We start from the raw sequence: 144,179 nt of genomic DNA, 5'->3' as shown, positions 1-144,179 counted from the left end.
AAAGAAATACACCCTAGTTATATCCTGACTGCCTTAATTCAGGCTCAGGGATGAAGGTTTTGGGTACCTCTTACCAGGAGCATCAGCCTGACATCCAGGGATTAGTTCATTTCCTTGGCGTATGTAGTAAATACTTTTGAATCAATTTTTACGTCCTTATGAAGTAAGACATAGCTTCTTCACTACTCTCTCTTTTCCTAAACTTGACCCACATTACACATTTGCCAGCATGGTTTGCGGAGGAGCATTTAAGTTTATGAGCCAATGAGATAAAATACCCATTTGTATTTAATCGACAAAAACATCATTGTCCATTTTGGCAGTTAGGTCACTGATGTGGGAACAACCCAATGAGAACCCAGCATAACCTTATTCTTACCACCGTAGAGGGTTCATTGATTTGGTGAAAATATCAGAAGGTTATCAACAGACGATTTGAATAGAGATCTCAGCAATGATGGTATATGTTAGAATTCGACATTAGTCATTAAGGAAAGCAAAACAAACAAAAAGAAACCACCATGAACCATCACAACACCGCTCACATCAACTATAATGACTAGAATAACAAATTCTGAGGTGGACATGGGGGGGAAAAACGTTCACAAATTATTGATACAGTTTACAACAGTGAAACCACTTCAAAGGACAATGTGACTGCTTCTTAGAAAGCCAAACCTAAGCACAAACAAAGTAAACACAAAGCCACTAAAATGCTCGGCAATTTCGTCCTTAGCAATTTATCCAAAAAGAAATAAAAGCATGTATCCCTGTGAATGGGCGCATCAACATGACTCTTTTATTTTTCTTTTGTGAATTAGCATATAAAGTATTGGACATTATAATGACATTTTCAAACAAAACATGTGACTCTCTTCCCCCTCCATCACCTCTCTCTGTCCTGCTCTTGTCTCCCCACCTCTCTCTTTCTGCTCCCGTGCCCCATGTGACCTTCTGCACTCCATTCCCCACCCTCCTTACCTCTTCTTACCCTTTGTCTCCTTTTCAGTTATCTCTAGCCACACGTATACCCATCCAGGTCCATATATAAACATTACCCTACGGGATCCGCACATGACAGGGCAGCCACTGCTATTGTCTTTCTGAGCTTGGATTACTTCACTGAATATAATACTTTCTAGCTCCATCCATTTCCCTGCACATTTCATGATTTCATTTTTATTAATGTCAGGGCAAAATTCCACTGTTTATATGTACCACATTTTACCTATCAAGTCGTCTGGCACTGGACATCTAGGCTGGTTCCATTTCCTCAACTCTGGGAACAGGGCAGTAATAAACACGGATGTGCAAGTCTCTCTGCAGTAAAATAAACAATCCTTCAGGAAAATGCCCCAATGTGGGACAACTGGGTCATCCAGCAGTTCTATTTTTAATTTTTTGAGAAACCTCCATACTACTTTCCATAATGACTATTCCAGTTCACCGTCCTGCTAGCAGTAAATAAGGGTTCCTGATGGCTATCATCAAGAACTCTGACAGCAAAATTATTCTTTATTAGCCATTTGGAAATACTCCAAATGGTCGTCAAGTGGTGGCGGATGAGCAAAATGTGTTGTCATCAGGCAATGAAGCATGAGTGATTGAAGGGTTAGTCCACACTGCGCCATGAAGGAGTCTGAAAAGCATGCTCCAAGTACAAGAAATCAGCGACAAGATATTGGACACTGATTTATATGAGTCCACTGATACCAAAGTCTAGGAAGGACGAATCTATAAAGATTGAACACATCACTGGTTGACTAAACATAGAAGTGAGGAAAGAAAGTGAGTATACTAGATATTTAGGATATAATAAAAATATTCATAAATTGAATTCCACAAAACCTCTTATAATCTTCCAAATATACTAAAAATCATTTATTTGAATAAATAAATAAATAATCAGAGTGAATTTCATAAAATACAAAACAGATCTCAATAATCTACTTTTTAAAGCATGACGAGGAGGCTGGCAGGTGGCTTGGTAGTTAAGAGGCCCTGCTACTCTTGCAGAGGGCTGTGGTTTGGTTCCCAGCACCCATGTGGAAGCTCAGGACTGCTTGCAACTCTGGTTACAGAAGGATCTGAAACCTTCTCCTGTCCTCCGTGGTTCCAGGCATGCGCACAAGGCACATACATACATGCAGCCAACATAGTCCTACACGTAAAACAAAAATAAATGCTTTAAAAACATAATAATTTATTATAAAACATGATAAATGTTAAGTAGCTGGGAAAAAAACTTAAATGATCTCTAAACTTTTAAGATCATATTGCCATGTATCTTTCATTTAAAAATTTGAGTTTTGATTCTTGATATATATTTACTCTTTTCTTCACAAAGCATACCATAAGTTAACGTATTATATGAAGCATATGAGTGGCCCTAAAAGTAAAGTAAAAGACTTTATACACATAAAACAGATAATACATCAGTACAAAATTATTGATTTGGTTATAAAATCTTTTTCAGAATAATGACAGAGTGAGAATTAATGAACAAAACAAATTTCAGAGTAATGAACATATGATTATGAGAATCTTCCCAAATTAATGGATGATTATATGATGGACAAGACTACTCATGCAGCAGAAGCCCCCAGAACATTCATCAGGTTGAAAATTGTGCTCCAAGTGATACCATACTTGCATGAGCATCAATGAAAATAAACCCAACTGTTCCAAGGATGGCAGATTCTCAGGCGCTTGGGATTGCAGACACTGAGAAATGTCAAGCAAGGGAGTTCAAAGGAAAAGGGGCAGAGAAAGGGAAGTGGGAGGAATTATTCCTACAAAGATGGAGCTTCCCACACAATGCAGTCTGCTTCCAGGAAGGATAGATTTAGTCACATCACTCTACTTATGGTGACAACAGAATTGTTATAGGCAGGCTTACATCCGACGTTGAGGTACTGCCAGAGCCATAAATACCTAAAGAACTGAGAGCTCTGCCCGAGACCATAGTGATGAAGACAGAATGCAGAAATGGAAGGATGCGTAGGTGACTGATGGTGACTAGGAGTTTGTAAATCTTAATGCCCAGTTCTTCCCAACACAAGACCAGAGGGCAAGATCAACTGAAGTGTGTGAAGACGGGTTTCCCTTGGCCGAATGTGAGACCTGGGTGCTTTGAAGCAGGCCCAGGCACAGATGGTCTCGTGTTCTTATCATCCATGTAGCATTCACCTCTTCTTCTTACATCTGTGCTGCTTAACCACTGTTAACAAGGCAAGGAGAGCATTAGAGACCTGTCACTAACATATACTTTTACAGCTAGTGTCTCCTGTGGGAACAGAAGTCACTGTGCATCATCCTGTTTTCTTTCACCAAGAAACATGGGAGAGGGGTCTAATCCCACCATCTTCTCACCAACATTTTAAGTGGTCAAAACATAAACAAACAAACACACAAAGAACATCAAAATCATGTTACTTTAGCTGGGGATGTGGTTTAGCAGTCAAGAGTTTGCCCAGTATGCCCAAGGCCAACATTAAACAAACAACAACAACAAAAAAAAACCCTCACTTGTTATTTTGGAAAAAGAGACCTTCCACTTCATTCATATTTGGGGAATACTATAAGAAAGACTTACTCAAATAAGAATTTAAAGACCCAAACATCCATATTCAGTTACTTAACTTTGGGTATGTTGTAACTTAAATCCATCTGATACTATGGAATAATACTAGTCTGTGTTCTCTTCAGGAAGCAGATATATGAAAATTATGCACTAGCACAGAAACTATACATAACCAAAACAGACATGGTAACTCTGCATCTAAATAAAAAGATGGAGAACTTATTTCTATCTATGCATTCTTATTACCATTGTAGAATCACTCCAGTGAAAAGTCATTGGAAATCTGCGTTAATAAATTCATAGCCCCTCAAAGGTATAGATTTTCCCAGTAAATCAAGCTGAGAAAGAAAACAAAAAGAAGGATAAGTTTTTTATTACCTGGTCATAAAATTCAAATATTTAAGATAATATTATCTAACAGCATTATTCTTCTACCTTCTAACACTTGTGAAACTTGATTCAAACTATAGATCTTGGCTTCCTTCAAATGAGCAGTGGCAACTGCCAGAATTTGGCTTTCCCTAGAGACTATCTTGTTGGTCACAAAAATAAGTCACCCAAAAGTCATGTGAGGAAGCATTTGTCTATAATCCTAGAACTTTGGAAGCTGAGGCAGGAAGCTCCTGAGGTCAAGGCCAACCTGGGCTACACATGGAGACCTTGCCTTGGAGATGAAGGTTCCTGTTCTAAATACAAAAGCAGAAGCCCTTCTGTTGTTAATTACTAATGATTAGTTACTACAGGGAGCTTTGTTTAGTCTCTTCCTAATTTAGAATGAGCAAAACAGCCTATTTGAACAACATGCAACCTCTACTCCTGCAGGAGCTGGAACATTTGGTACTTGGCCAGATGATGTCAACACATGTTTAATGCTTTTGATAGAATACAAAATATTATCATTCAAATCTTCATTATTCTAAGCTAATTTAAGACTGAATCAAATTCAAGCCTTGAAATGCTCTTTCTCTATGATAAGTTGGACCATCTTCTTCCTTGAATTGTGGATGATCTCTTTGGGACAGAACGAGCATCATACTGGGCATCCTCACAAACAGAATCTGGAAGCTCTGGTGTGGGATTCAAGCTACTCAGAGAGTGGCTGAGTGGTGAGGGATTCGCACTGAACCTCAGTGATGCAATAGAGTGTGGGGCCCATCCAAACTGTGCAAGAGATCTTCTAAAACTGGGGTTTCAGATGTGTGCCATGCACAGGAGACCAGAACCAAACCAAAATTCCCACTGCCGCTGCAGCTCTGTTTCAAGGATGTGATTGCTGAATGAAGAAAAACAGTCTCTGGCCCTCAAATGAGTTTCCAGTTCAAAATTCCACTCCCATGTTAACTGAAACATGCAGAGCACTGGATTGAAGTTATCTCTGTTGCAACATGAGTAATCATATCCTGGAGGATCTTAAGTTCAAACCAAACCTCAAATAATTCCCTCTAATACTCTCCAAGGAAACAAACAACATTTATACAAAATTCAGGAAACACAGGAGAGAGAGACCACTGGCACCTAGATGAGAATCAGCAACAATAACCAGCAACTTAAATAAATCCACAAAATTTTAGATATACAAGCCACAATGTAAATAATGACTACATGTGATCATTTCTAAGTGGGCTTTTTTTCCCCAAAAACTTAAAAATCTGCATAGGAAAAAAAAATATTAAGAAGGTGGAATTTGCCGGGCTGTGGTGGCGCACGCCTTTAATCCCAGCACTCGGGAGGCAGAGCCAGGTGGATCTCTGTGAGTTCAAGGTCAGCCTGGGCTACAGAGTGAGTTCCAGGAGAGGCGCAAAGCTACACAGAGAAACCCTGTCTCGAAAAACCAAAAAAAAAAAAAAAAAAAAAAAAAAAAAAAAAAAAAGAAGGTGGAATTTCCCAGATGATAAGTATATTTAAATATAAACTCAATAAACATGAATACTTAATAATATCCAGAATTTATTGCTAATTAATTGAAATGTAATGAGCATGCTCAAAGATGTGTTTATTTTGAAGACGTGAATGCTGACGCACTTATGAACTGAGGTCCATAAGATCTGCAGCTTATTTGAAATGGACTTTAAAAAGAAAATAAATCAGGAAGGTAGACAGAGGGGTAGACAGAAAAGGACAGATGAAGATATATAGGAAGATGGATGAGGGATAGATGGAGGTTGTATACACAGATACATAAGAAAAGCTAGTGTGAACCAATGTCGAATCTCCCAGATAAATACGTAGAAATGAGATGTTCTTTCTTTATTTTTTCTAGTCTTTGAAATGCTTCACAGTAAAAACTGCAGGTGAATTAGAAGAATGAGAAAGAGAAGGAGAGGGGTCCAGAAGGTAGAAGACAGGGAGGATCAGGAGGAGGAGGAAACCCTCTGTAAAAACAGTACAAAGCCCTCCTTCCCTGCCCAGGAGCCCATGCTTTCCATTCTACACAGTACTGCAGGCTTCTCTTCCCAACAGCAGGGAGAGAACTGTCATTTCCTTACTCTGCTCTCCATGGGAGAAGCACGGACTACACTAAGACAAAACTTAATTTGTGTAGTCTTCTAAGAATCTCTGTGGGCATGCACATGCAAACACACACACACACACACACACACACACACACACACACACCAGTCCCTCAGCACAGAGTCACAGCACAGCTGGCCATGTGAAAATCAAACAATAAAATCGTGAATCAGACTACACAAATACTCCCAGACCGTCTCCTTGGAAAGAATTAAGAATTCAACGATGTTTCCCCCAGGGAAAAGTAAGGTGAAATTGTGCCATTTGCAGACATTCATGTAATTAAATTAATGAGAAATTAAAGCCAAAATGAAATATTCGCCTTTGTGCTAAAAGTGGCTTACTTACGCGGCCTGTGCACCACGGCTTGGCTCTGCAGACACTAATAAAGGATTTCAAAGATTAGCTTTAGCTCCGATCCCAGTTCCAACGTTACTACACTAACATTAAGCAAATAAGCATCCTGGCTGATGAAGAAGCTGGGAGATCAGGGCAGTGGGGAAATCCTGAATCATTCTGTGTTACCACAGCACCATTCACATGCCTCACTTCGGTTCACAGTACATTTGTGGTCTTAACTCACACAGTTGTCAAGAGAGAATCTTTGTCAGGAAGAGAAGAAGGCCTGAACTTGACAGACACAATCTCAACTAGACCGACAACTGCCGTGGTTCTTGACCACAGGGTTCATGTCAACAGTTTGCGATCATCAACCGCTTTCAAACCAGAGCCTTCTACCCAGAACCCACAGTGGCAGCCAGTCTTCTGCCCCACAGTCCTTTCCTCTCAACACAGAACCGTATGCAAATGCTAAGAAAATATGTCTCCTAGACCTTGAAACAAAAAAATGGGAATGCAAACTACATGGGAGTCATGTTCCGTAAGGGCAGACGCACATGAAATTTGCATATGGAAATCCGGGGCTTCTGCTTCCCTGCACAGCATCACACTAAAAGAAAAATTAACCTCTCTGACCCCAAGTTCCCTCAGCAGAGGAGGGACTATGGGTACCACTGAATGCCACATGCTGGCTTCAGACAAGAGGGCATGGAGATAGAAGAACAAAGGAGGAAACTCCTGTAGAGCCAGGATCAGTGAACTCTTTTGTAAAGGAAGAGATAGTAAAGATGTTAATCTCTGTGAGTGCTGTGGTTATGAATGAAAACTCCTGAAAAGAGACTGTCTGCAGAGAAAGATTAAAAGTTCAGTACAGTGGAGAGACTGGAATGCTGCAGGTCCAAAGATTAATTACCTTATCTTCAGCTAGCTTTAGCTCCCCTCTGCCCGCCCCCCCCCTCCCCGCATACACACACCTTCCCAAACAGCTGTTCCTTGCTTACCCTTGGCTTCCGAACTAACATCCTGTGACTAATAGATTAAAAACCTTTGGAATTTATTGACTTAGCCGACCCACTGACTTCCATCAACGCAAAAGGTAAGAATGTCATCGGATAGCATCTCGGGCCGATAGAAAATCTCCCTTCTTACTGTAATGGCCTCTCGGACAGACCACCGACCTACTTCAGATTGCCTTGATTTATAACTTCCTTTGTTCCATAAAACCACAAAGTTATGGCTGGGGCGGTGGTGGCGCACGCCTTTAATCCCAGCACTCAGGAGGCAGAGGGAGGCGGATCTCTGTGAGTTCGAGGCCAGCCTGGTCTACAGAGCGAGTTCCAGGAAAGGTGCAAAGCTACGCAGAGAAACCCTGTCTCGAAAAAAAAAAAAAAAAAAAAAAAAAGACCACAAAGTTTCATAAAGCTGCTTCCGTGCTAGAACATGGAACTTGGGCTGTTCCAGGGTGAAAAGCTGAGGCATATGCTCCCTCCACTGTTCCATGCCTTCCTTCCCTGTCAGGGAGGTCTGTACCCGCTGGAGCAGAGCCACGAAGCTGCTTCAGGCATGATAGTGAGAAGAGTAACAAATAGACTGAGTAAACGGTGTAGGCTACAGGTCATATGGCCTCTGCTACAACTACCCATTGTACTCTGCTAGAAGGAAAGTTGCCACGAACCACAGACTGTATGTAAATGTATGTGCCTGTCTGTGCTCGAAAAGCTGTATGTATACAGACACTGAAACTCACATTGTAGACAGTTTTCATAGCTCACAAACTAGAAGTCTCTCGATATGTAGCACTTAAAAATAGAAGAACCAACGGGGACATTGTACCACCTGCTTAGACTCCCAGCTCTCAGAAGGCTGAGGCAGGAGGATAGAGTGCCAGGCCAGCCTAGACTACATAGCAAAACCCTGAAGACAGATAGGAAAAGGAAGGAAAGGAGAGAAGAAAGAAGGAAGGAAGGAGAGAAGGAGAGAAGGAAAGAGAGAGAACATTACCAGTCAGCCTTGGCCCTTGGACCATAGCTCACAGGACACTGATTTACAGTAGTGATTCTCCAGTTCAAACCAGCAGTTGCTTGGAGGATGAGTTAACACAAATCCTGGGAGACGGGGATGAGCCAATCTGTGTGCTTTTCTTATGGCTCTTGGGGACATTCCTGATGCCGAGCCACACATGGAAAACCACGGGTTTGAGACCAAAAAAAAAAAAAAAATGTAAGAGGGAAAAAATTATTGTTCCTGTTGGCCAAGATAGGACTTTAATAGTCATTTTAATATCATGGTAATGCCTTGACAAACTTTAGACACAAGTGAGGCAGAAAAATGATTAATCTAGTAGAGTCTCAAAAGTATATTAGTACTGTAGCTGGGTTTCCCTGAATAATTCTAGCCTCTGGTATCTACCAAGCAATCTTAGCACCTCCCTCATCTGCTCCAAACCTTTGCCCAAGTAATCTCAGGTCTGTGAGGCTCAAATATCTGCTAACAATGTGCTGTGCCTCCAATTCCCACACCTACCCCCTGCCCTCCTCCTTTATTTCTTAGCAATTATCACCTCTAATAGACTATATAATTTACCTGGCTGTTAGGCTTATTACCAATTATCTGTCCCTAACAACACTCCTGAGTTCTTAGAACACCAATCCAAATAGAGTAAGAAAAGCAAATGAGTGTCTCTGTATCCCCTACAGGAAATGGTACCTGCCACTCTTGCAAGCACTTTAAGACTGTTGATGGAATAAAGGCATAGACAGTACTAATCTATTGGGGTGTTAATTAGAAAAGACATAAAGACCATCTGACACATCCCAGAACTTTGAGAGAACTTTGGACGTGTTCACAGTCATCTCAGAGACCATTAAAACGAACCCAGGGGATAACCTTCTAGAGCTTTATAATCTGAACTGCAGGTTTGGTCTCTAACACTGCGATTTAACATTAACAGAGCCTGAGGGGCCTTTCCTCCAACCATTCCTTGTTGGGAAAGTTCATCGTCCATCACTCCAGACCATACCAATTATACCAGTCTTAACCTGCTCAGGCAGCTAGAACAAAATACCTCAGGCAAGATGCTCTACGCAATAGACGTTTCCTCACAGTTCAGGTAGCAAACAGGGCATCAGAGGTCAGAGTGCCAGAATGGTCAGGATCCCATGAGGCCGATCCCCTGTCTTACAGATGCCTGCCTTTGGGATGACTATAAGCTCATCTGTAGGTGGGCCATCTATACCAACCTCTCCCCAGCCCATGCTCAGAGCACATCTCAGAGAGTGGGCGGAAAGAATATAAGAGCTGGAGGATTGTGGGAGAGCTCTGAAAGGCTGTCTTCTAAACATGACACGGCTAATATATGCATCAACTCACTGCAGCCATAGTTTCCTGCACAAGACATACACAACATCAAGCCAGTCAGATTCCCAGCATTGGAGAGGAATTCTCAAAGCCACATTCCTGGCTGAGGAGGTACTGCCAGGCCATGGCTGCTGGAGGCGGGAGAGTCACTTTTCTTTGGGATCACTGGTAGGTTGCCTATACCCATTAGATGGCCCTTTGTCCATCTGAATATGACCAGCTCTAATTAGACTCAGAGGGCTATAAATAATGATCATTAGAAAGAGAACACGAAGTCCTGAGGATGATGGGTTGGTGGGTCCTGAGAGGTGGAGGGAGGTAGTGGGAGTGGATAAGACCAAAATATATTAGATGTACATAAGAAACTTCTAAACTATAAATAAAAAATATCATTCTAAAAAGTTCAAGGTCATCCTGTTCTAGTTAACATAAGACCCTATTTCAAAAGTAAATAAGTAAAAAATAAAAAAAAAATTTCCTATGTCTGACTCAACCTCTTCAAATTAAATGAGTCACATAATTTCAGTTAAAAAGAAAACTCGTTTCAAGTTATTATTAGGTATCTTTCTCAACCTTTTAACCTAATTCTTCACATCCTTTTTCTAATAAGACTTTTCACCTGACTCTGTAAATGATTTTCATCATGGCAATGTTTTCAATTTCATGAAAAAAAAAGAATTTTGCAGATGTACTATATATACTAGACACTAAACACTCCTCATCAAAACTTAAAACCATAATCTCCACAGATGAACAGTCAGTCCATGGCACAACCATGATGGATCTTAGAGCTGAGCTGCTCACACTGGAGCACTGGATGGAATCCTCCAGAAGTTAAAATGCAGACTGCTGGGCCCTGACCAAAGAGATTCTGGTTCAAGAAAGCTGGGTGGAGCCCTCAAGTCTGTACTGTACAGGGCCCCAGGTAGAACTGATCCTTGGTTATGCTAGGCATAGTTCAACAAGGACTGACATTAGAAACACCAAGACACCAGAGTATTTTGTTGAAATATTAACTCAACCAATAATTTTGTATAATAAATAATTTTAATTGTTATTTAACAGTTTTGTGCTTAACAGCTTTAAATGATGATCTTATTTATTGTTTGGCAATTATTTAAAATTTATCGGTTTTAAATGGAGTCAATGAAAGCCCAAGGCATTGGAAATGAGCCAGCTCTAAAGATGACAGGCCAATGACAAGCTGCACAGACGTCCCGGCACACAGCAGGTGTTTCCGAAATGTTTTCAGAAAAGAAAAGAAAATGGAAGGGACCGACTAGTGCAGAGCCTTACCTAGTTCAAAAAAACCACAGTAAGTCAATGTCATGCGTGTTCTGGGGTCATGCATATTTCCACCTATTCCAGCATAACCATGTAAAGAAAACTTCATCAAATGCTGTTTTCTCTATGTGACCTTTCAAAAACTCATGTCCTTTAAGACACCACAGACTCTCAGATGGCATCATCTATCTGCATTGTCCCTGCTGGTTTTCTCATATGCAGTGATAGAACACCTGAAAGAAGCAACTAAAAGGAGAAGGACCTATCCCAATGACAGCTTGAAGTACAGCCTACTGTGGCGGGAAAGGTACAGCAGATGCCATAGTCAATGGCAATTCTCAACAGTGGCAGAGGAAATAAGAGGCTGCTTGATTACATCTCAACAGATTGGGGAACAAGATCTCAGACTTGAGCTAGAACCAGGGCAGGCTGTTGCCACATTAAGCCCACCCCCAGTGACCTATTTCCTCCACTCAGGCTGCAAAGGGTTCTATCACCTTCTACAACAGTGTCACCAGTTGGGTGCCAAGTGTTGAAATACAGGAGCCCACAGGGAACAGTTAACACTCAAGCTGATGAGGAGTGGGGAGTAAATTTTAGTCCTAGGGAAGAAGGCAAAAAGTCATGCATAAAAATATAATGTCATTATATGTATATAATGAACTAATATATAACATATGATTACAAACCACTTGTTATACATAAAAACATATACAATTGTAAATAGTGTGAAACATTTAAGGAAAGTCTTAAATATATTGAAAATTAATCATTTTTTTCCAGAAAGTAGGAAAAGATAAAAGAAAATATACTCTGTATGAGAATACCACAGAAATATCCACAAAGGGACAAAGAACTAAGAGGGGTTATTCATATACTGGTTACATTTATAACAATGACCTTTAAGACTCTTTTGAAATTCAACTCAATTTTTGTTTTCCCCTGAAAAACAGTGTGTGCCCCGGAGCACGCGTACAATAAATGTTTGTTGAGCTGAATTTCAATTGCTTGACTTTGGCAAGATAATTTCTTTTTCATAATGCTCAGAGGGGAAAAAAATCATTAAATAGATTTTCACCCTGTCTTTCATAAATGTCTTTATAGAACTGCCCCGATTGCGCTGTCCTTGGCAGGACTGTAGCGTTTCGCTCCCGCTGTTGCAGCAAGCTGCCTTCTCTGTTCTTTGGATTAGCACAGCCAGTAAGAGGGATCTGCCAAGTAAATGTACATTTGTGTATATGTGTATGGGCTTCATTATTATGAGGTACACATGCATACGATGGTGGAGTCGGGACAACCAGGACCTGTACATTGGAAACCCAGGAAAGCTGGAGGTGGAGGGCAAAGCCCTGAAAAGAAGGAACAGTAAGTACAGGTAGAGAGCAGCCTCCCAGCTCATGAGTCAGACAGAAAGAGAATTCAATTTCCTTCTACTTCTTCAAAGGACCTGGTCATAACTTTGCAGCCCAAACTAACCTGGAACCTTTCATGTGGTCCAAGCTGACCGTAAACTCAGAACGCCTCCAGGTTTAGCCCACTAAATGCCAGGGTTCTAACAGCATAGAACCAGATATAGAGAATATATCATCCATACATTCCCTCACCAGATGTGTGTTGAGCACCTGTTATGGGCTAGGCAGGATTTTAGGCACAAGTATGAATAAAAATAATAAAATACATGATTAAGAGCAGAAACATAACAGCAGATGGTAGGTAATAGATAAGTAGGTATGTAGCTAGATGATAGATAGATAACTAGATAGATAGATAGATAGATAGATAGATAGATAGATAGATAGATAGATGATAGATGATTATTTATGGAGAATGACTTAAAATTTAAAGATAAAGGATAAAAGAATTGAAAGTGGTGGCCATCTGTGATCGAGAGACCAGTAAGGCCATTTGGACCTTTGACTGGAGGCCTGAAGTGAGACCAGTTCAACTTTTCACCCTATCTGCATCAAGCCAGTAAGGGGTATGTCAAGTTGACAATCAAAAGTATGAAGAGTATGGAAGATTAGATGGCCTTTACTTTATTTCCGTTTTCTTTCATCTTTTTATTATTATTGAAAAGAAATTCACGTCACCTAAAATTAACCACTTCCAAGTATAGAATTCAGTGGCATTTAGTGCAATCCCAGTTGGGTGAAACCAAAAGTCTATCTCAGCCTACTTCCAGAATATTTGTATCACCTTAAAAGAAAGCTTCATGTCCACCTCACCAGCAGCCCTTGGCAACCATCAGTCCTGCTTTGTTTCTATGGATTTGGTTATTGTCAATTTCACATCAACAGGGCTCATTCAAGACGCAAACTTTTGTGGTGTTTGTTTGCTTGCTTCTTTGCTTTTTAGTTTTACTTCTCAAATGATGTCTTCCAAGTTCATTCAGGCACACCGTGTCCCATACCTGTACCTCATTCCTTTTCTAACTGAGTGATACATCCTCTGCTACATGGATCTACAACAACTTCCTGTCAGTTCACCCACTGATGAACAACAATATATGAATTGCTTGAACACTCTGTTTATTATGAGTAATGCCACTATGAAAACTTGTGTACAAGCACTTGAGATTTGCTTTCAAGTGTATTCTTACTCTGACAATTTGTTTATTTAATGTGCATTAGTGTTTTGCCTGCATGTATGTATGTGCACCATGTGCATCTTTTTGTACCCACAGAGGCCATAAAATGCACCATCTTCCCTGGAACTGGGCTTACAGATGGTTATGAGCTACCATGTTGGTTCTGGAAACTAAACCTATGTCCTCTCCAAAAGCAGCAGGAACGCTTCATTGCTGAGCCATCTCTCCAGCCCCTCATGTTTATTCTTTTCAATCCCCCTTTCTTAATCCATTTATGAATCTATTTTAAGTCATATTGACAACCTGGAAATGCGTACAATGAGCCCCTAAGGATCAAATATATTTAAGCCTTAATGAATGGTTAATAAGACCTCAATAAACGGTTGCTGTGGGATATCTTTCTATACACTGTGAATACGTGTTGCTCTGATTAGTTGATAAATAAAGCCGTTTGGCCTATGGCAAGGCAGCTTAGAGGCAGGCAGGAAATTCAAGCTGGTAGACAGGAAGAAGAAAAGAGAGAGGGAAGAGACTCCAAATGGTAGTCATTGTTGTTGAAAATAATAACAGTGGTGAAACCATAACACTAGATATAAACTTCAGAGAGAACTGCGCCACTTCAGAGTGCAAGAAGGAGTTGGACCAGACCTCTAGGGAGAAACAAGCTGTTCCCAAACTTCTCCTACAAGTGCTCCCTTCCAGAGCCTGGAGAAACCAGCTGGGGTCGGCAGAGCACTTTGTCACTAATCTTTATCATTAAGAGAAAATAATGACGAATACTCAGATTTAGCAGTGGACTTCCTCGGAGGTTTGCCCTGAAACTGCAGACACCTTGTTTGAAAAAGCAGTGGAAAGAGACTGCTGTTGTTTGATTGTGTAATCCGGTAAGAAAGAAATCTCTCCTTTATTTACTTAGCACACACCTGCTGACATCACCTGAGGCATTATCAGGCAGGACTAACCCCTGCCTGTTGGTCACCTAAAGTCAACACCATTTGAGTGAAGTGTGACAATAAAAATTCCATTTTTATCTAGAGCTATGTAATTCCTCAACTAGTCTCTTGGTGATCATTTCAAGGGTTCAGATTTGAGAGTTGTTCCAAGCTCTGACTTTGAAATTGTCTTTGTCTTCATGCAACTTTGTTTTCAGCCTCCAAGAGTGTAGTGCTGGCCCCATTCTACTTTCACAATGTATAGTGTTCACTTTTTCTAACCCCTGAAACTCAACAAAGATGACAGGGCTCACATTGAACTGATGTTAACACTCCTGCCCAACGGGATTGAAATGCCTGTGTTGTGCAAAACACTACTAAAGATTATACTTAAATTTCTAATATCAGCTATACCTTTAAGAAAAGAAGAAAAAACACAAAAATTCCACTAAGAACTCCTTCTGCATGAACATTTACTGCATAGTAGTACTGAAGAGGGAAATTGTGTTCATTGGAGTTACATCAGTGTGACCTTCTACCAAATTCTAATTTAATATCCTTCAGAATGACTGTTTTAAGAGAGAGGCTTAAACAAACGTCTTCCTTCAACAAACTAAGCATTTCTATTTGGAATTAGCAAGTGCCTCCCTAATGCATTTGCTAGAAGGACTCTCCCACTTGCAGAAAGACAGATCCAAACATTGTATCTATAATTGTATGACTGCCTTTTCAACTAATCATTTCGCAAAAACAGCTAGCCTTGTTCAGAAAATTCTCCCCAAATACTGAAAACTGTACCAAGCAGCCTCCACTTTTTTGTACGTGACTGGCTGAACTGAGTTATCATCATAGCTTAGGTCAAACTCCAAACAAGATAAATGTCATCATATGCAACATTTCTCTACAAGAAAAGTTCCTCTTAACTGTTTAAACTCATTGACATATATGAGTGTGTGTGCATGCGTGTGTGTGCATGTGTGTATGAGTGTGTGTGTATGCATGTATGTGTATGAGTGTGTGTCACATGCAAGTGAATCTGAGGGTAAAAGAACCTATGCACACACATACAGAGGCCAGAGACCACCAGCATCATCTGTCATCCTCAAGACAGGGCCTTCCGCTGAACTGAAGGCTCATTGTTTTGATGAGACTGACTAGCCAGTGAGCACCCAGAATGTGCCTGTCCCCCTGCCCAGGGCTAGGGTTTCAAGTACTTGCAGTCATACCTACCTGTCTTTTTCTGCTGGGGATTTGAACTCAGGTCCTCTGGTTCGCACAGTAGGCACCCTTACCAGCTGAACCGTCACCCTAACCTCCCCCTTTGTTGACACTGACTCAGTAAACCACGTCATGTGTCCAAACACACAGTCTGTGATACACTGTGCCTGGGACGTGGACATTTCTCCACCCTAGCTAGGTCTTCCAGAGAAAGGATTCGCACGGCTGGTCATTAATGTTTTGGCACTGAATGAAGAGTCAAGGGAACCACACGCTCAAGTCCTGGTAGGTGCTGAGCAAACAGGCTTAGCAAACGTTCCTTCTTGGAACTTAAACTCAAGGAACAAGCCATTGCCAGGACTGCAAAGACTAACAGAAAGTTTTCAGTCCTTTCTTTGCAAGTATTTAATAGATCAGTCCAGGAAAAACAAAACAGAGCCATGATTCTGTAGGAACTCCTCCCCGTTGGTGTTCTCCTCCCTGAGTATAACAAACTGCACACGCTAGCAGACCACTTAACTGTGTCGGGATGACTCTAGTGCTTGGTGGCTAGACCAGATCCTTATGGATTTAATATGAAACAAACAAGATGGTGTGGGTAAATAACACGCTACAACAAGAAATCACCTACAGTCTTTGCTGCTCGGTGGACGGGAGTCCTTTTCCATCTCTGACTGAAGGGACTCTCTTCCTACCAGCGTGAAGGAAGACTAGCACATTCTGGCCACTTTCATTTTGAAAGACCGGAAGTCTTTTCCAAAGCCAGTCACCATAATACGCATATTCGCGGGGTCTTTATGTCCTGCTGTGGTCCCTCAAGGGAATGGCTGTCCTGTCCTTTATGCTGGTTCAGTATATAATATCAACAAAAGCAAACTCCTTTGCAAATGGCCACACTGAAGGAAAAAGATTCAGTATTGTGAGACTGAGTGGAGAAACCATTGTACAAAAGTTTTCAGAAGAAATCATGGGCCTCCGTGTTAAAGCAATGGCCATGCCGATGGTGACCTTTGGGGAGCAGTTTGTGTTCCCAGCTGACTACCCAGCTGAGCTCAGAAAATATGTTCCAGGACAATGAGGAACTTATTTAAATATCCAGAGTTGCCATGCTGGCAAAGAACAGAAGACTCAAGGCTGATAAGGGATTTTAGTTACCTTTCCTATTACTGAGATAAAATATCCAGACAAAAGCAACTTGAGAGGTCAAGGGTTTCTTTTGGCTCACAGGTGGAAGGGCTGTCCGCCATGGCAGAGAAGTCGAGGCAGCAGGAGTCTTCACGTCCCACCTCAGGAAACAGACAGAGATGAACACACGCTCCTGCCCCGTTCTCTTTCTCCATTCCTGCAGTCTGGATTCTCAGCCCAAGAACGGTGCCACTCATACCGGGTGGGTCTCCCCACCTTGATTAATGTGATCAGAATCATCAGTACAGACATCTGCAGAGGCCTAGTGCCTAGATGATTCTGGATTATGTCAAGTTGGCCGTAAACATCAACAATTACACTAGGGAACGAAAAGAGGTTAGTAAAACATGTTAGTGCACTCAGGGGCTCCCTGGGAACAACGTGGCCAGGTGTCAGGACGAGTGGATTTTCAGGGGTGGTGACAGTCCTTAAGGTTACTCTTGGTGGACCTAGGGAATGGGATGTTTGGTCTTCTTCCATCCTCTGAGCAGTCACCTTGGTTAGCACAGGTCAGCAGCCACAAAGCCAACTAAAAGTAGCTACGAGAACCCAAGGCAATGCCTTTGTCAGAATTATATTACCAAGAGCTAAACTGGGGCCACCTGGGGCATGTGTCAGATGTGAGGGAAGATAATTCGCACTTCAAGGATGACTAGGTAACTCTTCCCATGTTGGTATTGAAGCCACGAACTCTACTAAGTAGTTCATATGAAAATAACAAACTCATATTTAACAGCAGAAATTACTCATGTACTATATGATATCATACATGAACATATGTTATTTTGTCAACCGAAACAAATATTTCCTGAGTTCAACACCCAGAACCTCACAAAGTAAAATAAATAAGTAAACAATTTTGCAAAGGAAACTGTTTTATATCACAATTATTTCCCTTGTTCTACAAAATTCATTCTGACTTTCTTAGTAGCATGATTTAATTAAATGCATGTTCATCTTACTGTTGACAAGGTCATTCTTAGGTTTTACCAAATCCAAATTACTATTCTCACAGTCCTAAATTTGTCCCCAAACTATATTTTATATCTTAGGAAAGTTCACAATCACTATAGAATACTAACTTGACCTTTATTTTGTTCTGTTATAAATCCAAGAGGATCTCTCTCTCTCTCTCTCTCTCTCTCTCTCTCTCTCTCTCTCTCTCACACACACACACACACACACACACACACACACACACACACACACACACACACTTGCTTTCTCTTCTCTAGCTCACTCTCACTCTTTCCAGACCCCACACATGTTCAGCAAGAGCTCTGGTACTTAGCTTCACCCCCAACACACAACACATGCCTTTTATAATTAAAGAGAAATATATTGCTTTCCAGAGTTATATTATCACAATATATCATGACTGTTTACTTTGCTTCCTGTTGATGTAATAAACCATGACCAAACTAGGGAAGAAAGAGTTTATTTCATTTTATTGTTTGCAATCCATCATTGAGAAAAGTCATAGCAGGAACTCAAGCGTGACAGGAACAACAATGGAGCATGAAGCAGAAACCGGGTAAGAATGCCGTTGACTGGGTTGCTCCAGGGCTGTTCAGCTACCTTTCCTAGATAACCTAGGCCCATCTGCCTAGGGATGGTACTGCCCACAGTAGGCTAGCTCTCCTACATCAATTAACAACTGAAATGTGCTCCACACACATGCCTACAAGCCAGTCTAATGGTGGGAAGTCTTTAATTGGGGTTCCTTCTTTCCAGATGTGTCAAGTTGATGAGCAAGACGAACCACCACAATTACATATACATTTATTATTATGCAAGATCACCATTGTAACCCAACTTGGATTTGTATCTTAATAGACATCTTTGTCCTAAACACCTTCTTTATTAGAAGCAGGTCATGATGGATAGGGAACAGTTCACAATGGGATGACAGATTCTAATATATATACCAGATCTCTCTGACAAATCTTTATGATTGGCTCATACATATTAAGCACTATATTAACTTACCTATAAAAATTTTGAAAAATTCACATAAAAATCTAATTCAAAGGCTTCTTTTAGAAAAAAAAAATGTGGCTGCTTAGGGCCTGCATTTACTTATAGCAATCGTCTGTAGGAATGAGTTGCAGCTGGTCCAGAGCACTTTGTCACAGCCCCGACACCCTCCCTGAATCTAATCAGTATGTAGTATGCATCTTGTGGGTGTCTGGGTAAAGCAGTGCTGGAGATGGAAGAAGGGGGTCGGGTGCAATAATAGCTCATGATTGCAGGTGACTGGGGATAGCGGCATAGTTACAGATGACAGTTCTGCATTGGTACACTGTGTGTGGAGCACGGTTTAATAGGATATGACAATTGCTTACTTAATGTCGAAGACTGATGGAGCTTTGCCTTGGTACCTGGGGACATTAAAAAGATCAGAAGGAAGGGAAGGCACTCTTCACAATGGTATATCTGCAGGGAACAATGAGTGTCTGCTGGGCAAAATGAAAAGGAGCTGACCTGTGAATGACACTGAGCACGACTGAAGCTTTTCTTTGCAATTCCATTGTCTTTATCCTGGGCAGACGTTTTGCTGTGCTGTGTAGCCCAAGGACACTATCAAGAGTTTCTGAATCACGTGACTCCACTTGAACTTGAGCTGTGACGTATCAGCTGTTTATAACTGACTGCCTTTTCCTTCCTCACTCTAGTCTCCTCTTGTGTGTGATTTTTTTTTTTCTTCATGGGTTCAGTTACTCACAGCCAAATATATCTTGAAAATACTTAATGGAGAAATCCAGAAGTAAGCAATTCATAAGCTTTACACTACATGTTGTTGTGAGTAGCACGATGCAATTTTCCATGGTCTGTCTGCTCCATCTTAACTGGAATTATCTCTTTGTTCAGTGTATCCAACATCTATATACTACTCACATCCTAATCGGTTAGTAACCATCTTGGTTATTAGATCAACTGTGTGGACCCTCAGTGTTTGTGCGCACTGGTCCTAGAACTCCAGAATAGTGCTTGTCTTGTTCTTACAGTCCATTGTTATAATTATTCTGCTTTTACTATTATTGTTGATCATCTCATACTGCATCTAATTTCTTAACTAAATTTGATCATGTGGATGTATAGAGAGCCATGCAGCCCTCTATATAGATGATGCAATGCTATCTGTGGCTTCAGGTACCCACTGTGGGTTTTATAGATGAACAGATTCTGGCGCTGAATAACGGGGCCCTAATTTGTTTCACCTACTCCCTTATCTTAGGCAACTGTCTAGGTCAGAGACTAAGAACTCCTAAAGATCCATGTGTAGGGTTTGGGACAAGAATTTTCTTGGACTGATGTTCACAGTTTTCTTCTATTTATTTGCTGTCCCATCTTATGAGGTCCCATAAGCCTGATTCCACTGTTCCCAGATAAGAGTGATGTCATGATCCTAATGCATTCATTAAAGGTTATACATTGTCTTCACAAGCTACACTTTCTACATTTCTCTTGTACCACTGTTGGAAATGTAAGTGTAGGTATGGCTAGCTGAATGCTTCATTGGGTAACTGTTTATAACATGAACTACAATAACATATATAAAAAGGATGCTTCCCCAGTGTGTGAGTGATTCAAAATAAATGTATAATTTTTAATGTCTAGACTGCTTTATAATAAAAAAATATTTTAGATGCCCCAATCCCATTTCCAGTCAGTCTTATTTTTGTTTTATGAGAAAATTTTAAACTGATTGTTCAACAGCTCACCATTGACATAGCAATAATATGTCTCGGACTTTGGCAGCTCAAACAAGCAAAGAAAACAGTAGGAACAGCAATATCCCTCTTCCTGCATTGCACTGATTACCATGGTTGAATTATTTTCCAACCTTTGATGAATCATTCCCACCTAGTTCCATATACATAAGTAACACATGCAAACAAAAATATATTTGTCACTTGTTTATCCACATACCAACTTCAAAGTATTCTAAAAGACACAGTCTTTGACGCCTCTGTCTCATTTCTTGTTCCTTTTCCCATGTTTAATAAAATGATCATATTAGCCTTGCCTTTATGTGAACCTGTTATCTGCAGTTGTAGTCCCTCCCAAGTCCTCTGGAATGCTGCCCTTTCAGAGGTCTGACTAACTAGACAAACAAATGATGAAACTCCAGGCTTATTTGTAATACAAATAATAGTCTTTTGTTTTAACTTATTGTATTAGCCACTGAAAATAGAAAATAAACTTGATGAAGAACAAAAGTTTAATCCCTCAAGGCAGTAATGTGGGAGCACCTCTCTTAGTCTAGGAGTCAAACTTTCAGAAAACTTCAGCCATTGAATACAAACAATATATATAGAAATAAGTAAAAAAAATTAGTATAAAAATCTGGGAGAGATTTTTCAGTCAGAAAGCAAGCCTGCTTCTCTGGTTGCTTTCAGGACATCTATGCAGCATGTCCATGCCCTGTTTCTGTTCTTTCTACTTTGTAATAATTTAGAGAAGTCATAGAGGAAGTAGACCCAGAAATGGTCCTACACCATAACACGGGGAACCTCAGACTCCCAACTCCTGCCAAATCAGGGGTACAGCCAAGACTGGCAGCAGAAGTTCACATTTGGAGAATTTGGCAACCTGTCCAATCCAGGCAAGCAGCCTCAGTGTCATGAGATGTACGGGTCTCTATGGGTCTAGGGGGAAGGGATCCTGAAATGGGTAAAAGCTAATTTATAGAAGCTTAAGTTGGCTACAGATGGAACCCTCCTACTGACAGCAGGACTAGGTCGAGGAAGCAGATTCTGTGGGAGATGGACAGCTCTAGGCTAAACTCAGTTGTGGAGAAGCAAAGCTCAGTGGAGGGACATAGAATATGGGATGTATTTCAGATCTTAAGTGGGGTTGAGGGATGCACTGTGTCTCAAGCCAAAAATCACAGTGTCCTCATTAACTACAGTGCTTGGACTAGGGTTTTAAAGTCCCCAAACTCTCTGAGATCAGGATTGGTCCTTTATACAGAGGACAAGGATAAATATGAGGGAACGGAAACTTTCCAGAGTGAAAAGTGGGTAGGAAAGGGACCCAGTAAGAGCTGCTCATGCAAGGAGGTTCTGATTCTTGCATGGAATGATCATTTGGGGGCCCCACCTTCTAAATCCAGTGAATGTGCTGTGAATAAGTGTTTCTTCAAGGGCAAGGACTGAATTTGATCTGTTCCCTCTGAGAACTCAAACATTCTAAAAGTTCTCCCTTATGGGCAACTTAAAGCCATGAAGCTTTAAATTTTAAACTATTTCTACCATAATCCTGTGTAGATGTGTGAGTAGAAGGAATGGTTTTTAGCCATCTTTAGAGAAAAGATCCAAAAGCTATCATGTAGAGTTTCTTTTTGGGAAATAATCAACATTCATTTCACCACTTAAGACTACCAATCATTCAAGTATAGACAGTATAATACAGAACTAATTTTTGAGCTTCATACTGGAAAAATTAGGCATGTACCTATGACAGACATTTTCAGAAGGAGATTACATCTAATTGTGTAGAATAATAGTAATTAACCGAAATCCCCTGAAGCCCTGTGTGTGGAACAAGGACCAGCAACATAGCATCTCTTGTGAGTTCTCTAGAAATGTGGAATCTGCTGGCCAACTTCAAACCCACTGAATCAGAATCTGCAGCTTAACAAAAGCTCCAGATGATTTATAGATATTTAAGTCTGAGAAATTCTCTAAACTATATACTAATCCATTTCCCTCTTTGATGTAATTATAAAAAAAAACTTTGGAAAATTATGCAGAAAAGTCTCCTTTATAGTTACCATTGGCTGCTTTTAAATACACTTGCTCACTGGTGAAGGTACCTACATTTTCTCCACCCCCCACCACTAACATCTGAAGCAGTAACATTTTTTTTTATTTTGTTAGCCAATATTTAAAAACCCAGCTGAAATTTGTTAAGATTCAAGTGCTCAGGAAACCCCTGAAGGAATAGGGAGAAATCTAAAAGCAAAATGTGGGTTGGCAGACAGCTGGAAGCTGAGGTCATCAGTTAGGTGCACATATAACCAGGTCTTCTACTTTAGAAGTCACAAAGGTTTCTCCTTTTGACATCAACTACTCCCTGGGTGCTCACATGGTTTGCCAGCTTCTTCTGCACTTGATTTTCTGGTTTTGAGGGGACTTGTTCTTTCTGGGCCTGCTATTTTCAGTCATGTATCCTACCTGCTATTATTAACCCAGGATCTTGATTTTATTAAATCCTTAGCACTCACACAAAATCATCTTCCAGCTTTTCTATAATCCTGAAACTCCCTCAAGAAATAATAAAACCATAGCCTAAGGTGTAAGGAAGCCAAAACCTAAAGGTATCTTTAGGTAAAATGCTGTGGGATGGTCTGTATGTCAAATGTGTTGCTGATTGGTCAATGAATAAATCACTGATTAGTCAGTGGCCAGGCAGGAAGTATAGGCAGGACTAACAGAGAGGAGAATTGAGAGAACAGGAAGCTGGGTGGGAGAGACACTGCCAGCCACCATCAGGACAAGGAAGATGTAAAGTACCGGTAAGCCACAAGCCACGTGGCAAGGTATAGATTAATAGAAATGGATTAATTTAAGCTGTAAGAACAGTTAGCAAGAAGCCTGCCACGGCCATACAGTTTGTAACCAATATAAGTCTCTGTGTTTACTTGGTCGGGTCTGAGTGGCTGTGGGACTGGCAGGTGAGAGAGTTTGTCCTGACTGTGGGCCAGGCAGGAAAACTCTAGCAACAGTAAAACACAATAGAATTGTTTGGAAAAAAAAAAAAAAACAACAACAACAACAGAAATACCTTGGCTTGCTTGTCTTGCATTTGAGTGGTAGCTTGTAGCTGGTATGAAACCTCTCCTGTATATGAGCTTGGGCCTCTTATGGGAAGTGGGAGATAGAAAAATGCATGGGAAGAATTCCTACTTGAATCACAAAGTCTATGTGAGTGAATCTGGGCTGCAAAGGTTGAGTAGGTATGAGACAGAGTCTTCCTGTCCCACAGCTGCTCTCAAGTAAACACACTGAGGCTTATATTAATTATAAATGCTTGGCTGATAGCTCAGGCTTGTTATTGGCTAACTCTTACACTTAAATTAACCTGTTTTTCTTTTTTTTTTTTCCTTTGGCTTTTCGAGACAGGGTTTCTCTGTGTAGCTTTGCGCCTTTCCTGGATCTCGCTCTGTAGACCAGGCTGGCCTCGAACTCACAGAGATCCACCTGCTTCTTGCCTCCCAAGTGCTGGGATTAAAGGCGTGCACCACCACCGTCCGGCTTAACCTGTTTTTCTTATCTATGTTTTGCCAAGTGGCTTGGTACTTTTTCTCAGTACAGCATGCCCATCTTGCTTCTCCCTGCTGGCGACTTCTTTGACTCCTCCTTCTTCTTCCTAGCATTCTCAGTTTGACTGTCCCACCTATACTTCCTGCCTGGCTACCAGCCAGTCAGTTTTTTATTAACAAATGAGAATAATATATACTCAGTGTACAGAAAGATTATTCCACAGCACAGGCATAAATATCATCATCAAGGATGGGATGGGATGGGGCGGTAGCTTTAGAAAAAAAAAAAAGCAATCAAGATTGAATACAGTGAACTCTGAGTTAAGCCAGAGCTAAGTCCAGGTATTTTCTTAGAGATATAACTATAAGTTATAAGGAAGTATCAATCAAGTTAGATATACAGAAAAACTAGTTCAAACTCCTTCTCAAATTGAACTTCCACTTTAAGTGAAGGAAATACATGCAAATATTTTTAAAATAAAATTCTCTTACATAACTTGCAGTCTTGCACAGATTATTTTCTTTATTCTATAAACACTACAGTTAAGCATGCTTGTGCATAACAAGATTTTTTTCCTCTCAAAATACAACATAGAGGCCCAGAGACATGGCTCAGTGGATAAATTGCTTGCCATGAAAGCCTGTGGACCTAAATTCTATCCCTGGAACCCAAAAAGGTAGAAGGAGAGAACTGGCTTCACAAAGTTGTTTACTGATCTCCACAGATGACCCATGACACTCGCGGGCCCACACCTTCACCCATTACACACATACATACACACAGCAATAATAATAAAAGTTTTTTAAAATATCACATAATTATAACAATTTTGTGTTTTGTGTGAGTTACTAAAATAAAATGAACATAGAGAACTGGGCTCACTAGGGTAGATAAAAACATTTTCTAGTTGTTTTTGTTTTATCCGTGTTTAAATTAAATAACAGTATTTTCAGCAGATCATGTGAGGACACACTCCATTCGATTCCTATTTAATCCTTTAGGAAGACTAGTGGACTGCAACCCAGGCTGCAGAAGCCAATGAGAAAGTGGTACAACCAACACCTCATAAAATGCTAGCTCTCGTCTCCAATCTGAAAGTCTTCGTATCTTTTCATTTATTATGTTAGAATTAAGCATTTATATCTCCTTTGCCAAATATATGAGATTCTAAATTCATTAATATGGTAAACATTGTAATACTATAAGATATAGGACTGCCTTATTAACCTAGTCAAAATGTTCCCAGTGATAATTCAACTTCAAGGTTCTGGATTATTACCCACCAACAGTACTATAATCCTGACACTCAGAGTAACCTTACTTTCTCTGTTACCTGAAATTTGAAAACTGGAAGTTATTTTCATTTAAAGTTTCCCCCCCCCCTTTAAAGGGCAACTGTGTTTGGGGGAGCAAAGACAAGCCATACTACATAAGTTATTCAGGTCTCAGCTAATGCGTCTAGAGTGCTTGGGCATACAGCAATGTTCAAGGTACCAGGGATAAGAAGATATGAGTATTCTCAGCCCCGCACAACCCATTGGGTGAAGGGCACATGATATAAGGGAGTTTAGAGTGAGCAAAGAGGAACACTGGAGTGACTGAGCCTTAGTTATGAGTCAGCACGTGACAAGCAGATGCCAGGGACAGGAAAAGAATGAGTAGGTGGTTACAGGCACTCAAGGTGTAGAGGATGGCATTCAGAGATAAGCAACATGGAGGGCATAGTATTGAGAGTGGGGTGAGTTTGGCACAGTTTAATACAGCTAGAGGTGGGGAGAACCAGGCTATCCATTTTCTTTAATCTCTTACCATGTTCCATATACTGTGCTATAGATCAATTATGCCATTTGGTTCGGATGACAACCTTGTGAATTAAATCATAATTACTCTTACTTTACAGAGGAGGAGGATAAATTCAAAAGAGGTTCAGTGGCTTTCTCCAGGTGAATTGAGCTGTAAAGCCTCAGAGACAAGCTTCAAACCGGAACCTTGCTAGCATCTTCTAAGTGTGGGCAATGGGACAGTGAAGATGAGGGACCAGAAAGACCTAGAGGTATATGTAGATGTAACCAACCTTCTTATTAAATAAGAAACACAGAACCAGTGCAAAGAAGAAAGCCAAGAGGTCAGAGCTAAGAGCTAAAAACCTTACCCTTCCTCCTGCGGTGGTCCTACCTCTCCGAACCAGAGCTACTTTCTGTGTTAAAGTCTTTATATATAGTTTCTGTTCTGCCTTCTCATTGGTTGTAAACCCAACCACATGATCACCTCATCACGGCCTGTCTGTAAAGGCCTCCAGGTTTTCTATGATTGGTATTGAGATTAAAGGCATGTGTATCCAATACTGGCTGTATCCCTGAACACACAGAGACTTACCTAGCTCTGCCTACCAAGTGCTGGGATTACAAGCATATGCCACCACTGCCCTGCTTTCCTATGGCTTGCTAATAGCTCTGACCCCGGGCAACTTTATTTATTAACATACAAATAACATTTTAATACAAATAAAATATCACCATTGGTATACAACAGGCTCATCATTATGTGCTTGGTTTGAAGGCCAGCCTGATGTGTCTACCGAGACAAAGCAGAGGCTATTTTTGAGAAAATTAGGGACTCCCTCCTTTCTTTTCATTAAGATAGTTCAATCTCTAAGAAGTTACCAGAGTTCTGAAGAAGTCAAATTCACCATGATACTCAGTATGGACAAGCCATTCTACTAATCATTTAAACATCCTCTACCTAAGGTCTTGTAAATCAAATATTTGGTCATTATGCCCAGGGTTCATAGTCCTCTATGAGACTACTGGAGTCCCATTTTCATATTCCGCATCATGACTCAGCACACTCAAGTCAAAGTCGTCATGGATAACTTCTTGCTTCCCATCACGGAGCACATGGCGGTTGTCTCCTCTAACCTCCTGCATGCTGTCAGTATGCCCTGCAAAATGCTGCCTGAGCACAGTCAACTCAGTTTTACCCTTGGCCCTCTTTGTACTTCCCCTTCTTCCCCTTGGTTTTGTTGAAGTGCTTCCGAACATGACTGCCCAGCAGCCGTCTTACACAAGGATGTTTTCCTCTGTGTCCCCTACCACTACCTCAGAAATATTTATTCTGTCACCTTCTCCTAGAAAACAAGAGGGTGTTTTGAGGTTTCCGCCATTTGTCCAGACAACCTTCTTCCTAAAATGGTCACAGACTCCTAGCCATGCCCTTCTTTCTCCGAGTCTCTGTCACTAGCTGCTAGCCTCCAGGGTTGCAGTCCCTTCCACAAAGACCTCTCCTGCTCTTCTCTTGTAATCAGAAGGATCTCATCTCTTCCCCAAGAGCCCTGCATCTGCCTGAGCTTCTCATCCTATATGGGAATGAAAGTCATCAGTCCTCATGATGTCCTAAGTAACAATGTCACCAGCCTGGCTTTCTGCACCCTGGCTACCACCTCCATTAGCCTGTCTTCTGCAAAGACTCTCCCTGTTCCTGTTCTTGGCCCTTGATACAACTGCAGAGTTCTCCACCTTAAACCTAAGGTTATTGTTCTGAATTGAGCATTCTATGTTTCTTATAACTCTTTGGATACAGATTTGAGCCCTCAACCCAGCCTACAAAGGCCTGCTGGGCCAGATCCCGGGTACATATCAGACACATCATTTCCTGCTTTACTTTTTCTCTTCAAACCTCCACTACAATGGTCTTCTACCATTCCTTTTGCCCTGCCCTGATCCGTGGACACTAACCACACAGGTCCTTCTTCCATGCTATTCCTTCTGTTTCATTTTTACTCCTCTTCAACCTGTATCTGGTCAGGGTTACAGTTTTTGGAGAAACCGGATTACATCTCCTCCTATTGCCTAACTCAGGTTTAATACAAACGCTATTGGGTGATGGTTTAGTTTTTGGACCCTTTACCATTGATTTATTCATTCCTGCAAATGAGACCTCCTGTGTGCTTTACACTGAGATATAACTTTAAACCAAAAGGGAGAACGGTTCTGCTCTATAGATCTTATAGTTCAATGGAAGGAAACCCCAAATATCACACTACTTCAGAAAAGGGTGCCATCATAACTTGGTGATTAGCACTAAGGAGAAAATAGGAGGGAATGTGGAGGAGGTCAAGGTGTGTATGTACGAAGAGCTGGGATGAGGGGTGACAGTCTGAAAAGAGATGGTCAGAAATGATGGCCTCATTTGCAAGAGAAGAAGATCATGGAGCATGTAAGGCTTATGGAGATCTCCAGACAGATGACTAGCTAGAGTAAAGGCTCAAAGGCAGTCCAGTGCCTGCGGAGTTCACATCAGAGCATGGCCAGCAGCTGCAGGCACTGGTAGGCAGAATGAGAGGACAAAGATAGCGTCAGAGATGACATCAGACAGTGGAGGAAGACGGAAGAGGGAGGTCTCATTGAGAACCTGAGGGCAGGACCAGCCTACTGGCTGTAAGACCTGGACAGTCACTCAAGCTGTCACACTCAGAAGAGCTCCTGATCTAGTTAGTGCTTTTCTCTCATCATCTTGAAGCTTTTAAAATAAATCCCTATAAGCATGTGAGTACCTGAGAGCCATTGGTCCCTTCACCAAACCTAGTCTACTGAAGATCTTAGCTCTTCCTGTGAGTAGTACAGAATTATTCAGTTGAAGGTTTGAAGCTGTGTTTGTTTGTTTGTTTGTTTGTTTGTTTGTTTGTTTTGTGTGTGTGTGTGTGTGTGCATTGCATATATGGGGTGTTGAACATCACACTGTATTTTAGCAAGGTGGTAGTGGCTGTTATGTTAAGAAATGTTAGCCAATGGTGAGTGTGGAAGCTGAGAAATTATGAGGAGGCTCTTGCTACAATCTGAACAAGAGAAAGCTACAGACAGGTGAAAGGAGAGCCTGTATCCAGGTGCTAGTGGTCACAAAGATGGTGCCTGACACGTGGGCTAAAGCATGAGAAAAGGGGGTTGAATCAAGGGTAGAGTGGATGATTTCAATTGCTTATCTGCAGGATGAAGTCATCAGTGTTAAGCCTCAGAAGACTGAAGGGGAAGATGTAGGCAATTAGAAGTTAACTTTTGGACATCTTACCTTTAAGATACTTGCAAGTTGTCCGTGTGGGGGATTTGAGGTGAGTTACATCTTGGACCCTAGATGAGAGGGTTTGCACTCAATTTCCCTGCTCATTAGGTCTTTGAAGTTGAAGTGATATAATGACTACCTGTTACTGGCAGGCAGCAACTGTTTGGTTTTTTTTTTTCCTTTGTGTTGTGTTGTTGTTGTTGGTGTGTGTGTGTGTGTGTGTGTGTGTGTGTGTGTGTGTGTGTGTGAATGAGTGAAGTGATCGAGAATGTTAGAACTGGCACATTCAATGGTTACATGTAAAAAATGAATAAGCAGCAGGCCAAAGTTCATCTATAAAATGAGATTTTCTCTTTTAAGAGAATCTGTGTCTTGAAGTCAGATGAAGGGAAATGAGAATTGTCACGACCTCCATAGTTCACCTTCTTCAGAAGCAAGTACAGGGGATGGTGGTACGTGCCTTTAAGGGGTGCTTAGAGACTGCAGTGTGTAAGCACCATCTTCTGTGTTCTCCACAAGTCCTCCAGGCAGGTTCATCTTCCAGTTCTCAGATAAGCATGAGGCCCGGAGAAGTCAAACCTGTTTGCTGGCCACAAAGGAAACCAAGTAGTTAAGCATAGAATTCCAAGGACCTCATCCCCCAACACATGCAAAGGCAACTTGTTGTTCTCTGGGTTATGTCCCAAATACCTCAGTAATATGATTAGAACATTCTTGGAAAAACCATCTTGGATTTTCATGTCCCCTAAAACAATGCTTTCTCTATATTGTGCTTATTTTAAATTTCCCCACAAAGCTGTTTGCCCTCTTAGGTAACGTAGATGTCAGTTCCATGGTCTTTTCCAGTATATTTTCAAAGAAGTATTAAATAATATCTTTCTATTCAATGATCCTTTATAAAGAAAGTGGACAGGATGAAGCTTCCTGTGCCCTTTGAAGTTGTTTATTCTGCTTACTTGTATATTCACTTGTGTGTTGCGCTTGTATGTGAGAGCACATGTCAGGGCTCACTTAGGGAGGTCGGAGGACAGCACACAGGAGCTGGCGCTCTGCTTTCACTGTGTGAGTCCCAGGGTTCAAACCGAGGTCATCAGGCTTGGCAGCTCAGCTCACTGCGCGTCTTGTCAGCCTGGTCTCAGCTTTTTAAAGGAATCAAAGCTTTCTGCAGAAGAGCTCCCAAATTCTTAGGAGATTTGTTCCAGGGTCACCATGGATGCCAAAATGCATGGATGTTCAAGTCCCTGGTATAACACGGCATAATATTTACATACAACCAACATGCTTCCTCCTGCACACTTCACATGTTTACTCAATTACTTGTAAATGAGAAATCTAATACATGTAAATGGTTGTCACACTGAATGCTAGTTAGGTACTAGAGGCAAGAAAACAGTCTGCATATTCTGTACAAATAGAATGTTTTAAAAATATTTTCAGTCCATGGATGGTTGAATGTGTTGATACAAAGCCCGTAAGTATGGAGGGCTGACCGTGCATCATGAGCCGGGACTTATTAAAAATATCAACAGCAAGTATGTTAATATTTTTCCATTTTTTTCTGATAATGTGTGCCACAGAGATATTAAATAATTTTCTTTAAATCATAGACCAATACATCAATCCCAGATTGATTCCTTATCTTATGAAAGTCATGATATCCCTGCTGAACCCCAAAGAAGGGTTTAATCAAGCTTCGAGCCCACTCATTACCTTCCACAAGAACTGCAGAATTGGGGTCACAGTTCAGGAACTGGATGACATTTTTTTTGTTTTAATATATCAGGGATTTTTTTTTTTCAGGGTCTCACAGTGTAGTCCTAGGCTGGAATTTACTCAATAGACCTGGCTGGCCTGACAGATCCTGCCTCCCAAATTCTGGGATTAGAAGTGTAAGCCTCTAAACCCAGCCAGACAAAGATTCTTTTATGACCAAATGGAATGGCATTTAAGAACTTCTCATCTGTCTGGAAACAGCATGTGGTAGAACCTTCTAGATTCTTTCTGAAAAGCATTCTATGTGGGGACCATTTTGAATTACCTTACACTCTGACTACATCCTCTGTTAATCTCCCCACTGTTCTTACAGATGAATGCAGGTAGGAGAAGAAAAAATACACAAAACACGGGTGAGTTCCTTGGCAGTTCATTTCCAGCACAAATGAAATGTAAGGGCTCTGCAAAGCCAGAGGAGGGATGAATTGTACTGAAGACGATGCATCTGAGGCTGGAGAGATGGTCCTGTGGTCAAAGCGCTTGCTGCTTTAGCAGATAACCTAGGGTCAATCCCCAGCACCCACATGGCAGCTCACAACTCCAGTTCCAAGATATCCAACACCTCTTCTGGCCACCATAGGCACCAAGCACACCTGTAATGCACATTTGCAAAACACAATCATGCACATAAAAATAAAAATAAATAAACCTCTAAAGAATGGTAATTGCAAACATTTAAGATGTTTATGGTTTTTAGAGTTCTAATCTATCTTAAGCATTTAGCCCTGTGTGGAATCAGTGGGAGGGAGGCAGGCAAGCAGAGAGCAAATGGAAATGATTAACCAACGAGAAGTAGAACCTGCAACAAAACGTGGGGAAAACGATACCCAGCAACTAAAGGACAAAATTGTTGCAATGTTCTGACTAGCCTCAGAAATGTAAGCCACTCTCTTTATATGTGTTCTAGTAGTTCATATTACTGTGATGGTGTTGGGGATTGTGTGTGTGTGGTGTGTGTGTGTGTGTGTGTGTGTGTGTGTGTGTGTGTGTGTGTGTGTATTTTGAAAAGCTAGAATTTGCTCGGAATACCAAGGCAATTTCAGCTCCTGGAAGAGAAGGCAGCTGAATAGATAGCAAGCAAAATACAGTCTCTATTATTCTTAGCTTTAAAAAAATTTTAAATACCCTCTGGGGAATTTGCATACTAGTCAGACTTCAGTGCTGAAGTGGGTGGTTCCGGCTGCGAGCAAGCTCTATTCTGGGATGTCTGTGCTGAGGCTGAGTGGGACAGATTGCTCGGTGCTGCTATGGAACCTTAGAGGCATTTCTTTTAATGGGGTTCACCTGTCAAGTCAAATTCCCCCAACCTGTGCAAAAGGCTCTTCTAATGAGACATGCTATCCCTTTTTCTCAGCAAAACTCAAAAAGCTGGACTGTTTCTGTCAGTGAAATAGTGAAACACAGTCTTTCTCTCTCATTAATAAGACTGCTTTCTCTTCAGAGTGAAGGCTTGGGAATTTCTTTTTTCTTTTCTTTTCTTTTTTTTTCACATCCACCCCCACGTCACTCCTTTTGTTAACAAAAGTGTGTCACAAGTCAACATACTTTCCTCAAGGCAAAACAGGTGCCTTTTTTTTTTTTCTTCCTTCTTTGAGTAACAGTGTTATTATGTAGCTGGATTCCAGGTTATGTGACTCTTAACTACAGAGTGCCAAGGCTTCATCATTCCATTACCAGCCAGGAGTCTTTGGTGCCTGTTCAAACATTTTCTATTTGAATAAACTCACAGCTTAAAAGGTAAAAAGACTGGGAAGGTGCTAATACACTATCTTTCTTTCTGGTGTTTGGAATTCAGGATCTTAGGCTTTTTGTTTATCAAAATATCTACATCATTTTAGAAATTGAATAAATAAAATAAATTGGTTTAAAGCTTTAATTTTTCTATGCACAGGGAAACTTGAAACTAAAAATTTCTCATTTTGACTATTATCTGAGACTCTGGTTAGCAATTAGTGGGGTATACATTTTTTTGTTTTGTTTTGTTTTAATGAGATGGTCACATTTTCTTGGGAAGGTCTTAGTATCTTAATTCTTGGAAACTGTGAAGGCAAAACTGAATGAAAGAAAACAAGTTCAAGCGTCTCCTTAAATGACTCCAAAACTGGACAGGTTAGACTGCCCTTCGTCCCTTGGCATTTTAACACACTGACCTGAGAGGTAAAAGAAAAAGATATGTTAGCTAATGCCAGTTGATTTATATGTAACATTAAAAGTGAATTTCCTGAATCCAGAGGAGAACCCAGAGGGAATATAAAATCACTAACAAAACAAACTAAGAAAGGAGTTAGGGGAGGGGAGGGGAGGGGGAAACTGTGGTTGGTTTGTAAAATCAATTAAAATAATAATACTAATAATAAACTAAGAAACAAATGTGATGCTTATATTTCAGAAAAATATGAAAGTCAGGGATAGGTGAGATACAAAAATGTATTTTCTTTTGTTTTGTTTTCATGAATACAATTACACTAGGATTTTTTTTTTCCCCAAGATTGTGTTCTTTTCCAATCATAGTCTCTCTAGGAATCTCTCTCCTGGAATACAGATGTGAATGGAAACATAAGGCTCCCCAGTGGAAACTGCTCTTAATAACATGGAGACTAAGAATGAGGAATGTACTAACCCAGCCAGGCTCCAGACTCTGAGATTTCATATACCACTGAAAATTCTGTCATTAAAAAGTCAGAAAGCATATAATCTCATGATGAAAAATGGCTTATTTCAAAACTAATGGCATACCAAATTGTCATGAAAACCTTCTGGATTGCCCTTTTCAATTCTCTGTGAGCAGACAGGGTTTGGAAAGAATGACAGCCCAGTGAAAGAGCTATTCCATTGCTAAATACTTTAAATATCAACTGCTTGGCAGAGAAAAAAAAATACTGCCAATTTCAAATGATGCAAAACCATAGCTGTGTCTGCAAAGCTCCTGCCAGTTGGACCTGGTGGCACATGTCTTTAGCCCCATCATTTAGGAGGCAGGGGCAGGCATGTCTTAATAAATGAAATAACTGTAATTTGCCATATATCAAACTCTGACATATAGAAAGGAACAATATAAAACTGATGTTGCATTCAAGGCCAGTTTGGGTGATGAACTTAAGTTGCTGTGTTGTCTGTCTCAGTAAGGAACCTGTGTTCCAGTTTGCCATGGTATTTCACTCAACAGAGATTAAAGTTCCAGGGTGCTCGATGAAAGCAGACTCTGGGTACCTGGGTATCTAGAACCAAATAGCTTGCCTAACTTTGGTAGCCAGAGAATGTCTAGATCATGTCAGGTAGTTGATAACTGGGTCCTTACTGTCTACCCAGCCTAGGTCTTGACTCTAGTAAGCAAAAGAGGCTCCAAGAAACTGAAGGATGCCCCTGCCTTTGTTTCCCAGTTCTTCCTTCTTTAGTGACTGGAAGTTGCCTAAAGGTGACCTCCTCCAGGCATGAGGTCACATTGGACCATCCCAGGGTGGATGGCACAGCCCGGCTCTTGTGGGCCTACCTACATCTATCCCCGACATCAGCTATAGGGTAGGACCACCAAAGAGGAAGAGCAAACCCAGCAACCTTGGAAACATTCACTTTGATTCCTGTTCATCCCTACCCCCTTACCCCGCCGCAAGATATAACACAAGCACCCAATGAATGTGAGCCCTAGAGCCATTCATTCTTCAGAAAAGATTTTGATGCTCAAGTTAATGAGGCAAACATTTGAAGTTCACAGGCAGTTGGGATTTAACACAGCCTATGTGCACTGATGGGCCTTCACTTTCTGGGATTAAGGAGGAAATGACTTAGGTTAGTTCCAGTTTAATATGAGTACCCAACACTGTTCCCTTCCCAGAGGAGCCACTCATCCCCATGCTCTAGGCTTTCTGCTGATACAACAATTGGAGTGGGCAGCCACTCCAGCTTTGATCTAGACGTTCCAACCCCCATTGAGGCTTCGGTAACTGTCCCGCCTACAAGGCGGGGCCGAGAGAGGACCCTGAAGACCTGAGATCCAGATGGGCCGGCTCTCTGGGTTCCTGGACCCAGGACGCTGAAGGTAGACCGAGCAGAGTTCTCCAGAGAACACTGCCGGACTGCGCCACACCTTTCTCAGACCCTGCAACCTACCTATCCCTTCACTTGTAAGTTACCCCACAAAATAAACCTCCCTTTTAACTACGTAGAGTGGCCTTAATAATTTCACCAATAAACAATTTCAAGCATTTTTGAAGAATGATAAAATTAAATGTCATATACAAAATAAGAGAAAATTAGTGAATAGATGCAGCTCAGATCTGAATTATCTTGTACCACATCCTTCAACCCTACACATAAAGTGAAGTGTGTCTCCTTATTTCATTTACCCTCTCCAGAAACTAAGAATGATAAATAGTACCCTGAGAGCCCAAGCTGATTGTTCTCATCCAAAAGCCTGTGAACATTTTAATTAAAATGGTAGGAGGAGAAAGTAAATCTGTCAAATATTACTTCCACCAAGCATGTTTTATTGCCATAAATGAATGCCATTTAATATTCATAACTACTTTGCAGTCATTGATAAATTTAATTGATTTTTCAAAAATAAGTGTTCTTTTTAATTTTAAAGACAGTTTGCAGTTTTATAAATGTCTCCTACAGCTTGTTGAATCTGTCACCTCCCTAATACCAGAACCCTCCCCCCACCTGATTTTATATATTTTAGGACAACTGGTAATGCCCTGGACACTCCCCTGTTATTTTTCTTACCTAAAACAGTTGGCTGGCGGTTAATGTTTTTACATAGTTCATGTGTGCTGTGCTTTCATGCATTAAGAGTTCAAATGTATTTCATTATAAAAACAAGAACCCCAGGAGCTAGACATGACCATGGGCATGGCTCGAACTCGAAAAGTACATTGACTAGTCCAGCTTTACCATTTCTGTTTCTCCAGATGTGGCACTGATTCCAGATGCTCACTCAGACACTATCTGGAGAGGAGCCCTTTCCTCTCTGTGTAGCCCACAGGAATGGAGCCAGGCTGGTTCATATCCACAGCATCATGCACATCTCATGGCCTCCACGAAGTCTACAGCAAACTTTCAAGTGACACTCTAGCTATGACACTGTTATTTATTTTCCTGGGCATTTCACTGATTCAAGGCTGAGAAATTTTTGTAGTGGCTAGGTTTCTTTTTTAAATGCCATCTCCAGGATTGGGTTGGAAAATACCCCAATTACTCTCAGACATCCAAGAGACAATCACTTTTTGTTTCTTACACTCAAGAACTGACGTGCCTGCCGAGTCTGCACAGAAGCCACCGTTCCCCAACCTCTTTTCCACATGCAGCACAGGGGGACCCTGGGCACACTGATGGCCACTATTCCATCAATGAAGTCTTGGCTGTTATCCTATTACCTAATGGCATTCCCGATCCCTCGCCTTGCTCTGCTATCAAGGAGGGGGCAGGCAAGGAGGCTGGTCCATGGCTTCACAATGTACACACATAGGATCTTTCTATAAGATCATGTTACTCTTCCCAGCCTTCAGGATACAGCTCTTGATGGTCAGTGAATGTTACATTCAAAATATTCGCTATTATCAATTATTAATAAAGTATTAATAATGACATCCATACCATTGTTGGGTGTCAACCCATAGAACGTTTACCTGTTCACCTTACGAGGTGACTGAACTGACATTGACTCCACTGTTCGTGGTGGTTTGTTTTGTTTTTAAAGATAATGGTCTAGGATCCTGCTTCACACCTTTGTTCGATCACACCCGGGAAAGAAGAACACCCATGACGGACAAGGAAAGGAAACGAAAGCCAACAGTCTGTGCTACTTTTTAATTGTTTAACTTTATTACTGTTGCACCATTTATACAATTACATATAATTTCAATGCATCCATTGTACATTTTTATTTATTTTTTATTATTTTTTTTTATTTTCCATTTTCCAATGGGTGGTATGTTGGTGTCTGTGACACAGATGGAAGAGAACTGGAATTGCAATGAAGGCAGACTTTTTTTTTTTTTTTCATTTCCACTGACCAATAAACAGAACTACAGGTGCACCCAACCACGGACATGCATTAACTCGTCATGAGAAATCTAGGTAGGCTAAGTAGGATGAGAGAATGTTTGTTACTCCCAAAAATATCTGGAGAGGAAGAATGGAGGGTTGGCATCGAGATACATGTGGACAGGCTAAGTGGGTTCCGTCTGAAAGTTGGCATTCATCCACAACATTAAAAAAAATAACAAAATAAGAAAGGCTGTAAATTAAAAAGGAAACACAGAAAATACTGCTTTCATAAAGATCTGATTGCCTTGGCACTGGCCCTGTGGGCAGAATCAAACGCCTCCCTCCCCAACAGCATCTCAGGAAAGATGCCGGGGGGTTTTAGGGGTGGAGCGCCAGGGGACAGCGGTTTCAGGTCCAAATGATGTACTTTCAGACAATGATCTCTAAAATCCAGGACTGACTGGTCAAGTTGACTGAAGGTATATTAGATATTTCCCCACAAAAATACTATTTGGATTCTCCCCACCCCCTCCCTCCCCTGATGGGACACATCCTCTTTTTCTTCTTCTTCTTTTTTTTTTTTTAATTTTCTTTTTCTTTTTTAATCCCTTGGGCAATACATATCCTTACTTCCAATTTGAAACAAGTTAGTATAGGAGAGAAAGAGAGAGAGAGAGAGAGAGAGACAGAGAGAGGACAGAGTGAGAGACAGAGAGAGAGCGCGTGAGACAGGTCGTTTTGCAAGTGGCGGTCGCTTCTGCTGCCTAGGCTGTCCCGGTTACTCTTTGACGGCCACGCTTTGCTCGGAGCTGGCGGCTGGCACAGGCTCGGCCTGCGGCTCGGTGGCGGTGGCGGGGGGCGCGGCGGGCGCGGGGGCCTTGGCCGCGGAACTGGGCGCCTCGGACGCCGCCGCCGCCGCCGCCGCCGCGGGCGTCTCCTTGGACGAGGGCGCGGGCTCGGCGGCGCTGCTAGGTTTAGAGTCTGAAGCCGGGGCCGCGGCGTCGCTTTTCGTCTCGGGGCCGGCGGGAGCCTCAGTCTTTTTGGCCTCGCCCTCCTCCTTGGCCGCGCCGCCGTCGGGCGCGCCCGTGCCCTCGGCGCCCGTGGTGGTGTCGCCGCCGGCCTTGGGGACCTCGCCGCCCGCAGCGGGCCCGGGCGCGGCCGCCTCCTGCTCGGGCGCCGGCGCGGGCTCGGGCTGCTCCTCCGCGGCGCCCTCGCTCTTCTCGGGCTCGGCCTTGGGCGCCTCCTCCTTGGCCGCCGCCTTGTCGCCCTCCTTCTCCTCCGCCTTGGCCTCGCCGTCCGCGGCCGCGTCCTTGGGCTTCTCCTCCGCGCTCTCTTTGACCTCGGCGCCGTCGGCGGCCGCCTGGGGCTCGCTCTCCTTCGGGGTCCCCTCCTCCTCGGTGCCCGCGCCTTCAGCCTTCTTGTCCTTGTCCTTGGCTTTCTCGTCGTTCACATTGTAGCCCTTCTTCTTCTTGCTCAGCTTGCCTCCCATCTTGGAGTTCTGCAGGGAAACACAATGGGGGGACATTGGGGCGTTATAGCCAGGCAGGCGAACGGTGCAGGAGGCCCCCTGCAGAGTGAGGAGTCAAGGACTTCAGGCAATTAAGTGCACAGGGGTGGGGGACCCAGCAGCCTGGATGTCACATGCATTCCGCCTCCCTTAGAAGTAACACGTCGAAAACAACAAAGAAAAGAAAGCCTCAGCCACGAAGCCTGCAGGCCAGCAAGTGGAGGGACTCTTAACGGGATCAAAGAATCGATTGAATGGGCCCCAGCTGCCAAAAGGGAGGACAGGTCGGGTGGCATGGTGTTGGTTTCTTATCTGTCTCCTTATATCTGTCTTAAACATCCAGGATTGAACACGGCGGCACAAAATGGCAGGGACAGCCATTTTAGGACTACAGTATAGCTGGTTAAAAAAAAAAAAATTAACAACAACCTCATAATTTACAAATAACTCCTGAAGAATCTGCACAGCACACATCAGAAATCTGTCGACACCTACTGCTTCCGGAAGCACGTTTTTGGAGCATCCTATGCCTGTGAGAAATCACTGAGATGTTGCTTTCTTGAGAAATTTTGTTTTTCGTTCATGAAAGATGGCAAAACTTTTGAACGCTAACATTCCACTGCCCTGTTGGTCCCCGCAAGAAGAGTAGGTCAGAGGAGAGGCATGGTGCAAGGCCACAGGACACAGCAGAAACTCTTGGTGAGCTCACCTGGTTCTGCTGGGGCAGGCCCCTGAGCTCTCCTCACCCAGCTCTCCTCCACCCCTTACTATCATCCATTCAGAGCAGAGAATGTGCTTTTTCTTCACTACACCTCCTGTGATCACCATTCATGATAGTGAAAGAACCCACGTTTCTTTGAAAGTTGAGTGTTAGATGAGTACTATTCTTCAGTCAAAATGTGTCTCACCATTCTATGCTAATTTCCTGTCTGGGTTGACTTTAAGAGTTGGAGGAGACAGGGAAAAAGAAAAAAAACCCACAAGGATGACTAAATTATCCTTCCTATTTTCAAGAAAGGTCTTTATCATGTCATCCAAGAACTGCTCCTCTGCTTCTTAAAAGGGGAAGGAACGGCTTGGAGTCCTAAGCCACTTCAAGCAATTGGTCCCATTTTACTTAACTTTCTGTTAAAGCAAATATATGGTGAAACCACAATTAAAAATATTTTACCACTAAGCAATAAATGAAAATATAAACTTGAGTAATAAGTTAAATTGTAATTTATAACACCTTCATCAAATTCTTAGATGTGTTTACCAGTTGTTGATATTACACATGACTTCAGCTCCTATCTTATACTCCAGGTTATATTTTGATGCATTCGGTTGAATTAGGAAATAGGAAACCTGACAGTCCACCTTTAGATTCTTCTCCCAAGTGTATAACAGAAAGCCATACACCGACCTAGGAATTACAGCCTGTGAAGCAAAGAGTAAATGTAGTTTCACTGTGAACAAAGAATGGAGCTCTGGGTTCTGACACCCACAGTATGAAATTCTATATAGCAATCCCCAGAGGTTTAAAGTCCTGTTGGTTTACAAACCTAAAATCTAGGATACTAAAATTGGTTTTCTGAAGCACAATGAAAGCCACATTCTATTCTTTGTCTTAAGCCCAGCTGTGACTCTTTTCCTGGTAGAAATTGAACAAACACACAATCAAGTTGTAAGAGAATGTGTCTCAATAATGTCGATTTTTTAAACACAAACACCCCGGGCTTTCAGCTGATTTACCTGTACGAAATACAGCAGAGCTCCAGGGGGAGGCTTAGGAAATGCAGGAGAGTCCCGGGAAAGCAGTTGTCTGGTTATTTCCCACAAGAATATGAGTGAACACCTCCCCAGCATGCAGAGGGGTAAATTAAAGTTACAAATTAAAATCTAGGGTGTCAGGGACGGCCCTAATCCTAAACAATTTATCTAAATCTTTAACCTCCTCAAGAGCATCAAGACATACAATGGTGTGCCATTAGCATCCTCCTTTTACTGAAAAGGAAATTCTAACTAGCTGAGTTCATGAGGCTGTGCGATAAAACAAAGGTCAAAGCCAAAAAGAATGTGTTGGAGCGAGAAGCACCACCTGGCAGGTGATGGAGAAACTCTACCCACTAAGAAGCGGAGCTCTAAACCCAGGAATGTTACCTTCCTGGATTCTGAGGCAAGACCTCCCAGAATGGCCCAGCGCTCAACACGTTCAGAGGACATAGGATACAGAAGAAACTTCCCAGGCACTCTCTAGCCTAAACCTCTCCTCCTCCTACTTACTAGCAAAGCTCTTCTACTAGATCCCTAAGACATAAGAGCAAGCAAGGAGCATGGGCATGGAGTTGAATGAGTCCTCTCCTTCTTAAGACTTCTCTTTTTGAGAGAAATAATTTAGTATAGAAAGTCAGAACACTTGAGTTTTAGAAAAGTAAAAATAGCTACAAGGATGGAGAGATGACTTGGCAGCTTAAAGGTGCTTGCTGCTTGTAGGGATTGGAGTTTGGACCCACAACCCACTAAATACCTGTAATTCTAGCACTAGGAAGGTAGAGACCAGGGATGCCTTGAGCAAAATAGCTAGCCTGGCCTTATCAATTAGCTATGGGTGCCATTGAGAGAACCTGTCTTGATGAGTAGAGAGTAAGACTATCCGGAAAGACTCTGGACATCAACCTTGGGCCTTTACACAGACAAGCAAACATTTGCACACACACATTTGCACATATACTATACACATACCTACAAGAGAAAGGTGGCATGGTCGGGGAGAAATAGGTATCTTGAGTCAATGAGTAATGTCTTGGAAGTTACTTAAACCTAATCCAAAATGGCATCGAGAGCATCAAGCTTGCCTTAGCATTTTCTCACAGTTAGGATGTCCACTAGCAACACATGCCACTGTGGGAAAGCATGGGCAGATGCCAAATGCACGGACTGGAGATGGATGTGTTCATATGAGGGCAAACACTGGAGGCCACCTCGCCTATGACACCTCCACACGAAGCACCTTCGACATTTTCTTGTAAAAGGGCAAGAACGCTCTCTGCCACAAGAGCCAAAATGACAGAATCACAGTTTGAAATACACATTAAAAAAAAAAAAAACATAACTAGCATTAAATAGCAGAGGGAGAAAGAGGGCCGGGTTCACTAGGATAAACAGTGATGTTTGGACATTAGGCCATGGTTGAGCCATGAATCCCACCTCCAAAGTACACCTGCCTTGAATTCTCTGAGCAAGCTAACAAACCCTGTTGTCTCTCCATTTCCTGTAAAATAATAAATGCCAATTTCGTGGGCATTTAAAATGAGGTAACAGCACAATGTCTGACGTTTCACGGGTCTGCCGAAATCTTGCCCAATGCATCATTTTACAATTCCCAGAGAATTCTGTACTTACAAACCTGAACAGAATCGCAAAAATTAGGTTCTCCATAGGTGAACCATAGCCATTAGAAACGCTGTGATTAAAACACTGTTTAAAAAGCAAACACCCGAAAGATGTTTGATATGTATGCTCCAATCAAGCTCCTGCTGTCCTTACAGATAGATGTGCAGGAGAAGTTTGCCCAGAAGAATGGCTGACATCAGCATCCGTCTACCTCTCCACTCAGAATACTTTAGACATATATACTTTTCATGATGAAACAAGTCTTTCTAAACACAACAATAATCCATTATACTGAGAAATCTGTTTTAGACAAAGACTTGTAAAACCGTAAGTTAGAAGCTGAGCATAGTAGGTCTGTAATCCTAGCACCTGCAAGGCTGGGTTACATGGCAAGGCCTTGTTCTAAAAAAAAACAAAAAAAACAAAAAACAAAAAACAAAACCCTATATTTGCATTGTGAATCCATTCCTCTGAATATGAACTAGTTCTGAGTGGTCACAAACGAAGGATCATTTCACTTTCTACTGTGTTCTCAACACCTTTCCATCAGTTATTTCAAGGAAACAAGAAATTCCATTTTTCACATTGGGATGGAAAAGAATCTACATTCTTTAGTTAAAGGCCATCAATTGCTTCAAATTTATATATAAAGGATAAAGAAAAAAAGTCTCTATTTTATTTTGGCTTACAAGTCAAAGGTAAGATGTTTATGAGAGGAAATAACATGGGAAATATCTTTTTTTTTTGGTGATTTTCTACACATGAATTCTTGACTATCAAAAAGTGAAGTAGTACTTCATTATGTTTAAGGCACTAACATATGCTATATTCTAAATCTCCCATGACTATCTCCTAATTCTATCTTTCCTCTCTTTAGAAACTCAGCCTCTATCTAATTCATCACATTTGGATACAAACCAGTACTCCAGAAGAAATGTTTGAAAGATCTGCTTTCTGTTGCAAAAAGAGAAAGTACCACTCCATCAGCTAGCAGCATTAGCAAGTGACCTGGAGTGAGGAGCAAGAAAAAAGAGAGAGGTGCAAGAGAGGTACAGGGAGTCAGCAGTGGTTGCGGATCACAACTGTGGTGTTTTGAATGAGAATGGCCACCATGGGCTCCTATGTTTGAATGCTTAGTCCCCAGTTGGGGGAACTGTTTGGGAAGGATTGGGAGGCGTGGCCTTGTTGGAAGAGGTGTGTCATTGGGGGCCAACTTTGAGGTTTCAAAAGACCAGCCATTCCCAGTTAGTTCTCTTTCTCTGTTTCCTGCTTGTGGATCAAGATGCAAACTCCCAGCTACTGCTCCAGTGCCCTACCTGCTGCCTTCGGGCCCACCTTCCTGCCTGCCTGTCTGCCTTCCTTCCTGCCTGCTGCCTTCCTTCCTTCCTGCCTGCCTTCCTGCCTTTCTTCCTGCCTGCCTGCCTTCCTGCCTGCTGCCTTTCTTCCTGCCTGCCTGCCGCCTGCCTTCCTGCCTTCCTGCCTGCCTGTTTGCCTGTCTGCCTGCCTGCCTGCCTGCCTGCCTGCCTGCCTTCCTGCCCACCTTCCTGCCTGCCTGTCTGCCTTCCTTCCTGCCTGCTGCCTTCCTTCCTGCCTGCCTGCCTTCCTGCCTGCTGCCTTTCTTCCTGCCTGCCTGCCTTCCTGCCTGCTGCCTTTCTTCCTGCCTGCCTACCTTCCTGCCTGCTGCCTTTCTTCCTGCCTGCCTGCCGCCTGCCTTCCTGCCTGCTGCCTTCCTTCCTGCCTGCCTGCCTTCCTGCCTGCTGCCTTTCTTCCTGCCTGCCTGCCGCCTGCCTTCCTGCCTTCCTGCCTGCCTGTTTGCCTGTCTGCCTGCCTGCCTTCCTGCCTTCCTGCCTGCCTTCCTGCCTTCCTGCCTGCCTGACTGCCTGTTTGCCTGTCTGTCTGCCTGCCTGCCTTCCTGTCTGCCTGCCTGCCTGCCTGCCTACCTGCCTTCCTGCCTACCTGCCTTCCTGCCTTCCTGCCTGCCTGCCTGTCTGTCTGCCTGCCTTCCTGCCTGCCTGCCTACCTGCCTTCCTGCCTGCCTGCCTGCTGCCATGCTCCCTGCCATGAGAAACTCTAACACTCTGGAATCATAAGCCCCAAATTAAATTTCATAAGCTAAATTCGCCGTAGTGTATTATCACAGCAATAGAAAAGTAACTAGTCAACAGCCAACAATTATTCCCCAGGCACGGTCACTTCTGTTTCCCTGAAATAGTCTCTCACAGGCCTGGAACTTGCCAATTTGCCTAGACCGGCAAATGGAAGCCCAGGATTCTCCTAGCTCCCCGGTGCGGGAATTACAAACACACGCCACCATGCCTGGCTTTTTTAAGAGATGGAGCTCAGGTCCTAGGAGCTGACTCAATGACCTCCCCAGCTCCTTTCATGACACATCTACAGCCATGTTTCTTTAACTTCTTTACACCCAAGGAGGCACATAAAGGAACAGCTTCCTAGCCAGAAAGATCAGGTATGGTGATTTATTTTGCCCTAAAAAGTAATGGAAAAAAAGCAATAAATATCCTTAAAAAAACTATGCTTCAGTTCTTCCTCTAAACCAAGTATTAGGATTTCAGGCATTGACAGGTATATCTTATAGGGGAAAAATTATTTACTACTAATTTCAATTTCATAGGGAAGAGAAATGTGATTTTTTTTTAAATCGGTACTACAGCAAACCTTAATGATAAATTGGTTCTTGATCCTGAGAGTTTACATTTGGAAATTCTACAGCTATGCAAAATTTGAATAGGTGCATAAATATTTATCTTTTATGTTTATTTGAAACTCTGGGAGATTAAAGGTGACAAATAATTCGGAACTTATAATCAAGGCACTCTTACAGAGATGGTCTGAAATGCTTTTGTGTTTATTGCTTCCTCTCCAGGAAGCCTGTCAGAGAACAGGAATACATATCCCTTAGCTGTTCACATTACATAAGTTGTGCTTATTTTGTGTATAATCCCCAGGACACAGCAGGCCCCAGTCAGCTCTGTGCAATTATCACAGAAGTCCACAAAACCACCCTCGTTCTCAACAACTACAGTGTGATTTGGGTGCTGAAAACATCAGCTCCTCCTGAACATTCCTGAGCTCACATTTTTTTTTTATCTTGAAATAAGCCAGTCTATCAGTGCAGCCAATTAAATTAAAATTTGTTTTTCCATCCTGAAAGATTAAGTTGGAATGGTCAATCACAAAACAACTTTTAGGGAAAAAAATAATAAACTCTAAAATTTTTTTCTTTAAGACCTGTGACATTCAGTATGAAGTTTGCTAAAAGTGGCAAGACTTAATTGTTGAAAACTTGCATGAATCTGGGTCTCAAATTCCTTGACCAGAAAAGTAATGATATTGAAAGTTTATTCAATTTTGGCATGGAGTGGGAGGGAGTATGAATGTTTACAGTAGTATATTAAATGCTCTTTAGAATAAAAGTATGACATTATAAAGTTCTATGTGCCTGTGATCATAAATCTAAGGCCATTTTATTCCTTAAAAAATTGAACTGACATCCACTATGATAAAATGTCTCTGACACTGTGTCAATATTTATGACACTTGTTAAAAACTAGACTAAGAAAACGGTCATTTTAGACTATCAAAAAAGTTAAAAGAATAAAGCTTTATGAAACATGATCTTTACCAAGGATGATCTTTACCAAATATTTGCCAAAGAACAGGACTTTTTAGGGATCTCGATGACATCGAGGAGATATTTTAATAGCGTGTCGGCTTGGAGGCGAGTCAGAATGGGAGTTCCCCCTGAACACATCGCAGAGGGAGTCATAGCTGTCAGAAAATTCAGGTTTCGTTAGTTCCCATGGCATGGAGCTATCAACAGTGCCGCCGCCGTCATTTATAAAAGACACGTTCCCCCTTTCCCTACTTGCAGTGTGTCACCTCCCACCATCCACGGTCCTGCTCAGCACGACTCACCCTCTGCCAGGGGAAGGGATGTGCCGAAGCATGGATCCCGTCCGTGCCATGCCAAACATGTCCTTTCAAAACCAGCTTAAGCAGAAGGATGGCTACCACACCCCCACAAGTTAACACGTCATTCAGCTTAAGGTTGTGTTAAAATGTTAAGCCAAGGTAAGGAAGCAGAGGTAGAACCCAGAGAGCAAGATTAAAACAATTTCCTTTACCCACTCTACATCCCATGAGAACAATTTAAATATGTAAGTTCAGTTTTCAATAATTTAAGAGGAACTAAGAAATCTGTTTCCTGCATATAAAATACACTTGTGAAACACAAGTCAACTCTTGGGAGTGTAGGCACTATCATCATTCTACCGCCGCTTCCTCCAGCACATCTTCCAGAACAGTCCATAGAGAAGACATTGTCCGCAGAGCCTCAGGAAGCGTGACCCATGCACACAGAACCCTCGTGTTTCCAAAGCGGGGCCCTGGTGTTTCGCAGGACACTAACTCTGAAAGCGGAGCCACATATAGATGCATATTATATGAACTACGAAACTTCCTCTCACGCATTTGCTAGAGGTGAGCAGAACCATCTCAGCAGTAGAGCTTCCTCAATGCATCTGATGGCTCTTCCATTCCTAACCACAGGCTCCTCTGTCCCAGGAGCATGAAATATAGGAAACTGGGCAGAGGGGGATGATCTCATATAACCAGGTTGATCTTCGGGGGTGGGGGGGATGATAGCATACTGAATTCTATGAAGAGAACATTAAAAAAAAAATCCCTCCAAAGAAATAAATGTTAAGATATTACAGCACAAATAAAGGCCAAAATTTTGCCAAGACTGTTCCCTTTCCTTCCTCCCACAGGCCCAAGGGCTTAACACACAAACAGTATTCTTTCCAGTTAATACCTCTCACCTTGGAAGAAAACATTTTCTGTTTTGATTTTAATTGAGCTCAGAAACCCAGGGAATTATTTTCTAAGGGAAAAAAAATACTCAATTCATTTCTAAATACCCATGGCCTCTCTAATAGACTCAGGAATTATCCAAGAAATTCTTATCCATTGATTTTTTTTCTCTAACTGAAAGGGTAAGTTATTTCTATATTTACTAAAATAGAAAAGCTACATAAAATAAAAACAAGGACGCATTACCATTTTGACAGAGTCATAGAAGGGCAACATTTTAGGGCTGAGAAGGCAGCTCACTCAGGTGGTAGAGATTGCTTAATCTCTACAGGAGGCCCTCAATCTTGCAAGAGGCCCTGTGTGTGGTGGTCCATACCTACAATCCCAGCACTCAGGGGGTACAGGCACATTTGTGGCCTGCCTGAGATAAAGAAGACCATGTCTAAGACAATAAAAAAAAAATAAGTTTTTAAAGAACAGCATTTTGTAAGATTTTGTTTGGAATATAAGCCGAGAATCTTGAAGACTAGTTGTGGCCGTTAAAGCCATGGGCCTTGCTTTGAGAAGAGCAAGGCAAAGTCACAGTCACCTGAAGCACAGATCCTTGATTCTCACGTGAAAATTAACATGTGAGAATGCCATCAAGAGAGCAGAGTGGAGCTGGGCGGTGGTGGCGCACGCCTTTAATCCCAGCACTCAGGAGGCAGAGCCAGGCGGATCTCTGTGAGTTCGAGGCCAGCCTGGGCTACCAAGTGAGTTCCAGGAAAGGACCAAAGCTACACAGAGAAACCCTGTCTCGAAAAACCAAAAAAAAAAAAAAAAAAAAAAAAGAGCAGAGTGGGAAAGAGCTGCTCATTTTGAGAGACACCAAGTCTCTACCTCTCCAGATGCTGTCTTTGGAAGATCTTCTGCTCCACACCCAATCCTCTCTCGTATTTTTACCTCACAGGAACTGGAGTCACATATTTATCCTAAGGACACCTCCAGAGGAACATGGAGCAAAGCGTGCAGCAGCAGAGGGTTGAAGCCTTAGCTCCATTTTTAACAAAAGTAAAAGCAATGGTATTATGAATCAGGAGATTCACCAGGGCCTTGGCCTTTGACGAACTGCTTTGGTGAATGGAAACACACTCAGACTCAGTTTCAGGGGGTAAAGAGCAGTGATTGCATCCTTTTCAGAAGACTACATCTGGCAGTAATGAGGTTCCTCAACCCCTGCCAGTAATAACCAGCTAAAATGCATGCTCAGCCCCACTACCTGTACATTCTTTCGGTTTTAGTCAAAAGAATTGCAGTAGGGAGTCACGTGAGGCCTTACCTTCCTGTAGGAGGGAATAGGGGGTCGGTTGGGAGGTGAGAGGCTGGAGGGATGGGAGGAGGGAAGAGGGGGGATCTGTGATTGGTATGTAAAATGAATTTTAAAAATTCTTAATAAAATTAAAAAAAAAGAATTGCAGTAGGGCTTTGCATAGCTCTGCAGGTAAGTGCACTTGCTGAACAAGCATGAGGACATAAGTTCATATTCCCAGAACCCACCTATAAAGCGGAGAAGGTTATCCTTGTGACTATAATCCCAGCCCATCAGACCTGGGTGAGAAACTGGAGGATTTCTGGGAATTGCTGGCTTCTAGCCAAATTCCAATGGCAGCTGTGTCTCCAGAGAATAAGATGAAGAGGACAGAGTAGTCATATCTTCCTCTGGCCTCTTTGTATGCAAAGGGGCATGTATACTAGTGTGTGTAAGCATACACACACATACACACAACACACACACACACACACACACACACACACACACACACACACACACACACACACACACCACGCTTTTTAAAAAATCAGAATGTTATGGCTTTAAAAACTAAAGAACTACAGTCATATAAAAATCGAGACGTCATAGCCCCATGTACTAGGATATTATCTGATCCACATGTAGGCCACCGTGGAAGTTGTTCACATGGTTTCCTGATAAAATGTGGCTTTTGCGGAGCTCCTGCTACCATGCCATTTCTCTGTTCTTTGAATTAGACACATTCAGTGGTGTACCTGGGTATAGATGAGGGAAAATAGGAGAGCTCCAAAAGAAATCGAGCAGTGAATAGAAGAAACAAGAGTTGTATTAATCTTCACAAGTCTTCAGCTCTTTGAGGTTGGTCTGAATAATGATGTGTGATCAAGAATCCACAAAAGCCCTTGTACCGACTTGGGTCACCCCAATGGCCCTCAACTTGGCAGCATGTAAAACTAAGGCACTTGCATGTGGGTGTCTTTCCCAGTCTGTGTTCTGAAGTTTGGATGAATGATTTGCAATGCATGTATCTCAGATGCATGACATGCAGATGAACATGATTTGCAATCACTCCCTTTCCACTTTAGCAGAACTTCCTTGTCCTATCACCATGACTCAGTCTACCCAGTTCTTTGAGTGAGTGAAGAAGAGAATCCCCAATCAGAGCCCTGGCCCTCTTCAGAAAGTGCACAGTTGGATGAAGATGCAAATCCAGGGCATTAACAACATTCTCCATGATAGGCCCAGTTCCATTTCTCACTAGCAAGTTCTATATTAACACTACTCCATCAATGAACACAGCTTTGTAACTTAATAAAACTCACTGGCATGCGTTAACCAGCACACGGAAACAGCGAGACGACAGGAAAATGGCATCGAACTCCTCTGTGTGATCCAAAAGCTAGGATATCGACTACTTTGCAGGCTATCTCTACTTGTGTCTTCTTTCTTTGCACTAACAACATCTAAGCATTTCTTACATAAAATCTGCCAAACACTGTAAAATTTCTATTTTGAAAATGCGAATTTGGATTAATTGGCCATTCCATATAGAATCAGCAGAATAGAGTTCTGAAGTATGATAGCAAGCATTATCATGCAGACAACTCCATACATGCAGTAAAACCCAACGTGAATATACAACAGCCTGTTCAGAGACTAGAGTGTTATCTCTAGGGATATTTCAAGTTCATCATTCAGGACACAGAAAACATAATCTTCTGATTGTGTTTCTATGTTATAATCAGAAGAAAATGTGTATGACATGGAAGGATGCTAGGCCCCAATCCTCTGTTCTTGACAAAGTTTGGTACATGGCTACAGTACTTGAACAAGCAATTATCACTCCCTTAACAAAGAGCTGCAAAGTAAAGAAGTTTTAGATACCAAGAAACCCAACTACTGACTTTTTTTAAAGCAATATAAAGTTACAATTGGCTCATGAATGACATCTGCTGACATATTTATCACTAGACAAGTTGGACTTGTAATTACTCAGGATGGAAGCATCTAAGCTATTTATCAAATCTAGCTATAACTGGGTGTAGTGGTATGTGCATTCCTATAATTCCAACACTGGAGCAGCTGAGGCAGGGGAACTGAAAGTTCAAGGACAATCTAGGCTACACAGCAGAAATTTCTCTCTTACAAACAACACAAATCACCACCACACCATCACACCACCACTACCACACCACCACCACATCACCACACCATCACATCACTACCACCATCACCACCACCATCATCACACCATCACACCACTACCACCATCACCACCACCATCATCACACCATCACACCATCAACACATCACCATACCATCACCTTACCACCACCACCACCACCACCACCACCACCACCACCACCACATCACCCACACCATCACACCACCGCCACACCATTACACCACCACCACCACATCACCACACCATCACATTACCATCACCAACACCACCACATCACCCACACCATAATACCACCACCACTACCACCACCACACCATCACACCACCACCACATCACACCACCACCACCACACTATCATACCACACTACCAACCACACCATCACTGCACTCATGTGTTTGTCTCTGTGCGCGCGCGCTTGTGTGTGTGTGTGTGTGTGTGTGTGTGTGTGTGTGTGTGTGTGTGTGTGTATGAACTAACTGAAGTACGTTGGGAGGGAGTCTCTCCTTACCTTAAGGAAAGAATTAACAGAGAATGAAGAAGCAAAGTGTGTTTTTAGTAATTATAAACAGAAGAAAGTGTCTAAAATAGTCTGCCAGGCCCACTGACTACTATTTTGAACAGATGATTGGCCCCTTTATTTTAAATGGTCAAAACTTTTCTTCTAAAAGGGAGAAATGAGGTGGAGAGAGTGTAGCCCGTGTGTTTGGGGTATTCTTGCCAGTGTGTGTTCCATCACAAGGATTTGCTGTCAAGTTGCTTCCATGCCTGGTGAGAAGCTCCATTATTAGCCTCACCGTGTGCCACTGTTTGCTTCAGTCGAAGCTTCTGTTCAGCAATTCTAACGTCACTCCCATTCAGGGATGGCAATGTTCTCCAGGGAAAGAGAACTGTATTAAGAGGTGTCAACCCAGCCTAAGTTCCCAAGGAAAACCTTTGAAATATCATGAGTAAAAAACTCAGAGAAAGCATTCTGAAGACAAGTTATTGTTCTCGGTGTTATGAAAATATACTGGGAGGCATTATTGGAGAGAGAGAGAGAGAGAGAGAGAGAGAGAGAGAGAGAGAGAGAGAGAGAGAGAGAGAGGGAGGGAGGGAGGGAAGAAGGGAGAGGGAGGGAGGGAGGGAGAGGGAGGAAGGCCAGGCAGGCAGAAGAAAAAAGTACCCCCGTGTGCAGACACATACACTCATGCTTCTATAACCCAATTTTTTCAAACAGATGACCATGATGAATTTTTTCTACAAAAGCTCAAAAATGTATAAGAATAGAGAAAGGCTCTCCAGCACAAAGAACAACAGATCATAAGTGAGCTCCCTGTTAGACCTCAGCCAGCCCAGGCCAGTCCTACAGAAGCACACTCAGAGACAAAGCATATAAATACCACGCGAGCGAAAAACAAGAGATGACAGTTGAGGGCAGAGGAGCAGGGAAAGCTTCCTGACTAAGGAGAAATACCAAAATTACTTACATATATACGACTTAGTCTCCCTAAGATGATTTTAAAGGCTGATCTTTGTAGATGTCAATATATTAACTGTCCTATCTGGAAGAAATTACTGCTAGTCCTACCTTACCGTGAGAAAATTGAGGATTATAGGTGGTAAACAACTCGGCCCTCGGCCAGCAAGCAACCAACGGTTTGTGGAGTTCATCCAGCTCACCGGGCCTCCTGAGCCAGAGGGAAAGCAGCCTGGAAGGACAGTGCTGCTGTTCCTCAAGCGCAGGGCAAGTAGCCTTGAAGGATAAACAAGCTTTCAGCTGGAAAACCATGAGAAAATGCAAAGTGTCAGTGTCCCTGGGAACAAACAGGAAGTGTACATTTAAGATGTTCTGAAACCCCTTTGGCATTCGTGAAGCAGGCAAGGATGCTCTTCCCAGGCATGGAGAACTGTGGACTAGAAAGGCACAGGTTGCCTCATGGGAAACATGTGTAGATTCTCATGGCAGAACACAGAAGAGCCAACTCTGGGACCAGCTAAAAAATTTAAAAAAAAAAAAAATCTTAAGTATCAAGGAGAGAGTTTTAGGAAGTATCTCTGTGAAGTCATACTACTTAAGAAAGTCAAGAACAGATGATGCAATTTGACCAGGTCAGGGAGCTGTGGACTACTGTCCTCTCCATGACCTTGCTACTGGGGGAAGATGCCTGACTCCTGAGGAAGGCCCAGATAATATCTGAGCAGCATGAGAGGACCTCACCTCAGTCAACACCAAGAGTTTGAGCAAAGTGATTCCAGAGTATCAGCAAGGCTTACCTCTCTTTTGCAATAGTGATTTGGATGGAATGGATATATATATATGGGGTTAGACAAAGAACAAAGAAACTGAAGTGGAAAGATGAAAAACTATTCATGGAAGAAGGTTCTAGAAGACTCAGAGATGTATGCCTAAACTCAGCTTAATAAAGAGAGACTGTTGCTATTCAGAAGGGAAAGAGAAGTAAATCCAACTCTAATGGTTGTCCCCTCACTCAACCATTCTTTTCTAGATGGATGGGGAAATACGAACTATTCCAAGCCAAGCACTTCACAAGATCTCTGGATAGTAATGTTGGACCACAAGCTTTCAGAGTTTTAGCTTCTCATTTGGCTAGTTAGTTATTCTCTTGGCTCTTTCATATTCAACACAGAATGTGTTAAGTCCTGGAAGCAAAGGAGCAGGCATGTCACCAGCTGAAAGACTACACAACTGGCCGAGCAACCATTAAACATGGGAAGGTCTTGTTGTGGCACAGTGTGCCATGTAGCAGTAGACAGACTCATGGCACTCCCCCTGGTTTCGTGGGATTCTCAGACATGGAGGCACTAAGCAAGAATTCAAGTGCACATTTTCAACCACTACCAAAAGGGCCTGGGTTCATGTGAACCCCTTATTCTCCGTTATTACAGAACCTGGTTTGGGTCTACATAAACTATTCATCTTTAGTCATTCATCATTTGATTGTTTAATCCTTCTATATTCTGTTATATTGTGTTGAAAGTTTTAGCAGTCAAATAGACTTGAGTAATGACCTAAAGCTTTTCCATATTTACTCAAATACATCTGATGTATGTAGAACAGAGGTTTTGTTTTGTGTTTGTTTTATGGTAGTTACTGCTCAATGGGAGCTTGATAAATACTATAAACTCATTGTACATAGGAACATGAAACCCTGGCTATAAAATTCTAAGATGAAAAGAATCAATACGATGATGTTTACACACTGAATTATGTAAACCCATCTTTCATGTAGCTGTAGAAAAAAAAATAAGTATGCAAAGGTACAATTGAGAGTTCCATTCCATTAAATGGAACATGACTAGGTCCCAGGCAGTATCCATGGCAACACTCTGTGACTATGTTAACACTACAGTTAACAGACATCCGACACACAATATTGTCGTGATTTTCCCACTTTAGGTAACTGTGTGCCCATTGCGCAGGTCAATTCTCAGACTGTACTGACCCATCTTACGAGTTTATAACCATGAAAGTCTGAGCTGATTACTGTGCTGCTGCCGCAAAACCAGCAGGTGAGGCTTCGCTCATAATGCAGAAGTTGACTGGCTGCGGACATAATGCAGAGTCCCTCTAAATACATCCTGCTACATGAGGCGAGCACTCTCAGAACTCATGTATTATGCATTTTCATCAGTCGTGGAATATGCTTTTAGAGTCCACCGAGGCTTCTCATTGTTATTTATTTGCACTTAACCGGTGGTCCTTTCAAAAGCGCTGGCTGCAGCATCCTCACCCAGGATTCTCTATGAATCCACCTGTGCTTGCAGTCAATATGGTAAGTGAACCACAACCAGCTACCTCAGGAAATGCAGGCTGCTGAGATCATTTTTCAGCCACATTTCCCTTCCAAAGACTCGGGGAAGCAATAGATCGTATTACCACAACTAATTTAGACCTATCAAACACAGTCCAAAATAAAGTATGAGGGAAAATAACTAATAGCCGCGGAGATATTTTTTCTGCTTATTAGTGGACTAGACAGGATGTGATGGGCTTGGAGCCAGGACAGTTTCTATCACTTGTATCTGCCTGACAAAGAAGGAAGGTCCACCAACACCAGGAATAGCTACAACTTATTTCCAGTCATTCCTACCCCCAAATACAAACAGATGAGTCACACATTTTACGACTGCCGAAACTTGCCATATTTTGATATTTCAAGGTACCTTTTTTCTCAAATCAACAAGTTTAGTATGTCCAGTCTTAAAAAAAACCTTTCTAGTTTTAATCACTGTCACAGAAAAACATTCAAGAATTCTTTATGTCTATCCCTAATCAACTAAACAAAGGATGTGCTTTTCCTTGGTATCTTGCTTAACACACAGAGGGGCTCAACAAAAGTTTTCTAAGTTAATAAAGGAATGAAAAGTCCTCAGGCAAATAATATGTTCTAGGCCCACATCTAAGGAACTGGAGAGCTGAGTTCAGACAACACGGTGTACCATTCAATGGCATTGATCATCTGGTTCTTCCTAACAGTTGAGATGTCTCCCCCACATTTCTCTCTCGGTATTCACGTTCTCCTCCACACTTTCACCTTCTTCAACTCTGAGCTTCCAAGCTACCTAGTGAGACACCATTCAAGGAAGAAATGTTCCAGTGTGCTGTGAGGTTTCAACAGAGATGAGGCTATTGCTTCTCACTCAGGGACTCCTGAAGATCCAGAGCACAGCGCAACTCACTACCACTCATTCATGCAGTGAATGAATGGAAATGGGTTCTAACAGGAATAACCAGATTTCAACATAACTTAGAGCATCCCCCTTCAAACTCTCTTACTTTGCCACCAATTCAACACAATGTGTCCAACAACAATAAGACTGGCATTCACCACAATCATTGAAGAGCTAGTGAAATCAAAGGCAGATGGTGGGGCCACAGGGACATCTCAGGAGATTAACTCGAGGGCACAGACTAGATCCTAAGAATCTGTTTATTCATTAATATACCACATAAAAGCCTAGCACATGGCCAAGAGTACACACCGAGAAGTCCAGACATGACGTGTAAGAAGCCTAGAACTTTTCCCTCAACTATACATCCCGAAGCACAAAAAGAAAACCAGTAAGATCACTTATTGGTGAAATTATTAAGGCCATTCCACGTAGTTAAAAGGAGATTTATTTAATGGCGTAACTTACAAATTAAGGAATAGGTAGGTCGCGGAGTCTGGGGAAGGTGTATCACAGTCCAGCGGTGTTCTCTGGAGCTCTGCTCAGTCCACCTCTCCAGTCCAGGGTCCCGCAACAGAGCAAGCGCCCGCCGATCCCGCTCTCGGGTCCCCAGGCGCCTCCCTTGGCCCCGCCTTGTAGGCGTGACATTGCCGAAGTCTCAATGGGGGTTGGAACTTCCAGATCAAAGCTGGAATGGCTACCCACTACATCTCCCCCTTTTTGTCTAAATAAGAAAGTTCTAACCTAATATAAGACTATATACAAAGGAATGGTTATCAAATATTGTCCAGGAATAATGAGGGATAATGACCTAGATAAGATGGAACTACAACCAATGCAAACAATATTAAGCAAGAAACACATACTAAAATCCAGAGAAGTATAGAGCATAGGTAAATGGCATGTTACAAAGATCATTCCAAAAGGTGTCCTATCCTAAAGAACCTGAATCTAATACTTAATATATTCTATCTACTAAGTTGTAACTATAATTGTTAGTCTTCAATCCCATCAAAGACCTGAGAAGGAATATAATGGTACCTGAGAAATGGTAGATGGATGCAAGCAACTTTTGGGAATCTTGCGAGAGTAGACGGAGACAGCTGGCAGCCTGGACAGTCACCTAATGTTTCTTAGCATTGTTGGTGCATTCAAACTGGCGACAGGCCTAAAGTATCTGACAGACCATTTTCAGAAGCAGGAAATCTGAAAGACCATCTTACCCTGTCTTGGCAGAGTACAGTGGTCGCTTTCTTTGTGTCCCACTTGTCCAGAAAGGATAGCATTGCATTAGTACTGTCAGCCGTCAAGGCAAGGGCAGTTCTTTGTCCAGTAGGCCATTTTGTGCCAAGAAGACAAACTTCCAAATGGAAATGTCTTAGAAGCCCAACATTTTCTCGGGATCAAATTGGTGTAGCCAGGAGCAATTATGTCTCACATCAACAGAATTCTAAGTTATTTAAATGCCATATTTTTTAGGTCTATGAAGTGTTTGAAGATTACCTGTCCATCTGACCTATGTATCTGTAAATCTGGATAACCTAACTAACGTAACTATAGAGATGACAAGCATAGGTGACTATTAATCTATAAGTCTTATCTACCAAAATAACCTAAGGACTAAAGCTTCACGTAAACAAGTCTATAAGCAAGTGTATGGTAAAGAACGATGACTTCAAAATTGTGACAATACACAAGATGTTATAACAGAGGTAGGAGTATATAGTGTGATTGCAATATGACAATAATCTTAAATATATATCGATATTTATAACAGAGGTAGGAGTATGTAGTGTGATATGCAATATGACAATAATCTTAAATATATATCAATATACCGAATATCCTAAACAGAAGTAGAACCTATATAAAGTATGACAGATATAAATTTACATTTGTATCAATATACAAGTATTTCAAATAAGAGTAGAAATATATGTACATTATAACAAATATAGTTCCATATTTGTATCAATATACAAATTATCTTAAACAGGAATATAAAAATAGTTTATATTTGTATCAACATATAAGAACCCATAACAGTGCAAATTACAGTGCAAATTATTTAAGGCTACTATTTTACTAAATTTGTTTACTAGTATACATAATAATCTAACAGCTCCCAGGCCTTTGGAACTTGCCCCACGTGAGCGCCAGATATTGGTGAAATTATTAAGGCCATTCCACGTAGTTAAAAGGAGATTTATTTAATGGCGTAACTTACAAATTAAGGAATAGGTAGGTCGCGGAGTCTGGGGAAGGTGTATCACAGTCCAGCGGTGTTCTCTGGAGCTCTGCTCAGTCCACCTCTCCAGTCCAGGGTCCCGCAACAGAGCGAGCGCCCGCCGATCCCGCTCTCGGGTCCCCAGGCGCCTCCCTTGGCCCCGCCTTGTAGGCGTGACATTGCCGAAGTCTCAATGGGGGTTGGAACTTCCAGATCAAAGCTGGAATGGCTACCCACTACAATCACTGGTAGCTACAAAGAAAATTAACAGTAAATAAGGAAAAAAGAAAGCCGGGAAACCTAACCTGATCTAACCTGCAAATGATGAGAGTACGTAGAATGTAGTGGGTATTAGCCCCAGTGAGACACCATCAAGTCTTAGGCTATCTTACCTTTGAGTGCTTTTGGCAGGCAGAGCTACCAACACATCACGATATTCCGCAGTCCAAAAGTTCTCCAGCAGCCAATTCCTCACCCATCCCCTGCTCACCCCCGCTGCTCTCTTGCCAACCCCTTCAGTTAGTGCTGTAGTTTAGCCATAGAGGGAACAAGACACAGCAACCTCTGCTGAGCAATGCCCCTGACCACAGTCCAGAGAAACCCCTGCCTGCAGGCACCAGGTCTTAGGCAGGCTCTTGTCCTGAATTGTGGGGAGTGCAGGACAGGTCCTATTTGGTTTTGAATGCTCCCTTCTTACATAAGCCAAGGCTTTGATTGCTGTTCAAGATCGGCAGCCTGCGCTATGAGACAATACTGTTCTCAGAAGCATCCACTTTATGTAATTAGAGTTCATGTTTCAGAAAACAGGTTTTTCTCTTTTGATTCAAATAGAACTTCAACGGCTTGAACTCTGACCCAGTATTCTCTATTAAAAAAAAAAATGTGGGGTATGAGGTCAGCAGACCTTGCTGAGCTGTGTGACCTGGGCAGGGAAGTCAGCCTCCACAAAGCCAAACTTGCCTGAAGAGGAGGGGGGTCAGCAGGTCACCACAGCATCAAATGCACTGTCTGTAGGGAAGAGAGCGAAATCACTGGGGACACACAGTGGGTAGCCATCCATTTTTGTTTACATTCCTCTACCTGAAACAAAGCCTCTGTTGGATATACATGTAACAGAGTCAAACTGAAATTCAAGTTACCCCCCAGAAATCTAGAAGGAGATAGCAATCAGACTATTAACTGCATTCGCAACAAGAAAGCATTGACTGAATTGTAATAAAATAAGCACCTTCCTTAATGTTATAATTCTGGGTCGGACACTGCAAAAATGCATCATCTGTTATGTACTCTAGGATTCTAAGAGCAAGTAATGTAAGTAAATCTCCTAATGATGAAAATAGACAGTCTACACCAGTAAAGCATGAATAAAACCCAGAATACCAAATGGCTGGGTCGAGCATTTAGGAAAATGCCCCCCAGGCAACAAGAAAGAGGGATTTCATTTAGTGCACCCCCAGAAGATAGAATGCTTTCCTTACAAGCTATTTCCATCTTTCTTACTTCAGGTTAGATTAGGAGGCTGTGGCAAAAAGAATATGGTAACTAAACACCATATTCTCTTTTGCTCAATTTACCTGTTTGAAGTTCAGAAATAGTTTTTAAATTGAGCTATTTTTCCCACAAGAATATTTTATTTTCCATCCAAGGATGTAAAGCCATATAGTTGAGCACAAAGTCTGAAAAGAGCTAACAGAAACCTGTCACCAACCTTAGCACAAAATTCAAGACAAAAATCAGCCATCAACATTTTTTTCTTACAGATTCAGAGAGAGCAAGCCAAGAAACTGAGCTTGGAGGCCACATGTTGCCAGGATGGTATTCAGCTTCCCAGATCCTAAGAACCACCGGAACATGGACTCCCTGGTTGTTCAAGACATTCAATAGGACCCAAGTTACTCTCCACAGAAGACCAACTAATCTTGTTCATTACATGGGATTTTTAAATTTTTAAATTTTAAACATCTGTTCAGGCACAGACTGTGCCTCATCACAGCCACGATACTAACTGTTCAGGTTGAACAGGCCACTTTTAACTTCCCAGGGTTGGTTACTGCGATTGTGGTATAAATGTCTAGAATTGCATCTCTTAGCTCTATACATTGGTCTTCATGAAAATGTGTGATAATAATAAGTGCATAATGAGAATGCCTTACAAATCCATGTAAAGACTTGTTTCAGAAACCATAGGAACATCTTGACTCTGCGCTACACCTCGGCCGCCCACTGAAAAACCAGACCAACCCTGACCTCTCCTAGATATTTCCTGTCAGCATCACAGGTCAAATCTGCTTCTTGAAAGGGTCAAAGGTAACAGAGCAAATGTCAGCCCAAGGACCAAAGCCAGATAAAGCAGTTTAAACAATTTTAGCAAATCAACTACAATAGAAAGTTGATTTATTCTGCAAGAACTAGAGTAGAAAAATACATAGTGAAGGTTTCTTTATTCTCCCTTCAAAATTGTGGTTCACTGACTAAGACATGGACCAAGGTGTGAGCTGCTAGGAAATGGGGTACAATGAGGTGATGTGGGAAGTATGTAGACAAAGGTGCAATAATTGAGTCTCTGATGACATTAACAGTGCATCTCCAGATTCATTGAGCAGGCACAAATTCTCTCCAGTGGTGAAGAAACTAGGTACCCTTTCCTGGGCACTTGACCATGTCTCCTGCATCTGGCTGTGGCACAGAGCCATCTTACACCACTCCAACTCCCTACCCTATTGTACTGGCAGGAGTGGTGAATCACAAATTACATTTCCTGATTGGCCCAGGGCAGCCAATGAAGGGCAAGAGATTCAACACAGAGAGCAACCACACACTGACATGGGGACCAGAGATTTCATACACCTTTCAGATGGTAAGGAAAGCATAGATAGATACTCACAAGCCTGTTTTAAGGGGGTAAGCTTTTATAGTATTAAATGGGTAGATTGTTTTACTGGGTCATTCACAAAAGACAATGGGACCTAAAATAGATTTTTTGAACCACAAACCCAGGACCTTTCCCTACATATCCACAGCAGCACACACAAAATCTCCTTTACAAAACAACCGAGCTACTTCACTTCAAAAATCCCATGATTTTTTTTTTAAACAAAAAGCCGGGCAGTGGTTGGTGGCGCATGCCTTTAATTCCAGCACTCGGGAGGCAGAGCCAGGCGGATCTCTGTGAGTTGGAAGCCAGCCTGGTCTCCAAAGCGAGTTCCAGGAAAGGCGCAAAGCTACACAGAGAAATTCTGTCTCGAAAAACAAAAAAAAACAAAAACAAAACAAAACAAAATCCCATGAATCAAAGACACAAATATGATAAACGTAGAATTTTCCTTTGACTTTGTTACACGTGAGAACAACAGTGACACTGTCTTTGGTAAAAAGGACATAAACAAAAATTGACTGCAGACCTACTGTATGTCATGAGCCGCCTTCCTTCCCTTTCCTGCAGACGGTCCACTGGAAGGTTCAAACTGGTTACATGTTTGGGAAATGGATTTTAAAACATTGCCGCTTAGAATTACCACATAAAGCAAGGGGGGAACCAAAGCCACATCTTCAGTCAGCTGAAATCACCAAGGAGAAGCAGAGGGTGAGCTGAAACTAGCCAAGGCCGTGCCTAAGCTGGGAACATCGACAGAGATAGTGATCAGAACCAGAATGTTACTTCCTTTGGCGTCAACTGAAACAGGCTGTACTATGTGATAGCTACTGAAATAAAGATACCCAGTGTCGATGGCACTAAAGATCTGCTCCCTTCATTTGGCAATCTCAGGTTCCATCCATTTTCCCACAATAACATAATTTGTTGTTTATGGCTGAATAACACTCCATGCTCTCTCCCCTTCCCTCCCTCCCTCCCCCTACCCCCCCCCGCGTGTGTGTATGTGTGTGTGTGTGTGTGTGTGTGTGTGTGTGTGTGTGTGTGTGTGTGTGTATTTCTATTGTGTGTCTATTCATCTACTGCTGGCTGATTCCACAACTTGGCTACTGTGAGCAGTCCCGTAAGAAACATGGATGTACAGGTATCTTTGTGATATGTTGTCTTAGAGTCCTTTTGATACATTTCCAGATGTAGTATGAATAGATCACGTGATCATTAGAGTTTCAATGTACTATGATTGTACGTGTGTGTGTGTGTGTGTGTGTGTGTGTGTGTGTGTGTGTGTGTGTCGTGTGCGTGTGAACGCAGGTAATGTGTGTGTCGCAGTGGGTATGGAAGTTGGAAAGCGATGCTGAAGAATCAGCTCTCCTTCTACCATGGTTCTGAGGTGGGACTCAGAGGACAGGCCAGCAGGGCAAGCACCTTCAGCGCCTCAGCCACAGTGGCAGTCCTGCTTTTGAACTTTTCGGGGACTTCCATACCCGTTTCCATAGTGGCTGGACTACTTCACGTTTCCACCGTTCCCACAATCGTGAACAAACGTGCATCCATCCCCCGCCCCCACCAGCTTGTGCTCTTTGCTTTCTGAATCACACGCCTCTGACTGAGGTGAGATGTCGGACGAAGCCAACTCAGACGACAGATGCCACGTTTCTCTCCTACGTGGAACATAAGCGATACATAGTGTGATATGAAAGTAGAAAGAGGGGAATTTGGAAACAGGAAATGGACTAGAAGGGTCAGGGACAGGAGAAGGGGCTGGGCGTGAATGCAGCCAGAGCGCAGGTTATACCTGCGTGACAGCGACATTACGAAACTCTTACTTCCTCAGTGAACAGAAGATCAAACTTTCAAAGCTCCCTAAGGAGAGAAATATTTACTCTCTCCATTTCTCAGTGGCCTCTCTCTCGTCTTTTCTCACACAATCCTAACATGTCTTAGGGTTGGAACGAGAGTTAGACTAAACTCTCAGCGGTCTGGGTCACACATTTCACGTTTTGTGATGGCTTACACTTGGGACTTGCACTTTTGTCAAGTTAAACTCTGAAAAACAAATGACAGTCTATTTTAAAACATCATCAAGATCTTACTATATACAAACAACCCACTAATCAAACTACCTCATTTCACTTTTGCACCCAGACTGATTCCATCTAACTGTGGCCTGGAAACGAGATATATATATCTCCACAGAATCAGAACAATCCTCTTGGACAAAACCACATCCCTTTCCTTAGAATTAGAATTAGTGACATTCTCAGCCTCAACAGGTCTTCCCACCCCTCCCCCATACCTACCCCCAGTCAATCCGCCATCCAGAAGTCACTCATACCAGAATTCTTTTAAGCTCTGTAGACAGGAGGGACACCAATGGCAGATACATACTTGCTAGATATGGGCCTCTACACCCCTGCAATACATACAACCTTTCATGGGAAAAGTAATATTAAAAAGAAAAAAAGAGCTTGAACTACAGTTGTTTTCACAGAAACTTAATTTTTTCAATTACCAATAAATGTGAATTAACTGCTAATACAGAGTAGAGAAACTGCTTTTGAGTCTTTTAAAAATGAATCGTGCTCATTTTTTCCACAATCAGCATGCATTTGCATATAAGATATTAAAGTACTAGCTTGCTCTTTTCTTTGACAGAAAAAAAAATCCCCCTCAAGATTAGTCTAGCTCAAAATACTAAATATTCTCAAGTATAGTGCCAATAAAGATTTCCAATTAGAATACATTGTCCAAGCACCTAAATGTAGATTCCTTTTCTCGACTAGCCAGATAGATCCTTACATATCACAAACAAATACAAAGCACCGTATGTGGTAATTAACCCTGAAAGATTCTTAGGTTCCATAAAGCCTCCTGCATGACTTAGTTATCTTCTCACTGCTGGTGGATAAAGTACACATGGGCTGACTAATAATGTGAGAGGTCAAGCCTTCCCTCGACCATGGATTCCAGCCTGTAAGCACACAGGCATCGGCCGACACAGATGTGGCAATCAGTCACTTGGCCTCGCGGTTTGGTAATCAACTGAATTCGAAGGGAAGTTTTGAAAGATATGGTTCATTCTGAGATACTGGGAGAAGTTTGGTTGTTCAAGTTTATCGAAAGCAAGCAGGAGAAATGGAAATGCAGAACCAAAGGAGCCTCTGTCTTCAGACTGCGGCTGTCCTCCTAAAGGCATGATTCGCTTATGAAAGGTAACACTGTAAAGGCAAGGAATTTTTAGAACCGTAGCTAAGTCTCCTGAACCCTGCAGATGAAGAACAGCAACAGCGGATTTTCGGTTCTGTCAGGTGATTTTATTTGTCGGATTAAAGCTGGAAATTCCAGAACTTAACCTCTTCTTCCAGAGCAGCAACCAGCAAATGGGGGGTGGGGGATCTCCAGAGATGAAGTTCCACCAGAACTCAGGCTTTGCTGTTCACTGACTCTGCCTGTTGCTCCTTCGCACCCCAAGAGCAAAGCTGAATAACTGAGGCAGACACTGTGTTGGCAGCAAACAGTTCCTGTCTGGCCCTTGAATGTGCTAACCGGGAGTGGTGTGAGTGGTAACATGTTTGTCAGCCCAGCTCTTGGAGAGCTGAGACAGGAAGGTCACAAATATGAAGCTGTGGGCTCCATATGCAGACCCAGGTCGGCAGGAAAGTGAAGGAAATAGACAGAGAGTGTTTGCTGGACTGTGTATCAATCTCAGGTAAAACGTCTCTACCCAATGACCAGATGGGAATCTTTGACTCAGTCTAATAGAGCTGCAAAGATGAATGGGACACGAGCTAGCTTTCAACAGGATGGTCACTGAGGAAGAATGGCACGTGGGAATGCACACAGTTGGGAACAAAGAGAGTTGGGGAAGGGGGCTGTTTATGGGTTGCAGAGGGTCCTTGTTTGTTTATAACTAAGACTTCTTGACAGCAAAGAAACATAGGATGCAACAGAAACACAGCTCTTGCAGGTCAACACACTGGGCAAGTCAAAGGGGTTGGTAATATGTGAGAGGTTATTTATAAAATTTAAAGTGACAGATTAAAAAAAAAATACTCTCCTTGAGCAGATGACACGGACTTGTGGGGTCCTTGTGGTCACATCATGCCTGACCCACTCCAAAGTTGAAATACTTATCTCTATGATGGTTCTATATCAAAGAATCATCCAATTGTGAAAGGAAGAGAAAAGAAATGCTATCTGCTCCACACCATGAGTCTCTCCCCAGACGGCTCTCTTCCATCATTAAGTCTAGCCTGGGCTCTTGTCTCCTGTCCAGGGCTGATTCCAAACATTCCTGAGAGTATCACCTTGGGTCCCCCTCATGTAATCTTGCTCTTGTTAAGACATTAAGCCCCTCTGAGTTTCCAGAGCCTCTGAAATGCTATGCTGTCCAGACCATTGACTCTCATGTCCAGGCTTCACATTCAGGCACAATGGTACACCAATCAGATGGACAACTCTCAAAAAACCTCCAGCTCAGAGTTTCCCCAAGTGAGAGGACAGTTACCTATTTCTCATCTGCTTGAACCTATTCTTTCTCTTGTATTCAAAGCTAAGAGATGAGAACCATTAAGCACTCCGCTACCCGCCACAAATGTTGGGATCTCACTATCAGCACTACTAGCCTTGCATGCAATCTCTTGTGCTCTCCTTTCACTTAAAATCTTTTTACAATTCCATTGCAAGATAAGAAAAACCAGACAAGCAGGGCATGGGGGCACACGCCTGTCATCCCAACAATCGGGAAGTGGAGGCAGGAAGATCAAGAGTTCAAATTTAACACAGAGAGTTCAAGACCAGCTCGGACTACAGGAGAACTAGTCTTCCGAGACCAAAATGAAAGAAATAGAAGACAGAGAAAGAGAAGCATGCATACATATGCTTCCAGTTCAGTTAGCTCAACTGAAAATCACTTACACAACCCCTTTCTCTTCTTCATGTTTTTATTTTGACTCTACCTTGATTGAATAAAACAGAAAATATCAAAGCAGTAACTCCATCTGGCTTTTGAAACTTCTCATTAGTTAATGACATCCATCCAGACTTTCCTTGCCCCACAGCTCAGGAGGCAACTACCAGCCCAAAGGCCCGAGAGGGGAGTAGATGGCATCCCCTAGTCACTAGAGGGAAAGGGGTGCAGTAAGCCTGACATTTACTGTGCCACACACAGGTTCACCCCACCAAGAGAAGAGTGGATGCAAGATCAGCAACAGATGGGATCTGTACAGGCAATCGAGAGTGGCTGAGCTCACAGGCATGCTCAAAAGTAAGATCTCAAGTCAGTAAATAATGCCCCTAGACCACAACGATGAAGACCTCCAGATTTTAATTAGTGTTCTTCTGCAGTAATAGGTATGCCAATTAGTTTTACAACTCAACATATTTCTAATTTTGCAAATTACATTTAATTTAGGATGTGAGCATATGTTAATGCTTAATAAGATTTTGAGCTAGGCCACCCCCAGGAGATGGTAGAGCCATAGAACAAGGAACATGAAGGGAGGAAAGGAATTCAGAAGTCCTAAAATAGGTGCACTGGTGTATATAAGCATCATATATATTGCCCCCAAGAGACAGTCATTCTGTGCCATTTTGTTTAATGTGGGCACATAAAGACATGCTTGTTTTAGGACTTGGTGCTAGTTTGCAGGCGGGAAGTCATTTACATTGTACAGTAGAGCACATTGGCTTCCTGCCTTTGGAGCTTGAAAGAACACGGTGGTGTCTGAATTTGGGGTTATTTATTTATTTATTTATTTATTTATTTATTTATTTATTTTCGAGACAGGGTTTCTCTGTGTAGTTTTGGTACCTGTCCTGGATCTCGCTCTGTAGACCAGGCTGGCCTCGAACTCACAGAGATCCTCCTGGCTCTGCCTCCCAAGTGCTGGGATTAAAGGCATTAGCCACCACCACCCAGCTGAATTTTGTTTTATTAATGCAAGAAGAATGTGAGGATGTTGAGGCATGGCGTGGCATTGGGCCCTCATATAGTAATGACTAGTAAACATCATCACTACCCGCACTACAACTGAACTCAAGCTGGCGCAGGGAAACCTTCTGATAGGTTTCTGCAGCAGCCTTCCTTCAGTTAACAGCAAACAGACTGACAGTCCAATATAGAACTAACACCACAATATACTGACACTTGGAAAAACTTTTAATTACAAAACTTACTCAGCTCACAGAAAAACAACAGATTATGAGGGAGGAAAAAACAAAAACCTTCCTTAAAAGTGTAACATCACTATTTTCACATCAAATGAGTAAGACTAAAGTCAGGATAAAGTCACCAAAGTGCCTCGTAGGGTAGGCACTGGGTGTAAAGTGGGTCCTTTAACTGTAGCATCAGGAAGGGACAAAGCTAAATCTACAAGCAAGCCAAAAAGGTTGCTCTGGTCACATCTAAAGTGAGAATTCTGACAACAGGTCTACACACACCCGTGTAAATAAGACAAAGTCACTGGCTACAGACTAGCCTGGAAGCATCTGCCCACAAAGATCTGGGTGTTTAAGAGCGCAACTAAACTAATGAAAGCAAGAGAGAAAGTCTGCTGAGTGTGAGTCTAGAACTTCCTGGCAGACTGGGATACAAGGATCCAGTGTCCCCGGCACCCTTTCCAGGAAGGAGGGGGCACCGATGGACAGAATACAGAAACGCCAACCACTGCTCAGGTCCCCTGCAAAGCATTCATCCCTTGACTCACATCGCATGAAGTCTCCCAAAGTTAATGTCAAATGTGAACTCGGACCTGAAGAGCCAAGAGCCCTGACCTGGCCTTGCTGCACACCTGCCACTGTGTCACAGTGAAAGAGACCAGGTTCCACAAATCTGAGAGGGGCAGCATGCCATGCAAGGCTGGCTTAAACGCTGGCCCAGAAGCCAAATAGGCCACATCAAAGCTGGTTCCCAGTCTCAGCTACCTTTTGAAGAAGCAGCATCCGTGGTGAATACTACAACTTTGAATCAGTCTCAAAGCCCCAGAGGGCACAGAAAATACATTCGTTGGTTGTCTGGTATTTAACCTACTTCTTCATAATTAAATGAAGACAAGGAAACATTTATAGTTTCAATCCTTTAAACTAAATGAAGACCTAACAATAAAGAAATGGCTGACGTATATAGAAGTTGTGATCCATAGCCCCCAAAACTGCAGGACACATTCTCACATTCTGACACCTAGATCCAAGGCCTGACACTCAGAGGCCACTACTTCAGATGTTTAAATTGCAACAAGCCAACGCTAAGAAATCCAAACCATTCGTACAAGGTAATCCAAGATTAGATTAAAAATTGGGTGACTCTCAAAGTTCACAAAAAGTTCATCAGGGGCTGGGGAGGGTGGGTGCAACTTCTTCAAAGACCTTTAACAGAAAGGTTTGAAAAGAAAATTTGGAAAATTGATGAAAAATGTGGCCACTCCAGATGTTTCCAAGTTGCTATGTCTTTACAAACCTGTGCCTGGTCAGAAAGATGGTTCACCCCAGGTATGCCGCAATGTCTCTAGTACTGACTGATACTTAACAAAGTTTCACTTAAGTAGCAGTAGCGAAGGTAATAACCCGGACTGCATTTTAAATCTAGATTACACTTCTCAAGCTAACTAGACTGTTTGTCTGTCACTGACAAGCCTCCCCTTTCCCCTACAGGATCGGGGGAGTCATTTGTAGATTGGAAACCTTGGCTCTATTCCTTTAGTTGGTTGCCATGAATTAATGAGAAATCAGCCCCATTGGCTTCCTACCAACATTCTGTCTGATCTTTTCAGGGTTGTCCCAGATTCTGCAATCTAGAACCTGTCCATAAGCAGGGAGTTTCTGTGCCTGTCGGGGCGGTCTCTGATGTTCTCCAAGGGAGTAAAGGTCATCCCCTCAGGTTGAAGGCAAGCCTCCGGCAGAGAAGCATCCTCCAGATTCTAGAGAAAGGAGGCTGACTTGAAATACCCAGGAGAATGACAGGACCCTGGCCATGAGACCATCTACTGTCCCAGAAAATAACTGACTGTTTCCTTTTCTCGAGTCTCCTGGATATTTCTTTCTCTATGTATTTCATGATACTGTGCAATTCGTTGGTGCTTTTCGACAGTTCCTGTTTTCACCCGGACTGTGGAATTCCACAGACGATCTTTTTTGCATCCTGGTACTTCACTGAACACCTGAGCTCACCAGGAACTCTAGCCCTTTTCTACCTCCATCCCATCTCCTTTACTCCATTTTTTTTTCCTTCCCGCACTACAGAAATTTTTCTGTTTGTTTCTTGAGAAAGTTACACATTAAGACCAAAAAGATTCGAGATCTAACGGGAAAGAAAAACTTGTAATTTTTATGGAGAAAGCAATAATTTTAAAAGCCATAGAACTTGAAATTTATTGATCACAAATCTCAGACTTTCAGAGATGAAATTGCTGAAGTAAGAATGTTCATGAAAACAGAATTTATTATGGAAACATGGAGATATTTATGTCTGATCTCCTGAATATAGATGTACAAGTGTTTGGCATTTTAGAGTTATCATTTATACTATCTTTTACCAACTGGATATTAGCAGACTAGCTCTACTGAGAAAATAGTGTTCCTAATGATAACATGCACGCCATCTTCACAGAGGGAGAGCAAACATTGATTTAATATTACTTATTTGATAGCCTCTATAGGGGGAGAGGTTTTATTTCTAAATTGGTTTGGGGGTAAATTTTATAAACTATAGTGTGTGTGTGTGTGTGTGTGTGTGTGTGTGTGTGTGTGTGTGTGATGCCTGGGATGAGAAATAGGAGGAAATGACTCCCAGAAGTCCTCAGAGCATGGCCAATGTCAGTCACAAACACTTGTAGTAATTAATTAGAATACAGAGTCCTAGATACTCACCAAAATACATACATACATAAGCATATACATAATACACACATACATATACACACCCATACATGCATACATACACACATACACACCTACATTCATATCATTCAAGTAGAATGTGTTTTTCTGTCTTTTTCTGTCTTATTCATATTTAAAGATCAGTAAAATTTTACCTGTACATGTAAAACAAACCAGACAAAATGACATCATTCCAAATCCTATATGTAAAGTAGATCATGTGGGGACACAAATCTAATTACTGGCATGAGATAATTACTTGATTGAAAGACAGTCAGACCCATACGAGATGTTGACCAACCACTCACCTCAGCCTTCTGTCCCCAGACTTTGGAAATGTATAATGTATATATTTCTATCAGAAGGTATGAGAAAGAATTTTGCTTATGAAAGCTCATCAAATTGAACTCTATTTCCCAATATTTGAGAATATAAGATATCAGTTATGAATCTTTAACTCTCCTTCACAGTTTACATTGTAAATACACACAAAGAATTAATTCACTCAGTTCCTCAAGGTACCCAGAACTTACTATGTTTGATGAGCACTATGGCAAGAGCTAAGGTGTTCTTCGTTGGCTGTGGTCAAATTTCTACTAAAAGCCAAGATCTGGGGTTTCAAAGACACAGGCATGAAGACAAAAATGAGGCCTGATAGCACAGTGCTTATACCGCAGGCTAGGAAAGGAGATGGTAAGTCCCAGGTCAAGGCAGGCTCTCCAACCACACCATCCTCCAGTTGCACAAATGAGAAAGACAAATTTACCAACAGAATGCTTAAGGTACCACAAGTGCTTTAAAGGAAGCAAAGAGTCTCCAAACTGGGGGAGAGAGCAAGGAAGGGATGTCAGGAGCAGCACACCGCAGGCAGGTGACTGTGTGCCCAGCTTATCTTTACAACAGCATGCGGCAGACATCACATGTCAACTTAGAACAGCTAACACAAGCTAAGGAAGAGGAGTGGGCTCATACCAGAGCAGACACCGATAATGGATGAAACACTAGCTTACGGCCAGGTGGAATTATCATGATACCCATTCATCATCTACCACAATGGCTTGATGTCAACTATATATACTATAAGTGTTCCAGAATATTCTCCTTTACACTGGACATATAAGGTACTCTACAACCCAGATTTTATGAAGGGTACAGGTTTACAGAATTGGGAACACTGATAAAAAGCATAAGCACTTGTCTGCTGACTTAGCTCCTCCCTCAAAAAAATCATTTTAGAAGGCAAATAGCATGTGTGTGTGTGTGTGTGTGTGTGTGTGTGTGTGTGAGAGAGAGAGAGAGAGAGAGAGAGAGAGAGAGAGAGAGAGAGAGAGAGAGAGAGAGAAGAGAGAAGAGAGAAGAGAAGAGGGCAGGAGTGTGTTACTGGGTTAAAACCCCAGTACTCTATGGATGAGCTGTATTCCAAGTCCTTTTATAACTTTTAATATTGAATCAGCTGTGACTAAGTTTCCCAGGCTGGGCTTGACCTTGCTCTGTGGCCTAGGCAGGCCTGGGACTTGCTGCCCTTCTGCCTCAGTTTGAGTCTTCTAAGTGCATACTACAGATATGTCTGGGCCATCAGCACCGAGTGCCTTTTGTTAACTAGGCTGACTTTTGTTTCTGATTTACCTCCATTCTGGAAAGACACAAGCAAGTTGAGCTAGTCTGTGCCATTTACACATAACGTTAATGTTTGTGATTTAAAGTTGTAATTGCACACACTTTAAACGGGCACAATGACCTAACAAATGCTCTTATCACCATTGAACCCTTCAGAAATTAAATGAGCAGTCCCAACGTGAGCATCGATTAAGAGACAAATAGTTAGGAGACGTAGTTGAGCAGCACACTTGCCTGCATGGCTCAGGACTCTATCCCCAGAACCGTAATCAACAGAAGAGGAGGAAAGGTTGTCATGCTATAATGGTGGACATACAGTAAGTTTCTTCTAACCTGTACAGCGTACAAGAGAAAACATAAACTCTACTGCAAAGTATGGATTAGGGTGTCAGGCATACATCAATGTATCTGCACCAACTGTGGCAAAAGCAACACTCTGGTAGTGAAGGTGGAGAATGGGGAGGCTGTGCATGCGTGGGAAGGGCGGACACATGGCAAGTATCTGAACCTTCTGCTCAATTTAGCTATGAAAATGAAACTTATCTGGAAAATATGTTATTAAAGAGGAAGAGAGAAAAAACCACCAGGTCATTCTTACCTCTGCTCGTTACAGATGAAAATACCCTCGAGAACTTCTACCATTTCCTGCCTTTCTTCTTCTCCTTTGCTGTTTTTACTAACTGACTCACGGACAAAATTTAGAAGCGAAAAGAAACCACAGATTTTCTACAGTTCACTCTAATTGCTAAAACTATTACTGTAAGAACAAGAATGACTTCCTATTCCAGGGAACAGAATAATAAAACTGTCTTCCTCTTCCTGTCAATCAAGAGAACATGCAGAATGGGAGTGAATGGGAGGGGTGTTTTCTTTTGATGATACCCACTTACTGCATTTAACAGAGGCATAGTGGCTCAATGTCTCAGTTCAGGTACCCTCTTGATTTTATTATTTTAAAAACCCTGGGTTTCAGAAAGCCTGAGTTTTTATGTTGCCTCTAGGTTCTGGTTTTCTGGCCTATTCTTGAATTGTCCATCCTCCAGTCTGTTTCTGAGATGTGCCCCGTAGGCCAGATTCCCACCCATAACAGTGCAATGATCTGGCGAAAAGGACCTTCTTCGGAAAGGGCATCACTCCAGTTCCAACACAGACCTAAAACATTTCTGTGTCTTCCCTTCACCCCTACTATTGCAGTCGATGTAGAGCACCTGCTTGAAGAAATCAGAGAACTTACTTAAGCTGAGAGCAGCAAATTAAACTGTACTTTTAATTGACTAGAATATTGCCAATCAATGAAAAACATGAACATAATAAAGTAGGGTAGGATATCGTGGGTCACACTGACTATGACCCACAGTTTCCTCATCTGTACAAAGAGGATATCAATAGAACCTGCCTCCCCCCACTGTGTATTCTCATAAACCATGCAAGACTGCTTGGAACATAATAAGCACAAGGCAAGGGTGTGTGCCACAGACTACAAGATTTTACTTCATAACATTGTAATTAAAAGAGACCGTAATGGGCTTTTTAATACTATTTTAAAAATAAATCTTTGACTAGCTTCAATTTCCCTGAAATAATAGTTTTATACTATTGACTTAGGTTCAAAATTCCAACAACCTGGTCTCCTTATCAATCCCTTGTCCGTCTTCTGTCTTAGCCTACTCCTATGCCTGTGACAAAATCCTTGAGTCTGAGGGACTTATAAACAAGTTATGTCCACTTCTCTCGATGCTGTGATGTCTACAACAGAGAACCAAGGAGGAGAGGATGTTTCCTTTGACTTCTGGGAGAATCCTAATCTCACGACACACATCCTGAAAGGCTCCTCCCCTCAGTGTGTTATCATTGGGTACTAGGCTCCAGTACAGAAGTTCTGGACAGAGACAATCCAGTGAAAGCATCGCACAGGTTCAACTGTCTACCTGGTCTCTATAAACAGTGCTTATTACCAGAGACTACTCAAGAAAGAGAGCAAACATTACCTTTCTATTGTAGTAACACTTCCTTTACGGCAGTTTCCAGAGAAAAAGGTTTGATTCAGCATAAACTAACAGATCTGGAATCTAGGTCAGGAGTCTTTTATTATTAATCATAATGAAATTATGTAAATTAATCATAGAGAATGATGGATTTCCTGTGACATAGTCATATATGTATGTCACATGCTCTGGTCATACTCACCGTTCCCCATTACTTCCTCTTCACCCCCCTCCCCACAACGGAGCAGGAGTCTTATTTCACTAACCCAAGTGTGTGTTGCCAACTGTGAACGGGTATTAACACATGCAAATATGTCACACATATCAGAATCCCCGAGCTGTCAACAGGCTCGGCCTCACTTCAAGCCCCAGAAAAGGTGTTGTAAGGCTAGAAATCTTTGTACAAGTGCCCAAGTCACTTCTGCTGGACACACTGAGCCTGGGGTCCATGACTATCACCAAACTTAAGGCCCTCTGCTGAGTTTACTAACAATGACCTATTTTGCAGGGCATGGCCACTCTGGAGGTAGAGGCAGGAGGATCTCTGCGAGCTCCAGGGCAGCCTAGTCTACAAAATAAGTTTCAAGACAGCTAGGGCAACATAGTGAGGCACTGTCTCAAAAAAGTTCAATAAATAAAGACCTGCTTTAAACATACCCTCAATTTGTTGACCTAAAAAAAAACTATTTCCTACAGTAAATGAGAGGACTTCCCTCATACTTCATATCTTCATTCAGAAAGTGCTGAAGGCCATGTGTAATATTTAGACATGTGTCAATTGATTATTCAGATAAAGAAGAGTTGTGTGGCTTCAGTCCTCAGCTCATTCACACATCCCACCAGGTGAACCAAGCTAAGTAGCCTTCTTATACAGCTAAGAGTGGGGGCCAACCCAGTTTTTCCTCTTTCCTAACCATTTATTATCAAACTCTAACCATTTATTATCGAACTCGGAAGTCCCCATTTGGAAAGACAAGGAAACTTTGCTGAAGACAAACAAGTTAAACAGAAAATAGGTGTGAAATAGTTGACACCTACCTCCAAGACAATTCTGCACAATCTCTGAAAACTCATGAAGTCCTATCAGTAATTAAATATAATTCACAATGAGTCATACTATAGTAGTTACACACCTTGGGTTCCACAGTACCTATTTATCAGAAATTACGTCCAGTTCACAGTGCTAGGAAGGAGACAACATGGAAAAGTTAACAGAAAGTGGGGTGTCTTAATCTCAGATGGGATCCAACTATGACAGAGCTTTAGACATTCCACTGAGGTGACCTGGGGACCAGACAAGCATTTTCATCCCAGCTCTCACGGGTTCCATAGGCCTTTTGAGTGTTTAAGTCTCAACACAGACTATTAAAAGTCTATCCACATTGTCCTAAAGCTGGCATGAGTCTCTATTAACACACTTAACTACAGGTTTCATCAAATAGGCATCAAATTATTTCCAAGATAAACATCAGTAGGTGTTAGTTGAAAGGGAGAGGAGGGAGGCCCGAGGTTCTTCCAATTCTTTGAAGTTTTATTTTAGTGAAATAAAAACTCAGCGTGCCAGCCATGAAGATGAGTTGGGCAGAAACAGCAGCCACCGTTGCCTGTGGAACTCTGAAACAGTGAGGAAAAGCAATGAATTGTGAGATTTAATTCAGTTCTGGAAAAGGAGACTAGATAAAACACACACACACACACACACACACACACACACACACACACACACACACACACACAGAAAGGCACCTAGACAATGGGTTAGGTATTGTTCACAAAAATATCCTGAGTCAAAGCCCACACCGAGGTGTCCTGGGGAGTTCCAACTGATGGGCGATTAGATCACTCAAAGAAGGAACACTACCCAGAGCAAGACAAGTGTCTGACTCCCAAATAAGTACTTAAGAAATGACAGTGTCTTTTGTGTCTCTGTGTGGCTTAGTGATACCAGACTACAAGGCCTCCATGTCAGGAGACAGTCGCACAGAAGGACAGGGTTGGAGACCACTGGAGTCCCTCATTTCCAGAGTCTCCAGCTGGAGACTTGGATAGTCGTCCTTCTAACTGTGCAAGTCTCTCAATCACTCGTGTTGAGAACAGACTCTCAGTCTATGCCTTAGTTTGGAATAGCGTGCCAGATGAACTCTGAGGGAGTTCTTTGGCCCAGACTAGACAAGTTCATCAGTTTTCCTAATTCCATGTCCATGAAGAATTCTTGGTTGTTTACTGTGGTGTGGGCTGGAAGATTCCACTAGGGAGCTTGCAAGGTATACTGAAACATCCCAGGTATTTTAAATTCCAGAAGAATTACACAGTAGCATAAGCAGATTCTTGGAGACAGAACTGTGGTTTGTGTAAACCAAGATGATCTAGTAAGAAAAAGATAAGGATCTAATAAAGAGAATGCACTGCTCACTATATTTGAACTCTTAGAATCTCAAATATCAGTGTCATTACATGAACCTTTCATTCTTATTGTTAAACTATTTCTGCTTCTCTTCCAATAATGGCATGAAAACTAAGCTTTTGGGACATGCTTTCAGGGCATAGCAGCCATGTAACTACGTAGCAATAACTTCCATATATCAGCCCGGGAACAAACACCAGGTGATTTGCCCATGATTCCCACAAGGTAAATAAATTGGTTCTGTTTTTCTTCTAGCAAGGTAATAAAATTGCCTCAAAGTTCACATTAAACAACTACCCTGGGCCAAGTACTCTATGAAATTCTAGGGAAGCAAAGACCAGAAAGACAGGGTTAAATGTCCAGGAGTTTCCCTCCGAAGTCAATCGATCATTCCCCTCCAGATGACAGGAAATAGAAACAGAGTAGAGGGTGAAGGCTGGACTGGCAATGAGGCTGGTTGCTAACTTCTTCCCAAGTTTTATGAGAAATTAAAAAAAAAAAAAGAAACCATGGCCAATGGTCCAATCTGAAGCTATTCAGGAGTCAAATGAAGCTAGCACTTTAGGGCAGAAATCATACCCACATCTGTCTAGGCATGTACAGAAGTACACTTATGGAAAACAGTTATGGGTAATAATCTGATGTCAATGCTAGCCTTGCAAAAAACTTACATTGACTTGTTCAGATCATATTTTATCAAAATAAAACACTTCCCTTTTATAAACCCCCTTCATCCTTGTAGCTCAGAGTCCCTTCCACAGCCCCGAATTCTTTGTGCTGGCCATTACACTCTTGTCTAGATTCAGAACAAAGAACAAACACTGTTCATTCCTTGGATTCAGTAAGAACTTCTCTACAGGAAGGAGTTGAAAGATCTTGTAAACGACTGGCAGCTTTTCTTAAGATTTTGAAGGTTGGAACCACAGCAATTTTTCCTGTTTTCCAAACCAAGTGGCCTGTGCTGTCACGGGTAAACTGTCACCTTCCGACTACAAGGGACACTTCCTCAAGAAATCTGGCAGCTCCAAGAATTCACTGCCCATATAAAAATCAAAGCACACTCTCACTGTGGGTTGACATTGGCTCCTCTTGGAAGGCTTTTCCTTCTGTATCTAATCCCCCAAAGGCTTGAGTTTTAATGGAAACTTAAGATACTTAAATGTCTTTTCGTTTCTAGTGATTAAGACCTTTGAATGAAATGGAATCAATTCAGAATTCCCCTGCATTGTCTAAAGAGCTCTTTACATTAAACTCTTTTAGTAATAGATAATTGAACTTGGGCTATCTCGCGTGGCTTCAGATCTACAGATAGACAGCAGCAAAAGAGGAAGGGCAAAGGCTGGTGGCTGACAGAGCTGATTTAATGCCTATTCTGAGGGTGGAGTCTAGTGAATCTATAGGCCGATACTTATCTCTCTGTAATTGCCAGTTTACTTACTTGCCTGTATGTTCCTTTAAAAAAAAAAAAAAAAGATAATAAATCCTTGTGTTTCCCAACTCCATCAACAAATAAAAATTAATGTCATAATATTTTTACTGCGGTTTGGATTTTCGCATGTTGAAATTAACAGAGCAGAGACCATTTCTTCATCATAGATTTCCAGGGTGGACTTGGGAAACACATGAACCTCTTTTACAACTGTTATTCATCATTAATAGGGAAAGGGAATTCATTACTAGGGTAATTTTTGCAACTTTTAGCTACATTAAAAATATGTTTATTCAAAGTCTCAGATGCTTAAGTGTGTACCATGTTCTTCTAACCCAATGACAGTGAATAGTAGGAACAGAACAATCATCCCGTATTCAAAGTGGGGAGAAGGATCAGCTACACTACCTACAGACTGAGGCCCATCCACGAGGTTTCCAAGAGGCCAGCCACAGCGCAACCTTAACATCTCCAACACTCATGCCTTCAGCCCCTTAGTAATCCACGGTAGCTTTTCTTGCTGAATTCTCCAATTTTAAAACTAAATATCATCATCAGAAATTTAAAGAAATGGCAAGATGAGGAAAATGGGAAAAAAAAAAGAAAGAAAGAAACCTATCAGATGCCTGGCAATACATGTCAAAGGTAGACTAGTCACCCAGACACTAGCTAGTGTCATAATCTGCTTGCTGCTCAACCATCATATCCTGCCCTTCCAGCTCCTTAGACATTCCAACCATAAAATCCATATGAACCAAGAACAAATGACACATGGAATTTGGTATGTGAGGAATCAGGAGAAGTAATGATAAGTCAGGGACTCTAAACTGTACTTAGGATAGAATAAAACTAACTATTCCGTTCTATTGCATCCATTCTCTCTATCTTTTTATTCTATTAGTTTAATCAAGCCGACTTGACCATTAGAATCTAATGCATAATGATTAGATGATCCGTGATCTGTAGGTGTGTGGTCCCTTTCCCCATGGGCAGCTCCTTCAGATCTATCCAGAGAGTGTCCTGAGATGTGTCAGAAGAGGGCACTAGAAGGGAGAAGGATAAAGAAGTCTCAAGGGAAGACACAACTGGACAATTTATGAACTGAACTCATTTCCAAAGGCTGTTCTAAGAAAAGGTGTTGACTTAATAAAATCTCAAATGTGTGTTGTATAAATTATGTAAAAGGCAAGAGACTATCTCATACCCCAACCCTACAATTACATCAGGTATAACCACAATCTTAGCATGTAAAAGAGAACCACCTGAATTGTTGAAAGAAAGTGTGCAGAATGTGTATCAATAAAGAGCATCGCTAGAAATGGTACATCCACTGAAGCAAAGCGCTGTTAGTTTTCAACCAGAAATTACTTCAGAAATCAATGTCATGCCACAGTTATAAAAATATAAAACTAATAATATAATAAGTACTCTACTGATTAGAATAAGCATAAGATAACCAGACATAATGGAGTTGAAGAGATGGCTCAGTAATAAAGAGTACTTGCTGCTCTTATGGAGGACACAGTTCAGTTCATAGTAGTGTTATGATGATGTTAGATGGCTCACAGTCACCTGTAACCCCAGCTCCTGGGGGGAGGGGTGCCCAATGCCCTCATCTGGCTTCTGCAGGTACCTGCACTCATGCTACGGACACACATACATATACATACATAAAAATATTGTTTAAAAAAGAAAACTAGACACATTCTGTGATAGTTTGCAGGAGAGACACAAAAATAACTTAACCGCCAACAGTTAAAAATAAAGCCAAAAATGTTTATGCATAAGACAGTGGAAAAAACATCAGGGCAGACTGTCATGGAGTCCATCAAAATCAGAGAGGAAGGGGACAAATCACAAATGTCACTGTGTTTGTTGAAGGTTCGTTACCAGCTGGTTCCTGGATGTGAAGTAAAGCCAAGGACAGCTTTCTGCAACAAGTCTTGTTTGTCTACCTTTATGTACGTGGTAATGAGGCATGCCCTCCCATGCACTCAGCCCTTTCCCAGTCCACAGACACAGTTAGAAATGGACTTACAAAGACGAGGGAAACAAAGTCCTGACCTCGAAGAGTTCACAATTTAGAGTAAGCAAGCAGTCCTAGCGTGGAGTCAGGGAACAATTCCTTCTCCCCGTGGAATAGGTGTGGAGCTGACTAATGTGTAACAATCTCAAATCACATGCGCGTCGGCAGGCCTAACTCTCCCAACTTCACAAAGGCCCGGGTAAACGGTTCAGTACTGATTGACCCAAAGCAAACGAACAACGAATGACACTCAGTGATTTGGAAGAGCAGACAAGCCATGTCCACGGCACCCTGCCCCGGCTCTCACTCTCTGGGAGTGTTGTGCAGAGTTCCCACAATGCAATATTATGTGTTCCCCACAAACAGCAGTTTTAGTCTTCATTTGAGACTCGACCTTAGGAGAAAGCTCAGATGCACGAGCCATCAACACTAATTACTTGTCATGTCTCAGGGCTTTAGGACAATTACTACCGAGGTTACTGCCTGGAAACAGAATAATTACACTAATTGGAGTTCATCAGCTATTCATCTTCATAGTAAGCACAACTGATGAGGTGAAATTTAGTGTCCCTATACGAATGTCATCTCAGCTCTCATGGGCAACCAGCAGGAGACATGTGCCTGCCATGAATATACTGTATGTTGGACAAATGCAGAGTGATTGGGATGTATTCAACCCATACAAGATACTGTAAGGGTTAAAAAGAGTGGCACATTCCTGCCTCCGGGGTACTTTAATCTAGAGGAGCAAAGACATCAAATAATCACAAAGATGTCCACAGTGCTATGAACTGTCGGTGCATCTTTGCGAAAGTGTCGTTTAACCTGTGCTCTTTACTTGATGTGATTTTGACAGCTGTGGAGAGAATGTTCCAGGCAGAAGAAACAGTAAGGATGACTGGGAGCAGGATAAGAACTTGAGCAGGCGCTGTAGTCACGCCACTGAGGGCTGATCACAGCACAGTTGAAGGGAGTCGAAAGATGGACATGCAGGACCTTACAGATTGGCCAAAGGCGCCTGTGTTTTATCTGACATGCAACAGAGAGTTGGGATTGCGAGTACGGGGTGAAGAGATGTCAGGCTGGAAAGCAAATGTCCGCGTCATGGTCCTACAGAAGAATGGGCACTCCACACCAACTGTGGCTCCGGCATACGACAGTGGGCAGATGTGGGAGGCCACAGTGTTTTGGTACCCAGGATGGGCCTTAGAGGGAACGGCAGCTTTTAGGCCTGAAGGGAAGAAGATCCATTTAAGAAAGCGTGCACTTCAAGAGGACCACTGATGACGGTTTGAAAATAGACATTGCATGGAGTTAAAATGTTGAAATTCTGAAGTCATTACCTCACATAGCTTCCACAGGAGATAATCTACCAGTGTACTTTTCATAAAAAAAAAAAAAAAAAACTAAACAGAATCACCTTTACATTTGGTGAGGGCCCTGCGCTTGTTGGTTCCATGGAGCAAAACGAAATTGTCATCTTCAGCTTCACAGTGGGCTAATGAGGTCATGTTTGCATTGCTATAGTTAACACTACCTGACATGACCTGAGATGGAAAACACGAAGCCAATGGCTGATTCCCTTGAGAAATCACCCTCTACACGTGCAAGCTGCTCTTTGAAAAAGAGCCCGTGGTAAGAGCAGACATACCTGCATCTGCACGTGTTGAGAATGTCCCTCAAAAAAAACCCCTTATGTGTCGCTACCTGTTTTGTTATGTGGAAAGGCCCCAAATTTTATTAGTCTCGGTTTGCATAGTCGTCAGAGGAGACACATGGTTTCTGACCAGGACAACAATGTCCCTATCTTAATGTTTTACTGATCCATAAAAGTCCTAGGCTCTTCTGGTACCTGCTTTGGATAGAGTCCCCATCTTCAAAAAAAAAAAAAAATTATCTCCTAGTAAAAGTTAAGTCTAATGAATTCCTACCAATAATCGCGGATGGTGGGGTATGACTGGAAGTGGTTCATGCCTCTGCTCAATGCTTCTATCCCCGCCACTACCTCTGTTGATAGGAGCTCCCTCAGAATAACCCCCTTCCAGTCTAGAAAACTTGAGATTGGCTCCCTTTACCCACACTGGGCAAGTCCCCCTGTCATCCTTTTTACAGTCTCTTACAGTGTTAGGCAGTCTCTGTACAGAAGAAAAGCTTCATAACACAGTATCAGAAGGAAAACTAAGTTTTACTCTGTGGTCTGTATAACTACTAGGAGATATCAGCGTCCTAAAGCACTGGGTTAAGATTCTGAGGCCCCTCCCATGTACCCACATCCTTCAAGAGAACGGAACAGGTAACAGGACCTCCACACCTTGGCCCATTTACAATCCTTGGCCCAATAGAGTCTAGGAACCTGTCTCTGAATCCTACACCGGCTTTGTCTGGTGATGAGAATCTGAGGAAAAGGAATCTCCCTTCATCCCACTGGGTGCATGCTTGGCTCCCATGGCTTCATGAAGATTCAGCCAGGGCTCTAGCTGTATGGAGTCCCCTTGCTCCCTCTTGAGACAATGAGTGTCCAATGATTTCTGTAGAAACCCATTTAAGATCAATCAGAAACTGTCATTGGCTAAATTATATACCCCTAAAATTCTTAAGTTGAAGCCACACCTTCTGGTGTTCTAGATTGTGACTGTGCATGAAAAATAGGCCTATCATGGGGTAATTCAATGAATACTGTGTGGTGATATACTGTGCACCCTAATAAAATTTGCCTGAAGATCAGAGGACAGAACAAGCTACTAGACTAAACATAGAGGCCAGGCAGTGGTGGCACACACCTTTAATCTAGCACTCAGGAGACAGAGATCTGTCTGGATCTCTGTGAGTTCAAAGCCACCCTGGACTACATGAGATTGACTCAGTCTAGGAGAGAAACAGAGCCAGGCAGTGGTGGCACACACCTTTAATCCCAGTACTTGGGAGTCACATGCCTTTAATTCCAGCACTATGGAAGGAAGTAATATGGCTGGGCAGAGAAAAGTATATAAGGCCTGAGGAGACAGGAACTAAAGCCCTTTCAGCTAAAGGCTTTTTGGCTAAAGTCTTTTCAGCTGGAAGCCCTTTTGGCTGAGGACTCAGAGACATTCACTCAGAGGATTCATGGAGTTGGAGAGGTGAGAAGTGGCTGTGGCTTGTTCCTTTGTCTCTCTGATCTTTCAGCATTTACCCCAATATCTGGCTCTGTTTTTTTTTTTTTTTTTATTAAAAGGCCATTTAGCAATTCATGTTACAAGACTGAAACTGGTAAGATGGAGCATAATTCAGTCTGGCCTGTGTCCTTACAAGATAGGGAAATTGGGACATCCAGAAAGACAACAGCGATGTGCACAATCTATGACGATCAGTCTTCATCATCAGTTTGACCGTCTTTAGAGTCACCATGGAAACCTCTCTTAGATGTGTCTGTATGAGTATTTCCAGATATAGTAATTGAGGTGAGACTCACCCTAGAAGGTGAGTGGGATACTATTCAATGGGATAGGATCCCGGAGTTGATAAAAAGGACAACGCCAGCTGAGCACCAGCGCTTGGTGTTTTTTGGATTTTTGTTTGTTTGTTTTTTGTTTTTTTAAACCAATATTTTTAAACCAATTCTCTCTCTGCTTCCTAACTGCAGATGCCATGTGACCAGCTGCCGTGATTCCCCAGCCATGGTTGACGGTCCGCTCTGAAATAAACTGTCTCCTGTACGCTGTTTGTGCCACAGCTGTGAGAAACTAATCCAACCCATGTAAGGCAACCCTGAGGAAGCAAGGCGCAGGGCCTCAGAAGAAACCAACTCTGCCCGCTCCTTCATCTTGGACGCCAGTCACCAAGAACCACAAGGAAAGTAACCCTGCGAAGCTTTGTGTTGGCTGCTGGAGCCCACTAAGATGAGAGCAAGGCACGGGTGCTTTGTGTGCACCATCCCACGCCCCTCCCCTCTCCTCGGCTCCTCCCCTTCCCTCCTTCATCCCCATTCCCCTTTCATCCCTGCAGACAACACGACAAGCCAATGGTGGTGTCTGGATCCCAGAAGGCATAGGCTGCTGACATCAAAGGATGTAGTTTTGCTTCCTATATTGTACTTATCAAAAACCCTGCCCACGTTAGGGGAATCCAGAGACTTCTAGAAGCAGAACAGAATGGCTTTCCCCTTTCTTCCCTTCAGAAATATAGCTGCAAAAGTACCCTGACTCAGGCTTCCCTCGTGTTCAGACATTTCCTCCTTTGCAGAAGGGTTTTTTTTTGTTGTTGTTTTGTTTTTGTTTGTTTGTTTGTTTTTTGCTTTTTGTTGTTTTTTTTTAAACCAACATCTCTATTTACAGAAAAACCCTACTGCTCACAGTGCCTCTTTGCCCCCTCAAGACTGGAGCTGTGGAATCAGCTGCAGGGGCAGATAAATGTGTTATCAGAAATTCTCATGGGAAGGCATCCCAGACAGTTAAATGTAGGCTAGTATTCTAGAACATTTTTCTGATTGTTGGCTATTTCCTCTACCAGGTAAACTAAGCAAACTGGCTAACATGCCAGGGCATGCTGACTTGCCCTGTGTGCTACTAATGCTAACAACTGTCTTAATACCCTAAGGGCATTGTTTGAAACGCACACCTCCTCCAGTTCTCACCTTCCTCCAGTAGAAATTACACCCAGCTCAAAACCAGCTATGGTTCCACTCCCCGTACAGTGGTTCACTTTGGGGGGGGGGGGGGTGGTGAGCGGAGCTACAGTGCATCATTCTGGACTCTTTGGTCAGTTCTCTAAGGTTCTCAGCTTGGTGAGCTCACTGTAGAGATGCCAAAGGCCCCTTTGAAGGTATGCCTAGCCAAGGGATATCGATATAAAACGGAGATCCATCAACTCCCACCTCTTCCTGTAGAGAAACTCCAGTAGCACAAGTCCACTGTCTCAGTCTGCCAAGTGCCTTATCTGTCCCTTCCTTTCTCCTTAACACAGCATTTGTTGCTAGAAACAAGGATACATACAGTCAAAGAAAGTGCTGCTGTGGGCAGCCTTCATGGTTCAAGAGTAACAACGTGGTTTGTGTTAGCTAACACGTTTGGGGGCTACTTGACATGAGAAGCTGGTGTTGACTTTTGCATTTATTTTGTTGTTACATTGTCTTTTCCTGACAGGCTCTGCTTTCAGAGGGGTAGCCTCTGCTTTCAGAGGGGTAGCCTCTGCTTTCAGTTAGACATAATCTTAAGTAGCGTTAGTAGAATTCCTTTTCCATGGAGAGAGCATCCTGCCTTACCTTAGTGAAACCAATCGCTGGGCTCCCATGGCACCCTTACCCTTCTCCGCACTACAGTCAGTTGAGTTCACCCAGACCCTGCCTATCCAAGACTTCAGTGCAGAGGACTTGAGAGCCAAGCTCTCTAGATGGCCGAAACAGAAGCAGTCAGAACAGAAAAGCAGTGCTAGACTAAACGGCTAGCAATGGGGTTTTTGTTTGTTTGTTTGTTTGTTTGGTTTGTTTGGTTTTGTTTTTCCTACCTTTGCTTCCTCCACCATGAAGGGAATACCAAAGCTTCCATGGGGTTTTCCATTGGCCAGTCACTGCACTGGAGGAAGGAACAGAGCTCCCTCATTCTGCTGTGAACCAGAAGGAACACGCACCCTGGAGACCATCATCCACCTGATGAACAACACTCCTGTTTGTAGAGAAACCAGTCACCAAGATTCTGAAGTCCAGCTGCGTGGGCCCCAGGAAGCTGGGACTGGGAGTGTCAACAAAAGATCACCAGGGCTACTGAGGAAGCCCAGATACCACCATAACCCCTGTCAATAGGGTGCTGCTTGTCATGTTTACCTAAGGTTGTGTGGTCAGAAACTCCAGGAACTACTATCACCACCAACTGTGAACCAAGATTCTTTCCACTGCCCTTGGGAACATGAGTCATGCAATCCCAAGACACCTTAGTTGATCATATTGATATCTTTAGCAAACATCCAAGCAGTCCCCCAACTTCACCCCCACCCTATTCATAAACTACAGGACAAACGCATGGGGCACCTGGGCACCTGCAAGTCACAGATTTCTCCCTTTTTACCCTTCTTTCCCATCATATTTGATGAGCCTAAAAGCAAATACAGAATGCTGACACCGCTTCCCCTGTTGAAACAGCAACATCTGTAAAGGTCAAAGACAGAAAATACTCCCACACCACTCTCGGTCTCTGAGACAGCCTCAGATGGCCTGGGCTGTGGAAGCCTCCGCAGAGACTCAATAATCCAACCAGAACTTTGCTGCCTGTATCTTTAAGGAATGGGAACAGGGCACGGCTATTTTCCCTTCTGATACACTAACTACCCTGAATAGAATTTGTTAGTTTTTAACGCTCCTCTTGTCTTTGTCTGTGGTAACAGTGTTTTGAATAGGCCACCACCAATGGGAACTGGGAACGAGCTGTGCACCTTTTCAAAGCTACTCTGCCAGGCAATCCAGGAAGTTCTTAATACCCCAACTTCAATCCGCCAAGCTTTCCTTGCACGCCTGTTTCTTCATCAGCTTAGGATAAAACTTTAATTCCAGTTTACACTAGGACTATATTGACTTCTAAGAGTGCATGAGTAATGATCAAAAGCACTAAAGCATTCTGAAAGCTGTGACGTCATTCTCATATTGCAGGTTTCTCTGGAAAAATACAAATTCCCCAAAGCTCCAGTCACAGAAACTTCTAGATGATTTAAATCTGAACTTAAAAGTTTCCTACCTAAAGCTAAACTTAACAGTTTGTCCAAATCTGAGTGCATGTGAACAAAACTTGTGAAAAACAGTTCTGAACATTCCAATATTAAGCTCCATATTAAGTTCCATATTTAACAGGCTGCTTCAGAATGCCATAGCTCTTTTAAATCCCTAAATCAGCTCAAACAGTATAACTGGTACTTCTAAAGAAAAACTAAGCCTCTTGTTTTCTGAAACTTCCAGGCCAGATGCCACCAGCAAAGGACACAAACACTGGGGGCACCCATCACCTGTCTACAAAAGTGCACACACTGGATGTGCCCAGAGGCCTTGAAATAGTTCTACATCCTTTGGACTCAAAATTAGTCCAAAACTTGCTCTTTTCTCAAACATGTACATTCTAGCCACAACCGCTTAATCCTGCAACCGTTGTTCACTTGAGGAAGAAAGGCAAGACACAGTATCAAAGCCTGGTGTTGTAAGTCATTTTGATGCATGCCATATATTTTTTGGAATAAGAAGGAAATCACATGCATAGAATGTAAGATGCAGACACAAGTAAACTGAAAGAGATGGATGGCGTGGGGATAGTGCAATAACAGGTAGTTTCTAGAAAGTTCCCCATGTGGGCAAGTGTGCTGTAATAAAGGTGAAAGACGCCCTTTAGAGAGAACCAGTGAGAAACACAGGAACCCAACTGACTCTCAAACAACAGTAACAGTGAGAGAAATGGTATGAATTTTTTGTTGTAAGTTTCAGGCTGTGGATATGAGTAACCCAACTGGACATTTTGATTTTTCCCTCTGCCTCACTCTCTCTCAGTTGGATGGGAGAGCAGAAACGACATCTATATTGGGAAATAACCTGGCTTCCCCTTAGCCACTAACCAGCTCATAGCAAACCACTGACTTCTCTAAGAACCTTTTGAGTTCCAAGATAAGTATTTCAGTACTGAGCCTTCCAACCCTCTACTCCAGTGGGGCAAGAATTTACAAAAGCCAAGGTCTGGATAGTAACTAGAAGCAGCCAGGGAGTTTCTGTACCTGTATCTTGCGTGAAGGCAGATGGGCTAATTCTAACAAGGTAACCCTAATTGCACAACTGGACACATGTGTACTGCTTACTACCCCATTCATATCTGCAGAGCCAAGTTCCAGATAAGACATTTGGGCCGTTGCTTCTACCTGTGAGGTATGCGAAGGCAAGAGGGGCAGCAAGTGAATCCATGCTTACTGAAAACCTGAATAACAGCAACCATCATCACCACTATTCCAAAAAAATGTGACTTAAGGACATTAGCCCCTGGACACTATGACAAAGGCATCTCTAATCAATAGGCCCTAGCTGCATCTGGTGCTTGAACATTTACACTGTTTAGTAGATGTCTTTTCATTGAGAAATTTAGTATCACTCACTTTAGATAAATATTGTGGGTGTTAGCTTGTTAAGAATTACTTACTTAGCTTTGAGACTCTCTATTACATAAAGTAAAATGGCCTATTAGCATTGATGAGTGAAATATGGCTGAAAGCCATCAGATCTTAGGCACACTATTTGAATCTCTACTTCCCATTTATTTTCAGGTGAAATACGTATTACGGTTAGTCTGAGGGGATTAAAATTCAATTATGACATGTGTCATCACAACATAATGACATCCTGGAACTAGGAAGTGTTCTACAGACATGCTCAAGGAACTCCAGCTGTGAATTTTTGTTGGTTTTGTTTTGTTTTTTGTTTGTCTGTCTGTTTGCTTTTTAGCCATTAATTTCTAAGTTCTTCCAAACACTTCGCAAGGCATTCTCATGGGCCTGGTTTGTGACACTGACTTGATTTGAAGAAGCATGTGACTAGCTCTCGATAGAGTAAGGGATAAAGTAAGGGAAACAGGCATGTCCACCGCTTTACAGTGAATGGGGACTCAATGGATGTGCTGAGGATGGATGGGCCATTGTCCTACCTTGATAATTTCCTTTCATCCTTACAAGAACTCTGTATTCCAATCTCGACTTTCAAGATGAGTGTTAGGCACACTGAAGCTAAGTAGTTTACTAAAGTTCACCTAACTAGCAATGCCTGAGGCATCTGAGACAGGAGTCTATGCAGGTGGCCACAACCCCAGCCACACCAACCGATAGAAATCATACTCCCTAAATCCCATATTCTATACACAATGCCCAAACTATTGCTGAAACATATATTTCAAAGGTTTATAGAAGCTACTGAAGCACAGTCCCTTTCTTCCCTTACCCAAAGTGAGCTTTTATGAATTAAAAGTTCATAAAAATGCTTTTAAGTGACAAGGAGAAAAGGCCATGCAAAGGTTGCGCCTTCTCCACTCTATGCCACATTCCAACATCATCCTGAAGTGTTGCCTCATGTTCGAGTTCCCTGTTGTGCTCACAGATAGGAACTATTTCCCAATCTCCAAAGCTTTCGGGAATGTCTTCCTGGACTCCACTCAGTCATACCCTCTGTGCACCAAATGCCTAGGCTGCTCAAAATTCTCTCCTTTATGTGTTTCCTTGGATTTGTACTTAGATCCTCCGGGCACAAAAGGAAAACCCACTACGTGGCTCTCTCTGCCTCTGACTTCATCCCATGCCTAACTTGCAGAGGAAAAGGGAGAACACTGTTTGACACCTACTATTTCCTACATTTGTGTCTCCTCAGAGTTAAAATTGATCTGCACCCTACTGAAAACATGACTATGATTCTCTTTGTTTTCAAATGATTCACCATGCAACCTTCTCACGTGACATCTATCTGCACATCTGTCTTTCTAGCTACAGAGGGATTGACATGTAACAGCAGCTCTCCTTCAGAAGACTGGTTATGGCTGTGGTTTTGAGAAACTGAGGTTTCTGCAGTTTCTCAAATCAACTGAAATGCCCCTCTTGATTTTCATCAGCAGCCCTAGGATCAAAGGGGCCAGCCTGAGACCATGCAACCCACTTTGGAGCAAATCTACACAGTGCCCACAAAATACCAAATTATATACATACATCACACATATGTATGTATCATATACATATAAGCATGGTATATACATATGAGATACCTGGGCCCTTTCATATTGAGAAAGGCTGTTTCTGGCTGAATGTTGCTAAGTACTCAGGTCTTCATCTGTCAGCCTGGGTCAGAAATGCAGCTCAACGCTGTAGAAACTGGTAAGTAATGTCAGTTCCATTTACTACATCAAACGTCACAGATTGAGAGATTAAGGTGCCCTCAAGAGCCAGTCATTTTTCTTAGTCATTCACAGACATGTGTAATCCTTAATATAACCTAAAAATGGGCATTACTATCTGTAATTTTACAACTGGGGGGGGGGGGAGGAAATTCATCAAGATGTGATGTCATTACATCATTTGCCCTAAGTAGGCAGACAAGCCACTGTGTAAAGATCATCCACACCCAGTTTCTTTCCATTAAACTCCAGGGAAACCTCCCTGCAAATTTCCCCCCCGAGCAGGTATGTTATCTTTACAGCAATTCTGCCTGTGGTAACTCTGGAGTTTCAAAGAGTAAAAATCTCATGCTCACCGGATTAGCTCAAGTCTTGGGAGAGAATGAGTTGGAAAGGACTGAGCTGAGAGAAAACCAGAACAGAGACGGTGCCTGTCCTGGAGAAGGCCAACTCGTCCATGTGCTTGGAGGCTATCTTCAGAAGCTACCTTAGTTACCAGCTGAAACCATCATCATGGAAAACAGAAGGTAAAACTTTCTCCTCACACCAGTAAAGACCTATGCAAACCCAGTGAGCCAGATACCAGGGCACCTGCTTTGACATAGTTCTTAGGATTTTTTTTTTTTTTTTTTTTTTGGACAGCTTTTGAAAATCAAAAGTTTACAACAGATCACAAAAATAAGACCAAAAAAAATCTGTATAAATCCTTTATTTGGTGGTGTTTGTTCCAGCTCTTAAAGCCTAATGATGGCTAGAGAGAGAGTTCGAGGCCTGAAAATGGACATCCTAGCTAAACTCAATACAAACCATTTATTTTAGAAGTAAGGAGGGTGTTTGTAGGCTACTAAGACTTCCCCTTTCGAACATGTTTTATAAAGAGAGAAAAGAATTGTTTTCCAAAGACCAATATAAAGCCACTGCAAAATAACATTCTATACCAACTCATTTAGTATTGTCATTAATAAGATTTTATAGTGTGTACATATAAATATGTATGTAGACATTATTGTGTGTACGTGTACATGTGGTATATACATGCTACTTGAGCTGTCTGAAGAATGATTCTCATGTGCAATGTTTTACAAAACTCCCATGGTAACACAGACACCTATTTTACAATGAACAATATTCCCAAAAGGTAGGGTTTTTTTTCCCTCTGATTTCATGCACCATTTATTTTAACCATGAAATGCAAATGTCTTGAAGTTAAAGGAAAATAAAAATAAAGGAAACATAATTAGTACATTTAAAGCCATAATGTGATTTGTTCTGGAAAATCCAGGAGGATTATAAAGAGGCCTCCGAGCACAGAGAGACGAACTCGGAGGGTTCTTCCACTGAATGTTTAAATGAGGGTAATGGAGGAAGCTCCATCTCACAAGCCACAGACAGCTTCACCACCAGTTAAGGAGCACACATGCCACTATCCAGTCAATATAGTCAACTGCTGGGGCAATATATCAGGATTTTAAAGAGTTCCCTTTCTCCATCTGCTAATGCTTGGCAAGAAAATTGGCTAAAGAAAAAAAAAAAGTAACACAATATTTTTAATGGATTTTAGAATTATTTTGTTTAAAAACCTAAAGCTCATTGACTTGAAATGCTATTGATTTTAGACTATATTTTATTACTCATCCAAAAACACTACCTGGAGGGGGGGCAGGGAGATTTTATTTAAGTACAAATAGCCTTCTAAATTATACTACTCAATGTATAATTCATACATAATAATACAGAACTCTAAATACATAAAACTTATTGCTAAGGATCAGAGAGAATAAAATCCTTGCCACTTCGGAGGCAGCCAGACACTGGCCCTACCAATTATAAGCTGTGATATAGTAAACGTGACCAATAATGAGGGCATTTTTGGTTTTTTAAGGAACAAAAGGGAGGATTGCCGTTTTCTACCACGTGTCATTCCACCAGGACATACTGGAAATCCTTTAGCATGAAATCCTTTCAGACACAACCCACCATGGCAGAGACAGAGCATGAGGCTCCTGTTGGATACATACAGGGAGTCCTATTTTGAATAGCGGAAGTAAACCAGCCCTCAGAGAAATCTGAAGGTCCATAAGCTGGGAAATACATCATTTGAAAGAAAATTTCCCATCAAAGGACTAGCATGGCTCCTGTAGATGGGGGGGGGGGGGGGGGGGGGAGGGAGGTCGGGCATTATGAACGTGGTGCTTCGCCATCTTCTTCCCAGCAACCCTAGCTCCCGTCTTCCGACCCATCTCAGTGGGGCTTGCCTCTTGGAATCCTTAATGAAACAATAAAGTAGGGATCAAGAGAATTCAGAAAGGCTTGGGCTGCTGGAAAGGTAACCATTTTCTCACGCTGGCTTCTGTAAGCCATCTTGTTCGTTTAAATGCCAAGATGTCTTAATCTGTCCCAGGTGGTATCACCAGGGGCAACACCATCGCTGGTCTGAGACTAAGGTTCCTTGGTCAAGTGACCCGCAATAAAGATCTGTCAGGCAAACAGTTAACGGATGCAAACTATAAGAAAACCACTGTCCCTGCAGTGCGATACATTAGAACAGAAAGGGCAATGGACAATGTACGTTTAAAAAAATATCCACAATTTCCCTCGCTAAAAAGGCTGATATAAATGGGGGTGTGGTGGGGGTAATTGAAATCTGTAAGAATGTGTCAGATGTGATGGCCTGGGGGGGGAATAAAAAAAAAAGAAAAAGAAACACGCACATGACCAAGACGGAGGGCGGGGAGGGGGGTGTCATTTGTGTCCAAAGATTTCATGAAACATTTAGGGCAAACGCCTTTGTTCCTGGGCTCGGGAGGGGAGTGGGTGGGTGGATGATGGGGAGATCAGATGGGGCTGCCTGGCCCTCCACACCCTGCTCTCCGGCGCATGCGCGAGGCCAAGACAAAGGAATAGGTAATTACAGTCCCGATTCATTCATTTTGCCCGCAGTACTGGAGGTCTGTGAGCCTTTGCTATGTTCCCAGGGGTGGAGATTAATCCACACCCCGACAGCAGCCCCTTGAATACTCATGTTTTATTTTAACCCCGCCACGCAAGTGGCCAGTGGTCTTAGCCGAGACAGAGGTGTGCCAACCACCCCCCCTCCCTGCACAAAACACTGAAAATTGCACCCATGTGCGTGGTGTTCCTTTCAACAGAGCGAAAATCACTGGGGCAGAGGCCGTCCACCGAGTTCGTTTCAAGGCGGAAATGTCTCGGGGGAAGCAGATTAGGAACAGGGCCAAGCGTTCGATGAATATTCATGAAAAGAATGCGGTCCCCAGCCACGCATTGTGTGCTATCGCATCCAGGCATTCTGCAATTTTTCCTTCTAATGGTGAGGGGCAGCGGGAAGCGGACGTTGGGTTGTAGCGTTTGAGCTACGGGGCAAAAAAAAAAAAAAAAAAAAAAAAAAAAAAAAAAAAAAAAAAAAAAAAAAAACCCTATAGAAATCTTGGCTTGCAGCAGGGTTGAGCCCGTTCGGGCCGCGCGCTGTCAGGTTCAAGCCCACACCCCCCAGGCTGGGGCGGCGGTGGAGGCGCGCGGCGGCGGCGGCGGCGGCGGCGGCGCGTTCTCTGAGCGCAAGGCTCAAAAAAAGAGAAAATGCTGGAGATGTCCACAGGTTAGTGGGAAAACAGCTCCGCCGCAGACCGGTCTGGGGCTTTGATCTACCCCGGACGTGCACACCGCCTTCTGAACCTCGTGTTCCTCGGTTACCCCAAACCAAGATCCAGGACTCGGCGCGGGCCAAGCCAACCCCCGCCCCTTCTGATCGGACCAGATTCCGTGTCTTCTTTCTCCCTCCCCAACCCCACCCCCATCCTCCATCTTCTGCTGCTGCGCCCCTCACACCGAGCGAGCGCTTTCGCCGTGGCTGCGCCGGTTCCGATGACAGAAGGCTGGGGTCAGCCCACAGAACCGTGGCTGGCGGATTCCATGCGTTTAAAGGGTTTCGCGTTCGCTATTTCCCGGTCACCAGCAGCTTCCCACCCCTCCCCTCCCTCCCTTCCGAACTCGGTTCCGAAGCCTCGCCACCACCCTCCTCAAGCTCCCCACCCTACGAAAGGCCGAAGCTGTCCACCTGGGGGGGAGAGCATCGCCTGGGATCCCCCCAGTACGACAGAGCCCCCCCCCCCCATAGAGAAACCCCACGCCCACTGTGTCTCATCCCCGGCCGCACCCGGCTGCACCGATGGGGAGAACCCTGGGCTTCAGGGTGGGGCGGGGCCCGGGGGGAACCGATGGCCCGGGAGTCCGCTGTGGTGTTGGGGACCCACGGCGCGCCTCCTTACCTAGGCTTTGGGTGCCTGTGCCGGCCCTGGGTGAGCGCGGTGCCTCCAAGGGGCCCGGGTGGCTGGCGTCGTCCGGCCCGGTGCCTGGCTGCTGGGCAAAGGCTCTCTCCCGGCTCGACGGCGGAGCCCGGAGCGTGGAGCGAGTTGGAGCGCTGCCGCCGCCGCCGTCGCCGCTGCCGCTACTGCCGCCGCCGCCGCCGCTGCAGCCTCTGCATTTCTCGCTCGCTCCCCCTCCCCTTCCTGCCCAGCGCCCTCCCCCCCGCGCGCGTCCGCCCGCCCAGCTCCTCCGCTCGCTCGCCGACCCCGCCCGCCTCGCGCCCGCCCGCCCTCCCGCCCCTCCGCTCGCTCCTGGCCCGCGCCCGGCTCCCCGCGCCCCCGCCCGCTCCGTCAGCGCCCCGCTAACCCGGGGGTCCCCAACTTCTCTCCTCCTGCAGCCCCTGCGCCCCGAGATGCCCCGTGATCCAGCGCCAACCCCCCCCCCCCACACACACACACACCGTCACCACACCCGCACAGTCACCCCCACCCTCGGCTATCCTCATCCAGATCCCTCCCCTCCAGCCTGGTGCCTCGCCCGCCTCCCCAACAGCTTCTGCCAGTGCCCCCTCCTATCCCCTCCTTGCACGCCCCTCCATCCCCCCCACCCGCGGCGGGACTGTCTGTGGATTTCTCTCCTCTCTCTCTCTGTCTCACACACATTTTATTTGAAAGCATTGAATAAGTAGCTCAGGCTCTCGCTCAGACTTAAGGGGCTGATGAACTACGCCCCCCGCCGCAGCCAGCTTTCTCTGCACCCCAATCCAGCCCGCTCCAGACGTCGGGCTGAGATTCTGCTATCACGTAGGCAGTGAGGTTGTGGGGGGAGACGCGATGCTTCCCTTGAAACCATCGAGACAGATGTCCGCGGGTTTTAGGGTGTACCCCCAAGGCAAGCACATCTGGGGCGTCTCCAAGCAGATGCTCGCCCTCGGGGGCCGACCAGGAGGCTGCAGCTTTGCGAGGCACCACCGCCCAGAACCAAGGTCCGGGTGGAAGGGTGGGCGGCACCGCTCCTCGGGGGATGCTCTCCCGACTTCGGAGAGGAAGAAAGGAAGAAATGCACCCTAGGAAAAACGGGCTTCGACTTTTTGTGCCTATGCTTTCATGGAAGTCACCAGCTCTCAGGCTGCTTAAGATGCTGCTCAGAAGCGCACCCAGACAGGCTGTGGCCAGCCTTGCTAAGTCCGCGTGTCCCGGTCGGCGACCACTTAGGGTAACACCGGGTTACACAATAGGGTTAGGAGATATGCTCGCCATGCTTACCTGTTGGCAAAAGGGAAAAAAATGCAAAATCAAATTTTAAATTTGGAAAATAATACGTGGTGACATCTTTTAGAACCACGCACGGCTTTCTTCAGACAAAAGCCAATTTTACCATCCCGAAACCCATGGAGCCCTGGAACTTCCGTTCGCAGCACTTTGGCGCCCTCTGGCTGTGTCGGGACTGCTCGCTTGTTCCGCTTCGTCCCAAAAGAACAGGGGGAATGGAAAGGCATGTTGTTCTCTTGGTTGGATCTACCCTCAGAGAGGAGCATGAATTCCGAAGGAGCTTGCCCTCCACGGACGGTCGCGATGACAAAACATAACCATATTTAAAGAGACAAACGCCAAAGGTAAGTGCCTGCCGTCAGTATCTCACCTGGGAAAGATGAGTCTCCCCCCCCCCCCGGCAGAAAAATAAATAATAGAACTTTAATAAGAGCGTTAATGGAAGTGTCAAATCTTAATCAAAGAGTGATGGGGAAAAGATGAAAATGTTTTGTGGTGGCTAGTTCTCGTTCTTCTCCTTCTTCTCCTCCTCCTCCTCCTCCTTCTTCCTCTTCCTCTTCTTCCTCCTTTTCCTCTTCCTCTCCCTCTTCCCCCTCTCCTCCCCATCCCCATCCCTCTCTTCCCTCCCTCTCTAGATAGATAGATAGATAGATAGATAGATAGACAGTCAGATAGATCTTTTTTCAACCTCTCTCTTCTCCCCCTCCCTTCCTCCCACTGCTTAAACCCATTAAGAAATCAGACAGTACAAGAACAGAAAATCAGATCACAAATGACATTTATTCAATTGAACATTTCTTTCTTTTATATCAGTATACCACCTATGAAGCTATGCCTATTTGAGATGCTGTGGTTCCCACACCAGAACCAGTTATGACAACCAAAACTGTTTCCAGATATGGCCAAATGTCCTCTGGAGGCTAAAACCATACCAGGTTGAAAGCCAGCCCATGAGTTATTTTCAAACTTCTTAAAGCAAGCCTCTATTTCACTCTATTAATAAGATGAATGTTTGTAATTAATGATATTTACTGTTTGCTAAAGGAATTAAGTACTGTGTAGAGATGGGTAGGGGCGGGTGGGTGTTACATGGTGTGGCATCACTCGCTTAGGATTCAGGTACTTTTTATCCCAGTGATCATCTTAAAATTAATAGACATTTCTACTGTATTTTTAGGATAAGCCTGTAGGTATTGTCTTCCTTTGTGTATCTTCGTGTTTAATTTTTCAAAAATAACAGATAACTATTGTTCAACACCTTTGGTGCTTCTGGCTAGGCTTTTAGAATGGAGAGAGAAAGCAAACCTTCCAAAGGTGTGACTGGAATGCAGATCACTGGTTACCATGGAAACAGGAAGCAAAAGCTTGTACGGATGTACAGAATTGTAAGCCTCTCTCCTTGATGCTGTCTCCCATTAGATTTAGTTGTTTGCCCCCTTTTAATAATATATACATATATGTGTGTGTGTGTGTGTGTGTGTGTGTGTGTGTGTGTGTGTGTGTGTACACAGAGAGAGAGAAAGGGGAGCAGGCCAAGGGTGTGTTCAGTTATGGAACACTTACCTGGGCTGCTGGAGGCCCTGACTTCCTGACTTCAATCCACAGTATGACACAAGTGAGTACATGCACTCAGGTATGGGGGAGATTCAATAGAAACAGAGAGAACAGTGAGGGGTGGGTTAGTTTCATCTTTGGCTACTCCTCTAACAGCTCAGGGCACACTCTCTTCCAAACATCTCTAAAATACACACGCGGAGAATTAGCAATCGAGCATATGAAGCTTTGAATTGTAGGAAACTGTTGTATCGTGAATGTTACAGAGTAATGAATTTGGGAGCTCCTAGGGTTAAGGATATGATTCATGGTAAATTTAATTAACTTTCACCATCACAGCCATGAAAAGGGGATGCTGCCCTTTCCAAAAGAATGAATGTTTTCCCCCAAAAAACAAGGCTAGACTACACAGCTTGTATACTGAATCACAGTCATTTTAACCTGCCTGTGAAACTTGTTCCAAGAAGCCCTAACCTATATTATAAAGGTTTTCATCAAAAAGACAAGTTGCTCCATAACTATTTATTTTTGCTAAATGATTTGCCACAAAATTGCCTACAACATAAGGGACTCTTTGTCACTAAAATTACCCAGTTCCAAAAAAAAAGTCACCCATATCTATTCAGCCTTTTGAATTGTGGCTCTGTTGAATCCCTGACATTGGTTTATGTAGAAAGACCTAACCTCACCTTCCAGCTTCGCCTGCCTCCCCCACCAACCACCAAGGCCTGGCATCAGCCTCAGTTTCCCGCATAAAACAAGATGAATGAAGCAAAAGCACAGCGACAATAGTGTTAGTCCAGCCACCTTTGCTTGAAAGGTCTTTGAACTATTCACTGGAGTGACCCAACCCCCCCCCCCCCAGAGACCCATTTTGAAAGTAAATTCCACTCTACTAGTATAAAATTTCAGCCACAGGACTAAGAGATCTCATCTACAAATTACAAGCAAAGGGTTAGTTGGTATTATACATGAAAGTGCCTGATTTCCCTCCTATATACATTTAAGATTTTCTTCAAAGGAAAATATCAACATCTGTGTGTTGGTTTCATCCTTGTCTTTCCCCTCTCCAACCCCAGCCTCACTGTTCATAGGAAAGGGCGCCCTTGGCCTTTAATCAGTGCTATGAGCCGTCTTGCTTCCCAGATAACATTTGGCAATGTCATTAGGGATTGTCACGTGAGAGTTGGAGAGATGGAACTGGCATCTACTGGACAGAGGCCTGGGGACAGCCCCTCAACAGCTATCCAGCCCAAAGTGTCAATCATGTCAAGAATGAAAAGGCTGAGAAACTCTGGTTGAAAATTGAGTATGACATTCTACCCAGTTGGGCAAGGCAAGATTTTTTTTTTTATTTTGTTTGGATTGATTTGTTTGGTTTGGGTCATACTGGGTACAGAGGAAGCTGCTTTTTGCTAGGGTGTCTTCCTCAGACAGACTTGGGTAGAGTTCCCTCTACCCACCCTTCAAGGCCCCCACCATCCCCTGGAACAGAAATCAGGCAGGTTGCTTCAAGAGCAAGGCCAAAGATTACCACTGAGGAATTTGAATTCCATTCCCTGTTACTACAGGCTGGGTAACTGAGAGAAAACAGCTTAACTCCAGTTTCCCCATTTTCCCTGCTCTTTGTGTTTGTAAAAGGATAGCTGCAAACCTGAGTAGACACTTGTGTATGAGGAAGCTCGGGGCTTGAAGTGGGAGGGACTGGCTGGTGTTAGCATTGTACTAGCAGAATTTTCTCCAGATGAAAACAACCTGAGTCCCCCTGAATAGTTCTCACTCCCTTCCATCACCCATAATTCCCGCACAAATCCCTCTGTTCCCAAGTACATTTCTATTCGCCAGCACTTTGTGTGAACAAATCACATAAAACCAAAGGGAAAACAGGGTCTGCTTGCCAACCAGCAAGGGCTCTTCCAGGTGAGGTATGCCTGTTGCCGCAAGACACCAAGCAAGGGATTAAAGGGCAAGGCCTTTAGTCTAGGGGAAATAGTCCCTAATCTGGGGGCTCTCTTCCCTCTTAAATCCTTTAGAGGATAAGCTATTGTGGCATAAAGAATGTTGTAGAACATCCACTCGCTTTTACCGAGGCTGTTGAAGGAGCCTGTGGAGCCAGGAGAGCAGTAAGTCTGGACAATCCGCTGGTGGGATGCGCTTCTACTCACAAATCTGCTCCTGCAGGGTTAAACTAATGAAAACACTTCTGATTAAAGTCCAGTGCAAGGAATGGTGCCTGAAATAAACTGGTAAATGCAAAAATCAAGTTGCCAGCAGAACGTCAAGGACTCACCCTTCTGTTATAAGCAAATCAGAAGGTACTGCATCGCCCACTCCAAGTGTAAGCACTGCCCAAGTTCCAATGTCTACCAATCTCTGCTCTCCCAATGAATCCCCTAAGATCCCAAGCAGTTTCTTGCCTCTGAAGCCCAGGCAGCTCCTACTCAAATAAAGGTGAATGAACATCAGAATGAAGGGTTTTTTTTCTCCAAATAAATAAAGTGATATGAAACAAGAGAGCCAGACTGGAAATGTATGAAGGGGAAGCAAACCCCATGTGTGAAAATCAAATGGACATTTGCATGAATGTGCCCAGAGAACTTGACACAGTTGGAAAATCCTGGCCCTCACGCTAGAGTATCGGTGTTCTTGGAAGATTTTTTTTGTTTGTTTCATTTTCTTTATTGATGTTATCAATACCAGGCACAAATAAAGGTGTCAATAACAAGCTCTCATGTGCCTAAAGCAAATTGCTGCACAATGTGTAGAGTATTGTCTCATTGAGGTTGTAGAGAAATACAGGGCGGGTGTCTGCAGGGTTGTCCCCCGATTACTGACAGTGGTGCTCCCCAGGAATTTATGTTACTTCTGAAGTGGGGTGGAAGGTAACTTAGCTTTCTGTGCTGTCTAATTTTATGTCAACTTGACACAAACTAGTGTCATCTGGGAGAAAAGAATTCCAATTGAGAAAGTGCCTCCATAAGATGGGGCTGTAGGCAAGCCCATAGGGAATTCTCCTAATTAGTGACTGATGGGAGAGGGTGCAGCCCATGGTGGGTGGGGTCACTCCAGGCTGGTGGTCCTGGGCTCTATAAGAAAGCAGACTGTGCAAACTATAAAGAGCATGCCAGTAAGCAGCATCCTTCCATGGTCTCTGCATCATCTCCTGCCTCCAAGTTCCTGTCCTGTTTGAGTTCCTGCCCTGACTTCCTTCAGTGATCAACAGTGATGTGAAGTCATAAACAAACTAAGGCCTTTCCCCCTTCCCTTGGTTTTGGTCACTGTGTTTCATGACAGCAATGGGAACCCTAACTAAGACCCTTTTCAAATACTCTTGAAAGACTCTTGAGACAAGACCAGCTGCCTGGTAGAAGCAGAAACTAGCCGAGCTGCCTGGAAGAGGTTTAGACCAGAGCAATTTGGAAAGGATATTCTCCAACTTGTTGAACTGCTTGCAGGCTGTCCCAGCTTTTGGAGCTGTCACTCACGCTGGGGTGAGCTTTGGTGACGCAGCTCTCTTTGACTCATTTCTACTCCTGTAAGTAACCCATCACCTGGACTCTTGTAAGTGACCCCAGTAAAACTCACTGGTTTGCAAGCTGGACTTTGGTGTTTTGATCAACTTATGGATTAATAGAAATGGGTTAATTTAAAATATAAGAACAGATAGCAAGAAGCCTACCATGGTCATACAATTTATAAGTAATATAAGCCTCTGATGCCGTGTTATAAAATTCTATGTTTAATGAAGAATTTTTGCAATTGGCCATTCGTTGCTTTGGTGACTAGAATATACATAATGTGGGGAGTTACTCAGGACTAAGAAATATCTGCTAAGAGCCTTTCTACTCATCAGCTGTCCCTGCACTGACTTTTTTAATGTCAGGCCTCCCACATCTTTCTGCTTCCCTTGTATCTGACTGCCTCCACTTGGATGAAGAATGTAGCTTATTCTGACCTCAGAACAGAAAGATCTGGCTTGGCCCCTGGACTTCTAGAGCAAATGACCTCTCTGTTCTGGCTTTCTTGGTTTTAAGGTGATGCATCAATGAATAGCAATCACAGGAACAAGGAGTTTTTAACCTGTAGTTAGCCTTCCCTATTCATCTATATATTAACTTTGTAGTTTGGTGAACTCAGAACACCGCACAATGTTCTGTTTTCTACATAACACTTCTTGCTTCTTCCCAGCTTTATCTGAATGGACTATTACATAGAATTCCTGCCAAATCAGAGCAGCTCAACACTGTATATTGGCAAGTCATTACTTTCCTCTTTCTTGCTCCTAACAAATGCAGCTCTGACAGCTTTAAACTTCAAAAGGTTTTTCACCCTTTGAAATATTCTGTATACGGGTCTATTATTGAGCCTATCAATCATAGCTGTGTTGATTTTTATGGCTTTTGCCCTCCAATAAGATTAAACAAATTCAGTACAATCAAAAGAGCTTAAGAAAACTGGTTTATCCAGAACTCTTCTTCCAATACACCCAATAATTCTTCATAGGTACAGACAGGGATTAAGTTGCATATATTTCTCCTTTTTTTTTTTTTACTAATTCTTTGAGAATTTCATGCAATGTATTTTGATCATATTCCTCTCTCTTCCCCAACTCCTCTCAGATCACCCCCTTCCCTACTCACCCAACTTTGTGTCCTCTTTTTGTTTTTTAAACCCATCAAGTTCAGTTTGTTTTGCACATATATTCTCAGATGTGTGGCCTTCTGTTGGAGCATGGGTGACGCCCAGAGGTCACACAAAGAAAACTGACTCTCCATTTCACAGAATATGTCATTGCCAGTAGTTGCTTGGCTAGGGGAGGACATCATGCCCACCTTCCTCTCCATACTGGGATTTTGTCTGGCCTGAACTTGCACAGGTCTTGTGCACACTTCCCATACCATTGTAAGTTCATACATGGAACCGTACTGTGCCTGTAAAATATTGTTTCATTATAGTCATCCACTGCCTCTGTCTCTTACAATATCTCCGCCCCCTCTTCCACAATGATCCCTGAGCCTTGGAAAGAGAGGGTGTGACATAGTAGTTGTCCTGTTTAGGAATGAGCATTCTGCACTCTCTTATTTTCTGCACCTTGGCAGTTGTGTGTCTCTATTAATTAGGTCTGTTGAAAATAGAAGCTTCTCTGATTAGAACTGAGAGATTTACTAGTCTATGGGTATAACAATAAGTCATTTGGAGTTGGTTTCCTTAAGCATACTAATAGTAACACATTCTTCTCTAGGGCCCATGACCTCACTAGCCGCAGGTTCTTGGCCCCAATGACAGCGACAGGAATGGGTTTCATTTTGTGGAATGTGCCTTAGATCCAGCAAAGAGGGGCTGGTTACTCCCGTGACATCCACACCACTACTGCTCCAGTGGGCGTGTCTTACCAGGTTGGTCATTATTGTGTCTCTTAGAATTCACAGCTGGGTAAGACTGATGATATATTTCATTACCAATAGATCACTCCTTGTTTTTCCAATGCTGACTCACTATTTGGGTTTTTGTCTAGCTTAATTAATAGTGTCCTGTGAAAGGGTTCTTACCAGTTCTGTGAATCAAAGATTTCTAACTGCTCATCATTTCAATCATCTTTTTCAATGACAGAATTGATTATATGTATACAGAGTGGTTCTCCGGGATACCCATGAAGACATAGCTAGAGAGACGGAGCATCTTGAGGCTTAAGCAAACAGACTTGGCTGTTAGAGGACGATGAGTTAAATCCCTAGCCTCGCCTCTGCTTTGTAGAGTTGTGACTTTTTGCAAATTCCTTCTGTTGTGTGACAAAACTTTTCTTGGGGAGACACAGCATAGGGATCTCATGACAAACCAAAGTACAGAAAACACCAAAGTCCAACTTGGCAAACCAGTGAGTTTTACTGGGGTCACTTACAAGAGTCCAGGTGATGGGTTACTTACAGGAGTAGAAATGAGTCAAAGAGAGCTGCATCACCAAAGCTCACCCCAGCGTGAGTGACAGCTCCAAAAGCTGGGACAGCCTGCAAGCAGTTCAACAAGTTGGAGAATATCCTTTCCAAATTGCTCTGGTCTAAACCTCTTCCAGGCAGCTCGGCTAGTTTCTGCTTCTACCAGGCAGCTGGTCTTGTCTCAAGAGTCTTTGCAAGCTTGACTTTTCTGAGTCTTCTTTGCAGCTTACTTCAGTTAGCTTGAGAGGGACTCTCAACTTTTGCAGTTTACTCTGACAGGGAAGGACTTAGTGGATCTGGTCAGTTTCAGGGACGTCTTAACGCTGTTTTGAATTGTTTACTTTCTATATACAGAGCTTCCCTGTACGATGGAATGTTTCGGTCTGGGGGGAAACTGTTATACAGAGCCTTCATCTTTCTTAGCCTTCATCTTTTCATCTGGAGAAGGTGTAAACGGACTAATCTCTCCCACCCGTCTGTTCCCAAATAACCATTCAGAGGCTTATATTAATTATAAGTGTTTGGCCAATGGCTCAGGCTTATGACTAGCTAGCTCTTACATCTTAAATTAACCCATTTCTATTAATCCATGTATGGCCACGTGGCTGTGCCGTTACAGTCTACTGGCACGTTACTCCTTAGGTGCTGGCTGGCATCTCCCAGACTGAGCCCTTCTCCTGTATCTCTGCTTGGTATCCTGCCTTGCCACAGGCCAAAGCAGCTTTATTTATCAACCAATGAGAGCAACACATATTCACAGTGTACAGAAAGACATCCCACAACAAGAAGGATGTTGCCTACTTCTTGAGATCATTCTAAGTGTTACATTTTTTTTTTTTAAGTATGGAAACCTTAACCCATTTGTTAAACACCACTCTGTGAGTTCATTTTGCAGCAGCCCAGTAGGACCATTAAAGAGAGGACCTAGTAAAATTAAGTCCCAGGCCAGGGAGAGCAGAAGCTATCAACAGTCATCATGGAAAACTAGCAGTATGTGTCAGTGCATTTGCTGGAGGACTTTAGTTCTCAGCTTCCTGGCAGCTGATAAAGAAGATATTATAGACTATTTAACTTCTCTTATTGACTGAAAGAAAAGGTTAGAGTGTGGCAAGAAGGACAGGTCTTTCTATCACCCAGGTCTGAGAGGACCCTGTTGGTATAGCCCTTTAATGTAAGGAGAAATTAATTTTACAAGGGACAATTGTAATAAGTTTTTCTTAACTGGAAATGGTATAATAGGTGAGGCCATGTATTGATCAATCACTGAACTGCAGAAGCTGCCATAGCATGACTCTACTATTTTCTGAGGAGGTGAAAATAATGCTGCCCAAACAGGAAATTCTGTGCAGGGATTCCATGTTAGACAGTGTTATAGTTCCCATTAAGAGGGCAAAGCTCTTGAAAATATGTGCCCCCAAGTACTACCTCTTCTGTTAAGTCTCAAGTGGATCTTGGCAATCAGGAGACCCCAGTTCTTGGGATAACTAGGGATGAAGGTCAGGGAGTTCCCGGCTCTCCCTTAAATTCTTTCTCCTTCCTCCTTCTCTTTCTCCTCCTCCTCATCTTCTTCCTCCTTCCTCGGCCTCCTCTGCTCTTCACAGCACTGGAGATTGATCACAAGGCCTTGAGTACACTAAGTAAATAGTTCCTTAGATTCTTGTCAAATGCCAGGCATTTTAGAGTGAACTTTAAACAAATACCGAAGATGAAAATCTGGCTTAAATGTACTAGCTAAAGCAACAGGTGAATAAATTTAAAAAAGAAGTTGTATTTTAAGAGATTCTATTCTTGCTTTTCCCTGCTTCTTTCTTCTTTACCTTTTTCTTCTTCATTTGAGATCATGCCCTACATTTTAGCCCTGTGATAGAGAGCGTTCCCATTTCCCACCGGAAATCCACCGTGAGAGTCTATCAATGGACTCCTTGCATCTTGGCTTAGCTGTTGAATTCAAATGTCTTCATGTGACCTAGTAGACACCCCAGAGTTCAAAATCCAGGAAATGGAAAGGGCCAGAAAGATTTTTTTAAGGGACATTCACTAGCTGGATGGATTCAAAAGTATCCTGCATGGCTCCTGGGAACTTTGAGAGGAGATCAGGATGGAAGATAATGAATCATCTTTCCTGTGGAGCCCCCTTGGGGTGAGGGATACACTCATCCAGAATGGAGCATCAGAACACACATACATGTTTTCTCCCCTGAGAAGAGGAGGGAGGACCAAGGAGACATTGAAAAACTACAGTGGGCCAGGCGGTGATAATCCTAGCACTCGGGAGGTAGAGGCAGGCGGATCTTTGTGAGTTCGAGGCCAGCCTGGTCTACAGAGCGAGATCCAGGAAAGGCGCAAAGCTACACAGAGAAACTCTGTCTCGAAAAACTAAAAAATAAAATAAAATAAAATAAAAAATAAATAAAGAAAGAAAGAAGAAAAACTACAGTGAAAGTTTTCACCTACTAAATAAACCTGAGATGAAGCTATTTATTTAAATTGTCATTACTAGACTATTGAAGCATGAACCTAATTAATCTTATCAGAGAAGCAGAGGAACAGCCACCAATGACTTCTTACCACTCTGAATCCTCAGACCAAAACAGGGGGTGAGATCCTCTTTCCACCTACTTTACATTTCTGTCTCCACCTCGTGAGTGCCGAGATTAAAGGTATGAGCCTCCCAAGTGCTGGGATTGAAGGCGTGAGCCACCACGGCTTCTATGGTTAACTGGTGGCTAACTCTGCCCTCTGATCTCCAGGAAAGCTTAATTTGTCAGAATCACGAACAAAATATCACACAACAGACTATCTCAAAATAACTAGTGTGTTTTCAAGAGCACTGGAAAATGAGATTAAGCATAGAATGCCTGCCTTCAAAATCATATAGTCTAAAGGAAAGCATGACCACACGGCCCACAAATGGTCCCGGTTTAACTCGGTGCATCCCAAAACAGAAAGAAAAAGACGTGAATATTAGAAGGGGCCTTCTGAGGAGGAGGGACTGACAGGGCTGGAAGGGGGATTGGGGAGGGTAAGGTGAGAATAACTAGAGGACATTGTATCGATTTATGAAAACGTCAAAGATGGGAATGAATGAAAGGCACATAAAAATTATTTGTTTCATAGAAAAGGAATGTAATTGACTATTATGTACACGTTGTAACCCATAATATTTCTAGCATTTTGTTTATTTAGGTATGTGTTTATTTATTTTGGGTTCTTTTTTGTTGTTTTTGTTTTTGTTTTATTGAAATAGGGTCTCACTCATAGAGATCCACCTGCCTCACCATTCCAGGTGCTGGAATAAAGGTGTGTACCGCCACACCTGGCCTCTAGCTTTCTTTTTAATGCTGATGGCTTCTTTCCTTAGACTGCCTTAGTTTTCCGGCATCACCAGAGTGAGCTTGAATAGAAGCAGCAGCAGTAAGAAGGCTCGTTTTGCACCGCCACATTTCAGCACATGTAAGATGTGCCATAAGCTTCCTTGGTGTTGAGACCTTTAGCAGTTTGGGAGCACCGGGCTGCTCCTTATTTGCAGACATGTATTTCAGACAGGTTCCCTATTTTCATCCATGTGTCTCATTTACCGGGCTGATTTCGCAAACAGCCACAAGGTGGCAGACTCATTCAAAGAATTTCAGAGACAGCTGCTTGGTTGGTTTCCGCCCTGTAATGAAGACTAAGCCGGGGAAGTGTTCTCATGGACAACGTAGGAATCTGGGGAAACCAACGTCAGTGTTAAGATGGGTCTTGTGACCAACATATGCGCAACCATAAGGAAAGAAATGTGCTTCTAAAATTTACAGGTAGCACAAAAGCTAAAGATACGGTTCTGTTGATCGGAAATCATTTTCCCTTAAGAATTTTCTATCCTCAGCTTTCTCCTGCAACAGATGGAAATAAATACAGAGGCTCATAGCTGGATAGTGAGCAGAGAATGAGACACCTTGGAACACTCGGGATAAATAGGGTGTCTCCATCAAATTCCTCCCCTCAAGGCTCAGGGAACCCTGTGGCAGAGGAGGCAGAAAGAATGTCAGAGCCAGAGGGGGTGGAGGACACCCAGGGAGCAAGGGCTTCTTGACACAGCAGGACGGAAGCACATGTGGCCTCACAGAGACAGTGAAAGCGTGCATAGCGCATTTGGCCCACTGGTCTGGGCTAAATGGGATCCCCGCGCTGAGAAGAGGAGTAGACAGAAGCCCCACCCCTAGCTCAGAAGCTATCTCCAATTGATAACCGCTCACAAAGGAGAAATCAGTTTCACCGATGGAGTCTCACTGGGTATACAAACCACGCTTAAGGCCAGGCCCATGACAAGCAGTAGAGGACCAACAAAAACAAGATGGGATTTGGGAAGATTTTTTTTTTTGATCTCACAGTACTTTTTTCTGTTTTATTTTGTTGTTGTTGTTTTTATTTTTGGCTTGTTTTTTTGTTTTTGTTTTTTTCTTACTTGCTTTATTTATTTATTATTTATTTGTTTATTTATTACCCTTACAGTTTTTTGCTTGTATTTTATGGTTTCCAATTTGGTTTTTATGGGTTTTCTGTGTGTTTGAATGTCTGTGCCTTGGTGTCTGTATGTGTTTCTTGTGCTTTTTTCTTGGGCGAGCTCTGTCTCTCTTTCTTTCCTAATTTTTTGTCCTATTCTGTTTTGTTTGTTTTTATTTTATTTTTATTTTTTGCTTTTTTTTTTTCCAGACAGGGTTTCTCTGTGTAGCCCAGGCTGTCCTGGAACTCACTCTGTAGACCAGGCTGGCCTCGAACTCAGAGATTCTCCTGCCTCTGCCTCCTCAGTGCTGGGATGCTGGGATTAAAGCTGTGCCCCACTATACCTGGCTGTTTGCTTTTATTTTACCTTATTTTGTTTTATTATTTTAGATGCCTGTTTGTATTATAATAAGATAGAGAAAGAAACAATATGGTTTGGGTGGGTAGGAAAGTGGGGTAAGATCTGGGAGGAGTTATCGAAGAAGAAAACATAAGCAGAATTTACTGTATGAAAAAAATCTATTTTCAAGAAAAAATTTTCTCCTTAAAATAATAATGTCCCTTTTTTTCTTGACTAAATTTCATTGATTTGGTAAGTTCAAACATTGCATGAAAAATCTAAGACAAAATAGATTCTCCGGTGTGGCTAGGACATTCTATAAGAACTCTTTGGAGATGAGAAATCTAAATTTCTGTACCTGAGTTTTATTTGTATAAAAACAATTAGGGCTGAGGGTTGGTGGCAGAAAATGTACGCGGCATTTAAAAGGCCCTGGGTTCAATCCCCTGACAAAAACAAAATAGGATCCATATAGAAAATAATATTAATGTTCTGTTCTTCTTCCCCAGTGAAGTAATGACGCTGAGATCAGATTTGCTTGTTTTTCTCTCTGAGACACGGGACACGCAGGGTTTGACTCTGACGGCTTTGGAGATCACACATGCTGTACTGCAGGTCTGCTTTCTTTGACACTTATTTTTACTGTTTATTATTTTGTTTTATTTTTGAGACAGAGTTAGCTATGTATCCCAGAGTATCCCAGGCTGTTCTGGAACTCACTCCATCCCACCACACTCCTAAGCACTGGGATTATATATTATCATATATATGATATATATCAATTATATATATATATATATATATATATATATATATATATATATATTATCATGTGTGTCAGGACTGGATATCCAGGAATACAGTCCAATGATGGACATATGTGGGCAAGAAATGTAAATTACTTAGCAGCTCTGAACCCTGGGGCTATTTTTTACTACATCAAAACTTACTGTAAGTTGACAAATAAGGTGTCTTTTAAAGTGACTGTGAGGATAAGTGAGCCAACATCTTAAAATATTTAGCCCCGTATATGGTATATTTTTAATTTAAAAAGTTTTGTTTTCATATAATGTATTTTGACCATGTTTTCCTCTCTCCTAGCCCATCCTAGATCCTTACCTAGCCAACTTTCTGCTTGTTCTCCCCCCCAACACACACACACACACACACACACATACACACACACACACACACACACACATACACACACACACACACACGAAACAAAAACAAAAAAGAGAAACAAACAAAACACCAAGGTGAAAATCAAAACAAACAGCCAAAAGACCAATAAAACAAAAATTGTACAAATAAAGCATAAAGAAGCAAGAAGTCTGCAAAGGAGTTGTTCATTTTATGAGTCCAAGTACGCCTAGGCATGAGGCCTGTCCTGATATGTGGTTGATACAGCCGCTGTCCTTAATTCAGGTCTTGAATATTTGCATTTAACGGGCAGACTCAGCCACTAGCCTGCAGCTCCTGCTGGTTCTCTCAACTGAGACCAAGCTTGGTGTTCACTTCTAAGCAGACAAGTCCCAGCAATCCTTCCTTGCTTGGTTCCTTTGATGAAAAACAAAATGTTCCCACACTATCATTTTTCACAGAGACTCTGAATGTCATTTTATTCTTCCATAGCATCTTTGCACAGTCCAGGATTTAAAAGCAAGAAATGCCCAAGGTTGTACAGGAATTCCCTCCTCACCCTTTCAGCTGAGATAACCACCTAGAGCTCCCTGGTTCCTACATGAAAGGAAATGTACCTGGAGGTGGACACTCAGACCACCAGCATAACTGTTACTGCTGAGCCCAGAGGAGGGAGCATGAGACATAGGTCTGAAAATGTGGACTTAGCCCTGGGACAGAGAACATTTATAACATGTCCTATAATATGAGTCCCAGTGGCTGTAGCCAGCAAGACATCCCAGTGATGATTAATACTGTCAAATTGAAAAAAAATCTATAATCACCTAAAAGGCATACTAATGAACATGTCCACGAGGAAGTTTTGAGATCAGGTTAACTGAAAATGGATGTCACTCATTCTAAATGTGGATGACATCAATGCATGAGCTATAATCATGAATGGAATAAAAAGAGGAAAAGTGAGTTGAACACCGGCATTCATCTCTCTCTGCTTAGTGACTGGATGCCATGTAACCAGGTGCCTCATGCACCTGCTGATGTGATGGAGTATACCCAAAGATAAACCAAAATAAACCTTCCTTCTTAAGTTGCTTTCACTTAGTATTTTCTTACAGCAATGAGAAAAGAAACTAACACACCCCACAGCAGGAGATTGGAGGCTTCTCTAGAGACCTCATTCCCTAATGGAAGGGTTAATTCACTTTCTAGATAAAATTGGCTAGACCCACTTTCCCACACACTTAGAGCTTTTCAAATTGCTCCTAAGCACCTTAGTCTTAATAAAAAAAACCTAATAGCCAAGGATCACAGGTATTAAAGAAAGCTTGCAATATGAACTAAGCTGGAAGGGGTAGGTATGGGCTCCAAAGGAGTTAGAAACACGGGGATTGGGTACATATCAATGCCCTCAGAAATACTGGAGGGGGAAAAAGTTACATTCATAAAACAAGAACAAGAAGGCATGAATCAAGTGTTAGATAACAATGGGATTTGGGATTTAAAATATGATGATCAACATATAAACTTTCATAGAGGATCAGATCATTAACATGGTAGAAATCCTAGGAAATAAAACACATGCAATGATAAATAGAAAGCAAGATTAAAAAGGAAATCTACAATATGCAACCCTACAGTTCTGATAGCCCAGAAAGAGGGGAAATTATAGAAACGCCTTCCCAGAATTGCTGCTCACTTTGAGTGCCAAGCACAAGTAGAAATATCCTGAGAAAGCACACGACCCTGAGGTTTCAGAAGCCCAGCAATAAAGAGAAGATGCTGAGGACTCCCAGAAGCACAAGACCCCCAGAAACACGGGATCCCCAGCAGCACAGGATCCCCAGAAACACAGGACCCCAGAGAGCACAGAACCCTCAGATGCACAGGACCCCCCAGAAGCATAGGATCCCCAGAAGCACAGGATCCCCAGAAGCACAGGACCCCAGGGAGCACAGAACCCTCAGAAGCATAGCATCAAGAGTCAGGATGGCAAACTCCAACCCAGGAAGATTGGGCTACAGATTTGTTCCTACACTTGTACTTCACCCCCCATCTGCCCATCAAAAAAAAAAAAAAGGAAAATCAGGCCTCTTCAGCCTTTTTTCTTTTTAAGGACTCTGTTAATCCAGTCAAAATCAAGAGGAAGGAAGCCATCCAAAAAGGGTACTGGCCCCTACAGCAACGTCAGAAAACTCATCAGGAAACGAGCAAGGTTGGAGGTGTGCAGCCTGTGAGGGAGGGCTCTTATGTGGTAGTTGGCTTTCCTTTTTTTGGGCAAAAATACCTTAAATAGTCGATTTAAAAGAAGGTTCAAAAAGGGGGGAGTTGAGTTTTTTATCTCACAGTTTGAGAGCTTTCAGTGTATGGTCACTTAACCCTTGATGGTGCTGAACACACCGATCTTTCTTCCTTTTATTTTTAATTGTTGAGGCAAGATTTCAGGATAGCCTCGAACTCACCATGTAGTCTAGGATGACCAAGCGCTGGCATTACAGATAAGAGTCACCATGCCCAACTGAGAATACCGGACTCCTATCCCATAACAGAAATCGCATGGGAAACATGTCCAGGTGACAACCTAATAACCAGAGGGAGAAAGGTAGAACACAGAGGAATTATCCAGGAGCATCTACTAAGAATAGAAGGGAAATGTCCTAAGGAAGGTGGAAAGAAAAATGAAAAGGAATGAGTAGAGAATTTTGCTTTGCATTTGAGCTTTTCTGTAAAGGTAGTACATTAACTTATGTGTGTTGTGTGATGTTTTTATTGTGTTCTGACAAATAAAGCTTGCTTGGAGTCGGAGGGCAGAGCTAGCCACTAGCTGACCATAGAGGTTTGGAGGACTGTAGAGAGAGGAGACAGGAAGTGGTAAGGCGGGGCTGAGAGAGGATCTCAGAGGAACGGGAGAGGAAGGAAGTGACTGTGGCTGCTCACCTGCTTCTCTGATCTTTCAGGGTCTTACCCCAATATTTGACTCTCAGTTTTTTATTGATAAAGATTACTAGATAAATGCTTCACATGTGCAATTAGCCATGGATTTTTAAAATGACTTATTTTTATGTGCATTGCCATTTTTGCCTGCATGTATGTCTGTGCAAGGGTACCAGATCCTTTGGAACTGGAGTTACAGTCATGAGCTGCCAGGTGGGTGCTGGGAATTGAACTCAGGACCTATGGAAGAGCAGCTAGCACTCTTAACCACTGAGCCATCTCACCAGCCCCAGCACTGTGAGTTTTTAAGGTTAGTCATTTAAGAAGGAATTATATGGTATTTTGAAGAAGAATGGTCCCCATGGGTTCACATATTTGAATGTTTTTAAAGTAGCACCACTGGAAGGATTAGGAGGTGTGGCCTTGTTGAAGGAATTATGTCACTAGGGGTGGACTTTGAGGTTTCAAAAGCCCAAGGCAGGCCCAGTGGCTCATTTCTCCTGCTACCTGGGGATCCAGATGTAGAACTTTCAGCTATTCCTCCAGCACCATGTCGGCCTGTGTGCTGCCACACTCCCCAACATAATGAAAGTGGGCTAAACCTCTGAAACCATAAACAAGCCCCTGTTGCAGGATATTTGATCACCCTGTGACACTCCGAGACTATTAATAAAGTTAATCTTGAATCAGGGCTGGAGTCAGTGACCATAGAGAAGCCAGGAATATGGATAGAGAGACACACAGGAAAGGGAAGGGAGGGACTTGGAATTTGCAAGGCCTTTTTGATCTGGGAAGTGAGGAGAGCGGGTCAGCTGGTTGTTCCTCTACCACTTTCTTGTCTATCAGATTTTTAGTCCAATATCTGCCTCCCGAGTTTTTATTGACAATAGAACAATTTAGATAAATGCATTAAGCCACAATTAAATGCTTTCTTTTTTAAGAATTGCCATGGTCGTGGTGTCTCATCACGGCAATAGAACACTGACTAAGACAAATGATCAGACATGAGCTCTTCAGTGAGGAACTTCCAGTCCAACTGGGAAGACAGAACAGAAATGATAAAATATGACCTGCAATACATGACAATACATGGGAAGTGACGAGAGGGCCACCACGCTAACCATGTCACTTTGGGACAATGCACACACTCCTTGGCCATCTAACACAGGCGGGGCACAGTACCACTGTCTGCATCTGATGTTGGGGATAGGTACTTATTGCTGCCCATTTTGTGTGTCGTTGGGATAGACATGCATCTCTATGGGAACCATACTCCCCATGGTGCTCCCACACTTAAGCCTGGTTTCCAAGACCCCAAGAACCTGGACTCTCCCTCACCTTAGAGGTCAGGTGATTAGGTGTCCTCTCTAGGATCCAAAGTGTACCCCAGGATCTAGACTTCAATCTAAGTCAATTACTCACTACCCCTACCTCCAGGGTGTTATATTTTTGCCTCTGATGAATTCTTTCAGTAGCCCTTGGCATTCTCAAATAGACAACCCTGCCTTTCAGAGGAAAGCCAGGCAGATCACATCTCCCTCCAAGTCTTCCTTTATAATGGCAAGGCCCCAGTGAGCACTCTTTCCTCTGACTGGAATAGTATTGCCTGGGCAGTGAATCCAACTGCTTGATGAACTTTCGTCTACTAGTATCCTTTGTTTAAACTTTTATTGTTTGCAGGTCATAAAATATGGCCTACATCATATTTTAGCTTAAATAACAGTCAAAACCCCGACAGGCAGCTTTTATAAAGTCCTGGAAGAAATGATAGATTAGACGTAAAATCAATACATACATTCAAAAATACATTCAGCATCTTTAGTTATCCAGGAACTGCAGGTCTACACCTCGAGTCTATCTCACCCTATTCAGAATGCCTATCTGAATCCAGGGAGCCAACAAGATGACTCAGTAGATAAAGGTTCTTGCCATCGAGGCTGAAGACCTGAGTTCAATCCCAGGGACCCACATGGTTCAGGGCAAGAACTGACCCTACCCGGTTGCTCTCTTACTGCCACAGGCAGGAAATGACACATGTGCCCCCCCAACCGCCTCCACTCACACACACAAAATAAACATGTGGTATGTATACACAGTGGAGTTTATTTAGGCCTTAAAGGAGAATAAAATTATGTCACTTGCAAGAATATGGATGGAATCGAAGATCATCCTGCTGAAGAAAACAAGACAGACGCAGAAAGACAAGTTTTTAGATATTTTCTCTCATATGCGAAACCTAGGTATCTCCCTCCCCCCCCCTTCTCACTATCTCACACACACACACATGCCTGCACACAAGCGCGCACACACACCAGGAAAATGGAATGGAAATTATTGGACAGAGTGAGGGGACTACTGGAGGAGAGGGGTTAGGGAAGGGTGAAGGGGAGAGAATACAGTCAAGGAACACAACACTTTTGGAAATGTCATTACGAAATCCATCATTTGTTCACTCACACACTCATGAAATGTTTAAAGCGTACTTGATTATATCCATTTACATGCATGTGGCAGGGGAGAGATAGGCCACATATGTGCAGGTGTTCACAGGAGCCAGAGCAGGGCATTGGATCCTGGAGCCATAGTTATAGGTGGTTCAGCCACCTGATGTGTGAGCTGGGAACTAAACTTACACCCTCTGCAAGAGCTGCAAGAGCTCTCAACCACTAGCCACCTCTCTGCCCGAATAAAGTTTTAAGTAAAGGCAGAATTTGATAAATTCTGTAATGAATCAAAGAATGAAACAAGAGGTTAGTTTAATAAGGGAGAGCAATTTGTTGCTAAGTCTCTGACAATGTAGCTACCTACAGCACACAGCACAGTGTCCTCGAGTGTATCTACCTACAGCATACAGCACAGTGTCCTCGAGTGTATCTACCTACAGCATACAGCACAGTGTCCTCGAGTGTATCTACCTATATCACACAGCACAGTGTCCTCGAGTGTATCTACCTACAGCACACAGCACAGTGTCCTGAGAGTGTATCTACCTACAGCACACAGCACAGTGTCCTCGAGTGTATCTACCTACAGCACACAGCACAATACCAACACAATCCTGTTTGGAACCCTACTTTCAAGGTTACACAAGGTGTCAATGCTGTTGTGATCCTCTTAGAGGAAATCATCTAAATTATAGAAGTTCAGGTTCGGTTTCAAGGAGTCTCATACTAATCAGATAGTTAAAGCATAAACGTGTGAGTGGCAGCTGACAGCTCTAAGGCGGCTCCTGTGTCCAGAAACCAGCCTCAGAACGTTGCCTACATTATCTCCCTCAACCACGGCCATAGTACCTTATAAAAATAAACTTATCATAGGCATTTCATAGAAGCAGGGATGAAGGCCAAGAGAAGAGAGAGACCTTGTCCACCCCCAAGTAGTAAAGCTGGATTCCAACCCAGAAAGTCTCCTAACCACACACTAACTGCATGGATCTGCCTCTTTGTCCTCCCAAGCCCAGAGAGACCACGTAGATAGTGCCAAAGACGAACTCCAACCCCTCAGGAGGGCAGAGACCAAAGGCATCCTTGGGGCACCTGTCTACCTCTCCCACTATTCTCTCCTCATCCTCCTCCTGCTCCTCCTCCTGCTTCTCCTCCTCCTGCTCCTCCTCCTCCTGCTCCTCCTCCTCCTGCTCCTCTTGCTCCTCCTCCTGCTCCTCCTCCTCCTGCTCCTCCTCCTCCTGCTCCTCCTCCTCCTGCGCCTCCTCCCCTCCCTTCTGCTTTCAAAGGCTTCTTCCCAGGATGGATTGGGTGCCAGGAGGACCACAGTCTAGTCCACCAGCTGTCTTTGCCCTGTGTCTTAGTTCAAACATGAGAACTGTACAATGTGAACTTACCAAGCCTTTTTAGTGGTTGTAGACTGGAAATAAAGTCTGTCACATGAGCAGCTTTTAAGACGTACGCCAGTGCCATTGCTCGGAAGCGCCACTTGACTCTGATTCCTCTTCAGACATCAGACTGTTCCATTCTCTACAGCCTCTAGCATTTTGTTCCAGCATGTGTGAAGCTAGAATAAATCTGTTTCTTTTCAGCTGGCTGGTAAAGGCACACAGGTCTCCAGGGCTAGACGTGAACTGGCAGAGATAATTGATCAAGTACCACACTCCAACAACCCATTGTGTAACTGGAGCTCCACAAATAAAATGCAGTGAGTGAAATGCACAGCCCGACTGAGCTTGATGACTCAAGATGGGGGGGGGGGGGTAAAAAGGCTTGGGAGGGGGCAGCAAGATGGCTCAGTGGGTAAAGGCACTTGCCCCCGGGTCTGATGCTGTGAGTTCTGTCCCCAGGGTCCACATGCGGAACAAAAGGCCCAATTCCTGCAAGTCCCTCTGCCTTCCACACATATCACACCCCTATACATTCGTACATGCATGTAATAATTGTCTAATGTTGGCAGTTGGAAGTAGCATTAAACATAAAAATCATGACTGTCAGATATCAGGAAATGTGTCGAACACAGTCCCAGCACAGTGAAGACTGCTGCAGCCTTCTGTGGCTGCTGTAACAAGTTCCAGCAACTCGGTTGCTCCAAGCGACAACAGTGTTCCTCCAGGCCTGGAGGCCAGAAGTCGAAGTGTCAGCATGGCTGTTCAGGGAGGACGTCTCCTTCGCTCTCGCCTGCTGGCCATCAGCATTTCCAGCAGCGATCAGCATTCCTTGGCTCCTGGCCACGTCGAGCCAATCCTCCTTCTTCACATCACACATGTGTCTTTTTTTTTTTTTTTTTTTTGGTTTGTCGAGACAGGGTTTCTCTGTGTAGCTTTGCGCCTTTCCTGGAACTCACTTGGTAGTCCAGGCTGGCCTCGAACTCACAGAGATCCGCCTGGCTCTGCCTCCCGAGTGCTGGGATTAAAGAGGGTTCCTGTCATGGATGCAGGACGCACACAAGTGATCAATAACTTCCCCATCCCAGGAACTTTGATGTTTATATATTCTGGAGATTAGGTTGGGGATATATCTTTAGAGGGCAACGTTCAACTCTCTACATTGCCGTTATCCAAAACCAGTAGTCAAATCAGTCGGATTTGCGGCTCTGCCCACATGAAAACATCCTCCTCTCTGGCCACGCCCCACCCCACTCTCGCCCCACCCCACTTCTCGGCTCATTTGACTGTGCCCACTGCCCAACCAACAGAGAGGGAACAGCCGGGGGGTCAGAAGCTTGTGCTAACCTGCCCAGTGTGGGAGAAGGGCAAAGCAGTCAAGAAATGACCTCCAGCTAAAGCTGGATTCTTGTTGCTGGCCCTCCGGCATAAAATAGACGTCAAATTCACATGGAATTTGATTTGTGAAATCACAGTGATTTCACATCCTGCTTTGATTTTTTTTTTCTAAATCATAGTTTTAAAGCTTCGTGTTGCATGGTGGTTTTCTGGGAATCTGCATCATGCCATCGGCAACAGTTCGAGTCTCCATGGCGAGTTCCTCATGCACCCATTTTACATTTCCTTTCGCTGGGATCCCTTCTCCCCCGAGGAGGAAGAGGAAATTCAGGGTTTGTGCGTGGATTTTACATTCACACACTTCAAATCATGTACTGAAATCCAGTGCTGAGCTTTACTTGTGGGTGAAACAAAACAAGAGGCGAAGTCAAGACTCAATGTCACCCAAAAGTGAAAATTGATCAACCAGAACAACCATGAGTAACACAGGATGACCGCTAGGGGGCACTGGAGTTTAAAAAAAAAAAACCTCCAGAACAAAGTCAAATGGGTAAACATGGATCATTTTATTAACACTGCCAAAAAGGAACTGTTTCTGAAAAATGAAATGCCACTGTTTCTCAGACTTAGCAAGACGATTTCACAAGACACTCCTGAAAAAAAAAGTCATATTCTGGCCGCAGTAGCTAGAAAGTAGCTGACTCACGTGTGCGGAATTGGCCCTAATCTAAGGTCAGTGTGGATGTGATCAGGACACCCGAGGCAGCCCAAGAATGCGTACCAGACTTCAGGCCTGAGATAACACGAGGGTCTTGTAAATGTCAGGTTTGTGGCTCTGCCCAGAGGAAAACATCCCAGTCTCTGGCCACCCCACCCCACCTCTGCTGATACTCAAAAACAAAACAAAACAAAACAAAACAAAACAAAACAAAAAAAAAAAAAGGTCAAGTAGGCATTTTCCTTGTAGCTGACGCAGAGGGACGTGAAGAAAAGTAGCGGCGGAGACCAGACACTCACGCTCTGATTCAGTCCAAAGCAGATGATTTTTTTTTTTCATTAGTCATTTTCAAAACATATATTCACTAAGCTAAAAATAGACTCCTAGCCTAGGAGTTGAACACCCGAGGGCTAGGACAAGGCAAACGGAAACCAGGACAGACATTTCACACAAAGCTCAGCCTATCTATCTACACTTGAGGATGCGCAAAGCTCGCTGCAGGCCGGCCTTTCCTGCCTTTGGAGGCATTGTTCTCACGGAGAACTCCCCAGTGCCTGGGGCCAGGGACACACTTCTGTTCACTGGGTCAGAGCTGTGCTCTGGACAGCATTCCAAACTGCATCGACATCCCAACTGCCCCTTCCTGTGAGGGTGGTGCTATTTGGAACGCGGGTCTTCGCAGATGTCATCAAGTTAGAAGGAGGTCAGGGAGAGTCCTGGTCCCACGTGACTGATGTCTTTCTGAGCAGGGGACACGCCCTGGGGTAACAGAGGCGAAGACTGGAGTGGCATGTCTACAAACCAGGAGCCGCCCGCTGACAGCCCAGCCAGGAGTCAGGAGGGAAGTGCTGACAAAGACTGCTTGCAAGCCTCCGGAGACATCCCCTCCCGGGTCTTGATCCAGACTCTGGGACTGTGAGAACTTAGGGTTCTGTTGTTAAGCCGCCCAGCTTGTGGGATTTGTTCTGGCAGCCCCAGAACGCTGTCCACCCAAGTCAGAAAAGGTCAATGGAACTGAAGAACGCCTGCAAAGAGACACTTAACTAACCCAAGGTCCCTGGGAATTCTCTCTGTGCTTGTCTCCCGGTCTCCCCCTCCTCTCTATTCAACCCCAGTTATTTTTAACAGAGAGCATTGCTTTTATTTCTCTCCAAGTGAACCGCTCATGGTGATTTCTGGAGCCACGTGAGTTACTTTGCAGGTCTCCTTAAGACCTAAGCACCACACAGTCTGGTGGGCATTTCAGACGACTGTGTTCCCTTGAGTCACCCAAAGTATTTGCTGTATTTTTTTTTTCTTGTTCTTCACGGTGGCAAAAAGGGGGAAATAAGAGAAAGGTATTTGGACAGTGGATATAGGTCATTTCCTAACAAGTGTGTGGTTCCAGGTTCAATCTGTTATACAGGAAAAAAGGAGGAGGTGGTGGAGGAGGAGAGGGTAGGGAGGAAGGGAGAGGGGGAGGGAGGGAGGGAAGGAGGGAAGGAGGGAGGGGAAAAGTAGAAAAAGACGAAAGAGCTCTGAGAATGCAGAGAAGAGGTGTTTCCTCTCTCAGTCACACAGCCTTACAGTGGGTGAACAGAGCTCGGGAGGCCGGTTCTCCAGCTCCCTATATCACACAACTATGTTCTAGTCTTAATTTCCCCTTACAAGAATGAATAAATGTTCCCAAACGACCGCCAATAAGAAGCTGCTTCTGGGAGATCTTTTGTGTACGATAACACGCCACCTGAGGACTTTGGTCGATGATAGATGGCAGGCGGATGGAACGGGGGTCCCGGAAGACTCAGCAGAGCTGAAAAATTCCTCATCTGGTGTTGTTAGTGGGTTACAACTGCCCACAGCACACGGCAGTTAGGGATGCACCGCTGTAATTTAGAAACTGACGACTGTACCGTATAGCCTATGTGTGAAGTAGACGATACCATCCAGGGTTACAGACATGAATCTGCAGCCTTCATGGAAGGGCAAACCTGCTATCCTGACAATGAATTTCCTAGAATGCATTTAGGTACATAGCTTAGACAGAAATGTCTCTGGCTTCCGAGAATTGATAGATTTCAAACAGCATAGTCTGAGGACATGGCCATGCTCACGTGTTCCACTACGTACAAGAATTTCTCTTTCTGCCTATTCCGTTCTGTGGAAAAACCACTCCACCCTCAGAGCAATTGGAAGGAGCAGGCGCAGCAGAGCTAAGACTTGTCCCCTCGTGTCCTGGCTCCACCTGTCCCTGATACAGGGAAGTCCTTAGCCAATTTATCTAGGCTTATCTCTGCACCATGGTCACTCAGAACTTCTTTTTTTTTTTTTTTTTTTTTTTTTTTTTTTTTTTTTTTTTGGTTTTTCGAGACAGGGTTTCTCTGTGCAGCTTTGCGCCTTTCCTGGGACTCACTTGGTAGCCCAGGCTGGCCTCGAACTCACAGAGATCCGCCTGGCTCTGCCTCCCGAGTGCTGGGATTAAAGGCGTGCGCCACCACCGCCCGGCCACTCAGAACTTCTTAATTGGTGCTCAGCGTTCTCTCTGCCAGAGGCATGCTGTCTCCCATTGGAGTCCTGCCTTGGGGGTCTGACCCAAACGAGAACAATATCCCTGGTACAGTCTCTCCAGATAGTAGAGTCCCTTGTCCTTGTATGCTTCTGCAGAGTTGCAACACACTTGCGTTCCTAAACGCACTAAACAAAATTCAGGAGAAACTAAAGAAAATCATAGGAATATAAGCCCATGTGGAGTTTTCCCACAACTCTGCCATTTCTCATCCAAACTCCACACACAATTCAGACAGTAAAAATCTCTATGAAAAGTGTCATCTCACCTCCACTACCAAGCACACACCCTACACAATTCACCCCGTGTGATCAAAGGCATTTGTGACCTAGGGCCTAGTCTCCTGATGAGTGGCAGATGATCAGGTACTCCACATGTCATCGAGCTTGGGGCTTTGAAAGGCAGCTTTGGGGAGTGGTTCAGCCCCATACAATCCCATAGAATGGAGTCATTACTGGAGCTATAACCACAGAATAGACATGACACTCGGGCAAGATGAATCAGAGACACATCACAGTCTCTGTTGATCTCAGGGAACGCAAACTCCCGGCAAGATTGATGATGCAGGATGAGGCCAGATAAGGATGCAAGGAACAGGAGAGAATCACTACCAACAGGGAGAAGAGAGGAGTTAAGAAACCTGTGGGGCTGGAGCTAGACAATTGCTAGAAAGTAGAAAAGACGTGTGTGGGAGCTGCACGTCCTGGGAATAAGGAAGGCAGGAACTCTCATGAGAAACGGTTGTGTTGGGGGTCATCCAGATGGCACACAGGTAAAGACTTTTGCCACCAAGTCTGACAATCTGAGTTTGATCCCCAGAACCTGCATGATGGAAGGAGAGAACTCTTGCAAGTTGTCCCCTGGTTTTCATATGACCACCACAACACCCTTGCACACCCTTGCGCCACCTACACATATTAAAATCAATAAATGTTTAAAAAAATTAAAGATGGATGTGCAGGTCCAAAGAACATGGGAAATCCCTCAGTTGATGGTGAATTAAGAAGGAAGGCCAGCAGACGAAGTATGATAATAGTCAACGCTGCTCAGGTTAGACCCGGCTCAGGTTAGACCCAACACATGCTGAACACTTTGAATGCATCTTCTTGTGGAATCCTCCAAATACTGTATCATAGGAAGATTCTGTGAACCACGTTTCAGAAAAGAGCTAGCAAACCTAAACACATGAAGGAAATAACCCAAAGATGGACAAAATCAAAATTGGAACTCAAGTCTCAGCTGTGGTAGCCAGAGTACTTAGTGTGAGCATACACACACACACACACACACACACACACACACACACACAGCCACCACCACTTAATTGAATTGGAGGTGTCAGGACCTAGTCACCAGAATCTCACACATAGTGAGGGTGAAGGGATACAAGAAGCATCACAAACCATGGAATTCTCAACAGAGCACATACATAACATAACAGAGCATAACAGACAGGAAGTGACCGTGGGTTGTTGATAGAATGCACATACCCAGCCCAGTGGAGGAAATTTGGTCAAAGGGAAGATGGGAGAGCCCACAGAAGGGACTTCAGAAAGAATGGGGACAGAAAACGGATATGCCCCAAGGAATAAAGGAGTAAGAGTACAGGAGTCCCCAGGAAAGCAGGGGTGACAGCTGAGGGTGGCAGAACTCCAGTGATGCTGGGAGGCAGGGGTGCGCAGGGATGCACAGGCCCAGTACCACTCACCAGCACCCAGGGTCCCTCAAGAGTCCTGCTGTTTCCCTGTCCCTGAAGATGCCAGGACACTGCCGGGGGACAGTGTGTGGGTATCAGGCAGAAGAGGAATGCAGGGGCCACAGACTCAGGGAAGAAGGGAGGAGCATTGATCCCCACTGCTGGTGACCTGGGACTGCCAAACCTCACAGGAAAATTAGCCGCTCTAGGAAGTTTACCCTGGTGCAGCAGGAGAGGTAAACAATGTGCCCGGAGTACATTCCTCTTTTCCCTGGAAAATCCAAAACAGAACCATTTGCTTGGAGTGTGGTTGAACACGCTGCTTATTTGGAATAGGTAGGACAAGGCACTCCCCCGAAAGAGCAAGACCTAGTAATTACAATGTCAAAAGCCTCAAACTGTACCCACAGCCCCCTGGGTAAGGTGGGAAGTAATGTGGCAGCCGCATGAGTCATCTCAGGATCACTGCTTTTGGTCTGTTCTTCTGTCTCCTGCCTGTCTCTTTGGTCAGATTTCTACTTGGGAACCGTCTCACACACCCAGCCACTAACTGTATGCCACAGGCCTTCCCAATCATCTTGTACTCCCGCCGCCGCGCCTGGCCCTGCTAGGCTGGAACATGGTAAAACGGTTTGGGAGCGTGGTTTGAAGGTTCCAGGAAAGGGCCTTGTAAAAGTCTCCAAGGAAAATGCTCTTAAATTAGATGCCATTCCCCTACTCTGTTCCGTTCTCCTGGGTGGCTCTTTAAAGTTGAAAACAACCACTACATGTTAGCACCACTAACATTGTAATAGACCAGTCATTCCTCTTGGACATTCTTCGCTTTTCCTTCCTTTTCCTTTCTTTCTTTCTTTCTTTCTTTTTCTTTCTTTCTTTCTTTCTTTCTTTCTTTCTTTCTTTCTTTCTTTCTTTCTTTCTTTCTTCCTTCCTTCCTTCCTTTCTTTCTTTCTTTCTTCCTTCTTCTTCTTCTTCTTCTTCTTCTTCTTCTTCTTCTTCTTCTTCTTCTTCTCCTTCTCCTTGTCCTCCTCCTCCTCCTCCTCCTCCTCCTCCTCCTCCTCCTCCTCCTCCTCCTCCTTCCCCTTCTCCTTCTCCTTCTTCTTCTTCTTTTGTTACTTGTTTGTTTTCATTTTTTTCTGGGACATCCCTGGCCCCAGGTTTGAAAAAAAGGAGGCGATGCAATAAAGATTCGCCCAAGTAAGCAGTCTATTTTTGGAGGTGGTCCATCTCAGCAGATGGTTCTGGGTAACTGAGGGGGATTCCAGAGTTCTAAGACAGCCTTGACCCCAAGGAACGACAGTAGGTTACTCTTATCTCTGTGTTTGATACAGGCCCACGCTATCTCTCATAAGGAGTACGGTCACCTTGAGCCACTGCAGCAAACTATGACCCTGACAAATTGTCTTCTATTATTATTGAAAGTGTCAAGTGTAGACAACAGAATGAAGGAAGAGACTGTTAGTCTCTGTGCCCATTATCCAGTTTCAGTAGTCAGCAAACATCCACTGACTGTGATAACTGTATTCAGTAGATATGGGAAGGAATAAAGGGATGGAAAGAGGAGGGAGAGAGGGAGGGAGGGAGAGAGGGAGGGAGGGAGGGAGGGAGGGAGAGGGGGAGAGGGGGAGAGAGGGAGGGAGGGAGGGAGGGAGGGAGGGAGGGAGAGAGGGAGAGAGGGAGAGGGAGGGAGGGAGGGAGGGAGAGGGAGGGAGGGAGGGAGGGAGGGAGGGAGAGGGGGAGGGAGGGAGGGAGGGAGGGAGGGAGGGAGGGAGGGAGGGAGAGAAAGGGAAAGGGGAGGGAAGAAGAGTGAAGTTCATTGCAAGCCAGAGCACGTTCCCTGTTCCCTCCATGTTTGTCCTCATGTTTCATCCCACACTGAAATAGTTTTTATTACAAATTACATGCTCTTCGTTTGGCAACACTCCTCTAGAGTAATCATTTCAATTAAGATTTCAGAGAAATCATTAGGAGCCTCATTACCAGGCAATCTGTTTCATTGTAAGTTATTCTGAATGTGACTCTAACACCAGACTGATGATTTATGCCAAGATCCCATTTTGCTTGTTGGGGTTTTAACCTCATGCAGCAAATTCCAGTAAGAAGCTTAGAGGTTTCCAAGCCGAAGAAATGATGGCAGTGGTGGGAAGGGCGAGGGGCAGAGGGAGGGAAATACATGTCCCATAGATTTCAGAAAACTCCAGCCAAGTCAGGGGATGGACATGGCAGACTGTTGAAAGACAAAGACCTGTGAAGAGTCATTTTAGGATGAATGAATGGAGACAATTCTAGGGCAGCCTAAGGTGTCAGAACTGACCTCTGTTTGGAGTCAGGGAGCATGGGTTTCCTCCTCCCCAAACGTCTCCTCCTCCTCTACTTCTTCTTCCTCCTTCCTTCATTCCACTCCCTCCTTCCTTCCTTTATTGCCTTGTTTTAAGAGCATGCCCTGACTTAAGAAGAACAAATTACCATTTACGTTAGCCCATGCTTTACAGAGTTTCAATGGGGTCATTAGAAGGTGAAAATGAAAGTGAAAAATAGAAGCAGGAAGCCCTAATTTTAGCTCATGGTCTTACCTTGTCATTTATGACCAGAGTCGTGAAACCATGCATTATGGGATCTGGCGAACTCAAATGACCAACCCAAAATACTGTCCACGTCTACAGCTACAAACATAGGTTTTACAAGGCATTGCTCAAGGCCAATGAAACCTTGGCCAGCAAGGTCTCCACCTCCCCATGGAATTCTCCCTAAAGTAAATGCTTATGGTAGATCTCTCTACAATGAATGCAGACCCTGGGAAGATGGATGGAAAGTCTACCCCACCTCTTTCTTTCTCTCTCTCTCTCTCTCTTCACCACCACCCCCTGCACCTCTCTCTACCTCATTATTGTTGTCTCAACATGTAAGCTCTCAGTTTCTGCTCCAGTGCCATGCCTGCCTGCCTGCCACCATGCTGGCCACCGTGATTGTCATGGGCTCACCCTCTGAAACTGTGAGACCCCATAAACTCTTTGTTCTATAAGTTGCCACAGTCATGGTGTCTTGACACAGCAATAGAAAAGTAACTAAGACACATGTGCACTCACCCACACTGATAAGTACATATTAAAAACACATACACACTACACACAATAATCACACACACACACACACACACACACACACACACACACACACACACACACCCTTGTTTGTAAGAGTAAGCGAAAAGGTCACTCTCCCCAGAGACCATGGCTTGGGATGTGTGGTTTTTCAGAGACTGTAAGTTCCAGGATGACTTTTCTTCAGTTCTCAAGCAAAGAGAAGACTGGATGGTTTTCCCAAGGTCAGAAGTTACCAGGAGCCACTAAACCACATCAGGGGTTGGTTGGCCTCTGCTCTCATGGATTAAAATCTAGATTGTGTGAACATGGGAAATCCATTCTTTGACCTAGAAAAAGGAACACCTGTGTCACAGACCCCTATAAAGATGGAATGCTTTGATACTCTTAAAATGCCTGATTTAAGGACTACATCACAATGTTAGCATGCTCCTTCCAAAAATACTATCATTTCAAGCATCAAGGAATCTGGGAAGCTTGCCTTTCTGGAACAAAAGTTAATAGCTGAATCCAAAATATTTCCCACCATAACTCATTACTCATCAAAGCATGACAGGCTTACGCGTTTGAGTGAGTACCACCAGACATACTCAGGAGCTAGAAGTATTACATAGTCTATTGTGTTCATTTATATCTCTCCCATATTTGGTCTGAGTTACTTATAACTAAAAGAAATGGCATCAGTTAAACCAAGTTAAGAAACTGATGTCTTTACAAAGTTTATGTTGCTAATTAAATTAAGGTTTGTAGCGGATCAAGGACAAATACTGAGTTCAAAAAAATGTTCCCTTTGATCCCAGGCTTCTGTACTTCAAAGGCTAACTGGAAGGCTCTTGCAGGATGCGGGTAGTACTCCTTTCTCCACTGTGCAGGGCTCCTGGCACAAGGAAGACAAGGACCCTGGAGATTTCTGTGGCAGAGCCGGGGGATAACTTCAGTGACGGGCCTGCCCAGGCCAGGCTCTGACGTCAGATGACTCAGGAGGGTGATGAGTCAGAAGATGCAGCTTTGGGAGCTGATTCTGCCACGGCTCACCTTTCATGAGAACATCATTTGATGTCCGTTCTTCATAGGAATGAGACTGTGACGGCTAACCTACCTGTCTTGAAGCTTTGATACGAAGGTGATGCATGGAGTTTAAATACACTGAAAAAGACCCTGAAATAGAACTCGGGGGAGGGGGGCTCAAGTCATTTGCTTTGTCTCCTGGGAATAAATAACATATGCTTGTATCCCCCATGTTTTGTACACAGGATATACTCCGTAACTCTGAGTGGAGGAAAGAGAGAAGATTGTGCTGAGGGACAGGCCCAGGGACTCTCTGCAGACAATATTCATCTTCCCTTCCTCTGGAATTAAGCCCCCTCATGCTATTGCAGCTCTGTCTCCACTTGAGCCTATGCTGGATGTGACATCCTGGCAGGAGAAAAGATATTTGATAAAGACACTCCCTTTTACTATCAAACCATTGAGTGAATGGCCCCAAGGGACTGAAATTTCCCCAGGAGTCTCATGCTGGCGGGAGGAAAAGGCTGAAGTCTGGTGCCGAAGGAGGAGCTGGTCTCCCTGGAAGAGACAAACCATCAGACTGCCTTTCAGGATCTTGAAGCTGAAATAGTGATGACCAGGGGCACATCTTGACAAGACTGGCTTAGATAGGAATACCTCATGTTAAACCTAAACCTCATGTCAGGACCCTGAAAGATGAATGTGAGGAGTCACTAAACCTCCTTCCTCTTCTCAGCATGGCTGTACTGTAAGCCTCCCGTCTCTGCTTTTCCCTCTTCCCTGTGTTTTCCGTTTGTCCGTTGAGGATGAAGGGGCAAGCCTACCTTTAATAACGGGCTCTCAGGGTCAGCAGAGAGTAACATGTCCATGACTCAGGCAACAGGAGCAGCAGGGAAGGAGAAGGCAACTGGGAATGGATGAAGGAAGGGTTATCCGTCAGCCCAGGCAAGAATCCTGGCAACCGTGAGGAGGGAAAACGATTTCCTGCAACGGCTTCGTGTGGGAGTGTGTCTCATGCCAGCTCACTGCATCCCATACTGTTGAGCAAAGGCTCTCAACATCTCCCTTGGTCCACATTTACCTCCCACTGGGCTGGACATTTATCTATTTCCACACTTTTGTAAGTCTAGATGTCAAAGTCAACTTATCAGTGAAACACAACATCAAGTCATCCTGAATGCTAACAAAAGACAGTTAGGGATACTGGAGAACCCCAGCCCCTGATGGATGATAAAGACAGAATGCATAAGGATTGAACTCAGCATCCATTTAGAGATGTTCTCAAAGCCAGCCTGTACCAGTGGACGGTTTGTTCTGACCTTTGGGCAAAGTTATTTTGTTCCTGTTTTGTTTTGTTTTTCCCACTTTGAGATAAGTGAGGAGCTGATGTTAGAGAGCAGGCTTGTTAGAGCAGGACACCGATGGAATCCCCTTGTGGGCGCCACCTTTTGGGACCGCAAGCTCCACTGCAGTCCCCAGCCTCAGATGGCTGTTTCTTCCTCTGATGCTGAGCTGGTTTCTGGCCAACAGCTACAGGGAATCCACCCTTGGCAGAGGACTGAGTCACTCAGGTACTGAGATGGAGCCGCTTTCGAAATGCCCATTATCACCGAGGATGTGTGAGGCTAAAAGTACAGGCGACAGGTGTGACCTAATGTAGCTCCAAACAGAAGCTCACGCGCTTCTCTCACTTGACAAGAAGTTTAGAGACAGGTAAACAGGGCTGTGCGGCTCTCTGCAGTCATCCCTGCCTTAGAAGACAGTGGTGGTGTAATAACAAAGACCAGAACCTTGGCCACATCTCCCTGAGATTAAGTCCTGTGTTCCTGGGTTATAAAGATGCCACGAGTTGTCTACCACCCCAGCCTCAGTTCCTCCTCTGTCAACTAGACAGAATAATACCTCCCTTGTGGCCTTGCTGTTAGCATTAATTGGCTAAGTCAACCAAGTGCTTATCTAGAACGCGGCATGGAATGAGGACTGTATGAATGTTAGTTCTTACAATTTTTAACCTATTTGAAGTGTCTTCTTAGCATTATAAGACAGTTCCCAAGCAGCAACCTTTCATGGGGCACATGGCGATGGGCATACCCAGAAACAAAGGAAGGGACAGGACAGAACTGGTGAGAAGTAATGGTGGCCTGAGCTTCCGGGCGTTCCTCTCTTTAACAGGAAAATAGTCTTCCCCAGATCTCCATCCCTCACTGATGGATCCTTAGACTGGTTCACATGGTAATTCCCAAGCTGACCCTTGGCATGCGGATGCAATTATCACAGTTTTAGACTCTATGTGCTATCTAGTATGATAGCCACCAGCCATATAAAGTATTTTCTATTTTATAAGAGAGTGTGTGTGTGTGCCTACAATGAAGGTGTTTGCTTGTTTGTTTGTGTTTGAAGATGAGTTATTTTTAATGAAGCTTTATTTTTATTTCATGTGTGTGGATGTTTTGCCTGAATGTATTCATGTTCACCACATGTGTACAGTGTCCATGGAGGCCAGAAGAGGGTGTTAGATCCCCTGGAACTGGAGTGACAGATGCTTATGAGCTGCCATAGAGGTGCTGAGAGCTGAACCTGGGTCTTCTGCATAGCAAGTATTCTTGTCTGCCTAGTTATCTCTCTCCAGCCTGAAATTTCTCTTTTAAACTAATTAAAATTAGGTTTTCAGTTGCTCAGTAACAAAGGCCAAATGTTAAGGGCTCATTAGCTCATAAAGCTGGTATTCACTGTCAGGGATGTTAGACATGTAGACTGATAACTACCATGACAAAATGCTGAGGTGAACAGAGCTGCAATCAGATTCACTCCTGGGGCTGGATGAGGACTGAACTCTCCAATACCACACTTTCCTGTGGTATCTGGACAAAATGGAGGATATGTTTACAAACCAGAGGAGGAGGTAGCCTGGGAGCTGGGAATCAAGAAGGAAGAAATAGCAGAAGAGAAGACCAGTGTTGTAGTTTGTATCTTAAATGTCACTCAAAGGTCTGTGTTGCCTTTCCATGGTACCATTGGGAGGTGGCAGCACCTTTAAGAGGCAAGGCTGTGTGGGGGGCGATCTTCAGGTCATTGACAGTCTGACCTCTGGGGACAGCACAAGATCCCAGTCTTTTGTCTGTGGTTTGCTTCCTGGTCAGAGGTGAGCAGCTTTTTTCTACCACAAGCTCCCTGTATGAGGTATTACCTTGACCCAGCCCGGAAAAAGAACCAGGCTAAATCAATTACAGACTGAGACCTCCAAAAGGATACATGGAAACAAAGCTTTTCTCTCTCTCTCCGGTAATTGTATTGGGTAGTAAAGCCAATGCCTGTGAGAACAGAGGGTGTGATGTTTGTGAAATCAGTGGATGTGATGCTTGTGCGGACATTGAGTACAATGCTTGTGTGAACAGTGGGTGTGATGCTGTGAGAACATTGAGTGTGATGTTTGTGAAATCAGTGGGTGTGATGCTTGTGCGGACATTGAGTACAATGCTTGTGTGAACAGTGGGTGTGATGCTGTGAGAACATTGAGTGTGATGTTTGTGAAATCAGTGGGTGTGATGCTTGTGCGGACATTGAGTACAATGCTTGTGTGAACAGTGGGTGTGATGCTGTGAGAACATTGAGTGTGATGTTTGTGAAATCAGTGGGTGTGATGCTTGTGCGGACATTGAGTACAATGCTTGTGTGAACAGTGGGTGTGATGCTGTGAGAACATTGAGTGTGATGCTTGTGAGGACATTGAGTGTGAACACAGCCTGCAAATAAGAAGGCCAGAGGAGTGGAGGATATATCTCTGGACTTACATTTACCAAGCTGGCCTCTGCCTCTGCGGCATTTCTACACATGAAGCCAGCTGACCTAATTGGGGGAGGGGGCGGTAATCAGGAAGAAATGATTAAGATCCCTTCCACCCAAATCTGTTTTAGTAACTCAAGGGGGAAAGTGATGCTTTTTCCTGCCTACACCCTGGCCCTAACGTGGTAATAAGATTCTGCAAGTTACCATGTTGACCATTTTTATGACTGTCCCATAAAATTTAGCAATAAAACCCACTTTCTGCCTCACATAATCACTGTGAGGTACAGTCCATCATGTGCCAAAGCCCCAGGGAAGGATTACAGATCTGCCCACACAGTGCAGCAATGGGAACATCATCATCTTACCCAAAGGCCCTCAGCAGCAGTCAAAGTCCCCAGAGCACCTCAAATGTGTGACATGTCGGTTGGCGGCGGCGGCTCCGCAGCTGGAACAGCTATAATGGGTGATGTGCAGTTGTGTACAACCGCATGTGGGGCACAAGTGAAGGTTAGGATTGTGCCCAGACATCCTAGTGCCAAAGGATGGCAGGCACTCCACCACATTTTCTTATCACAAATATAGAGAAGCAAATCTTTTGGAGATGAGTCAGGATAATGGTGCTTGAAGGCATGCACACATCAAAATCACCTGGAAAGCTTCAATGCACATCTGTCATTCCAGCATGTGGCACTCGGGAGCCAGGATCAGACAGAGGATTGTGAGTTCAAGGCCAGCCTGGAACACATAGTGAGTTCCAGGCTAACCTGGATTACATAGAAAACTGTGTCTCCAAAATAAAAGGAAAGACTACTGAACAGTCAGGATATGACAGCAGATTGTTCCTGCCAGCTCAGGAGCACTGCTTTGAATGAATCTCTTCCCAACTCCATATTTCAAAAACATCATTTGGAATCTTGAAGTCAGACCTGCAAGAGAACTTAAACCAATCAGAACTATATGGCGTTTGTTCCCGGAAGAACTAGTTACTGAGCTTTTATCAGAACACCACCAGCTGCTCCCCATCCTCAGTGTCTCTGACTCAATAAATCTTACATGGAGATTTTCATTTCTATGAAGTTGCTGGGCAATACTGATTCTGCTATTTTGGAAACCACATCTTGAAAATCACTTGGAAGAACGTTTGTCAGAACCTTGAGTCAGAGAATTGATTCTTCTCTCCTAACTAAATTGTGAGCCACCATCAACAAGGAGCATGCTAAATGCGGCAGGGGGGAGGGGGAGTTGTCCAAGAATGTTACAGATGATCAGATATTGTAGCATGAATCTTAAAAGTTTTTATTAATAAGATCAAACCTGAGGCCAGTTATTGGGGTGAAATGCTGGATGGTCAGAGAGACAGAACAAGCCACAGCTAACCTCACCTGGCCAACTTCTCAGCTGGTCTTGTTTCCTCAGACTGGAAGCCTCTGTGTCCTCATATCTGAATAGCTCTCAGCTGAGCTGTGCTGCTAGAAGCCTGAAAGCTTAACCAGCCAAATGCCTAACCAGCCAAATGCTGCTAGTTTCTGGTCCTCACGCCTTATATACCTTTCTGCTTTCTACTACCACTCCCTGGGATTAAAGGCTCGCTTTCTGGGATTAAAGGCATGTGTCACCATGCCTGGCCATTTCCAATGTGGCCTTGAACTCACAGAGATCCAGAGGGATTTCTACTTCTGGAGTGCTAGGATTAAAGGCGTGTGTGCCACCATTTTCTAGCCTTTGTATCTAGTGGCTGTTCTGTCTCTGACCACAGATAAGTTTATTAGGGTGTACAACATTTTGGGGGACATAATACCACCACAAGATATCAAATTGATGCTACTAGGAGCTAAGGCATACGGAATACTGACTAATAGGCCAGCTACTGTTGGATGCACTCTGGGCATTGACTCATCGAACCTCACAGCATCTCTGGACTGCAGGTCCTCTGATATAGTTTCGGCTAAAGCAAAGAGCAGTTCCATGACTGACCTGTCCAAGTTTGTGAGGAGAGTTGTCAAAATACAAACATAGGCACTGTAGTTCCAAGACCAATAAATTTAACCACTGCACCACAAATCACAGATGAGATCTGACTGTGTCCTGTCGAATGTTAATCTAGGGCCAGTTCCTTTAAGGGAGGCCGACGGGCTAGAGAGATGGCTCAGCATTTAAGATCTCCGTACTGCGCAATCATGAGAATAGGAATTTGGGTCAGAGCACCAAAGTAAAAAACTGGGCATCCTGTACACACCTGTAACTCTAGCGCCAAATGAGGACCATGTCAGCTTCCAGCTTTGCTGTGAAAATACAAGCCTTGGGGTTCAGGGAAAGATCCTGCCTCAAAGGAATAGGTGGTAGGTGATAAAGGGGAACACTCAACCACCCATTCTGGTTCTATACACACACACTCACACACACACACATACACACACACACACACACATACACACACACACACTCCCAGCTCCACACACATGTATAATACACAAATAAATAAATCTTAAAAAAATAAAAATAGAAGTTCAAAGAAAATCCTAAATGAAAATTTGAATTGTCTCTCCCCAGTTAATGTTCATAACTTCAAGAAAAAATAGACAGAGAACTTTTAAATTCCTGACATTGCCCTCCCTCATGAATATTCAGAAAACTATAGCACTAGTTAATGACCCCTAGATCTGGAGTCGGTAAGTTTTCTGTAAAGAACATGATAATGAAGTTTTAGGCTTTGTAGGTCATGTAACTCTGATTCAAGCACTCAGCTCTGCCTTTGGAGGTTGGAAACAGTCAGACACAACACATGAAAATGAGTGTGACCATGTCTCAGAAACACTCTGTTTGCAGAAGTGAGCATTGGGCCCTAGTCAGCTGTAGACTATAATTTGAGAGTCTGTCTTAGAGTCATCTAGACTTTTAAAAAGGCTTGCTCATTCTTATTTTCTGTGCATGAGTGTTTTGCCTGTGTGTATGTATGTGTATCACATGAGTACAGTGCCTATGGAAGCCAGAAGGGAGCATCAGACACCTGGAACTGAAGTCATGGATTTTTGGGAACCACTCTGTGGGTACAGCAAACTCAAACCCTGGTCCTCTGGAAGAGTAGCCAGTGCTCTTAAGTACTGATCCATTTCTCCACCCTAGATAATATTTTTTATTCCTATATAACTAGAAGAAACTAGACCTTCATTAAAGTGGGCAATAGGATCCTGGGGGTAGGGTGTAGTGGTTGAGTGCTTGCCTAGTACATGAAAGGCCCTGAGTTCAATCCCCAATACTGTCAAAGGTAGTGGAAGGGAGTAAAAGATAAACAAGATTGATGGCTGTGGCAGTTTGAATGTAATTTCCCCCATAAGCTCATAGAAAGGGGCACTAATAGAAGGTGTGGCTTTGTTGGAGTAGGTATGGCCTTGTTGGAGGAAGTGTGCCACTGTGGAGGTGGGTTTTGAGATCTCATATATGCTCAAGCCACATCCAGTGTCTCAGACCACTTCCTGTTGCCTGTGGATCAAGATGTATTAACTATCAGCTCCTTCTCCAGCACCATGTCTGCCTGCATGCCACCATGTTGCACCATGATGATAATGGACTAAACCTCTGAAACTGTAAGCCAGCCCAATTAAATGTATTTCTTTTTTTTTTAATTTATTTTAATTTATTTTGCAATACAATTCAGTTCTACATATCAGCCACGGATTCCCTTGTTCTCCCCCCTCCTGTCCCCCTCACCTTCCCCCCAACCCCCCACCCCATTCCCATCTCCTCCAGGGCAAAGCCTTCCCCACAGACTGAGGTCAACCTGATAGACTCAGTCCAGGTAGGTCTAGTCCCCTCCTCCCAGGCCGAGCCAAACAATCCTGCATAGGCCCCAGGTTTCAAACAGCCAACTCATGCAATGAGCACAAGATCTGGTCCCACTGCCTGGATGCCTCCCAAACAGATCAAGCCAATCAACTGTCTCACCCATTCGGAGGGCCTGATCCAGTGGGGACCCCTCATCCATTGGTTCATAGTTCATGTGTTTCCATTCATTTGGCTATTTGTCCCTGTGCTTTATCCAACCTTGGTCTCAACAATTCTTTTCTTTTATAAGAGCTGCCATGGTCATGGTGTCTCTTCACAGCAACAGAAACTCTAACTAAGACAATGGCCAAAGTCAAAGTTTTCAGCTAGGCCTTTTTATTAGGATAACTAGAGTGGCTTTTAACTATAATGTTAGTAGGCTCCTCTCCAGATACAGAGAAGGGGACAAAGATTTTGAATTTTAATAAATACTTAGTAATGAATATTCACATTTGGGAGAATGCTGCTTTTATACTAAAATCACCTGAAGGCCATGCAGAGAGAAAAGCCTAGGGAAATGTCCTGGCTAACAGGCCTGCAGAGGTTCCAGCCAACGGCCAAACCTAGACATGGGTAAAAATGAATTGAGATGAGCCCACCTGTGCACGGGGCAGCCTACTGAGAACCTCAACATCAGGAGCAGAGACACAGCAGCCTCTATTTGCAATGCTTGAATTCCTCAAACACAACCCAGGAGCATAAATAGTGGTTTTTTTTTTTTTTTTTTTTTTTTTTTTTTAGCATTTTTAAAAAGCATCCAGGGAGCCTTTTAAGAATGTTGTAGCTGCTACTGGAGATATGTTTAAGCAGTTAAGAGCACCCGCTGGCAGAGGACCCAGGTGTGATTTCCACATCTTTAGGGTGGCTCACAACCAACATTCACTCCAGTTCCAGGGAATCTAATGCCTTCTTCTGGTCTGAGGGTACCAAGCAGACAAATGGTATACAGATATCCAGGCAAAACACGCATACATATAAAATAAAAATAAGTCTTTTAAAAAATGTTGTAGCCTAGGTCCTATCCCCAAGACATACTGATTCATTTAATCTGCAGTCTGTATTATGTTTTCCTGTTTTGTTTTTTTTAATAAAACTTTAAACATCAAGAATTGAATGAATACAATGTGAAAATCTAGACAGCATCAATGAGAATATTTTGCACTATGATAATATATATTATATGAACTGCCTGAAAATACTTTGCAAATATGACATTTGATCCTTGAGTACTTCAACACATGTCTATCCAAAATACATGTGTTGTTATATATAACCACAATTTAATTATCTTGTGGAAGAAAACACTTTGTTGGTTCATGAATATCCAGCCCATAGTTACAACTCCTTTACATTTTTTTTTAAACAGAAGTTTTGAATAGCATTCTACATTGAATTTAATTGGAAAAGTTTCTACTCCTCTCTCATTTTTAAATTTTTTCATTACACTGACCTTTTAAAAGAGATTGTTAGGGTTGCTAGAGAGACGGCTCAGCAGTTATGAGCATGTACCCCTCTTGCATAAGACCCAAGTCAGCTCCCAGAACCCACATCAGGCAGCTCATTTCCTGTAGCTCCAGATGTCAGGAATCTAACATCATCTTCTGGACTCTGAAGGTCTCTGCACTCACCTGCACACACATCCACACATATATTCACATCATTTAAACAATAATAAATATTCAAAATAATGTATAAGATTTATGCACTTGCCCGTGTGTATTTTTGTGTGTTGTGTGCGTACAATGCCTTCAGAGGCCAAAAAGGGACATCAGATCCCCAGAACTGGAATTAGAAACAGTTCTGAGCCCCTGTGTGGGTACTAGCAACTGAAGGTTGGTTTTTGTTTTGTTTTGTTTTGTTTTACAAGAGCAGCAAGTGCTTTTAACTGCGGCTCCATTTCTGTAGACCTACACTAACGTTTAAAGCAATGAAGCCAAATAGAATACCCTACAATTTATATGTAGCTGTCTCTTCTGGAATTACTTAGCTTGAATATTGCTTCCAAGGAGGACCATGTAAATTAAAGTCTAAAGGGATAGATTAAGAAAAAGCATTTGGCCGAGCAGTGGTAGTGAACGCCTTTAATCCCAGCACTTGGGAGGCAGAGGCAGGAGTTCCAGGACAGCTAGGACTGTTACACAGAGAAACTTTGTCTCCAAAAATAAAAATAAAAATAAAAGCATTTGGCCAGAGTATAGCTCATAGCAAAAGAGACATCAGAGCAGATGGTATATACCATAGTTACTTAAACTATGGGTCATATAATGGAATGTGCTGAGTGAGTTTTATTCTTTGATAAAGGAGGTGGACTTCCTACCTCTTCACTAAATTATGGGTTGTCTTTTTTTTCTTTTTATGTTACAGTAGCCTCTGCGACCATTGAGCATGGATATCAGGGCTCTGTTGAGACCCATTAGGAGAAGCTCCTGGTCAAAATACTGGATTCTGTCTCTAGCCCTAATGGAGTCTTAACATTCTGATATGCTCCAAATATTAGAATATTGCATACTATTGCCTCCTCCTCTAAGAGTTACTCCAGCTGGGTATGTCAGTCAGCTGGCCAGGAAGGCTTTTTTACCAAAACTCATACTAAGAGATGGAGAGAATAATTATCCCCTTGCTGAGATCACATACATTTGCAATTAGCACAAAAAGTATGTAAGGCAGTACTCCAGTCCACAAATGCCTTGTTTCCCCAGCAAAATTTCGTCTGATTTTAACATCCATCAAGGACACTTGCCTAAAATAATTGTTTCAGATTCTAAATATTTTTAATCAGGGCATTTTTACATACAGTAAAAATCCATCCTTCTATTGTGTGCAGTTTCGCAAGTCTTGAAAAACACAGGTATTTGTGTAATCATGACCACATTTAAGATACAGCATAGTTCCATACACCCCCTCAGATTCCCCTGCCACCCATTGTAGCTCATCCCTCCCCCAATTCTAGCCTGGTCAGTCGCTAGTCAGCATTCTGTCCCTTTAGATTTGCTTTTTCCAAAACATCATGTACCTGAAATCAAATGCTATGTAGCCTTTTGAGTCTGGCTTCTTACATTTAGCAAGATGCCCTTGTGATCCATCAGTATTGTTGTTAGAGTCTGCAATGCCTTCCTGCTGCTCAACAGTCCTTCCATGCGATCATTGCATTCTTTATTTATCCCCTGAGAGGTACTTGGGCTGCTTACATTTTTATTAGCTATGAGTGAAATCATAGAAACATTTTGATTCCTGCCCATGTGGATGTAAGTCCTCATCTCTCCTAGGTAAAGTCCTAAGCAATGGATTTGCTAAGTTATCTAGTAAAGTATGATGACAAAGTCATTCTCCACATTTGCTGCATGTATGAACTAGATAGCTGTTCTTAGCATCTATCCTCCTTTCTACTTTTCAGTTGGCACTCTTTAATGAAGTACAGCCCATCCTCATCACAGTGCCCCTTTCAAAGGCACTGCTGATGCTTCCCATGTCATTATTGAGTCACAGAGGAGATTTACAGTAGTTACGTCCAGGAGCAGCAAGAGACTTGTTTTGTTTTTCTCGTTTTTTCTGTTTCTTTCTTTTCTTTTTTAGAGCTGTGGATTTAGACATTTTTATCCTACATTTTTAAATTGATAACAGCTTTCATGTTACTGGTCAGATTCTCCTGCATTTGCCTCCGTGGAAGCTGAGTTCTAATCCTACGGCCTTGACATGGTTCCTTGGCTTTTGACACTTTTTGCTTGCTGGCCCAGCGAGATTGCCACTCTGGCCTTGAATTGGCCTGAGCACAGCCTAGAAGTAGCTAATCTTCCAGAGGCCTGACTCTTTAATGCAGTTTAGAAGCAAAACTTTGACTGCAGGTGTCCTCGGGCTCCTGGGACTTCATCACGTTTAGAATTTTTCAGTAGAAACACACACACACACACACACCCAATAAAAACTAGGATGTGAACATGTTTGCACCATGAATTCACATCACTATTTGCAGCCCATGTTAGCCTTCTACCATCTTGGACTTTTGTTTGTATCACCAGGAATTCGGTTCTTAATAAAACTAACATATTTAGTCATTCGCTCTGTGTCCAAACACAGACAAACCAATTTCACCGTCTCAGGGCCAGCCTCTTGCTGCACAGAAGCAGGTTGGGGAAGCAGGGCCCTTGGAAGTTCTCTCTGTCCTTAAGGCAAGAAAGGAATTACAGTTGGAGTGCTGAGTTCAAAAGTTCTGTCTCCATGTGGTTATGTTTCCAGTTTGGTAGGCAATTGTGTGTTTTTGTTTCCATTCGTTTTCATGTTTACAAAGTGACATGAATATATTTTCAAAGCTCCCCAGTGTGTAGGAAGTTAAGGGGTGAGAAGCAACAAACTCCTTTCTCTCTCTCTCTCTCTCCCTCTCTCTCTCTCTCTCTCTCTCTCTCTCTCTCTCTCTGTCTCTCTCTCTCTCTCTCCCTCTCCCTCCCTCTTTCCCTCCCTCCCTTTCCCTCCCTCCCTCTCCCCCCCCCCCACTTCCCCACTCTATCTCTTTTCCTTGTGTTCTGTTTCCATGTACTGAAACAAGGCCTTCTCCAGCTCTCTTCCTACACCCATGGACCTTGCTTTGATCCCACCTGTCAAGGGTGGCGTTTCCCTCCTCTGAACACCAATGGCTATTCATAACAGACGTCCTGAAATATTTGTGATTTCAGCCCTATGTCCAGGATCAGCAGATGGTTTTTCTGAAGGGCCAGATGAAACTACTTCAAACTTAGCAATCACACACATCTACGCTGCACACTTTTCTTTCTTTGATGACCCTTAATCTCCTTACCTAGTCAGATCTACAAAAGATAGATGGTGTCCTGAAATACATAGTCCCCTGAGCCACAGTTCACTAACACCTTACACTATCCTCCTAATCCAGGCACATTGTGGGCAGGAAAAATACCTTACTCACCCCTGTGTGCCCTACTTATAACACAATGTGTGGGAAATGTTCATTGGATCCATTTATGTTCTGGTCTCTTATAGCATACTTAAAGGGTATTGTTAATACTCTAGACAATTGTGCTGTACAAAACTAGAAAAATGGTATGTGTAAATGTAGTGTGTCCATTGTAGACAATAACCTATGCACGTACCAGGGTGCATGCTCAGTCAGTCATTTGCCTAAGGTGAGACAGGGTGGCCATGGAGCTGATCGTTCCAGACTTGGGTTCTTGAGACTACACACAAATATTCAAGGGAGACTTCCTGGCTAAAAATGTACAGAAAGATTTTAAAGAGAGAGAGAGAAGGCTAAAAATGTACAGAAAGATTTTAAAGAGAAGAGGAGGGAAAGAGAGAGAGAAGTACTGAAATTCCCTCTGTGTAACCCTAAATTTGGCTGGCAGTAGCTATGAAGGTGCAGGTCGAAAGGATATCATGTCTGCAAAATGCTGTTTTCAATTTTGAGGATATTTACATATACATAAAAATGATATCTTTGGGGAGAGTCTAAGCACAAAATTCACTCAAATTTCATATCTATTTTACATACATTCTGAAGATGATTCTACAAGACAATTTTAATGAATCGGCTTTTTAGCTCTGTTTCCATGCAGAAGGTCAAGTGAGGAATTTTCCACTTGTGTATCTAAAAACAATAAAATAAAATTTTCTGTGTTCAGATTAGTGATGATCAGCCTGAAGTGCATCCTTCCCTCTTGGAAGGGAGGGACCAATGAAAGGACCTAGAAGCTCTGGTTTCCAGGAGCTACCATCCTTTTCTATCTATGTTTGAAAGTGGAGCAAGATTAACACTGGAGACAAAGGAAGGAGAGAGGTGAGCTGGTGCCCGGGGCTTTGGCACTTGTGTTTGCTAGAACTCAGAAATGCAAGTAGGGTGTGATCAGTGCTGCAGAGTGTGGAGCTAAAAGTTCTCCCCTGAGCAACTTTCTAAATCAGCTCCTGGTTTTCATCTTGGTGCAAAACGTTCATTTTACTGGGGGTAAAGAAACAAATGGAAATGCTTCTTCACAGTCAGCTGCCTGTGCTCCAGGAAGTCTTTACTGACACTCCACCTCAAATGGAACCTTGATGTCCTGGAGATGTTACTAACACTCAGACCTCCACCCACCCCAAGCAACTCACATCTGACAAAAAAGAGCTTTCTTTGAGGTCGCTGCCAAGGAATCTAAGGGTCCGTTTGAAGCATTTTTCTCCTAAGAAAATTTATTTCCACATGCAGTTGGGATGAAAAGTATGTGAAACCCATCCAAAACAAAGGTGCTTTACACTGTTTGAAGTTACGATGTTGTTCTTTCCCTTGGCCTATCTTAAGCCACATGTTGGAAATGAAAAGTAGAGAACTTCCAAGCCAGGCCATCGCTCCCAGTAAGTTAATCCCCCCGGGAGGCCTTGCGACAAAAGCCGAAGATCGTGCCGCTGTGTTTTAAGTCACAAACAAGTTAAACATCTGAACTATTTCTGCTGTCTCTAAAATATTAAAAGGCAGGACGGTTGTGATATTTGTTGACGTTTGTTATACTTCTGATGAACAATTAGCCTGCAAGAATATTAACAGGAAATTCCACTCAGGAGATAAGCAGCTGTTCCTGCAAGCCTTCAGCCAGATCATGGGACCCAAAATCTTCTTTATGCGGCTTCTGTTTGTTGAATAGTCAGCATTCCTACATGTCCCAAAGGAAATGCATTTAAAATAACTTTTACGGCTAATTTTGACTCACAGTTTTGGAAAGCAAAAAAAAAAAAAAAAAAAAAAAAACAAAAAACAGCTTTTAAGGTTAATTTTTACTCCAATTTTAGTTTGTCAGTTACGAATATTTATCAGTGCCTTTAATTACCATGTAAATTTCAAATACCAGTCTCCAACCAATGACTGACCCCAGTAATTACCAAACTGATTTGCAATCCTAAAGTCGGCCTTAGGAACCCAGATTTCATAGCACCGCATAATGCATTATTATTTTATTCTTGCAGGAAACTTCTAAGAATAACCTCTTGTAGAAAATGAAACAAAATACTAATTCTTCTATTTTGAACTAGTGAAGCATGTAACATAACACTTGGGTTGCAGCTCCTGAATTACTGGGGCCACAGTGTCAAATGACTAAAAAGAATACAACTAAGAATGACAGAGAAACAGAGAAACAATGAATGACATGGGTAAAAAAATGTTATCAGTCCATAGATTTCAAAGACCATAAACTACTTATCTACGAAAGATAGCACATATCTATCTTCAAGAATAATGTACAGCTGAGTGGTGGTGCCGCACGCCTTTAATCCCAGCCCTGGGGAGGTAGAGGCAGTCAGATGTCTGAGTTCGAGGCCAGCCTGATCTAGAGAAAGAGAGTTCTAGGACAGCCAGGGATACCCAGAGAAACCCTGTCTCAGAAAAGAAAAACAAACAATAATTTTCAACACTACATAGGAAATGGTTTCTCTTCATATGTTTTCTCAGGAGTCTGGGGAATCTTGTCATCTGGAGGTGACTTTTCTCACTTGCAACCTAGGAGTACTAGGGATCAGTTTTGGTGCTCCTCATTTATGCATATTTGTGGTTTTTTAGAAGTTCCTGTTAACAAATGATTCCTTTGTATTTACACTATAAATCCTATCCAGTATTTATAGAGTTAAGACGCAGTGGGTATTGCATATGTTGTGGTCAGCATAGTGTTTGCATTGAATTTCCTCCAGACAACAATAAGAAAACAATACAAACTCATCCATATGAAATACTGAATCTCAAAAACACACACACACACACACACACACACACACACACACACACACACACACACACAGAGAGAGAGAGAGAGAGAGAGAGAGAGAGAGAGAGAGAGAGAGAGAGAGAGAGAGGGAGGGAGGGAGGGAGAAGGAATACCCCAGCCAGGTGAAGTATGTTGCAACATTAGAAAAAAACAAAAATGGCAGCTTTGTGAAAGTATGGGACATTTTTTCATGAAGGAGTAAGGGCTCCATCAATGATTCACTTACGATCCATCATTCATGAACTCTTCCGTAATGCCATCCCCCATCTGCCTTCACAACCCTTCTGCTTAGTGTCCTCCTCTCCCTACCCCCACACTCTTACTGTGAGGTTCCTCTGCCTCCATCTAGCCTGCCTGCTTCTCATCCTCTGAGACACCAGTAAACTCAACCCTTCTTGGATCACGTGTCCTTATCACTAAAATACTTCTGAGCAGGCATTTCCTGAACGATGTTTATTTACAAATTATCCATGTGTACCCCTTACTTTCCAGGCATGTATCAAAAATCAGCAAAGTTAACATCCTTCCTTTTCTTTTTCAAAATAGAGAACACACATGCGTTTAATTTTCTCCTTATTTCCTCGTATCCTTTGGGGGGTACAAGCCTCCTTTGCCACTTGGGTGATCCCCCTTCAAAACAGCCACCACAGTAACATTTCTAAAATAATAAGAGATCATAATTAAGATCCTGTCTTCAGTCCTGCAATTATGGTCTTCAGTTTTTACTCTGGAATAAGACCCCTGCAACTTCAGATTTCTGTTTGTGCCAAAACAATCTCCAGGCAGACCTGGCTATAAAGATAAACACAAATACACACAGATAAACAGACCCACGGGCTGTGAGAGAGCTTAGTCCGTAAAATGCTTGCAGCTCAAACATGAGGACCCAAGTTCAATATCCAGAACCCACATCATAAAAAGCTGGACATGGTGGCACACAGAAACCAGCAAATCCCTGGCTCCTGGGTCGGCCATCCTCTCCTACTTGATGTGTTCCAGGCTAGTGAGAGTCCCTGTCTCAAGACACAAGGTGGGGGCTGTTACTATGGGTGCCTGCATAAGCATGAGTTCAGATTCTCCTGCAGCCACATAAAAAGCAGCATTAGAGGCTTCAAGAAGGGCAGATCTCTGAAGCTGACTGCCCAGCCTAGCAGGATTGATAAACCTCAGGTCCAGTGAGACACTGGATCAAAAAATAAGGCAGAAAAGAGCAATGAAGGAAGACAGAGAAGCCAACTTCCAGCCTCCATATGCATGTGCACACCTGTGCAAGCACACCCACCTGAACGAAGACGTGTATATACCATGTGCACACACACATACAAAATAAAGTGAATGGCACCTTAGAAAGCACACCTGAGGCTAACCTCTGTCCTTCACATGCAGATGGTGCACACACATGCACCTGTACATCCACATCATCATGCACACACAGAGACCAGCTGTTGAGCTAGGGAGGTAGACCAGTTTGTGAAAATGTTTGCCTGCTTTGAACTCAGGAGGTCTTGAGTTTCACCCTCAGAACCCACATTTAAAAAAAAAAATAAAACAAAATGGACGAGAAGGCTTCCAGGTAATTGGGAATTCTTTTTCTTTAGGGGTTTGGTTACTGGTAAGTTGCACATGATCCCAGTGGAGGGCCCCACACCTACAAGCATTTGGGAAGTACTAATTGGATTCAGTGTTTTATGAAGGAGGAGAAGAAGAAGAGGGAGAAGGAGGAGGAGGGGGAGGAGGAGGGAGGAAGAGAGTAGAAGGAGGGGGAGGAGGAAGAGGAAGAGGAAGAAGAAGGGGGGGAGAAAGACATGAATGTGGGATGGGGAAGTGCTATCATAGGATAGATGGTAAATGGGTAGCTTTTAGCAGGCCCCAGCCAGAGAGGTCTATCACTCATAAATCCAAAAGGTTCGCCCCCAACATATGCCTTGACACTTTATTGGCATGAGTCACTGTATAGCCCTGCTTATCATCTGCAGCCACCTCTTTATCAATGGAGCCACCAGACTCCACCTCTCTGAAGGATACATCACATCTATGCTCAGTTCTCCCTCTCCTTCATGCCCACACCCATTTACCACCACTTTCCACTCTGCCACAAAGAAGTCTCTTCAATCTATTTTTCCCCCTCTGCTACTAATTAACCTAGGCCTTCAGCATTCCTTGCTTCAGTAATTCTACCTGTTTGCCCTGCCAATCTCCAGGATCTCCAAATAATAGTTTCAGTCCAGTTATCTCTCTTGAGAAAGTTTACCTTACATGATTATCCCCCAATTGACAATGTTTATTTTATACCATAAACCAGCACATGCCCACCTACTTTTGTTCTAAAACTTGTATTTGTAAAAACCAAAAAGATATTTAGCTCCAAAATATTACTATCTGCTTCAAAATTACAAACATGTATTACTCCTTTATCCTTTGAGACCCAGGTGAAGAGTTTCTCCCCTCATGACACAAAGACTTACAAAGTCACACCTTCCTTAAATTGTCACAGAATTCATGCAAGCCTCTTACTTAGATGGTAACTTTTTGTTTGTTTGTTCATTTGCCCACCCAGTTAAGAAACTCACTGTTGCCTCTACCAGCTCCAACAGTTCCCAGAAATTCTTGTGTAAAGGGTAGAGAGTGGAAGTAACCCATAGAAGATGGAATTCACCCCGTGGCTCCACTCACTGCATGCAGTCTTCCCCACCATGCCCAACTCCACTGAGTCAGGTCTGCACCACCACAGGAGCCTGCCCAACTCAGGTGAGTCCAGCCCATGGCTGCATTCCCCTATCCCACACACCCACAGCTGGTTGTGGTGGTGCATGCCAGCAGGATTTGCTCAGTAGCTCTTTAAGCCCAATACAGGTCAAGGTCTTTGGAACACACTTCAGGACCTGCTTTAGCACTACACCTGCAACGCCTGCTGGCCAAACAGCGCTACTACACCCAAAAAAAAAACATGGCAAGAACTGAGACACCAGCTCTCAAGGATTACATCTCAGGTAAAATTATTTACACCTTAAAACCAATTAATAAATAAACAAATTAATAAAAATTTTTCATTACAAATTTTGAATATTTCTTTAAAAATGGCAGAAAATATTACAACTCAGAAATTTAAAAATCTTTCTGTTTGTATTATGAATGAAATTTTACAAGACATATATAACATTCCTGGGATGTATATAATGTTCACTATAATGGCAATTAGCATAGTCATTCACATCATATCATTAAAAAGTTGGTTTAATAATAACAGGAAAAATGAGACATTAATGGGACTGATACAATCTTTACAAGGTAGTAATGGAGACTTAAATAAAAGGATTCTTACTTTGAAATCTGCTAACTTATCACAAGAACTTCAGTCTATTAATAATAACTGTACCAGCAGTTTTAATTCTATTGATAATAAATATGAATACTTAATTGATCAAGCAACTCTTCAGAGCAATGTAAATGCTATTCAGATAATTTATAAGGAGGAAAGATCATTGCTAATTGATAAAATAAAGTCTATGGAATCATATGTTTCAGAAGAAGATGAAAAATTGTATGATTCCATGAAATCTCTAGACTCCTTTACAACAGAGGAGGTTCAAACACTACAAAAGGCAGTAGTTACTTGATTTCAAACTCTGGAGGAATCTCTCAGTAAAGATAACAAAGAAAATAATAAGCAGAAGGGCAAGGCCATACAAGTCATAACATCACCAGGTGACGCTTATACAATGGCTTATCCTGTCACCATCCTGAGCCATATGTGAAATGTATTTTGCAACCTATTCATATGAGAGATTTAAAAATATTAAGGAAGCAGTGGTCAACTATGGTATACATTCAACATATGTAAAACAGATGTTTAATACATGGTCTTCTACAAATAGAATCATACCAGATGACTCGAATCAGTTAATCTCAGCTATTTTAGAATATAGCCAGCAGTTAAAATGGAAAAGTTGGTTGAGAGAGGGAGCTAGAATCCTTGAGCAACAAGGTAAGATCAGAGGTTTTGAGATCTCCAAGATCAAATTCTAGCAGTTTAACTGCTAGAAATGTACAAGTTATTTTTGATGAGCATACAATATCCCTATGACATACAGCAGCTTTAAATGCTTGGGAAAAAATTTCAGAACCCAAAAATCCAATTGAGCTATATACGAAGATTTTCCCAAGGGCCACAAGAACCATTTACTGATTTTTTACAAATGCTGACCACAGCTATAAACAAGACAGTATCAGACCAAGGACTAAGACAAGTATTAACTGAATCCTTGACTTTAAACAATGCTAATACAGAATGCAAAAGAATACTTACACCTTTAAAGGTCAGGTCAGTAGTTTTAGAGAGGAATTAATTCAATATACAAATAGTATTGTCTCTTAACTATGGTAATG

The 144,179-nt window shown here is 43.1% G+C and overlaps 1 protein-coding gene and 1 long non-coding RNA gene across 4 annotated transcripts; one reads left to right on the top strand and one right to left on the bottom strand.

Moving 5' to 3' along the window:
* Positions 1-36,896: 36,896 nt before the first annotated feature.
* On the bottom strand, positions 36,897-92,752 carry Basp1 (brain abundant membrane attached signal protein 1). The gene is made up of 2 exons (XM_052743060.1): positions 92,527-92,752; positions 36,897-38,581 (listed from the first exon to the last, which is right to left on the bottom strand). Exon 2 carries the CDS (start codon positions 38,570-38,572, stop codon positions 37,862-37,864), a length of 711 nt encoding a protein of 236 aa, XP_052599020.1. The 5' UTR covers positions 38,573-38,581; positions 92,527-92,752; the 3' UTR covers positions 36,897-37,861.
* Positions 92,753-93,136: 384 nt separating this feature from the next.
* LOC128113399 (uncharacterized) lies at positions 93,137-130,309 on the top strand. Of its 3 annotated transcripts, XR_008219434.1 has the most exons (5): positions 93,137-94,178; positions 106,656-106,761; positions 114,254-114,369; positions 124,245-124,567; positions 124,698-130,309. It is a non-coding gene; the product is annotated as an uncharacterized LOC128113399 (long non-coding RNA). The 3 variants fall into 3 exon arrangements; XR_008219435.1 differs by lacking the exons at positions 124,245-124,567; positions 124,698-130,309 and adding an exon at positions 116,855-117,395 and having other exon boundaries at positions 93,168-94,178; XR_008219436.1 differs by lacking the exons at positions 124,245-124,567; positions 124,698-130,309 and adding an exon at positions 114,660-114,945 and having other exon boundaries at positions 93,168-94,178.
* The last annotated feature ends 13,870 nt before the right edge of the window (positions 130,310-144,179 follow it).

This window comes from Peromyscus californicus, unplaced genomic scaffold (assembly GCF_007827085.1).
Source record: "Peromyscus californicus insignis strain IS unplaced genomic scaffold, ASM782708v3 Scaffold_18__1_contigs__length_77618521, whole genome shotgun sequence".
Lineage (NCBI taxonomy): Eukaryota > Metazoa > Chordata > Mammalia > Rodentia > Cricetidae > Peromyscus > Peromyscus californicus.
Note: the sequence above shows the minus strand (reverse complement) of the source record. Positions and strands in the feature narration are given on the sequence as shown.

Coding starts and splice junctions, on each gene's coding strand:
- Basp1 (XM_052743060.1), bottom strand. CDS start 38,572: ATGGGAGGCAAGCTGAGCAAGAAGAAGAAGGGCTACAATGTGAACGAC.